Raw genomic sequence first — 123,617 nt, 5'->3', positions numbered from 1 at the left:
ATTCTACATGATGTTTTTGAAGTGTTTTGAGGTTGAATTAATTACCTATGTAGCAATTGTGGTGAATTTTCTCTAGGTCCGAATTTAACATTTAAGATAATTGTGAGTTATTAATCAAGAGATTGTACCTAAATTAATTTCTTTAATCTGCACTCATAAAATATCTTGATTAACGGCTGCTAGTCAAACACTCCAGCACTTTCTAAGCTTTTTAACCTGTCAGTATATTTGACCTACATCTTAATCAGGTGCTGGAAATTAGCCAGAAGTTTCACACATTAACCCGAGCAGGAGGTTAAGTCAATTAAAACATAATTGCTATCAACAACACATTACTAATCTACAAATCTAGCACGCTGAAGATTCAGAAAACTCTTGCAGAAGCTGGACAAAATCACAGTCAAAAGCCATTTACTGTTTAGGTTTATACTCTTTCTCTGAGGAAAGAAAAACTTCTAAGGATACAAACAAACTGTGACACCCAGAGCTGAGGTTTTATAACATTTACTATTACAACATAATCAGTGATGCGCCTAGCTAACAAACCTAGCTTTATCCACTCCGAGGACCAAGTTTTTAAAAAACAAAATAAACAAGGGACCAAAATGCCAGACTTGGTATCTCACACACCAGTTGGAGATGTCACGGTAGGTATGAGCTACTTTTTATATGATATATGAATGGACATTTTCTGTTTCTGTAGCTGCTGCTAACATGTTGGTTGCTTATACAAAAATAAATCTGATGTTGGTCACATTACTTAAAAGTTTATTGGAAATGGTTTGCACACAAACTTTCACTTTAGATCAACACATTAACATAAATTTTAGACTTCACCTGCACCACTTTACCCTCTAATGCAAATTTCAGTCAACCAGATAATTTATTTCAGTTGTGCAATTAACGTATAGTAGAAAGTAAATACTGCTTTTCCACTCATTTTCAGTCCAGTACTTGTACTTGATCGTTTTCAGATAAACGTTGTTGTTTGTTACAGCACTTAACATTGACCTACGAATGATTCAAGCATAAAAAAACGACCAAAGGATGAAAAAGTGTTGTTTCTACAAGTAACTGACAGCTTAAGAGAGAACCAATATTTAAGTTTTACTATGACGCTGTTGCAGAAAAACATTTGTTTCCATTTCCTTTGATGAATACATCAAAAATGTCAAAGATAATACAGTTTGACAGACATGAAATAACCTTGTTGTACCAACACACTGATTCCCAAAGAACTATTAGCCAAAACCTTGGCATATCCCAACATGATGTGCAGTGTGTCCTTTGAGGAAACTGGACAAGTGTAAGACAAAAGAGTAAGTGGAAAGCTTAAAACTGATCTTTGGCAGATAACCAGTGTCTGAAAGTCATGTCTTTGAGAAATGGGGGGAAACATCCAGCAAAGACCAGACACTGGACCTAAAAGACATCTGAAACTTTGATCCATCTACTCCTCACTGAAGCTTCATCAGAAATGCTCTCAGTGGAAGGGTGCATATCAAGAAGCAATTCTTCAGGGAAGGAAGTGAAGGGAAACGGCTGAGGTGTGCCAAATTACACAGGAACTGGACTGAAAATCAGTGACCTAAATTCATCTAAATTGAACATTTTAGCTCAATCTGTCATCAGTATGTATGGAGGAGGTCAGCAGAAAGGTACAACAGTGAGTATCTACAGCCATTTGTAAAACATGGCGGAGGCTCTGTCATGGTTTGGGGCTGTGTTTCAGCCAGTAGTGTTGGAGATCTTGTCGAAAAAAAAAAAAATCAGATTTTGATTCACCATGCAGTATGACCTGGAAAGCATGACTTAATTTTTTCGCATGATAATTATCCCAAACACACTGCTAATGCAGCAAAAGCGAAACATACTGTGGGACACGGGGAGTCATGGATTGGCTTCACCAGAGCCCAGACTCAGCAAGCAGTGTGGGGGGATCATTTTGACAGAGAGCAGAACAAAAGGCAGAAACATCCAAAAAAGAGCTTTCAATGTCCTTTAAGAAGCCTGGAGAACTATTCCTGAAGACCACTTAAAGAAACAAGACAAGAAAGCTTCCAGGCTGTCTTGAAGAATAAAGGTGGTCATACCAAATATTTACTTTCAAGCTCATTAAAATTATAAACCTTGTTTTGGCCTTATATGCTGTATTTCCATGTGTGCACATTTCAGTAAATCACTGCACTTATGTCAAATTTTCCTGTGAAAACATGAAGAAATCAGGGAGGACTCAAGACTTTTACACAGTGTTGTATATATAATAACAGAAAGCCACTCAAGTGGCTGAAGAAACCCAAGGAATCACCAATAACCAATAAAACTTTCTTCTCTACATGTGAACCAACTGATTAATATCCGGCCACACCATCTAATTGTTTCACAATGGGAATAAAATTAATTGGCAAAATCAATGCTAACAATATCTAACAAAATGTCATTAATTAAATATTAATACATATTGACAGAAAGTCGTGAGATTGACATGGCAGATGACTTAAGTGCTTTCTTGTATGAAAGCCAAAGGACATGGCGATCAGCAAAAAATAATAAAATCTAATTTGTTTTAAAGCTATTGTTCAATTTATCTGATTAGTATGTACCCTCATCCTGGACAGATGCTTTGTGACAGCAGCACCTGCTCTGCCAGACAGCCAAAGAAACAATTATTGATTTAATGCTGAATACACCATGAATAGCTTACTAAAAATGGAGACCCACAGCCAATATCCCAGTCCCTTGGCTCCTCACGTACACGTAAAGTAAATCACTAAGGACGCGGTCAACAGGAAGAACACTTTAAAACCTGAGCGCCGAGGTAATCAGTGTAAGAGTGAATAGTGGTGATTACAATGCTCACTGCAAACAAAAACAATTCGGGGAGGGGTGGGAACTATTTTACTTTCCTGTTGAACTCAGAATCAAATGAAAAAACAAAAACAAAAACATGCAAACATCTGCAACTACAGCTAAGACACCACTGAATATCAAATCAATCTCAAATTTAAAGCAAGGACAGAATAATTAGTGGAATTTACTTCACGTGCCATTTCTTAAATTTGTTACCTTTACATGTCACGAATTAAAATATATTCAATATTCATTATCTATCAATAAAATAAGTGTGTATGAAGGTTAATTCACACTGGAAGGCAATAACGTCATCATTGTACACAGTTTTATAACTGTGATCACAGATGATCACAGTCAAAATCTCAACGTATTCACGACTCCTGTACTTCAAACCATGCATTCAAATCTTGACCATTAACAAGAGCATCAAAGAAATATTTAAAACCCAATCAGATTAAGTGTTGTTTACGATGCAGATTAGTTAGAAAAGAGCCACTCTATGTCAGAAATAATGTTTAGGAGTTTAGCATTAACCACACGTAAAAGTTTAAGGAAAAATTAAATAGATGCAAGGATTTAACAGGAATACGATAATTCAGGTAAAAAGCCTGTTCTTGGTTTCACTTGCTTGTCTCAGCTGGGCTCTTCTGCTGAATCATCTCTAAATGTATTGATGCTATTAGAAGCACAAGAAAGCACATGATCAACATAACTGTAATTGCATAGATGGTATTTATAATTTATAGTATATTTGTACCATCACTGCAAACACTGAGCTCATAATAGCACATTTTCATTTTGCCAGTTTGTTAACCTTGTAAACCAGTGATGACAGCTTTGCTGCTTTCTTGCACGTTGAAAGTGAATGCTTAGACACAAGCATGGATACGTTACCTTTTCCAACTATATCTTTACAACCCTGGAAGCCTGAGCTGAACTGGCAACTTAAACATTGAATTCACTGGATATTCAATTCTTTCAATTATATCATAATTTGTCTGTTATTTATTATTGAGTATTTACTCTTAATTGCACAATCCAAGTCAAACACTTAGCAACAGCCAATTTAGTACGGCCTAGGTTCTTTTTATTCTTCTTATTTTATTTATTCTACGTGCTCCTGTGTAAAAGACTGCTGTCGAACAAAGATTCATGGAACAAAATGAGTATTTGTAATCTGATGCAATTGTGCAGAACACTGCTTGTTAAACACCACACGTGTTTCTTCCAACACGTTGGTGAAGAATGAAATCTCTTGCAATCATTGAGTTAACACTTCTCTCCAGTCTTTGCCAAACATACCTGGAAACACCCACACATGCTTGAAATCGGTTATACAACACGCAGTCTGAACCTTAGTAGCGCAACTCCTTTGTAAGAACTCTGCAAACTTTGAGATAAAGAGAGTGGGAGGAAGAGGAAGATAAGGGGAATAGGAGGGAGAAGATCAGAACCAAGAAAAAACCTTGGTCCGGTCCTCTTTTTCAAGCAATGAAAGGCATGCAAGTACATCAATGTGATTTCAGTCCACTCGACAGAAGAGCAAGGTGATATCTTCCCCGTTGCCAAGCCATAGATGGCACTGCTTGTGATGTGAACGATGTGATGTGTGGAGCATAACAAAGGACAGGATCAAACAGTACTTTTTTTGTTTACCTTACATTTTTCATTTTTCCGTATTTATTTTGTTTCAGTGAGTTGATATATATAACCCTATAAGAACAACCAATACAGCTGTTAAACTTTTCTGTTTCTGTGTTCACAAATGTGAGCAGCAGATACAGTTATTGCCCCTCTAAAGGTTTAATTGTTTGAAAAGCAATTGCTAGGTTAGACTGCAAAGTTTCATTTTGACATAGAAGTTTGGTGTTTGTCTTCAAGTCTTGTGTCTTATCAGTGTGTACATTTTTAACACAACAAGCCAAATTCCTTAAAAAAGTGTGGCAAGGACCACAAATAAAAAAAAAAAGTAAAATAAAAATAAATAAATGATTACAAACATCTGTTTTTTTTAAAATTGCTTATGATAAAATGCTTACTGTTTTAATTATTTATTCATATTGTGAGAAAATAATCTAATTAGCTAATTAATTAACTAAACATGTCAAGACTTTGCTACATTTTAGTAAAATGTGTCGATAAATACGCCATTAAAGTCTGTGCAGCCTGGCATCAGCGTGAGCAGGAAAATAAATGATTAGGATGAACAATCAGAAAAACATGAGATTATGAGAGTGGGGGAGGTTTTTTGGTTTTCAGCTTTTTTGTCACAATAATATATTGTTGTTTCATTCTAGTGTCGATGAAGCTTATTCTGATATTTGAGAAGATTTTGTGGTAACTTAAGGATGGGAGCCGAACCAAGGATTTGAAGAAAAAAATCAGAAAAGCTTAAAATCAATTCATGTTATGCAGATATTGTAAGAGCTGTACTGGTGGCGTTGCAGAACAGAAATCCAAATTGAGAAGAAGTTCATTATTGCAGCGGGTATTTGTCAGTTATTTTTCAGACTGCAAAAATGTAGATAACACCAGTATATTGCGGATGGCAGATTGGATCCTGCCGTATTTTAAATGATTAAGATTAAAGACGTATGCATGTATGTTACGAAGCCATGAGTACAGTTTCACAGGTGTGTTAATGATACCCCCCTTTGTTGCTCTATTTGATGTTAGAAGTTAGCTACTTTAAAGTTTAAGCCCTTTAAAACATTTAAAAAGTCATTTTAATCATCCATTATTATGTGTGGTCAAAATGCCCAAAATAAACATAAAATACACACTTCACATTTGAACAACTAATTATCAGTCCATTCCCTTAAATTGTGCAACTTTAGAGATTTGTTGATTTACAATCAGTACAAACCCCATCTTCGTCTTTCTGTGTCTCTCTGGCTTTGGAGCATCTTGCGGTCACGCTGGAAAGCGGGTAACACTTAAACACAGACATAAAAGCCATCCTGTAGTTGTTGTTCATCCAGCCGTACAGGATGGGGTTGACGAATGTTGAGCACATCGCTATGATATGGAACACAGTGAAAAGCAGCTTGAAGTCCTTCATGTACGGCACGCTGCTGTCGATGTCAACGGCCAACTGGAAGGCGTGGAAAGGCAACCAGCTGACGGCAAAGACCACCACCATGGTCAGGAGCATCTTGGTGGTCTTCTTCCTTCGCTGATTACGGTCATTTCGATCGTTTCGATGAGCCATGTGATTCTTCAGTTTATTCCAGATGCGAATGTAAGCGACAGAGTTGATTATTAAAGGCAAACAGTACTGAACCAGAAGCATCGATATACTGTAGATGGCTCCATTCATGCTGCTTCCCGGCCACTTCTCCGCACACACGTGAAGAGTATCGGTCGGTGGCAGATCAAGCATCTCGTACTCCCTGAAAATGGCAAGGGGACTAGCCAACAGGGCACTGACGGCCCACGTGATGACGATAACAACAGCACACATGTCTTTGGACATCTTAGTCTCCATGTGGTAGACAATGTTCCTGTGGCGGTCCAGAGCAATGATATTCAGAGTGATGGTGGACACGTGCACAGCCATGCCTTGAGCACAGGGTAGCATGAAGCACAACACCTGACCAAACATCCATTTGCCATAGAGGGTGTTGACAAGGGTGAAAGGTAAGCACAGCGTGTTTACGAGCAAGTCAGCAACAGCCAAGTTTACGATAAAGAAATTGGTCACGGTCCGCAGATTTTTGAACTTGTAGACGACATATATCACTAAGGAGTTCCCAGTGACTCCAAACAAGATGATTGTGCTGTAAGCAAGGATGAGGATAACTTGAACTGCAACCAGCCTTGTGCTGTCATCCTCCATGAGAAAGTTCTCATCATACACTGTGTACACGGTTGAGCAGCTGTTAGAAGGTTGAAGCTGATAATCTTCTACTTGAGTCATGTTTAATTGTTCTGCTGTGTTCATGACTAAAAGAACCAGAGTCAATCTGTGGAACAAAAAGTAAATATGGACATTAGTTGTGGCTCATGTAATAGTCTATTAACTATTAGCCAGTAGTTTATATTGCGTGCTCTATTAGTAGTATTAGTATTAAGTCTGCATTAGTCAAAATCACAAGTAAGCTCTGTAAAATGCAAATCTACACGTGAGAAGTCACTAAGGGACAGCCCTCCTTTTAATTAATTCATACATTGAAAGTTTTTTTTATGTGGTTTAACTTCGAAAAGTCCACCATTTGTGTTAAATATCAGCCAGTTACCAAAAACCTCACAGTTACACCGGAGTTTTGACAGAACACTTGTTGGTGGCACATAGGTTTGCTTTGGGTGATTGCAGATATTGGCTCTGAAGGCTTGGCTTCTATCCAAGAGCACAATGCGCTTCTGATGGGGTGGATTTACTTTTAAGAGGTCTTGGAATACAATGAACGCAGGAACCAGAGCCACATACTGTAACGAGCAATGCCGCAATTATCTTTTCAGTGCGACAAACACAAATCTGTCACTAGCTGAGAATACTAACCCCCTTCTCAGCTGCTGGATTGTGAAAATCTTAAATTAACATTTACATGCCCTATAGGAGTGCAGCCTTATTTCTTGGATGCACCGCGCTTTTGTGGGGGGCTTGTAAAAACTTGCAAATGTAGCAGTTATTAAGTCATGTGGCAATTTGTGATGGCTTTTATCAAGAAAAAACACCTGACAGTTTGAGTATAAATGAGACAGCTACTCTGATCAAGATCCACTCACCTCAATCTGCAGAGTGAGATTGTTAGATTCCGCTCATTGTTTGTGCCGCTAGTAAAGTTTTGGTGCTTTTCTTCTCGTTCCTGTCATGTCCAGATGAGCAAACCTATTTAAACACCAGCGGGGGGGGAAGAAAAAGTGTCCTTTTTCTGAAAGAAACAGCAGCAGCAAAGCGCGCAACAGTTTGCCAGTGCGCACTGCGGTCCGTTTGGCGTCGAGGGTTCATTAACTGCTCTGTGAGACTGAGAGATACAGAAAAACGAGGCGGGTTAAGTAACAGAGAAGAAACGAGAACGCGGTCTTTTGGGGGGTCTTCATCCTGTGAGAGTACAAAATGTAATAAATGTGCGCCAACAATAGGAAAACCTAAAAGTGCAGATGCGTAGCGTGCTTTATATGGAGCATTTGAGCAATAGAAAAGTGTAAAGACTGTGAGAAGATGAGACTATAAAGTCAATTATAAAAATGTTTTATGTAGAAAATAAAAAAAAATAAGCTTGGCGACAACGTGCTTGCAGCCTCTGCGTATTACAGGGAGTCCGCTGATGTCTGGGTGTGCCTGCGCAGACTGTTACGCAGCACCGGTAGCAGCTTTTTCTTTTATCTTTTGGGGGTTTTCATAATTAGTATTTGCAGTTTAATAACTGCGCCTAGAACATAAACACTATTTTTATGGTATTAAAAACTCTAAACAGATTCCTCCAAATGCGTCAAGGTGCAGCTAGGACGTGACTCCGACATATCCTCGAATTTTGCAACAACAAAATTTACCGTGACTTAAAATCAAGTCACAAGCTAGAGCATATTTAGCGTCTTCTCAACTTTGTAAGCAGTGAGTCAAGTGTGATATAAATTTACCACCCACGCGTTAATTATCTCTGAACACTTAGGAGCTGAGGGACACGAGGGCTGGAGCCAGCTATTCCAGTACAGTCTGTCAGTCAGGTTCAATCATACAGTACAAACAAGGCAAGCTTTCAAATCACCAGTCCACCTATAGTGTATGTAACTAAAGTTATATGTGATTGATGTTGTTTTCTTTTTGATTGTTTATTAGTATGTTTGCATTGTTAAATTACGCTGTTACATGAAACCATATCAGTTTCAGTTATATCAGCGTCCGTGAGTCTCTGCCGCTTTTTTTCACTGATGCCATCAATCAGCATCCTCTGAAACTTCTTTTTTCCCCCACAAACTCATCATTAGACCTCACTTTTTATATTCTGGTGAATAACAGCGCAGGTTCCAGCTTAAGGTCTAGTTCAGTGAAGCAGGTCCATTTCAAATTGTTAAGCCTGCGGCTTATAATTGCAATCATTTGATTACCGCTGTTATAAACCAAGACACCATGTGGTCATTGCAGATGACAAATGAAGAACACTGTGATTTAAGGCTTCAGCTCCTGGTCAAGGAAAAAAGAACATTTCTGCATTAGTAAGAGGTCCACATAGATTATGTGTGTGTGTATACACACACATGTCCCTGGAATAAGAATAAAATGTTTTTTCTATTATACAATTCTTAAATTGTATCTGTTTCACTAAATAGCTAGTGCAGGGATAAATATGTAAATGAATCAGAATTTATTTGCCTCTTATTTCATGTTTTATTCATCCTATTTAGCCTCTTACCCTCACAGGCTGCAGCCTCCTGTGACCCTGACTTGGAGAAGCGATTAATAGAATGGGTGCATGGATAACCTTTTTCTTTTTTTTTACAGTACAGTTTTGTTATTCATTGTCTCAGCTCACATCTTAGAAATTAGACTTATTTGATGCACTCAACAGGCAGCGAGCAGGTAATTGAACATGACAGCATTTACATAGACATCATTGAATTGTGCACTGGAGACATCAAAAACAACTGAAGCAAACCTAAATACCTGCAGAATTTTTGCTTGCCGTGTGTCTGTAGAGGAGGACACATATCATTCTGAACAACAAAGTGTTTGATATAAAATACACAGAGAAACGTCTCTGTTGCAAAGAAACCAAATGTTAACCAAATAAAGACAGTGATAAACCAAATGCTGCTTGGTCAGTGCTGCAGAACCTGATGCCATATTAAGATCCAAAGACCAGATGTCAGTTTGTACTTAAAGTGATTATGCAGGGGACTGTATGCCTTTTCCCCTGTGGAACATGGTCCTGCGCCCTGCTGGACCCTTCTGCCCCTCCTTCGGATGAGGTTGCTTGTTGCTTCTGGGGTGCATGGCTGGATGTTCTGGTGTGGACTTTGGCCCGCTCCCTTGGAGGCTGGGCGTGGCTTGGACCCCCTCTTTGTCAGCAGGCTCTGGCAGGTGCGGGATAGTTCTAGGCTGCCTGGGACCCTCAACTCTTCTCAGCTCGCACCAGGGTGGCCAGCCTCTGGCAGGGTTGACTGCCCATTGCCTCTGAGACTCTCACCCTTTGGTCGTGGGCACCCCATCTGAGACCTCAATCCTTCTCCTGCTGGGATGGGTGTGCGGTTGTAGCCGAGATGTGCGGCCACAGGTTTAAGGTACTCTTGGGGGCTGCAGATAGCGCAGTTGTCCATCTCTGGTTCCATCTCTGTCCCATATTTCCCCACCCTCCGCTTCCTATGAGTGCTAGGCGCTCATACTGTACCACATATAATGTAATAACTGAAATACTCAGAAATAGAAATAAATAAATCGACAGATAAAAGATTCACATGAACAAGAGGAGCCTATAGAGACTCTATATAGCTGTTCTTGGAAAAGCAAACTGAGTTTAGCACCACAGTGCATTCAGATCACAATTCTGACTGTTAAAGCTGACGGATAGAGCAACGTCTCTTTTTCAATGGAAGCTGACGTTAACCGATTAAAGACAGTGATAAACCAAATGTTGCTTGGTCAGTGCTGCAGAACCTGATATCATATTAAGATCCAAAGACCAGATGTCAGTTTGTAGTTAAAGTGATTATGCAGGGGACATTTTGCTGTATGCTGTTAAACGTGTTACCTTGAGTCAGTACTAATGGAGTTAAAACTGAAACATGTAGCCAAACCCACATCAGTTTTGTCTCACATGGTCAATTCTTTGTGGATGTCCAAATGACATGTAAACCTCTGACATGATTATTATTTGTACTTTAAATGTTATCTTTACTTTATTTTGAAGAGAGATGACACAAAAACAGGAAGAATGGCATGGAAAATGCTACACTTTTGTTATCGGTGAAACTGAGTTCTTACTTAAAGCCAGCTTGCTCTGTGTGTTTACGTCACCGTATCTCAAAAGGTGATCATGAGTCTCTTCACTCATGGCTGCTGCACATTTTCATTGTGCACAACAAGACACATGCAGGGCTTCCAGTGTAGTCAATTAAAATTAGCATTGCCACACTGCTCTCGCACAGCCAGGGCTAATAGCCGCGCTGCCTTCTGGTTGACTAATTTTCTGCCTCAGTATTTATCATAATTACTGCAGTTGCTGCTGTGTCATATTTACTCCTAGTAACTAATAAAGCTGTAGAAAACAACTCTTGGGCCTCTGTTCTGACCTTCAGATCAGACCAGTTCAGCATGTAACTATCATTAGTCAATCAAATAGAATATGCAAGCAACAAAAATAAACAAACAAATAAATAAATAAATAAGGGAGAACAGGAACAGGAAGATATTGTGGCCAACAATAATAAATTCATAGAACTCAATCAAAAGATAGCATTTATGGACAGTGTGTTCAAAACGCTTGTTGAACATGCTGAACAAATGGTGTTGTCTCTGCGGGATATGAGCTAAAAAGCTCAGTAAAAGCGATGAAATAGATCTGAAGAACATGCCATTCAGAGCAAATAACAGTGTTGTATACAGTGACACTATTTTCACATCATTGCAGGCTGATACAGTCGTTTTGGTAGTTTGGTTTACTTACAAAAGCTTCCAGATTTGACGTCGGAGTAGTTCTTGGACTTTATTTGCATGTAAACGTGGGCGTCATTTGCATATGTGAGTACGCACTGATATCCCCATGCTCATGTTGTTGTTCCTATATCATCATAATAAAGTTGGTCCAGGATCAACATTGCAGCTGACCAATGACATGTCTGACCATTTATTTACCATTACCACTTCCTTTTGGCTCTCGGAGGAGGCGGACGCACTTTTTCTCCTCTCCTCTCCCTTATCTTCCCTGCTTAGTTCTTATGTCCTTGACTAGTCTCGTGTTTTTTGTATTACTTTCCCTGGAACACTCTCTCACAGTCTGTTTCCAAAACCTAAAGAGAATTATGGATTTGATCAACTGGTCTCTGAATGCTATTGACACCCTTTTTTCAACGAGAAGCCTGGGCTCGGGAGAGCCCAAGTGCCCAGGAGGGACTTTCCCTGCCGGATACACGATGGATGGGTGGCAGACATGGAGGATCGTGTGCCTGGCGGGACTGTCGATCGAGGACGCTGAAGATATCTACCTATTACGAACCATGATAACAGGGTTCTTGCTGATCGGAGCTGGCTTGGCCCTGGCTTATCAAAGAATTAAGAAAGCGGAACAAATTAAAACGTACAGCGGAACAAGGTCTGTCATCTCGGTTGTGGGCAAAAGACCTGCAACTGACAAATAAAGGCTATCTCATCCCAAGAATTTGGCTATTGTTATTAAAAACTAATCGCTAGAAAAATATAAATTTGGCTAACAGCAAACCTACCTTCATAATATGTTTATTATATTGTATAAATTAACTTTAAAAAACACTTGAAAGATGAGATTTGTATATAAACAAAGACTCCCCCACCCCTTATTATGATGATGGCGTAACATCAAAAACACTTGATACATTAGCATTACCGTACAGTATGCCAGTAATTAAATAGTTGCTTTTGCTTGCTGTAAAGTTCTTTCTCTAGCCAACAGACTCATTAAGGTTCAGTTTATTTATAAGGTTCAGGCTCATTAACAGTAGCTGCGTTTGGTCTGTTTAAATCTGTAAGAAAGAGAGTTTAGGTAAACTCACTCAAGCATTTTGTGCAGCAAATGTTTTATAGCCTCACACTGGTGGAGTCACGATGTGCGTCACTGTAATTTCAAGCACGTCAGCGCATCAGGATGCACTGCTGTTCAATTCTGTCCTTCAGTGCACATCCGCTCTCCAGAAAGCATATTTCTTGCCACTTTCACCCCACTTATCACTTTATTGGCTACTGTATTTTGAAGCCTTTGAAGCCTTTTTCCAGTCTTATCAAACACCAGAAGCACTTTTGCACCACAAATCACTTTTACCATTTCACGCACATTTGTAAAGTGCTTTTATTCTACACATTTTTTATCTGTCCAAAAGCTCATTCCACACCCCAATAATACACTACGCGCACCACATGAGGCTTGAAAGAACCGCGGATCAAACCATAAACCCTCTGATAAATAGTAGTAACTTCCTATACCACAATTACAAATCTCTGTCACAGAAATTATGTTTATAGATTAGTTATTTTCCAAATCATGTTGTGGTGGTACAGTCAGTGTCCTGAAGAGAACCACGTTAAACTTTGGTGTCATTACAAAAGGATTTTGATAGAGTTTAAATACATTTATAAACACTGTTTGTAAAATTGCACCCATTCATCCTTTCTCTTCCGCTTATCCTTATCAGGTTTGCTGGAGTTATCATAGGTGAGAGGCAGGGTACACCCTGGACAGGTCACCAGTCTGATGCAGGACTAACACAGAGAGACAGACAACCAGTCACACTCACAACTCAGTTTAGAGTCACCAATTAACACAACGTCATTAACTGCATGTCTGTGGACTGTTGGAGGAAGCTGGAGTACCTGGAGAGAACCCATGCAAACTCCACACAGAAACAAGGTTGGAGTCAAACTCAGGACCTTCTCGCTGTGAGGGAACAGCACTGACCACCGCACCACCACGCATTTAATATCTTTAGATTTCTGATTTACATAATTTAAAATGTTCTCAGTAGGGATGGGTACCGGTATCCGGTGCCATGATGGCACCGGTTCTGACATAAACGGTAGTAACCAGACCGAAAAGCAGCGCACATTTCGGTGCTTTATTTCGGTGCTTTTTTTTTCCTGAGCTGTGATACACTTTAGATTCTAGCCAATCGTTTTACGTTTCCGAGGATAGTAGGCGGGTCCAGATACGTACGTTCTTTTAGAGCAGAGCTACAGATTAAAAATGCCCAAAGCGAAGCGGTCAAAAGTCTGGCTGTACTTCACAGCAAAAGATGCAAACTCAGCAGCCTGCAACAAGTGCTTTAAGCTGATACTGTGATGCTGTCAAAGGAGGTAACACCTCAAATCCGATGAAACACCTGGCAATGCATAGCGTTTTTTTTTTTTTAAAAAGCCGAGAAATGCGCCGTATTTGATAGCTTGCTGCAAGACCTCATACCGTGCACATCTACTGCGGGTGTGGTGCCTGTTATCGGACCCGGAGTTAGCAACATCCCCCAAAAACCCGAAGAGGAGAGTCCTGGCCCCTAGCCCTGCCAGTGTAGCAGAAATGATAACGGATGATGATGGCAGCAGCAGCCGTTCTTCTTTGCGTGAGTAGCTTAATGTTGTTCGTGTGTAATTTACGTTGAGTAGGCTAACCACGTTATTACATTAATGCAGGTAAGGTGAACTAGCAAACATAATCATAGCTACATGCGGCTGTCTTCTTGTTTGATGGCAGATACTCCCTTCACCTTGGCCAAAAAGGCTAAAATGACCAAAGAAAAAGTTGAAAACAGTTAAACATGAGAGGTTTTTGGACAAAGTTTGTGTTTTTTCCATTGTTTAAGCACTGCTTCCAGCCAAGAGTGATACCATATATGCCCCATAGCTGCAGAAAAGACTAACATTGTTATCTTTTTACAAAAAAACAGCTGAACATGAGAAGTTTTTGGACCAATTTTGTGTTCTCCATTCTTTAAGCACCGGTTTGAGCACCGTTTAAGCACCGGCACCGTTTCAAAAGTACCGGTTTGGCACCGGTATCAGATAAAACTTAAACAATACCCATCCCTAGTTCTCAGTTCTTAAGAAGAAAGCGAAATTCACTTTTTACCCCTCAGTTGCAAAAGGCTGATGGGTTATTGTCATCACCCCGCCAGGCGGGCAGGTGGACAAGATTGTGAATGAATAACTGGAGAAGGAGGTGATGCGGGGTTTTGAAATTGATACCATATGTGCATCTACTGAAAACCTTGGACAAATTCAAATATCAGTGAACCTTGATCCTGAGGTTGAAGTCAAAGGTCACATTTTCTGAATATCTTGAGAATGCAATAACTGAACATGGAAGTCACGAATGATAAAATTTATACCACGTGTGCATCCACTAAGAGGCTGAGGCGTGGCACTGGCAGCTACCACTATTTTTATTTTTATTTATATAGCATCAGTTCACAACAACTGTTGCCTCGTGGCACTTTGTATTGTAACGGATGTGAACAATCCCCAATCAGCAACATTCAGCCACAGTGGCAGCAATGAACTCCCCTTTAACAGGAAGAGACCTCCAGTGGAAGCAGACTCTGATTTTTATGGGGAAAAAGTTGTCCAGAGCATACATAAAAATACAACTAGGAAATGTTTGAGTGCCCTGGAAATAGTTTAAAAGGACAATTCCAGACATTTAGTTGAGTAACTATAGCCACTAATGTTAATGTTTGGACCACGTTTGACAGTTAGGGTTGGGAAAACTGGTGATAGCAATAATAAAGCTCAAGGCACCTACAGCTCAATGTCTCAACTGTAAAAAAGTAATTCAAAGATTATAAGTTTGTGTATATTATAAATATTAAAAAATTATTATAATGAAAGCCTTTGATTATATAAGAGTGTTTACACACAGTGTACTCCTGCTTTAGCTTTTGGGCTCTTAAAATAGATTCAGCCCACTTTCTTCTCATAGACACAGACCTTTTCTTTTCTTAAAGCTGCCATGTGAAATATGTCTCAAGGTATTTAATAGAAGCCGAATAAGGGAGACATCTGACACCGTGTGAGATTATAGAAATGAAAATTAGATTTCTCTTAGTGAATCCAACTTAGCCCTGGAAATTGTCAATTTTAGAGGCGACAAAACCCAGTTACACTTCCATCTCAGCAGGGTCTGTGCACCTGCACTCCTTTTATTAGAACCTGTGGGGTTCAGCCCATTACATCAACCTATCTTAAATCAATATGTAGTGCTTCTCTGCGGGATTAGTGCTTAAGTGTAATGGTAAGGCAATTATCCTTCTTTAACTCTGGTCTTGGTCTGCCTGTGTTACTCAGACAAAAGACAGACATACACTTGCACCTATAGAATGACTCCTATAAACTCATTTAATGACTCGTTAAATGTTCACATTGTGGATGTCCAGATGGAAACATCAAGAGTTGGATCTTGGACTTAGTTTGACTTAAGCGAGAAGACTTTTTATGTGGTTGTGCAGTTTTTTTCATGCCCCACATACATTTTTATGTCATTTTAAGTGTTAGTGTGCTTGTATTGCTTTTCTCTGCTCCACTATTGTTGTTGAATGTGTTTGTATGTTGAAAAATATGAATAAAGTTCACTTGACTTCACATATCAGTGTTTTTATCATTTATTCTTATTTTTAACAATAAAAAAACAGCGACCACAATGAATTTTAATTTGATAAAGGGAGGAGAGACGTACCCATTCATGCTCACATGTGTTGGTTCCTCACCCCACCGGTGGGGACTGCCCACGATCTTAATCTTAATTCATGATCTACTTAATCCGGTCGTTAAGTGATGACGTGACGAATACTTCCGGGCCTAAAGTATAGTCTGCGTTTAATATGGCTTTTGTTTTGTTAACATGTTTAATGTTTTGTATTCTCTTCTATTTAACCTCAAAAACCTCCTAAAACAGTCAGTGATCACTGTTGACCTCCCTCGGCTTTTATTACCGCTAATCATTTATTTAAGCTTAGGATCTAACTACAGCCCAGTCCATGCAGCAGTATATGAATGACTAACCTCGTATTGTGGATGGATTATCTCAGTTGTTCTCCTGGCTGAAGTTTGGTCCTTTTACAACATCCTGCCATGCAATTACATTTGTTCCTGACCACCGAGAACACTCATGTTAACTTTTATCGAGTGGAAAAAAAGTTAGCTTGTTTATATTATGCTGACATAGCTGTGTTGCTAGCGGTCACGTAGCACATCATTATATACCAGCTAGCCAAACTTCAGTAACCCTATAAACGTCACTGCTGTTTAGTTTTCTGTCTTCATTTATGTTGGGAGTGATAACAGAGCTGTACGTTTTAATTTGTTTCCAAAACCCTGCAGTCAGGACATGCTATATTGTATTTAGATAGAAGCTAGCGAGCTAACTTCCTGCTAACTTCTAACTCCGTTAAATGTCATAAATTCCATTTTTATGGATGCCTGGATGTTAAACTCAATTGTTACACCTGGTAGAGCAGAACGCTGATCATTTTTATTAAAGATGAAAGACTTTAGACAGTTTTTCAACTCTCAGTAATGCCATTGTGATCGTTTGATATATGGACCTGCAGCGGAGTTTAGGTCCAGACACGGCTAGTGACGTCAGACTTAACGACTGGATAGGTTGTCACAGAGGCGGGCTCAGTTATAGTTATTAGAGTGCTCTGGCCAGGCTGAACATTTAGAGTCTTTGCATCTGATGCTGTGAAATTCTGATAAGTGTCTCATCTTGTGTTTACGTCATGACAAATATAAATTTATATTTTATATTTTTCCCCTCATAAGCGCTACATTACACATATATACCTGCTCAGTGTTTCACATTTCCTATTGTTCTTTCTAGCATCTGTTTTCCTGGATTTGTTCTGACTGCTTTCATCTCACTAGTTCTGTCTATAAATCCTGGAATTAAACGCCCTCTTCTCTGAGTCAATCAGATAATATTCTCCTCTAAAAAAAAAAGGATGTTTCTCTTTACTTCTTTTTGCAAAACTTTTTTCTCAGTTTTGTTACTTCTGCAAAGGAACCCCTGAATGTATTAGTCATTTTAGGTCAGTTTGAAATCTGTTATTTCTGTTTCAAAGACCTGCACACATCTAAAAGCTTTGCAGGCAAAGACAGATGTGTCAAAAAAAAAAATCACAATAAAGATTTGTGGGTACTGAGGGGTTTTTTTTTTTATCATTACTGTTGTTGAACCGCTATGTGTCTGTGTGCTCACTTGTCCAGAAGAGTTATTCATTTACAACTGTGGTTCTTGAAATAATCCTTATGGATCACCAGTGAATATCCCCAGTATGTGTTTGCATAGCCATATACTGAATATTTGCAGAGAATTTATTAAGATGATTTCAGAACAGCAGCACGGTGGCACGGTGGTTAGCACTGTTGCCGCACAGCAAGAAGGTCCTGAGTTCAATTCCACCATCAGGCCGGGGTCTTTCTGTGTGGAGTTTGCATGTTCTCCCCGTGTTTGCGTGGGTTCCCTCCGGGTACTCCGGCTTCCTCCCACCGTCCAAAGACATGCAGCTTGTGGGGATAGGTTAATTGGATAATCCAAATTGTCACTAGGTGTGAATGTGCGAATGAATGTGAGTGTGAATGGTTGTCTGTCCCTGTGTGTTGGCCCTGCGACAGACTGGCGACCGGTCCAGGGTGTACCCCGCCTCTCGCCCTATGACAGCTGGGATAGGCTCCAGCGCCCCCCGCGACCCTGAAAAGGATAAGCGGAAGCGAATGGATGGATGGATGGATTTCAGAACATTGTACTGCATATATCACTTCCCTTGTTACTGTTGAAATGGGAGAAGATTAACAACAGTCTCTGCAGTATGCAGCAAAAACATTTAATTCTGAGCATTGTTGTCTCCGCCTATTTTTCCCAGACAAGGCGTTGTCAAAACCGATTGAAATAGCAGCAGATAATAATGTAATGATATGACCTATGAGCCATAAAAGTAATGCAACATGAAGGGAAATTCAAATTGTTTAACAGAATGACAAAAACTAATTACAATAGAAGGAACTTATTGCACTTTTGTCCACAAACACAAACAGTAATTTATTCTACAAGATACAAAAGTAACAAGTTGTGTAATTTCTGTGAGTCTTATCACAATACAATTTGCATACACCATCACACTGACATATATTGTATTCGTCTTCTTCTTCATCATCTTTCTCCCTTTAGGCGTCACCACAGTAAATCACCCGCCTCCATCTCACCCGATCCTTAGCGCCCTTTTCTGTCACACCAACCCGCTGCGTGTCCTGCTTCAATACATGCACAAACCTCCTCTTTTTTCTTTCTCTTTTCCTGCTGCTTCGGGGAGAATGTCCATCATAATCACATGTCCAAACCATCTCAACTTTTCCTCTCTCACTGTGAAACCTGAGCTGTCCCTCTGATATATAATCTTCACTCCCAATTAAGATCTCAACATCTTGAACTTTGCCACCTCCTCAGCTTCCTGTCTTCTTGTCAGTGCCACCGTCTCCAAATTATACATCACAGCACGTCTCACAACCATCTTATAAACCATCTCTTTCCCTCTTGCTGCTGTCCTTCGGTCATATATCACCCCTGAGACTCAGCTCCACCCACTCCACCTTGCCTGCACTCTCGTCTTCACTTCTCCTGTGCACTGTCCGTCCCTTTTAATGGTTGACCCCAGGTATTTAAACTCGTCTACCTTCAACGTCTCTACTCATTACACCTTCAGTTATCCACCTGTCTCTCTCTCATTAGGATACATGTATTCTGTCTTCTACTGAATTTCATTCCTCTTCAGAGCACAACTCCATCCTTTCAGGCACTCCCTCACTGAAGATCACAATGTCATCTGAAGACATCCCTGACCTCATCTGTTAACCTGTCCATCACCACTGCAACCAAGAACGGGCTCAGAGCTGATCCCTGATGTAATTCCACCCCCACTTTGAACCCATCTATCACACTTACTGCACAGCTCATCCCTGTACTCTGTCATATATCTCGGTCATTATTTAATTTAAATGTCTTTGAGCTTTATTCAAAGTCTTTAAAGTTTTGCACCTGAGTCATAATACATTTGTGCTAAATAAACCTGCTAAACTACAGTAATATCACAGCTTACTTAACAGTTCAGAAAACTACAAGAAAAAAGAAAACAATTAAAACAGCCGTATATAAGAAGTTGAAACAACAACCTAGAAACATTGTTTCCCAGTGTTTTCAGTAACACAGCAAAAACTGGGCCAGAGTCCTTTCTCTCAGCTCGGTCTCTCCAGAGGTCATTAGGCTGCCATCCAGATCGTGAACGAGACGAGCAGGACGAGTACAAACGTCAGCGGCGTCACGCAGCCTACATATAGCACAGTGCACACGCCACACAGTGCAGTCAAAAGGGCGCTCAGTCTGCTGAACACGATCTTCCGTATTGTAGTGCAGAACTGGGGGGGAAAATGTCAACATTAGGCTGTGATAAATGACAAAGTGTGTGAGATAAATTAGCAGATGTTTGTTCTGAAAAGGAAAAGTCTTGATGACAACAATGTGGACACAAAGTAGCGCTAGGTGGAGCTGCTCGCCTTAGGATATAGTTACGTTCAAAATAACAAATGCAGGAAAACTTACCCCCCCCCCCCAAAAAAAATAAATAAATAAATAAACATAACCTTTAAAAAGCAAGCCTTTGTTTCAATATAAATCCCTAAAAAGTAATAATAAACCAATTTTACACACTGTTTAGTGAGGTAATTATTATTAATTAAGTTTAGACAGCGTGTAAAATCCACCCTATTTGAGGAAAAGTCTAAATTAATGTTTTTCCTTTCTAAAATAACACCTATGTAAAAAATGTATATATAAAATGTCTGGTACTATATATATGGTCCTGGCTGCATTAATTACATTTCCCGTCTGCAATAGATACCAGGAGATTTCTTTCTAATATGGTTTTCAAAATAAAGTGAATAGCAAAATCTACTGTCTTCTATAGGTTTTTTATTAAAAAAATACTTTGCAAAATTCAAATATTTTGTAGCAGTCTAACTTCCTTAAATGCATTTCTTCTGTTTGTGGCAAGGTATTCAAAAATTATGTTTCTACAACCAGAATGGACACGAGGTTTAAACACAGTGACAAACAACCTATTTAGTCTTGTTTTAAGTTAGACTTGGAAAAAAGTGAACTTCATCCTTTAGTCTTGCTGCTGGGAGGCCTTTCTGTGTGGAGTTTACCTGGTATGTCTGGTAGCTGATGGCCATTCCATATCTGCAGTACATGACGTAGTGTTCACAGTTGTACCACAGCAGGCTGTAGGTGACTGAGCCCAGGAGTTTCTCTGCCCTCCGAGCCACCTCGTCTCCATCTAAGGGAGGCTGTGCGCACACTTTATCCACATGGTTGATCAGGATCTCGGAGCCATAAGCAAAATCTGCCACAGAGTCCACTCTGACGCTTGCTTCTTTGGTGATGGCCCCCAGGATGAGGCGGTTATTTGTTACCATCTTTGCAATCGCAGATTTGTTTTTGGTGATCGCAGGCAGGATGTCCGGAATGAGATGAGCCACACGATCGTCCCCCAGGTAAATCCCGAAATGTGTGAATAATGTCCTGGGTACCTCAAGCAAGTCGCCGCGCTTGTACAGAGATAAATCATATTTGGGCTTCTCTTCCTTTTTAGAAACTACAAAGAAAAAGCTGAGCAGTTGGTAGAGAAACATGATGGCAGTGTGCTGCACACAGGCTGACACCTGACCGTCTTATTTATAACAGAAATGGGAGGGCCGAGTCTTCCGAGGAGGATTAAATGTTGCTCAATGTTTTAGTGTGAATTTCACAGGAAAACAAAGGAGCTTTCTTTAATCCCTTTTCTGTGTGGTTGGATTTTGAAATTCAGGCCTATTTGTGGGGTATTAAGGTCAAGCGTCCCCACCAGGAAGGCTAATTGGGCAACAAGTTCAATTCCAATTTAAAGGTCACAGTTATTGAGCCATTACACCCAAAGAAGCACCTTTTGTTAGTTTCTTTGTTGCAGACTAGATCGGCCTCCAAGTGTTCAAACCAGTCTCATTATTATTCAGTGATTTGTTGAATATTAAGAGAAATATATTAGATAGATATCTGTGATCTGTATTTATCGTAGGTCTGGGTGTGAGTGGTTGCTGGTTGTCCAGCAGCAGATTGGCAGCCTGTGTAGGATGTACCCTGACTCTCAGCTGAGATAGGTTCTTATAATTTCATGTCAAATACCCTTGAAGCCAAATGTAGTCCTGTGATGGGTTTGACTCTTTCTTGATATAAAAGTATAAAGGTTTGTGATAATCCATCACTTGCTCTCTATCTGTTTGTCAACTATTGTTTTGGAGGCTTTCTCACGCAGCCTGTTCCACAGCTGACCCTTTGACCAGTTATCTGCCCCTTTGACCAGTTATCTGCCATTAGCATGGATGATGCAGGCCTCTTCTTCCACTTTCATTCATGTGGCGATGTAAGAAGAGTCAGATTCACACGAAACACGAAAAACAAACACGTAAAAATGCATTGTTTATTAAACAACTGTCATATTCATAACCTTTATTTACATACATCAACATTATTATTGATTTAGTCCACTCTATTCTCACTTTTGTGGTGACTCAATGTTAGCAGAAATAACTCACTGTATTCTTCTAATAAATATATCAGTTTAGTCCCCACATTTTTTGAGAGTAAAATAAGAAACTAATGATGCAGTAACAACATAATACATCAAACACTGTTGGCCAGTAAAATCAAAGAACTGTGACAAAGCATGAAGCTGGAGTTCAGTGTTCAGGGAGGTTTTGCCAAGTAAAAGTTCATCTTCTTTATTGGTTTCTTGCCTTGAGCTCTTTTAACCAGCCATCCAGAGAGTGAAGGGAATCAGAATTGTGGGTAATGTAGTTAAAGGTGCCATACCAAAGTAAACAACAGAGATAATTCCAAGCAGCCCGGAAACGATAACAGTGCGCTGGTCCCTGATGATTGATTTTAGGACCTCACAGAACTGCAGAGGGAAGAAAACAGAAAATAAGTTATTTATCATTGTAACATTTCTTAAAAGTCTCGGCATACTTTAGACATGGCCCCAGGCAATTTGGGATGTTTACCTGCTCTGTTTGCAGGCTCCTTGCTGCTCCGTACCTGCAGTACGTCACGAAGTGTTCACAGTTACTCCACAGTAAACTGTACGGAAAGGCTCCTATGAGTTTTTCAGCTCTCTTGGCGACGGTGGCGTCGGGCAGAGGTGGCGTCTTCATCATCTTATCAGCATGGTTCACGAGGATGCTGGCGCCATACGCGAAGTCCTCCAGCGTGTCTACGCGCACCGTGGCACACCTGTATATGCAGCCGAGGATGAGCCTTTCGTTTGTGATGACAGAGCTGATGAGCTTGTCGTTGCTCGTGAGCACGGGGAGGATGTCTGGAATCAGGTGGGCTACTTTGTTGTCGCCTAAATAGATGCCGAAGTGAGTGAAGAGGGATCTGGGAACCTCTAGCACGTCTCCCCTGCGGAGGGGTGGCGATGGAGTGCGTCGCTCAGCGCACTCCGGCTGCTGGCTTTCTAACCAGCTGGACTCAAAGAGTTTGAACTTGAAAAGAAGGGAGACCTTCTCCACCAAGAATGTCAGCAGCTGCAGCATCGTGAACATATGCGGAGGAAGTACACCAGAGTGCGTGTGTGAAATGGCCTTTTTATCCTTCCTCGCACGAGGAGGAGAAAGACCGTCCAGAAAATCCCAAGGGCACGATTGGCCAGGAGTAACTTTGCGCACGTGCGCATTCCTCGTAGTTCGTCTCTTTAGCGTCTCGCCTTTAGTTGTTTTCTGCGGTGCACACATGCGCAATTGTTTTCCGCTAAACCGCTTTAATCTGTCTCACTGAGCGCAAAAAGAACTCGTGTGAAATATTAGTTCAACGAGGAACGGCAGAGTACGTCTGCGTTCAGACTGCAGATTTGAAATGTTAAACATCTGAAGATGAACTCATCATAATATGCATCAAAAGTTTTTGAATACACTGTAAGTTAAGGGAAGTCCGCTTTCACAGAGGCTGTATAAACTCTATTCACTGCTCTGATAGCCACTTGTGCTCCAGCCTTTATTATGTTTAAAAGTGGAGGAGACAAACAAAAGCAAAGTTATAACTACAAAGGAAAATCTCTTTTTTAAGTTATGTTTTTCTATATTTTGCATCATGTCAGCAAAGCCTTATTTTATTTATTTACTTAGCAAGTGACAGATTTCTGGATATTCAGTATCAATACGTTTTTAAAAGCACAAGCTTAAGAAAAAGAACATTTGCATGAACAAAATCATTCAGTCACATAAATGTGGCCAATTTAAAATCTAAAAACCTAATATCCATGTATTTGAACTGTGGAAGGAAGCTGTATTACGTGGAAAGAACCCATGCAGATGTGGGGTCAACCAGCCGGTGTTTCAAAGCCAGGGGCGTCTTGCTGTCAGGAGATGGTTCTAACCATCTCACCACTTTGCTCCAACCGAGTTCGATGGTGTTAGATACCTGTACATAAAACAACTAGAATAATATAAAAGAGTATTTAAAAAAAATAAAGTTAAATAAAAACTTTGTTGTCATTGGAGCTTTTTTCTGTCAAGCTAATTATTGTCATGCGAACTGTTTTTTTATTTGTGATTTCAAATTGGACAATTAAGCTGATTATCACCCAAACAGTCATTTCTGGGCCATGGATTTTGTTAACTCACAATCCGTCCTTTTCCATCATCAATCCAGGATCAGTCTACCAAAATAAGTTGGATTGCCTACACTTTCCCAGAGGAACCATATGATGAGATTACCTTAATCCTTCAGGCTTAATTTACACGCTCATCTTTAACCCAGAAAATACTTTGAGAAACACAACAGCTTGTTTCGTTTTGTGCTTGTCTTTGGATCATTTGTTGCACATTCGTCTGCTGACCTCGATTCTGCAAAATCCTTTCAGAAAAGGATAAAACGTTGCTGGTATTTGACTGTGTCTGTGAGAAAGCCGGTTTAATGAGGTGTGTGTTTGATTAATGACCATAAAAAGCAATAAGCTATACAGCTCACTATAAAACTTCAGTTACACTCATAAATTATAAGCAAAGATGAGGATCAAAGTCTCATATCAATGTTTGTGCTGGAGGTGTCCTAATTAAAGCTATGATTATGATTAATTAAGATTATTCACTTTAATTTCAGCTTAACCTAAACAAACATTAGGAAGACCTAAGCAGTATTAGTAAGACATGTTTGTCTTTTATTATTAGTATTATTGGATGGATGAAGTCTAAAAATGCCAATATCTGCTTATGGGAAAACCTACAATGTGTAGGTATTGCATCTAGACCTAAAGGTAAAGTGATTCTCTGATTTATAATTCAGTGTCTAAAACAATATTTACAATGAGAGTTCATTAAAAACTCTAATTGTGATGAATGAAGGACCCAAGTAAAAAGCAATGGGTTGCAATCAGTTGAAAAACTGATATCAGTCTCTCACGGCAGCAGTGGTTGTTAGCAGTAGCAAACAACGAGATATTTGGCTCTTAGCTGGGGGTTATTTCTCTGTGTAGCTGACATCTAATGTCGAAAAAACATCAACGGGCAACACGTAGCACGCACAACTGTGAATTCACCTGTGGATGATAATGAAGAAGAAGCCACTTTCAGCTGCTCCCCACAGTGGGTAACTCCAAATTTTTTGATTTTGTAGAGATTTGCACCAGAGGCTGTTTCTGACACAATCCCAAAAGGGATTTGTGTCTCCAGCTGGAACCAGCGACCTTTTGCTTGCCAAGTAAATGCGTAAACCACAACAATACTCTAGATGAAGTAATGTTTCATAAAAACTGCTTCCTGGTCCAGTTTTAAGGAAATCATGAGTAATGTTAGGCTATTCAGGACTTTGTGTCTGATGAGTGCGAGGGCCACAAACTGTGCACAGAAGATTGTTATTGTTATGCATTCCACAAAGGTTCGATCTGATGTATTTCTCATTAACACATGAATGTGCATATACGGCAGACAAACACAGGTAGTTGCATTATTAACATAAAAAGTTTATTTCCACAAAAACACGCCAGCAGAACCAAATAAAGTCTGTGGGATTTACGCTGACTACAAATCTGCTACATTTCCTGATATTAGAAAAATTGCTGATGATGATAATGTACTTTTTACTCATTAGTTTGTGATATGTGGACAACAAAGTGTCAATGTCCCCGCATGTGTTACTGCAGATCACACCACCTTCAGCTGAGGCGACTTAACGTGGCCGCAGGTTGAACCCGAATGTGGCCGAACCGCAAACCTTTGCCCTCCATCCTGGGGAGATTTACGCCACAGTCAAACAGCTCCAGAATTATAGTTGTGAGGCTCTTTAAATTTAATTCCTGGTCAGACGACCTGTGAACTATGCTGACTTTGTTTTTCAGCTTTGGTGCTTAAGTTGATTACTGACATAAGGACGTATTTTCCTAAGATGTGGAATGTGGATGTTTTCATTTTAAAGAAAACCGCATTTATTCTGCATAATATTCTTGTGACCTATTTCGAGAATATGCACAGTCTTTATAAAGAAAACTAAAAACATGCTTTTTTGGTTGCTTTGCATCCTGATAACGCGCGAACAGTGTAAGAATGTCAGTCGGGCATGAGCATGTGAACACATCAACAATGCCCCAAAACACATCTAAACATCCTGAACCCGGTGTTTAGAGAGCCCGTGTCTTCATGGCACTTAGAGAAAGAAAGAGGCACTTTCCATCTGGTGTCTCTAGAAAGTTCAGCAAAAGTTCAACACTGTTTAGGTTCATGGGCCTGGCAGTTCATTCTCAGGTCAGCGAGGCTTTATATCCATCCTGGGCCTGTTTTTTTTTCCACATAATAAAACCTGGTCACACAAAGGTAGTCAAGGTTTATCATTTAATGTCAACATGGGGCCCACAGATCAACCATTATTAAGCTATATTAAGTCACATGTATCTTTAGTGTTTGTTCTGTTGTAATAACAAGAGGTGTGTTTTCTCACAGCACCGAAGAGATGGCCACAGAAAAAACTATTTTCAGCAGCTACACCTTTTTAAAACTACACAACATCTTTGGAAGGATCTGTTTACTTAGTTGTGCCGGTTTATTTGATTTTTCCACCATACTGTAAAATTATAGCAGTGAAGTCTGCAAACAATTTGCAGTAGAATTAAAGGTCAATTCTTTCATAAAAAGACAGCAGAGGTACTTTCAAACTCATCTGCCTCACGAGAGCATGTTTCCTGTAACTGTGACTCAAACAAGCAGAGCAGCATGAAGCTGGAGCCTTGTGATGAGCTGAACTGGTGCTTTTACTGGGCTACACACCCAAAATTGCATTAGTGCCTGCATTTTACCTGTAGTTTAGTTTAATGCTAACTGTATTGTCTCGCAGTCTGTTGGTGGGGGTTAGCTTAATCCTCCACGGCATGATTCATGATCCATCCAACTGATCCTTAAAATTAAATTTAAAAAAAAAAAAATTTAATGGCACAGACAGTAAAATGAGGCACAGAAGAGAGTTTGAACTTTGACCCGGGGATGAAGCAATCCTTCAAGGAGCCAAATCCGGATTGGACGTAATGTCAGCTGCTTTTAAGACTAGTGTCTCCTTTATCTCTTTAAATTGAAAAAATATATTAAAATATATTATATTAAAAATATGAATGTACAGAAATAATTTTTAAAAAATAATAAAGTATTTAAAGAAGTAAGACACACTTTGATTTAATTTATTTACCAAAACAGCATTGTTGTCACGGTCTGGCAGGCAGACCGTGGGGATATGGGGAATGAGGACCCAAAACGCAGACTCTGCGATGCAAACAGTGCTCTTTATTTACAGTGAGAAGCTGTAAACACAATAACTCCCCGTTGTTCCCTTGATCCCCGTGCTCGTGCTCCCCGCTGTTGTGTTTCCGCACACCCCGTGCGTGCTGCCTTTCTGGACCACTCTTCCTCCTGCAGAAAAACCATGGAAGCGGCCGTCAACACTAACTCTGGCGGGCATACACGAACAGCACTGACATATGCTGACACACACTAACTTGGTAGGATACTCAATGAACCCGCGCCGGTGGGAGCTCCAACACTCTCCTAAGTAGCTCCCCCGACGAGCCCTGATCACCAACAGGTGTGTGGCCGGAACTTCAGGTGTGGCCAGTCCTTCTGCCGGGCCACACCCATTAGGCCCGCATGTGGATGTTCTCCATCCTCCAGCCACACATGTACACACCCACACCCTGCCTCTACATATAATGAGTGGAACACAGAACACAGCACAGTGCAGAAAGACACACATCCCTAAATAACAACAACGACAATACTAATAATACCAATAATACTAATAATACTAATAATGGTCCATCCTGCTCACGGACCCCCGAGTCCACCAGAGCCGGGTCCGTGACAATTGTTGTAGGTCATTTCCTACAACATTATGCAGTTGCATTACAATAATGTTTGGTTTCTAAACTCTGGTCCTTGAAACTGCTTGTTTTAGGTTTTTAGGTGCTTCTCTGCCCCCACAGCACTTGATGTAAGTGATTTAATACCCACCTGATCATTTGACGTGTATGAGCAGGGATTACAGTCACATTCCCAGAGCATTGTGTGATGGCATATATTAGCTGATTTGTTGACTGATTTGTCAACAGGGAACCCCAAGGGTGAAATTCATGTGATAGAGTAGTATAAAGGCTAGTATAAAATTCCTCATGATGTATGCATGTATCAGTATGTGTATTTTTATGTAGCAAGAAGGCTCGGGGCTCAAATGCACTGGGTTCATTAACTCAGCTAGCTGTTATTTCCCAACACCATAATAAAGGTCTGGGTCTGCGGACACTGTGGAGTAAATCTGAATATGTGTTCATGTATTGTCTTATGGGTATTAAACAACTAAGCTCCCTCAGAAACACAGTATTGTCTAAAAAATGTAATCTGCTAACACTCACCCTGCATGCAGATTAAATGTGCATTGGTGATGAAATTACTTCAGATGGACTGAATGGGACTATATGTCCCTCTAAAATAAAGCAACTTTATAAAATGTTTTAAAATGGATTCATCCACAACAAAGCTGTTGTTAGTTACACTGATGTGTCCATGAAATTGAAATTAGCCACTGACAAAGAGTGCTTCAGTTACTCATTAATCATATCTGAGCTTTCTTTGACCACACGCCACAGTTTGGGGTTTTTCTTTGCTCTTTCACGTTGGTCTGTATTTGCTTCAGTTTGGCTCCAGCTCAGTCAACAATAATGCAGCAGCACATGTGCTCCTTATAAATTAAGCCTGTAACTTAGCTGCTTTGTTTTTCTAGAAAAGTAGATTTTTCCTGCAGAATTAAGGAAGAGGATCATTAGTGTTCCCCTGCATACATACAGACTGCAAAGTCCACAGGGATTATTCCACTATGATTATTTCCAATAGCATTTTGTTCACACTTTGCAACAGAAACTTGTTTTCATGAAACTTCAGTAAGGCAAAGCTTACTTTGGTGCACTTCAATGCTGTCAAATATAGCATATTTTCAAAGATTTAGATAGTTCTGAAAATGGTGTTAGAGTTGTCTGTTCTCGCTCAACAACAACCAAAAAATAACCGTTTAAAAGTCAGTTCACTGCATCAGTTTGGTGTCCTGTGTATACAGTATGTGTCTTGTGGGGTCTACTGCGATTCCACAGCCACTAGTGGTTGGTTTTACATGCCCGTGCAGTCAACTTTCAAAATAAAAGTTTCAAAGTATCACAGCCTGCCCTGTTATTGTAAAACAGTAACTAGTAAACATATTTTAGCGACATTATAAGGCTTGGTGGATTCACTACAGAAAGGTTTTAAAGGCTTTACAATAGGCTGCCCGTTGTAGTTATGATGAAGGCCTTTCCTGATTTATACCATGACCATATCATCACATGTCAGAAACCACAGATAACTACTTTGCTAGGGTTGGGGGACCCTTGTTAGGATAGTAAAGAATAGTAATAATTTAACCGGCTGACTGAGAATCAAAGTGATCATTAAATAAAATTACTGTTGTAGGGAGAAAAGTCTCATTCATGCAAGTGTAAATTAAGCAAGCCAGAATAATTTATTAATGTGTAATTTTGGTTATTGTCAGTATGGAGACTTAACACAATCTTTTGTGTTGTTAATAATTGTAATTGTTAATCAGTCTAAAATATAAATCCAGTTTTTGTTCACAGGAACATATTATGGCATTTTTACAAGGAATGCTTGTTGTTTGTTTTATCAAGCAAAGATTAAGAAAGGTAAATAAACTGTGTTACAATCTGAACTCTTGGCTAGAGCGAGCTCAATTACGCTGGTTTCCAAATTCAATATAACTGTCAGGTCTTAAAGTGCAAAATGAGTCACGATTTCTTCAAACTTGCTGACAGCCTTACCAACACCAGAGTTTACAAAGACGTTCAGTACATGGCGATCTCATACAAGTGTCCTTTACCACAGCTATGAGTTTCAGACCGCGTCAGCTCCTGGCAATGATGTCTGTTGGACATTTCACAACAAAGTGAGCGGGATTGTTTACCTATGAACCCCTTATCAAAGTCTGGACTGAGGACCTTGTTCAGATAAATAACCAACAGAGTCGAGCTGCTCTTCATTCTCCAACGAGACGAAACAACAACTGGCGGCCAAAGAAACATGGCTCCATCACTTCTTACAACAGCAGGGGGACTTTTATTACTTTTCTCTTTCTCGTCAGCAGTAAGTCACTGAGCACTGTTGCTGATGTAGTTTTATTGAGTATAAAAATTGTATTGATTGTTCCTTTTTTGTGCAGCAAGTCCGAGGAGACAACATACAAGAATGCAGGGTCAATGATGGCTTTGTAAGTGCGCAGCTTTAAGTCAAAGCTTTAAATGTTCTTTCAGGATGTATTATATTTCTATAAAAGCACACTATCATAAAGAGCTTTGTTTGTTTTGTTGACATGCTCCATCTGTGTTTAGGGAAAATACTGTCCAACCACATGTGGAGTTGCTGATTACATGCAAACATATACAGAAACGGCGGACCGGGATTTGGACAACTTGCTAAGGGAACTGGAAACAATTGCCAATTTGACTCGAGGGGCTGAAGAAACAATTACCTACATGAAAGATACAGCTGTGGCACATCAAAAGAGCTCTGACCCAGGTAACGCAGTTATTTTGTGACATTTAATCATCTTAACACTTACATTGATGCGATCAGGTTGAGCAGCATATTGATGCGAAATCGAGAATACGGTCAAACCGGCTCATTTTTTCCATTTCAGACGTGCATTTCAAAAAGTCAACAAGTATCCTGGATGATGTTGTTCGGTTTCAGAAGACCATAACTGCTCAAGAACGGCAAATATTGTAAGTTACCTTACTAAAAGTTCAATTTATACTCTTATAACAGTTAGTTACTCCACTGCATTTGGTTACAAGGCTCATTTGTTGATAGATTTTTTTAAATCAACAACATATAATTTTTTTTTTTTTATAAATATAATGTGTTGTTGCTGAATAAACACGAACTTCTGTCAGGTCCTCAATGTGCAAAACACAAAACTCTAAAGGAAGCTTAAAACTGAATCTCTATACATAGCAGCATCAGTGTCCACCTATTCCCACAGTTCAATGCACTCGGGAGACATTTGTTACCCACACTATGTCCCTAAAAATCTTTGATCTTATACGTTATATTAGATCTTTGTATAAGTTCGGGTTCATACTCAGGATTCATCTCAGCTTTTTATCTATGTATAAAACCAAGGTACATGTCATAGACTGTAATCTTCCCTTCCAGTGAACTTCAGAACGTAATCTCCTCCAATGACAGAAGAATGGCGGACTTGAAACAGCTCTCGATTCAGCTGCAGCAGAAATGCAATGAGCCCTGCAGAGACACAGTTGAGATCCAAACCACCACAGGAACAGGTAAAAAAAAGAAGAAGAAAAAGAAGAAACAGACCTCTAGGTCCGTTTCACAACAACTTTCTCAATCTTGTCTCATCCGAACAACATTTGTTCTCTTTCAGCGCTTAGTCACAGGCTAAATCAATATGCTGCTTCAGAGCAGAGCAAACATTTATCCTAGATGTAATGTCCTGTGACCTTTTCTAGTGGATGTGATTACATAATTATTTACCCAACTTAGAAAATATTCAGGTTTTTGTGTTTCATAATAGGCTGCTCATTTTTTAAAATGCGTTTTTCTAATCAGACTGCCAGGACGTTGCAAACAAGGGCGCCACCACCAGCGGTCTTTACTATGTGAAGCCAATAAAATCAACAGAGCAGTTCCTGGTCTATTGTGAGATTGACAGCTTTGGACGTGGCTTCACAGTAATTCAAAGGGTACGTATCATCTGAGGCCATAATTATCTTGATCTTACACTAAGTGATTCCTGTGTATTTATTTTGGGATGGAAATGAATAATAAGAGTCACGTACACGTGAAACCTAAGAGTAACCAAAAATCAAGGCTTTGGCTTTAAAAACAAGTCCTCTTCACTGTCATTAGCATTTCTTTGGACCGTCCCTATGACTTGAGAAATCACGACAGTGATTTAATAACAGAAATCATAAAATGAAAGGTAACATAACTGTGTATCTAAACATTTATGATCTATTTTAATTAATCTCTAAATTTATGTAAAATTAAATATTCACTACAATTTTCATTAAGCCATGAAGGCATTAAATCATTAATGTTTTGTTAACTAAGTGGAGAAACCACCCAATAAACTGATCACGCCTTCCTGCCTACAGAGACGTGATGGCAGTCTGGACTTCCACAAGAACTGGGTCCAGTACAAGGAGGGCTTCGGTTATCTCTCACCAGATGACACCACAGAGTTCTGGTTAGGTAACGAGAAGATTCACGCGCTCACTACCAGCACCAATTTCCCCACTGTGCTCAGGATAGAGCTTGTCGACTGGGACGGCAACAAAAGGTACACACACACGATAACAGATTATGTAAGAAAGGGACTTGTGGACAATGCAAACATGACCGCTCTAGTAGGGAGGTTAGCTTAGAAGAAGAAAAGAGATGATTCAACAATTGTTACCAAAAACTAACTTTAGATCCACGATTCTCTGTGGCCGTATTTCTCCAGGTATGCCGACTATAACATGTTCAGAGTGGGACCAGAGATCGACATGTACCGAATGACCTACGGTTTCTACTTTGGTGGAGATGCAGGAGATGCATTTGATGGTTTTGACTTTGGAGATGACCCCAGCGACAAGTTCTACACAGCACACAATGGCATGCAGTTCAGCACCTTTGACAAGGACAACGACAAGTACGACGGCAACTGTGCTCAGCAGGATGGCTCTGGCTGGTGGATGAACAGATGTCATGCTGCACATTTGAATGGAAAATACTACCAGGGTAAAACCCTCTTGGCTAAGAGCAGCCATAGTTAGTATAAACAGAGACAAATGTACTAATTAATGTGAGGTCTAAACTGTTTGCATTATCTTTTTGCAGGTGGCAGGTACACTGAAAAGGATGCTGGTGAATATGGCTTCGACAATGGCATCATTTGGGTCACATGGCACAACCGCTGGTACTCCCTGAAAGAGACCACCATGAAGCTCATTCCCCTCAGCCGCATCACAGCAGGAGGACAGCAGGCTGGAGTCAAACAGTTTGGTGGACTTGGAGATGGTTAAAAAAAAGGGACCAGGTTTTCGTTATGCTCTCACTAACAGCCCTGAAAACTCCTTAGATCAAATAAAATGCCTCCATGGAAACTTACTGACTTTTTGTTTTTCTGTAATGTCTCCAGAATATCTGAGTTCCTTTTTCCTCTTCACTGTTTTTCACATCTTTAAATAAAGCTCTTTGCTTCTCTAGAAATGGGTGGTCAGTATTTATATGGCTCAAGTTGTTGTCAGCTCAGATATACATTAATGTAAAGTCAGTTTGGCTAACTGCTGAATTATAAAACCAACAAAAAATATGTTTAAATGAAACAAAAATCTGTCTTAAAGTATAATGAACAGTCAGTTATATACACCTGTGTGTGAAGACATGCCCTGACACAAATGCCACCTTAAATACTTATGTTGTGTCCACTTTATTTGCCGTAATAAACCCAACAGACTGGTCAAACTGAATGCCACATCAAAGCCCTCTTACAGAACTTAATGCCAACTGAGTTTACTCTAAAAGCAACAAAACACGGAAACTAGGCCATGATTTTTTCTCTTTCATAAAATGAGAAGTTGTAAAATATCAGCATTGCCAGTGACCCTCAAAGCACAACACCAAAAAGCTGGAAACAGTTCAGTACGAGTACATAAAGGGTTCTTCAGAGAATATCTTCATTACAGTAATGAAATGTAAGTTAGGAGCTTAATAAGCATGTCCCTCATTCCTTCAACCTTTTTATTATCGAAGAATTCATTCAATTTGCTGTCAGCGTTAATCTCGTTAGAATAACATTAACGCCATAACCGCATTAACACGTCAAATCTCCATATTTGTCCAAGTTCAGTGTGCCAGATCAAATTTGTCTATTAGAAATAGAATTTAAAAAAATAGCAACATAATTTTTGTTATCATCATTAACAATATAATTTTGTTTTAAAACAATTTTTTGAGAGATTTACAAAGTATTTGTGTTTTCCTGTTTTTATGGCAGGTGGTCTAATGAATTTGTTACGTACTGTGCGATCTCAGCATGTTGCTAACTGAACAAACCATGTTGTGTGCTTGTCTGACCTAAAGCCATTTGTCGTATTGTTGCAGAGTTATTGGAAAATCACTGCCATGTTTCTTTTGAACCACACCAACACCATTTATTTATTTTGTATTGTACTGGTTGTACTTGTCCAGACGCATTATCAGACTCACATCAATATCTCATGGAGTTCAAATTCCACCAGATCCTTTGTACATAATTATGCCAAATGACGCATGAACTGCTATGAATACTGACCAAAGACAGTCGGTGATATTTTTGTTCTGTTTGGGTTTTTTTAATTGTTTTTATTAGTTTTTTTAAACTAATCTCACAATAATGTCAGTAAAATATTCATCTTAAACTGGATTGTTTGAATTTGCCATCCCACGGCACAGGCATCGCCCACACACAGCTAGGTTAAAGTTTAGACTGGATAACCTTTGATAGATGTTCTCTTCTGGGCAAACATAGTCAGGTACAAGAGGAGGGATAACCAAACTATGGCCCGTGACCCCACCAAATTGACAAATAACATTCTCATTTTATAAAAAAAAAAAAAAGAGTAAAATTCTGACATTTCTGTGATGAATACTGTGTAAAAGTATAAATCATTCAGTGTTTTCTGCAGTAAGAGAGTCAGACTTATAATAATATGTATTGATATTTTGTATTTTACTCCTCGATTGAAATTATGTTCCCATTTAATGATTTTTTTGGTTATGTTTACATCGTAGTCGGATGCTGTAGTTTGTAGTCAACTTTTACTTTTGTTTGAGTTATTTCGAACAATTATCGAGGTAAATAAAGAGACTCGGTTTGAGTTGCAATCCAAATCTAACAATTTCATCATCTCCTCAATGCAAAAAATGAGTAATTTTTATTGGGAACTTGCTTTGTTGTCATTAAGTGTTAGGGGCTGGGTCTGTGACCCAGCGTTTTGAGTTTATTTTGTATTTTTGTCTTTCTTCTGTTAAATTGCATCAATGTTAAGTTCTCATGTTATTTGGTTCGGGGTTCATTTGTGAGTTTCTTGCCCTCTTAATGGGGTTGGGACCATCAGTTATGTTGTGCAGAAGTCATGTTGGTACACAGCTGACAGCCCTATATGACAACTGTTAGACTTCCTATTATGACAAGAACCAATCAGCTAAGTAAAGAGAAATGACAGTCCATCATTACTTTAAGAACTGAAGGTCAGTCAGTCCAAAAAATTGCTAAAACTTTAAATGTGTCCTCAAGTGAAGTCGCAAAAACCATCAAGAACTACGACAAAACTGGCTCATATGAGGACCGCCCCACGAAAGGAAGACCAAGAGTCCCCTCTACTGCTGAGGATAACAGCACCTCAGATTAGAGCCCAGAAAAATGCCACAATTTATTTTAGTTCCAGTAGCAGACACATCTCTACATCAACTGTTCAGAGGACACTATGCGAATAAGGTCTTTATGGTCAAATAGGTGCTAAGAAACCACTACTAAGGAAAAGCAACAAACACAAGAGATTTGTTTGGGCCAAGAATAACAAGGACATTAGATGAGTGGAGATCTGCGCTTTGGTCTGATGAGTCCAAATCTGAGATCTTTGGTTCCACACGCTGTGTCTTTCCACGTCGCAGAAAATGTGAATAGATGGTCTCTACATGCATGGTTCACACTGTGAAGCATGGAGGAGGTGGTGTGATGGTGTAGGGGTGCTTTGCTGGTGACACTGTTGGGGATTTATTCAAAATTGAAGGCACACCGAACCAGCATGACTACCAAAGCATCCTGCAGCAACATGCCATCCGTTTTATGTTTAGTTGGACGTCCAGGCTGTGTAAGGGCTGTTTGACCAAGAAGGGGAACAATGTCCTGGCCTCCACAATCACCTGACCTAAGTCCCATCGAGATGGTTTGGGATGAGATGGAGGTGACGACCATTACCAAAAACTAACTTTAGATCCACAATTCTGTGACAGAGACAAAAGTACTAATTAATGTGAGGTCTAAACTGTTTGCATTATCTTTATGCAGGTGGCAGGTACACTGAAAAGGATGCTGGTGAATATGGCTTCGACAATGGCATCATTTGGGTCACATGGCACAACCGCTGGTACTCCCTGAAAGAGACCACCATGAAGCTCATTCCCCTCAGCCGCATCACAGCAGGCTGGAGTCAAACAGTTTGGTGCACTTGAGATGCTTAAAAGAGAGACAATTTTTTAATGCTCTCACTAACAGCTCTGAAAACTCCTTAGATCAAATAAAATGCCTCCATAGAAAAGTTATAACTTTCTTTTTTTTTTTGTAGTATTTTTCTGTTTGCAGAATACCTGAGTTCCTTTTTCCTCTTCAGTGGTTTTCAGATCTGAAAATAAACACTGTTCCTTGCTATATTCTCAATTCTAAAAAAAAAACAAAAAAAAAACAATAGTGTGTAAATTTCATAACCTATAAGATTTTCACAGCAGAACATAGAAAACATATCAAATCTTGAAACTGACACATTGTATATCTTCAATGAAACACTAGCTTATTGTGGTAGGGGGTTTGTGTATCCCCGGAATCCCAGGGGCTGTCAGGGCTCTGTGTGCGGGCAGGCGGAGGTGAGGATCCAAACGCAGGACTCGTGAAGCCAAGTTTCAACAGAAAATCACAGCTTTATTGCTGGCAACGAACAGAACAATGACCACTGAGAACCGGAAACACATAGGCAGACTCTGAGGGTGCGACACGACACTGAGCAAGGGCAAACCCAGGGCTAATATACACAAGGAAGTAATCAGGGAATGGAAAACAGGAGGGAGACACAGCTTGGAGAGATTGGGGCTAACGAGACAGGAGGAGCAAAGCTGGACACACTGACATAAGACACAATCCTTCAAAATAAAACAGGAAACAATACACACGAACCTAAGACACGGACTGGATAGAGAGAGACAGACTAGACGCTGAACTAAACCTGCAATAAACATGAGAACACAAAACCTAAGAACTAATCCCTAAATAAGAATAACTGAAACATAGATTAATAATAATCATCCTCGTCATCACCAACACAAGCACTACAAGAGAATAAGAAAACAATCCATAATGCAAAAACACACCAAAACATAACAACTCAAAATACTGGGTCAAACTGACCCAGAACCGTGACAGGGGCTATGTTATTGGTGGGCTTTTGCCCCCTGCTATGGTGTCCCATGTCAAAGCTGTCCTGGGTGAAGGACCTGACAAAAAGCTATTCAAAAACCCTTATGAAAAGATGATCCAGGGAGCAGTTCACCCTGCCTGATATAGAGTAACTTGGGCCCTGCCCTAAAGTCAGGCCCAGGGAGGGTGACCGAGGGCAAACACCTGGTGGCTTTAGTGCATGGGGCCTGGCCGAGCACAGCCCAAAAGAGGGACGTGGGCCCACCCTCCTGTAGGCCCACCACCCTCAGGATTTGCCGTTGGGGGTCAGGTGCACTGTGTGCTGGCTGCGCTCAGGGGCAGAGTCCCTGGCAGACCAATCCCCGACAACCAAGACTAGCAACAGGAACATGGAACATGACCTCTCTGGTGGGGAAGGAGCCTGAGCTAGTGCATAAGGTCGAGAGGTACTGGCTAGATATAATTGGGCTCACCTCAACGCACATCTTGGGCTCTAGAACTAGTTTCCTGGAGAGGGGGTGGTTTTCCAACATAGATGGCAGGATTTGTTCGGGTCAGGAAACAGGTCCTTACTGTCATCTGCGTCTTTGCGCCGAACGACAGTTCAGAGTACCAGGTTTCTTTGATTCCCTAGGTGGGGTGCTTGAGGGTGTTCCACTTAGGGACTCTGTCATCTTACTGGGAAACTGTAACGCTCATGTGGGCAATAACAGTGAGACCTGGAGGGGTATGATTGGGCCAGATCTGAACCCAAGTGGTTTTTTGTTACTGGACTTGTTACTGAAGCACACAGTTTGTCCACAACAAGCACCTGAGGGTGTCCATAACTGCATGTGGCAGGTCGATGATCAATTTTCTAATTTAGATCAATTAGATCTGTGGCCATATGTTCTGGGCACTCGGGTGAAGAGAGGTGCTGAACTGTCAACTGATGGAACTCGAACCGATGGAGAATCTGAATGAAGGCGCCCAGAGCTCTGAACAGAAAGGAGAATCTGACCGTTAGTTGAACCTGGACCAGACCTTTTTCCTCTCAATGATCAATCTCACTGTTCACAATGGAGCAGTTCGCAGTCACGTGTGAAGTGGCGGGAATAAGAATCAGAACCTCCAAGTCAGAGGCCATGATCCTTGACCAGAAAAGGATGGAGAGCTCACTACTGGTCCGGGACAAGTTTAAGTGGAGTAGTTTAAGTATCTTGGGGTCTTGTTTGCAAATGAGGAGAGAGGGGAGCGGGAGATCAACAGATGGATTTGTGCTGCAGCGATGCGGACACTGTACCAATCCATCATGGTGAGGAGAGAGCTGAGTGTAAAAGTGAAGCTCTTGATTTACCGGTTGAGCTACATGCCCACCCTCAGTTATGGTCACAAGCTTTGGGTAGTGACCGAAAGAATGAGATCTCGGATACAAGCGGCTGTGTACAAGGCATTTCAGGCATTTACCACTGAGAGGAGGCTCCAGGGCAGAACCAGGATATGCTGGAGGGATTATATCTTTCGGCTGGCCTGGGAATACCTTTGTGTTTCCCTGGACAAGCTGGAGGAGGTGGCCACGGAGGAGCTCTGGGTGCCTCTGCTTAAGCTGCTGCCCTTGCAACCCGGCTCCTCTTGAAAGATGTTAACTCTGTATGAATTTGAATTTAAACACTGGGACCAGGATAACAAAAGGTTGAACATAAGTGGTGCTGGTACTGAAGTAAGTGGTACTGACAAGAAACAACCGAAGGAGCATTTTCAACTAATTAGGTTAACTGACAGCAGGTCAGTATAAAAAATCAGCATCTCAGAGAGGCAGAGTTTTCAGAAGTAAAGATGGGCAGCGGTTCATCAATTTCAGAATAATGTTCCTCACTGTAAAATATGGAAGACTTGTAATATTTCATCATCATCTGCAGTGCACAGGGAATCTAGAGAAATCTCTGTTTGTAAGAGAAAAAGCTGAAAATCAGCATTGTATGCTGGTGACCTTCAGGCCCTCAGGTAGCACTGCATTAAAAACAGGCATGATTCAGCCATGGAATCACTGCATGGGCCCAGGAACATTTCCAGAAATCATTAAAACACTCTCTTTAGAGAGAGCAGTTGTCAACTGTCATGCCAACGTTCAGCATGCCTTCCTTAGAAACATACTTCATCAATACTTTCTTTTTCATAAAATTAATTGTAATTAATTAGCATTGCCAGTGACCCTCAAAGCACTGTGATATAAATGACACACTAGAAACAGTCCTATGTGGATACAAGAGATGTAACTAGATCACTCTCCAGTTACAGTAACTCAGCGTTGTTGTACCGGATTCTGAATGTAGCAGCTTAGTAAGGATATTCTCGATGCCATCCATGGCCCCTGACTTTGTTTTATTAAATGATTATAATAATTTGCTTTGGATAATCAGTCTTTTAATCATTTTATTACTTTTTACTTATATTACTTATGACTTTTAGATTTTAGTTTGCAGAAATTTTGACTTTTAATAAATATTATCTTCTTTTCCTGTGGTCGCCCAGATAAACTATCTTTAAAAAAAATGTCTAACTGAACAAACTGTGAAATTAAATCTTTGAGGACAGAAAACCATTTTGTCACATTGTTGCAGAGCTTTCAGAGCATCTCAGTTGAATTGTTTATTTTGAGCCACACTAACACAGTTTATTTACTTTGCATTTGAACTTGTAGTACTTGTCCCCGTGCATCACCAGACTCACATCGATAATCTCTGTCAGAGTCCAAATTCTGCCCAGCTATTGGTTTTGATTTTGCCGAACAATGTGTGGATTTCTAAAGCTTCTTAACAGGACAACATTATGTTAGTGCAGCCAGTGACTTTTTCAAAAGCCAGTTTGTTTGTTTTTTTATTAAATGGCCTCAGAAATTTTTTAGTTTAAATTTACTCTGCCAACACACACATACTGCACCATTTTGGTTCAAATTCGAAATGGATAACCATTAATAGATGTACTCTGCTGGGCAAACATGATCTGGCACAGAAGGAAGCAAAACCAAATTTGGCCCTGTCCTCCCACCAAATCTCAAGCACACCAAATCAGGAAATCAAGAAAATGATGAAGAAAAATGTCGTTGAAATATACATACAGCCCTGAACTCAGTAAGCTTTATGACTGTGTGGCATAGAAACAATCAATCAATCAATCAATCAAGGCTTTAACACTGTTAACACAACGCAGACATCACATGGGGATACATGTCGGAGATCGGTAGCGTTACAGAAAAAAAAACACTGAAATATACACTACAATGGGAAAGTACAAGAGGAATAAAAGAGACCTCTACTCATGCTGGGCTCCTGGGAGGACAGCATGAGAACAGGAAACAAAAAAACTCCTCTGCACAAAAAAGCACATAAATGTCCACAGCACAACATTATGGAGCACGTGACAAGCCACAGGGTCGGGTGGGGGGTGTGGAGTAATCCGAAGCAAACACAGCAGCCATCCTGCCCAGCGCTACCCTTCCAGCGTGGGCTCAGACCCGCCGTGTTCCCAGGAGGGAACAAGCATTGAAGGCGTTTGGAAAGGGAGGGGGGATGAGTGTGTGCATATCAGTGTATATGTATGTGTGTGCGTGTCCAGAGTTCAGCTGAGACAGTGTCCTTCGCCCTGCTAGGCTAAGTAAACAGTCATCCGGCCAACCCAGTGTTGCCAATGTGGATTTGTTCAGGCTCTTATATTGAGGATTTCATTAGGGACAGTGAAAACAGGTCCAGCTTACACATTCTGAGTGGAAGCTGAAGAAATGCCACTTTGACTCAGTTCACAGAAACAGTTCACTGCTAACTAGGCGAGGACTAGAGCAAATGAAAGTTTGTGTAATATGGCTATGTCCCAACAGTTCTTTGTTCATCTACTCAACATTAAACATGATAATAATTTGACTGTCGCCATCCATTAAAATAGGACCCTCTGGGAATCACCAAGACCTGGTATATTATGAGCTACTATTCATCAGTTAGAGGTTAGTCAGTCCAGAAATAAGCAGTCAAGGTGATCAGAAGTAAACAGACAGAACCATTTGTCCAGTTCAGAGTCACACAGGTAGCTATAGCCTGTGCTATGGGGCGAGAGGAACAGACAGACAATCATTCTCGCAATTTAGAAGCACTGATAAACCCATGCATTTTTTTTTTCTTTTGGACTTTGTCAGGAAATGGCTGGAAACCGCTAGATTTGATCCCTGGACCTTGTGGATGTAAAGAAACAATGCTAATCACACCACAGTGTTGTTCCAGAACAAGCAGCTATTAATGATAAACCTTTTATGTGCAAAAACAAAAAAATCGTGGCCACAGCAATGGAAATAGGGCATTATTTCTACAATTAGCAGGAGTGGTAAGAAAGAAAGGAGCAGTAGAGCACAGACTGAACTGGTTAAAGCAACTTGGAGAGCACAAATTATTATTATTATTATTATTATTATTATTATTATTATTATTATTATTATTATTATTAGTGTCAAGAAAAGAAGGACGTGCTGTGTTCTCGCTTCACGCAGGAAGTATAAGTAGAAGAGTAGAGGTTAAAGATTTGACTTTTTTCCATTTCAATTTACCTCCTGGCCTATAGGTGGCGCTAATAAACTGCTAGCTGTCCTTTTACCTCTTTACTTCCGGGGTATTCGGTCGTTGGAGCGTCGCGGTAGTCATGTTTTTGCGTTCGTGATACTTTTCGGGGAGCGTGCTTTGTTTACTGAAAAAAGGGATATTTTCCGCTTCTTTCTAATATTGCTTTATTTTTACCGCCACAATGACTGAGGTAAGAAGATATTTGAAGTCCGTTTTTTGTCTTTTTTGTGCTTCCGCCCGCCCGGCAGACACATAGCCCCGCTCGGCTAATAACTGCAACCACACGCTTATGGTTTTGTTTGCATTACACATAGTAAAAAGTAATTACTCCCAAAGTTTCCCGTGATTGCACTCGTTTAAAACACACGTTTTACTATTTATTATCATCTACAGGATGTTCAGAAGCACTCAGTCCACACTCTGGTCTTCAGATCTCTTAAAAGGACTCATGATATGTTTGTGTCTGATCACGCCAAGTCCATCTCGCTGGATGATGAAAGGTAAACGTCACAGTGTTACCTTCTAATGATTTGAAGTTGTGTTTGGGGGTAAATTAAATTCACATAGCAAGCTCTAATGTCATGTGAAATTGTTGTAGAGGTTTTATTGACCAATTTTGTACTAGCGCTTTGTATTGATATTGCTCGCTAGTCCAGATAAATGAGGAGGGTTGCCTCAGGAAGGGCATCTCATGTAAATAAAAAAAAATCTTTGCCAATAGTTAGACCTACTATCATTTATGGTTTGGAGAGATTGGCAATTACAAAAAACAGGAGCTGATGCTGGTGGTGGCAGAGCTGAAGAATCTTTTCATTGGGCGTGACTGGGGCGGATAAAAATGAGTATATTGCAGGGAGATCGCAGGTCAAGTACTTTGAAGACAGAGAGCTAGATGTAGAGAAATAAGGCGGAGATGTTTTGGACATGTGCAGAGGAGGGTTTGGACAAAGGGTGTTTAAGATTGACCTCCCAAGCAGGAGAGAAAGACGAAGGAGGACATGCAGAGTGTTTGACACAGGACGATGTTCAGGATAGGGTGAGAAGGAGGCATATGTTCTGCTGTTGTTAGGGAGCAGTCAAAAAATTTGTAGCTGCAACACTAAAGAGCATCAATTTGTCAGGAGATTATTTTCAGTTTACCAACAACTCTTTTGTCTGTAAATTTATACTGACATTATGGTAATAAGTAAGAAGTTAAAGCTCAATCAATTTCCTGCTCAAAGAAACAGAAATCTCTGCTGCTGAATCCCAGGACGTAAATTATATCTACTTTAATACGCCAGCAAAAACTTCAGGATATTTACTGTGTGTTGTTCATGTGTTTGAATATCATTATGCTAATTTAATTAAACATATTAGATGTTTTAAGGGGAAATGCATCATTATGTCATCTGCTTGCAGCCACAAGTTGAAGATGGGGGTTAAACTGAAAGCAGACTACGGTGCAGTGTTACACCTGCCCATCCTGAGGGAAGGGAAAGACAGAGACTCACACCTTTCGGGCAGCATGGAAGGCCACCAGAACTACACTCAGCCAGGTGAGGATGAAAGTGTCACTGCATGTCAGAGTCACTCTTAAGTGTGCCAACAATTTATTATTAACAAATATGTGGAAATGTAGATTTTTATTAGTTATGTTTTGTTGTCAAAAAGCTCAGTTTGTCTTTAAATTTAGCTTTTCTTTGTTATTCTGAAACCTTTTATTTCAAAACGACATGATTTAAAGACATTTTGGGAATATTATTTATGTTTTAGGTGAGGACCCAGAATACCTGATCACTGGGACACATGCCTACCCGTCTGGACCAGGTAAATACTCTCAATTTGTGACTTTTTAATTTAATTTCATCATCCCAATTGGAGGGTTTATAACCAGTATTTTTTATTCGCCAGGGGTGGCATTGACCGCTGACACAAAGATGCACAGGAATCCCAGTGACACTGGAGTACACTCCATGGCATTAGTGTTACCCCCATCGCAAGCTAGGTAAACTTTGGCCCTCACACACACAAACACAGTACAAAGAGAGTCAGTCACCAGCAGTAATTTAGCTTAAAAGCACTAATAACAAAATGATGCTTACTCACACATAAACCATCATTTACTCTGTGGGTCATTTGTAGGCAGGACGCGAGTCGCACAGCAGCCAGTATTGCTGACATCCACCGGCATGCAGGAGGAGCAGAGCGATCTCACCCTCCGTCATCTGCAGTGGTAGGTCACAGTTTATTCCTACTTTTACTCAGCCTAATTGGTTTGAAAGAAAGAAGTGCAAAACTGATCATCCGTGTGTTTTCAGTCGCTCCTGGAGGGAGGTGGGACCAGAAATTCTGCCCTCATGAGGAGAGCGCCCACAATGCCCAAACCTCAGTGGCATCCGCCATGGAAACTGTTTCGGGTAACTATAAATCATTTCAACATTTCTAAGTTTAAGCTTTACTCGACACGATACAGTGGGCAAGGTCTGGATTCTGTGTTTTGTTTAACTGTAGTTTGTTTTGTCTGGTAGGTCATCAGCGGCCACCTTGGCTGGGTGAGGTCCATCGCTGTAGAGCCTGGGAATCAGTGGTTTGTCACAGGCTCTGCTGATAGGACTATAAAGGTGAGTCAAGCAGGAAATAACAGTAAGCGACAAACTAAGAATGGCTCATCTGACATGGACTGACTAAATTAGCTCTCCTCCGAGTCGTCTCTCCTCGGGATCGTTACCTTTGTTTGTTTTATAGATTGTGTTTTCTGTAGACTCAAACATGCCACAGTGCCTGCTTGCAACTTTAATACTCTGCTCTTCACAGATGATTAAGTTATACTAAAATCCCAATTTTTACCTATTAAACTGACTATGTTTGTAAATTAATCTCAGATTATCTTAATTTGACTTGAAGTCTGCCTGTCTTGACAGATCTGGGAACTGGCCAGTGGAAAACTGAAACTCTCTCTGACTGGACACATCAGCACAGTGCGTGGGGTGGCGGTCAGCAGCCGCAGTCCTTACCTTTTCTCTTGCGGGGAGGACAAGCAGGTCAAATGTTGGGATCTGGAGTACAACAAGGTATACTTTCAAACAAGGGAGTTATTGGTTTGTGTCATTCAAAACAGTTTATTTAGCGGCTTTATGCTGTAATGATTTACATATTCACCTGTGAAAGTTCCTTTAGGAGGTGACACAAATGTTTTTGGGGGCTGCATCTGGCATAAAAGCTTTTCCCAATAAAACAGGCACAGCCCTGGTGAATAAAGATGCAACTGAAACTAGCTAACTAGCTTCTGTTGTGGCTCATTTTCTTCTTTTTCTCTCCTTGTAATGTTCTGGATGTTTCCTGACTATATTGGTTTATATTTTAGGTAATTAGGCACTATCACGGACACCTCAGCGCAGTGTATGATCTGGATCTGCATCCAACCATCGACGTGCTCGTGACGTGCAGCAGAGATGCCACAGCGAGGGTAAGCTCTTACTTTGTGTTGAATCAGCGAATGACATTGATGGAATGACTTAAATTGATCAGGTTTAAGCAGTACAGTGCAGAAAACTGTGTGACAAACAGCCACAGACTGAGCAGCAGGTATACCGTCATCTAAATGTTCTCCGTTGATGTGTCATCATGGGACTTTCAACTGCGTCGGTATAACGACCCCTCACATATTGAGGTGGTTGTTAATCATAATGGAAAATGACCGAAACAGAGTAGAGTCAAGGCACATAGGTACTAGTGAAAAGAAACTTACCAGTCATGGATCAGCCCCCTCCTGCGCTCAGACATCAACATTATTATAGCAGCGTGGGATCATCTTCACAGAGGAGAGAACCAAAGGCAGCCAACATCCAAAGAAGAGCTTTGATTGTCCACCACAAAGCCAAAGACTTAAAATTACAAGAAAGCTTGTCTCAAAGAGAGAAGAGAAAATATGAAGAAATGAGGGGTGGCTCAACCCTTTTGCACAGTACTATATTATAACAATAATTGATTGCATTTATATAGTGCTTTTCGAGACCCTCAAAGCTCTTTACAATTCCACTATTCACTCTCACATTCACACACTGGTGGAGGCAAGCTACAGTTGCAGCCACAGCTGCCCTGGGGCAGACTCTTCCACTAAAGGGCTGTGTTTAGATGTGATGTGGGTTATGAGATGAAACTAACTGCTTGTCCTCCCGGTCCATGCAGGTGTGGGACATCAGGACGAAGGCAAACGTGCACACACTGACCGGTCACACAAACACTGTGGCCACGGTGAGATGTCAAGCAGCAGAACCACAAATTATCACAGGTACAATTATGTTTTTTTCAAATCGCTTACAACAGCAGTATAAACCTCTCAGTAAGACAGGCTTTAAAGTGGTTTCTCTTCACTCTTGTCCCTAATGTGTGCAGGGAGCCACGATTCAACCATCAGGCTGTGGGACCTGATTGCTGGGAAAACCAGAGCAACTCTTACAAACCACAAGAAGTCTGTGCGAACTCTGGTCCTGCACCCCAGACAGTAAGTGGTGTTTTATAAGGTAGCGTTGGTTGGAGTGTGGGAAACGCAGCATGCAGACTCCTCAAACAATGCATGTTCAAAATTGGTTTGTAAAACTTTGCAGTTGTTATAAATATAATGTTTTTACAGAAGCCCCTTCGACATGAGGCAGGTAAATGCAGGTGTTACTAATTGCATCAGTTAGTTGTAAGCCTAATTAATGTGATTAGTAACACCGTTGTTTACCTGTTTCATGCCAAAGTGAATCCTGTAATTTAAAAGTTTTGTTTGATAATGAAGATAAATTAATACTCGAGTCATGATTTAGGATTACAGGAGCACATTTGTTCATAACTTTAATTACAAGAACTCATTAAGAGTTGTTGTTCTTCAGATATCGATGTCATATTTGTTGTTTTGCAGATATACTTTTGCCTCTGGATCTGCGGATAACATCAAGCAGTGGATGTTCCCAGATGGAAACTTCATCCAGAACCTGTCGGGCCACAACGCCATCATCAACACTCTGGCTGTTAACTCTGATGGCGTGTTGGTGTCTGGAGGTAATAAAGAGCTTTAACTGTCTGCCTTTTTTGTTTGCTTGTTTTAAATCATTTTATTGAGGCTAATGTTGACCTCATTACACACAGCCGACAATGGAACTATCCACATGTGGGACTGGAGGACCGGATACAATTTCCAGCGTATCCACGCAGCCGTGCAGCCCGGATCTCTGGACAGCGAGTCGGGAATCTTCGCTTGCGTGTTCGACCACTCTGAAAGCCGACTGATCACGGCAGAGGCTGACAAGACCATTAAAGTTTACAAGGAGGATGACACCGCTGTACGCTACACTGTTACACTCAACTTGTATTTTTGTGCCGATTCTTATGCAGCAGGAAATAAAATAAATAATAACCATGTTTTCTTTCCTGCAGACAGAAGAAAGCCACCCAGTCAACTGGAAACCAGAAATCCTCAAGAGAAAAAGATTCTAGAGATTTTTTTATTTGTTTTTCTTGCCACAGTAACAGCAGTGAATTTTATTTCCACCAACTTTTGTTTGCTCGTGCTTTTTCTGTCAGGCAAACTCTCAGCTTTCACAGAAGCATCCCTCTTTATTCTAAAAACCATTTGCAGTCCTCGTTGTATGATGTTAGTCCGATAAAGCAGCCGTTACGGACTGCCAGGAACCTCCCCGAGTGTTTGTTCTTGATGATAACGGCTCTCCGATAGCTCTGATCTGACTCGTCCACCAACAGAAGCCACTCTTCACCTTCAGAAGGACAGACTTCAGAGTGGACCTGCTCCCTGCTCAAGTCAAACCCTTCAAAGGAAATGTATTTGGAAGTTTTAACCAAGAAAGAAAAAACTTGTATTGTTTCAGCAGAATTGGTTTTGTACAGACATGGAAAGTTTATTATGCTCCATTTGAATAAAGACCACATTTTTCACATGGCTGCATTTGTTCAGTTGAGGTGGGTTTTGTGTACTCACCGAGGTATCCGTGGGTGAAGACGTTCCTGTAGTACTTACAGCCGTCACCCTTGATCTCCTCCCAGTAGCACTCATCTCCACAGCACTCGCTGAGCTCCACTGTGGTTCTGCTTTCAGCAGCTCTCCGCATTATCTGCTCGCCTGTGAGGTCAAGTTGGAACAGCAGAAATGTTAGATGAATCTAAAGTGGCTGCCACTTCGTAATTAAGTGGCTGACTATCAGTAGACTTGGGAAATGAAAGACCTAGTAATGCTTAATATGTATTCATGCTGTGTACAACAGGATTATTCTATGAATAATTTTCCATATTTTTCTCCCAGTTAATAGTAATTGAATTGCTTTCATTAAAGCGAGTTTTTACCAGACAACCTTTCTATTGAGGGGGATTTATTATTCCTGTTGTGTAATGATGTTCAACTAAGTTTTTTATGAAAATGGCTCAGCTACGAAACAGTCTGGCAAATTTCCTCTGACCTCTGAAAATATCTTCACTTAGAGAACGGCTGTGCATTGGTTATTTTCTCTTTTTGAGACCATCCTTTGTAAACTCCAGAGGTGGTTGTGTGGGGAAATCCCAGTAGACAAGCCTGTCTGACACTAGCAGACGTGCTACATTCAGAGTCTCTTAAATCACTTTTCTTCCTTATTTTGATGTTCGGTTTGAATTTCAGCAGGTTGATGAGTTGCTGGTTTTAATAAATCATTTAAAGATGTGTACCTAATAAAGTGGGTGTGAGTATATGTTCCAGGCATGATGAAGAAGAATTTGAAATAAGATTTTAGTTATCATCATCTATTAAAGGCAAAGTGGGAAAACTGGGAAGGATCCTCTGTCAAATTATCGATATTGCTCTAAGTCAGAGTAATTTGGTTGAATTGTCGGGCACATGGTGTTGTTTGTTAATGTTTCCATGGCTACCTGAGTCCTGCACATAGAGCTTGGAGAGAGAATGACAGAAGGCTCGGCCAGGTTTCTTCTTCAGATGGGCTTTTCTTGGCTCTGGCTGCTCCTCCGCCTCCTTCGGAGGTTCTTCAACCGTCAGTAGGTGGCCCGCATTATACATGATCTCTTCTAGAGACCTGAGACACATGTCAAAGTGCTCTTCATCCTCCTCTGCATTTCTGGGAGACGACAGCATTGATGGTTGAGAGTTCAGATGCTACAGTTGGGTGCACTTGTGACCTCTATGATCTCTAAAATATATTTTATTTAGCTAAGATATTTTTTCCAAGACAACATGAAATAGTGACATTGTTTCAGGAAATTCAAGGACACATGTGTAACTGAAGGACAACACTTTCTAACAAATGCAGTTTCCATCCTGTTAAAATTTCAGGTTTTAAAACATGTCCTCCTCACCTGAAATCCACCCACAGCAGGCTTGCAGTGATCAGTCCCAGCCACTCACTGGCCTCCCAGTTGTTTGTCAGCATCACCGGCACAATGATGACCTGCCGTTTTTCGGCATAGTTGAGTTCCTTCTTACAGCACTGTGATGCCTGGTAAGCCGGCGTCATAAACGGACAGATCACAGCAGCCTCTTCCACTCCTGCAGCCATGCTGAAAACGCACACAGATTTAATATGCACAACACAGCAGTGATGAAGCCCATCAGAGATTAGAACAGATGAAACACGTTATCCACGTCACTTTGCACTCATGCATCGTTGATGTTGCCCGTCACCCCTCCTTCAATGTCCATCCACACCGGGAGCCCGTCATCTTTCAGGTGATCGTATATCTTCTTGACAAGAGGCTGATCATCCCACTGGTAGGAGAGCATAATGTGAGACGGCATTTTTTGGTTTTTTAAATTTTACTTAGATTTATGAGAAAGGAAAAGTCCTGTGATGCTTTGGAGTGGGTGGTTTCTGAGTTGCTGAGCAAACTAACCCACACAATGAGACTCTGTAGCTATGCTGCTTGTTTGCTGTGGTCAGATTACACCTGTTGCGTGGTTGCAGCAGGCCATGATGGCAACTACAAGCTGCAGGACAAATGAGAGGTCAGCAATGACAATAAACTGTAAGCATTTTCCAGCCATTCCTACCATTTATTATTTATACTGAGCACAGTTTAGACTTACAACAGACAGACTGAAGTCTGTTATGAAGAAATAAGAAACGCCCTATTTGTGTTTATGATACCATTTGCTTTAGCGATGACGGATGTTATTGTAATGTTTTTCTGGTTTAAATAGAATTCATTTAGGTTTTTATGCAACAGTGTTTTTAAAGAAGCACAAACTGCACAAACAAATTTACATTTATTCAGAAATCCTTGTACATTAGTATCAGCTGCTAACTTCAGAGCTTAGATCAACAACAAACTGCAATCATGTCGTTATTATCAGGGTGGTTTCTTTCATCATGTGTTAGTTTTATGCTTTCGTTTCAAAGAGAAACTCATAAAAAAGTATCTTGTTTGTAAAGTTTTAAATATTTTATGCAGAAACATTGAAATATTCAGGAAAAATTAACTATCATTATTGGAAAACTGTAAAATTGTATATAAAATTGTTTTTTGTTTTTTTTCCCCCAGTGAAGGAAGCAGGCTCACATGCAATAATCATCTTTTATACATTTCAGAGCTCTTGCTTGCTTTATGCTCCTGAGAGCTGAGGAAAGAATCTTCCCATTGAACATGAGATATCAATGTAAAGCCCAGGATGTCCTCTATTTAGTACAGCGGGACTTATTGGGATAGCTAAAATAAGTCAAAAGATATAGACCAAGAATAAATGTCCATTACAGAGGACATGAATGAATAGGCTGGTTCTCAGCTATTCATGGACTTTGCAAATGCACAACCCCCACAAAGCCACTAGGGGGACCCCAAGCCGCAAGCTCAGCCTCATATATTTGGGAAAATATTTAAATGATCTATCTTCATTTGGAGCCAGCTGCTCTCTTCTGTGTGTTTACTGAAACACTTATGTGGTTAAAACTGAAATGTGGGATATTGCCAAAGCTAAGCTGCAACGACAGGGAAGCTGTGGCTGGTGTTTGTGAGGTGATCATTTAAAAAAAAAAAAATCACCATTAGGATATCTTGTTGTGAATGAAGTCTGCTGACAGGTATGATGAATGACTGACAGCCTCACATCTTCATGAGGAGAATAAGGGTGGCCCAGGCTGCAGTGAAACCTGGATTGCATCAAAATGTGTTTATTTTTCAAGCATAAAATTAAGAAAAGAAGAAGAAATCTACAGAAATATGCCCATGATAAAGGAAATATTTGCTTCTGTGGAGGAGGAGCCAGAATTTGAATAAAAAAATAAAAACAAAAACAGAAAGCTGAAGTCGAAGAGGATGTATTACTCTTCTTATTGTTGTTGGGCTTTTCTTATTTGAACTTTAAAATAGATGCTATAGTTTCTTTGTATTTTAATATGGTATTTCACTTTATTTTCACCTTATGGCGTAATTTTCACACCGGTGTGGATGCCAGTTAGGTTTTGATTTGAAATAGTGGTTTCATTAATTTTATGTTCATCTGGAAAATTTTGGAGAAAAATGGCGCGAAGAAGCTTCATTATTTACTTTTATGTAGATTTTAATTGCTTGCACCAATTTTTAGGTCTTTCATCTGAATTTGAGATATATAATTATCACCATGGATCATTGGATCATCTTAAAAAATTTTACCTCTCCACCCCTACCCGCACAGTTATAGTGTTATAAACTGCGATCCCCAAAGAGAATCTCGCATTGGGCCCTCAAAAAGCTAGAAACGGCCCTGATAAACTTCAGTATTTTGCTGAGAAGCTCGTGTGGATGTTACATTGAGAATCCTTAGACCTGAGGAGACATCGTCATCCCAACCACCCTAGGACTAAGTGACCGGATAGCCTTGATTTTTCCTTTCTTTGCCTTTTAAAGAGTGGTACAGTTTCTGCTTTTGACCAGCAGAGTGAGCCACCCTAACACTTATATGTTCCTCTGCTTAGACGGGAGCACTTCATTAAATCACTTCAAGCTCATACTAACCACATTACCACAAAGGGGCCTTTTAGGACACTGTTTTGGCTTAACTGGTGTGATATCCGTATTTATGCACTTTCCACCTGACTTCTTCCACAGGTCAGCTATACTAGGCCACGTGTCAGCAAGAGGCACGGAAGGTAATCTCTCAGCCTAATTAAATCTTAAGCAATCAGGGCCACAGATGGAGCCGACCAGCGTGGGACGCGCCGCCTGCCAGGAGGAGTGTTCACGGCCCACAGTTGGTGCCAGTCAGAGGTGTCGAGTTATGTGAAGGAGCCAAAGGGGGATTTGCACTGTGCCATGGCTGATTTTTTTTTTTGTATCCAGTATCACGCAACAAGCTACTGAAGTACGGTGAAGGAGAATGACCGCTCGCAGTCGCCCTGCGCGCAAAAACGCGTTCGTCCGTTTCGGTTCGGAAAAGTGCGCTCAAACGTTAGGACAAAACTGAGGACTTGGACTCGAGAATATGCTGCCCGGCATCGACCTCAACAAACCGAGAGCTCAAAGCCACGCGTAAAGGAGGAATGGGGTGCAAGGATGCCTCAGCTTCGCTCCTTCAGACGCTCGTCCTGTCCCTGCTGTGCGCACAGTCGCTGGGACAGGTCTTCAACCTCACGCTGTCTGTTAAAGAGGGTCTTCCGGCCAGAACTATCGTTGGAGATCTGGGAGCGGGACTAAGCCGGCCGAGCACTGGGTTTTTCATCTCAGAAAGCAGAGACTCGTATGTTTTCAGAGACTTGGAAATAGACGCGGACACGGGCATCATCTCCACAGCTGTAGTCCTGGACAGAGAGAGCAGGGATAAGTATGAATTTGTGGCAGCCACTCTCACAGGTGAGATGATAAAAGTGACAATAGAGGTGAAAGATGTGAACGACCATTCTCCCGTGTTCCCCTCCGAGCAGGTTGAGCTGGAAATATCAGAACTGAGCCCACCGGGGAGTCGGTTTCAGATTGAAGGTGCTAAAGACCAGGATGAGGGCGAGTTTGGTACTCAGGGATACAGGATCACAGAGAGTGAGATGAGTGACTTATTCCACCTGGATTATCGCAGTGGATCTGACAACCACCTCAGCCTGGATCTAGTTCTTAACAGTAAGCTAGACAGAGAAGCGCAGGACTTGTACACGCTGACAATCGAGGCCTTTGATGGGGGGATCCCAGCCAGGACCGGGACTCTTCAGGTGAACATCCACGTCCTGGATGAGAATGACAACCCGCCTGTGTTCAACCAGACTGAATATCACACCTCAGTGCGTGAGGATGCTCCAGTCATGTCTGCTGTGTGTCAGGTGCAGGCCACTGACTATGACCTGGGTGACAATGGCAGACTCACGTATGAGATCAACAGGAGGCAGAGCGACCCAAATGAGGTTTTCTCCATCAATGAAACCACCGGGGTGGTCTATCTCAACAAGCCGCTTGATTTTGAGACTCAGGCTTTTCATGAGTTGATCATCAGCGCGAGAGACAACGGGGTTCAGCCTGAGTACAGCAGCACTTTCGTGGGTGTCAGAGTGCTTAACATTAACGATAACAGCCCCACCATCAGTGTACTGTTTCTCAGTGACGCAGGAGATGCTGTGGTGTCTGAATCAGCAGCAGTCGGGGACTACGTAGCCCGGATTTCAGTGTCGGACCCCGACCTCGAGGGGGAGAGGATCACTGTCACACTCGAGGGAGGTGATGGGAAGTTCACCCTGAAGCAGACAGATGACTTTCTGTATGCACTGTGTGTTAACTCTGAGCTGGACAGGGAGGAGAAGGATTTGTATGAGCTGAAGGTGCAGGCATCAGATTTTGGCAACCCTCCCCTGAGCAGTGAGACGGTCTTCCTCCTGAAGGTGTCGGACATGAATGACTGTTACCCAGTCTTTGAGAAGGATGCGTATCTCATAAGTATTTCTGAAGATGCTCCTCAGGGGAGTTCCCTCATCCAGTTTCAGGCTCGAGACGCAGATGAGGGTGCAAACTCAGAGGTCCGATACTCCATTCTGAAGTCCAACCAGGACAGCCTGATCAACATTGACCCGGAGTCAGGCCTGGTCACCACAGCTGCAGCTCTGGACAGAGAGACGCAGGTGGAGATATGGTTCCTGGTGGTGGCAGTGGATGGAGGAGAAGCGGCTCTGTCATCCACAGCGACAGTCACGGTGCTCGTGGAAGACGTCAACGACAACGAGCCAGTGTTCGAGCAGCAGCTGTACAATGTGTCCATACTAGAGCAGAGTGATGTTGGAAGCTGCTTTTTACAAGTATGTTGGAGGATATTCAGCATCATTTTGGTGACTTATCTAAAAGAACAACACATTATTGTTTCTGAATGGTTCTAAATACATTTTCTATCCAAGGAGGATCCACAAGATAATACTAATGATAATAATAATTGGCACTGAATTAGAAAAGCTTATTAACAAGGCAACAAATATATATATATATATATATTTATAATTTGGGGAGCTGACACTCATACGAAATCACATGCATATTTATTTATTTTTTTACAAGAACACATCCACACACACACCAGGGGAGCGTTTCACTTGACTTGGCACTCATCTCAGTAAAATATCAGCTAACATGGATTCACAGAAACAAAAATAAAGATATCTTTGTAGTTCCTGAAAGATTCACAGTAAATATCCAGCATCTCGTGCTCTTTTGCTGTGTCTGTCTTACGTCTTATAAGACAAAAGTAGCCTTCAGTCTGTTTGCACAAAGCCGTCAGTGTTCCTCCTAAAGATGCTCAACATGCACCCTTTCCAGCTTAGCTCTGTGGCTTTAGTATGACAGATGTGCTGCCTGGTACCACACTCCAGCAGGCTGGCACAAAGTGCATCCCATCACAAAGGAACATTTGTTTAAGGGCACATTTTCTGCAAACACGAGATTCGATGAATATATAAGGACTGAAAATTTCGAAACATCTGGCTGACTTTTAGTTGCTTAGTTCCCGATTTGAACTTTAGGTACGACGCTTCAGAATACTGAAGATGTCATCCAAAATAAATGCGAGAACTAGCAGGAGCAGAAGTAACCAGAATATCTGGGAAGTTGTCTATAAGGACGACTTCCCAGATATTCTGTCGCATGATTTTGCAAACGCAGCACACATGCTTTATTCTAAGAAGCAAGCTTCAAAAAACTGACTGTGTTTGCGTGACTGTCCAGACCTTGACCCGTGTCTTTAAACTTCCTTTGATCAGAGTTCACAAACTGCGAGGTGATATCATCTTTATTACTGTAAAATGAGCGCTCTATCTGTGAAACAACGTCTGCAGTCACAGTCGCAGGCAGACATGAAAGGAGCTGCACAGGATATAAGGCGCGTTTTTACTATAATCTTTATACTGCAGGGATGGTCACCGCCCTTTGATTGTGGGGATTTTTTTATGCTTTTATTATGTTGACTCTCACTGTCAAAGGAAGACACGTATTATGATTCATAGTACAAAGATTAATCTAAAAGCTGGCAGTTACTGTAGTCTGGGAGTGCTGTTTTACAAGGAATATTTCTTCTAATATATAAACACTTAAACATACCAAAAACTGCTGATTTATACATAAAGTATTTGAGTAGGAGCACTTCATAATTTTATATATATATATATATATATATATATATATATATATATATATATATATATTATGCAGTTATGTGCACACAACCTTCATAAGATGAGGGACATGAATTGAAACACAAAGCATGGATGAATTCATGTCAAACTGCATGAACCACAAAGACTGTCTATTGTGTGCTTTGATTCAAGAACAATATATTCGTTAATGCAGTTATTAATTAATAATAATTAGTCAGTTATTAATCACGTCCATGTCATTTCATACTGAACTCTTTCGTTCTCAGATCACTTAAAAACTGGGCAGCGATGAACACAAATGTAATCATTCAATCATCACTAACTAAGGAGGTGTTCTTCCTCGCTTCATCATCATTATATAAGTTCAGTTATATTGTTGAGTTATTAATAAAGGCCTTGTTATTATTTTCATTTTCAACGAGCAGTTTCAGGTACAAAATCTAAGCTCACCTAAACCAAATAATCTACCTGTGGACATTTTCAAAAGTGTTTCTCTTAATTCTTTATATTTTTATTAAACATATTACATGTTTTACCTTTGTTTTATTTTTAGCATTACAGTGTAATTCTTTAGGGTTTCCCCTTTTAACATGTGCTTATTAAAATAAAGGATCAGGGCACCATTTTTACCAGAAAGGTAACAGTTACCTGTTAAAGTTGTGAAGAGAATCATCTTAGATGATCATAATTACACCATATGCAGCACATATAGCACATTATAGGCTGATGATAGGTTTTAAATTAATTATTTAATGTTTTTTTTCCCCACATATGACCTTAGATATGAATATATAAGTTTTACACTAAATTGTTCCCAGTTATTCTGCAGCACTGGTTTTAATTGAATTTTTCTTTTGTGTTAAAGAAATGATTTAAGATGTTTTCATTTCTGCACCTCCTGTTTTCATGCCTGCATTTGTCTTCTCTTTAGGTCGTCGCTACAGATGCAGACAGCCCTGAGTTTGGGACGCTGCTCTACTCTCTGTCTGACGGCTTCGACAAACAGGCCACACATCCGCTCTTCCAAATAAACCCCCACACCGGAGAGCTGTGCGTCTCCCAGGATGTTGATCGAGATACGGGACAGACGGTCCACGACATCCTGATCAAGGCTGAGGATCCAGTGAGTGACACGCAGATATATAACAGTGGATTTCAGTTAAAAAATGTGTCCCTAATTTCTGGGTCCTAATAAAATTCTCTCTCTCAGGGAGGCTTGAGTGCTCAAACCTATGTGCACATTGAGATCGAGGACTTGAACGACAACGCTCCAGTGTTCAGCCCTGAGGAGTACACCGTGAGCATCAGCAGCCACGCGCAGCCTGGCACAGAGATCGTCAGCGTTATTGCCACTGACAGAGATTCTGGCAGGTTTGGCCAGGTTACCTACGACCTCCTTCCTGGCGACATGTCCACTTTGTTTTCGCTGGATACACAAACAGGTAGGGCCGTAAAGATGCGAGAACACTTTCTGTTATAGTCTGAACATAAGTGTGTGGACACAATTTCCAGTGAACCAACTGTTGCTTTTCCAATATTGAAATAAATAAAGCTTTGTGTAGGTTTCAGTCTTGGTAAAGGATAGCATTTTGACTTCTTAAGCTTGGTTTGTCACATTGATCCAATCAGTAGTCTTTAAGTAAACTGTGTGACTGGCAGGCTCCATTATTCAGGGATAAACGACTGCTTACTTTGTGTAAGTCCCCATGAAATAATTGCCAATGTCACAGCTCAGCAGGGGTGGTGCAGAAAGCCCCAAAAGGCTTAGATCCCCAGGTGGCTAAGGGGTAAGATAAGATTCGTGCTCAGCCAAAATTTAACACCATGAAATGGATAAATTATAGGAAAAAAAAACTTTAATCTGACACTTTTCTGCCTGCATTTGTTATATAGACATATATTGATTCTCTTGCACTTATACGATGCATTTTGGTTACAAAAACAAGCCCTGTCCTTCCCACCTGTCAATATAATAAATGTGAAGTGTTGTGAATCTCATTTCACACATTTGAAAAGCAGAAAGGAACTGGGGAAATATAAAAACATTTTAAATTAATTTCTTTATGTCGTATTTTTCTTCTGTAGGAATGCTTCTCCTGACCTCCACTCTGACTCACCTGGGCACAGCTAATGTAAAGCTCTTGATAACAGCACAGGACGGAGGAGGCTCGATCTCAGCCAGACCTGCAGAGGTCACGATCAATGTTTTACGCAGTGCTCAGGCTCCAGCTGTGTTCCAGAGGTCACGTTATGCTTTCACAGTGCCTGAGGACGCACCACCGGGGACACCTGTGGGGACGGTGCAGGCCATCAACCCAACAGGTTAGACTATTATCTATTCCTTATTATCCAAACTGATGTTAGAGCAGCTGGGAGAGAGTCATCACAAGGTCCCAGACTCTACCTCTGCTGAACATCACTACGGCAACGGGAGAAGTTTAAGAACTAAGATTTTGTTGAGTTGCTGTAGAGGACACAACATACACCATATGGGGGGGGGGGGGGGGGGTGGGGAAGGACTGGGGTCACCTGTAACTTCACCTGCTCTGCCACTTCTTGGCTGTGAGGCTGAGGTTCTTAAATGCTCCCATTTCGCTGTAATCCCACTAATAGGTGATCAGGGAATCAGTTGGAGGGACGAAATTCCACAAACTTACTTGTTGCATTGTTGAAGTAACATTCTCAAATTCATTGAGCCATTTTAGCGCCATGGCTCCGTGCTTGATTTTATACTCCAATGGGACTGAAGCAGATGAGTTCAATAACAGAGAGGTGTGTCCCAATACTTTTGTTCATATAGTGTCATTTGTCAGTCCAATTATACTCTGAGAGCTTCACACTCTCAGTAAAGGATCTGAATCAGTCCCTCAAAATAAAACATCAGTTTTAAAACTGAAAAACATTTAGAACATTTTATAAGTTTCTCTCTTCTTTAGGCTTTTGTCACGAGTGCAAACAAAAGGAACAAAGCGTAAAAGTGTTCTTGCATAATAAAGCTATAGTAAAAGCTTCAAGCTAGTCCTGCTGTAATCACGTGCTGCTGAGAGTTACGTTTGTGTGAGCAGGACTCTGAAAATCACTGAGTTTCTTTTTGGCCTCCAGTTCAAAGAAATTCAGTTCGGATGGTTCGTAAACTGTATCAACTTTATGGTAAGATAAGCTAAACAAGCAAAGCTAACATTTGTATCTTGAATTATATATTTTTTAAACCTATACAGCTGTTTAATATGAGGTGGATTAGTGCCGGTACTGACATTATCGTGCTTCATAGGTCTCTTGAAACATAATAACTGGATTTAGACACATTCAGAATAGGTGGCTGTTACACAAAGGCATTAATATCCCAACAGATGATTGCGACAGAAACAGTTGAGCGATAAAAGTTGCTCAAATCTCCTTTCAGACATGAAGAAGCTAAAGTTTAATCTTTAATCCCTTTGAGTCTCACGAACACATGACAGATAATAAAGAGTAGCTGTGCAGTGTACTGCATCTACATCAGAAACAATCCTGTTACAGATCAACCTTTTTCTTCCTTGTTGTTCTAAACTTATTTATTGGGCGCTTTCTGTTAAATATAACAGCAGGTTGTGGTGGCAACAGTTTAAGTAATAGAAGAGTGGATGTCATTTATAATTTTATTCTCAGTATCTTAAAAAAAACCTTTGCGTAGATGGTTTTCAAAGAGTAAAGGGATTCATAATTATCTCCTCATAGTCTTGTTTTTTCACCGAATGCCTTCAACAGCTAAACGCCCCAACAACACTAGACAGTCATTCAAGGCTGTCTAATCACTTAAGAGATTAACACTTCGACTTAAAGCAGAAACAGCAGAATTGGGGTTGTTTGACAGGAGTCGAGCACCATTAAGCTCTCAGCTTGTTTCAGGAGTTTTTAGTTTACAGTCGAAGCACAACAAACACTTGCAGGGGATTAATGGGATCTTCTGGCCTGTGCTTTAATTACTTAAAGTGTATTAGCGTGTGTGTGTGTGTGTGTGTGTGTGTGTGCGTGCACATCTAGAAAGTCTTTAAATGTCTAATTCATGTAAGCCCTTTAAATTTTTATGACTATTTCAAAGGGAAAAAAGTTGTTTTTTTGTTTTTTCTACAGACTCCATGGAATCTGTATCTTATCGAATCTCTTCTGGAGACCCTCAGAGTTTGTTCTCCGTTCATCCAAAGTTGGGTCTGATCACTAACCTCAAGCCCCTGGATCACGAGTCTCAGCCGTACGCTCTTCTGGTTCTTCAGTCCTACACCGACGCCTCTCCCGTTTACAGCACCACCCAAGTCAACATCACTGTAGCTGACGTTAATGACAACGCCCCCATCTTCCCCAAACATAGTGACACCATCACGGTGTCACAAAACACTCGACCGGGAACCGTGTTGTTCATCGCTCACGCGCATGACTATGACAGCGGTGCCAACGGTCGGGTGCAGTATTACCTGAAAAGCAGGAAAAATGGCGTGTTTGTTATTGATCACAATCTCGGGACGGTTACGCTAAATGAGAGTTTAGAAATGGATCATCAGCAGGGATACAATCTGGAGATTGTGGCCAAAGATGAAGGAGAACCTTCCCTGAGCTCCACCCTGACCCTCTCAGTAAACGTAGACCAAACGACTGCCGAAGACAGCCTGGCATTTGAGACGTTGATCTATCACGTGGAGATTGGGGAGGGCTACAGGAAAGATGCTCGGGTCATCCAAGTGAGGGCTCACCGAACCCGGGGAGCCCACATTTCAAACTCCGGCATCATCTACTCTTTGGAAGGAGAACCTGGCTTCCCTCTGGTTCCGTTTCGGATTCACCCAAAGACGGGATGGTTGTATCTCTCAGCCAACCTGGACTATGAGACAGAGTCCAAGTATCATTTTCAAGTGTTGGCTACGGAGGCTTCACTGTCAAATACCACGGCTATGGCCACAGTGACGGTGCTGGTGCTGGATATCAATGACAACGCCCCGGTGTTCAGCAGGGACGTTTACTACTTCACTGTGTTGGAGGGGTCGTCGCCACAAGGTCTGGTGGGAACCGTCAAGGCCGTGGATAAGGATTCTGGGAAAAACGGCCAGTTGTCCTATCTCCTGCTCTCAGATGGGAAATTCTTCCGAATCAATGCTAAAACAGGTACAAACACCACCTTAAAGTTACCTTGTGCTCCGTGGTCACCTATGTGACATTAACCTTTCTCCATCTTCTGCCAGGTGAAATCATCAACTGGGTGGCACTGGACCGGGAACAGTACAGCCAGCACAGTCTGAAGGTGATGGTGACAGATCAGGGTCACCCTCGTCTCAATGCCACCGCCACCGTTCACATCCTGATCGCCGACATCAATGACAACGCGCCACAGTTCACTCACCTGCCAGCCAGTAAAGAGCTGAATGTGCAGGTAAGAACGATGCGTCTTCATCACAACGTGATGCAACTACTGATGCAATCAAAAGCAGTCTTGGTAAATTACAGTTGCATCTGCGCTCCAAACTGCACATGCTTCTCAATAACATTTAGCTGTTGTTGCCTTTTGATGCATCAGGAAATGCATTTGTCACTTTAGCGGTAAAACTCAGGAAGTTCCCATGTAGTCAAAAAACAAATTGTTAGTCTGTAAAGGTACTTTAATGTTGTTTTGATTAATACCTAACCAAAATGACAAGCACAACGGCGGGAAAAAGTCCTTTACACTAAGAAAAAACAGAAATAAGAAGAAGATACAGAAATAGTGAAGACAGACAAAGAGCAGCTCATGAAGCAGGCAGTTAAAGACATGGAAAAGAAAAACTAAGTGAAAACTAAGTACAGGTCGACGAGTTAATACAAAAAGACATGACAATATTCCCCATATACCAGCATTATTTAATATTATTAATTATTACACCGTCACAACATCCCCCACATGTATCAATTCATGCTACACAAATTGATATATTATAGATTTTGGTGTCATCATGTTGTCTCTCAAAGACCTAGTACCAGGCAAAAGTGGGATAATTTATCTAAGTAATACTGTAGCATGTGTATATTCTAATAAGGACCATCTATGATCATACACAACATATTATCAGCACACATTAAAAAGCAAGTATAAGGAGAGCAAATATCAAAATATCATAAATTACTTCAAGCGCTAATATACTGTGAACATTAACGTATATATGTGCCATGAATAAATGAACTTGAGATAAATATGACTTAGTGTCTAAGATTAGATACAGTTGTGCAAGTCTTACTTGTACTCTATATCTTTAGTGTATGTGTTGTTATGTTGTCATATGTAGTTATGCTGTCTACGTGTTCACTTCAGATATGGGCTGGTCTACAGTCAGGATCCTTGGTCACGAACATGTTTGCCAAAGACTTGGATGCAGGAGAGAATGGAACAGTTATTCATTCACTGGTCACAGGTGAGCTGTAAACGTGTGTCCTGACTGATTATACAGATTTGGTCTGAAAAAGATGTTTTTTTTAGCTGTGTGGGATGTTTTTGGTAAATTTATGTTTTTTAGGGTGCTGAATCTAAAAATGATCTCCATTTCCCTCCATCATGTACAGTTTTTTTGCAAAACATGATGAGTTCACATAAAAAAGCGTAACAGCGATGGAAAAAACAATAAATATTTTATTACAATTAGCTATGCATAGTGTTTCTGAGATTCCTTACCTTTCACTATGAACAAAATAAACCTGTTGGGACACGATCATCTGAGCTCCTCATGCCGCCAAGCCCATCATATCCCACCCCTCGCCCTCAATTCCTCACATTTTCTATTTATATTTCTCTTGAGTCTCACTCTTAGAAATATTAAATTAATGTAAGAAATTATTATTGGATATGGTTTCTTGACTCAAGTATAGGATACCGGACTTCAGTTTAAAAAGGGACATCGTACGCTTAATTAGACTAAAAACAAGAGTTGTGGAAGCAAACCTGACGAGGATGGAATTTAAAAAATATTTTTCATAGTTTCAGTGAGTAAAAATCTATAAGAAACAGTCAGAAAATCCTGTTTTTTTGTTGCAGACCTGTGTTATTAACAATTCGCTCTGTTCGCATCTCTTTTTGTCTGCTTTCAAAGATGATGATCTGGAGCACTTTGAGATTGACAGCAAAACTGGAGACATCACAACAACAGAGCTCTTCAACCAAGATGCAAAAGCGTACTACACTCTGAAAGTGACCGCCAGGGACAGCGGAGTCATCTCTCAGGAGGACACTGCAGTCATTCATGTACAGGTACGGGCTGTGCTCCAGTTAGGGCCACACCTTTAAAAACAGTGACATATTATTTAATTGCAGTACGAACGTTCAGCTTTAATTCAAGAGATTTTACAAAAATGCTGCATTAACTGTTTTGGAAGTTTACACTCATTTTTATACAGTGCAGTATTTTATTGCTTTATTGTTTGCATCTTTTCAAGAGTAAAGCTGGGTTTGGACATGTGCTTTCCTCCCATAATCCGAACGGAGGGAAAAAAGGTAATTATAGCAAACTAAAACTTTGTCCTTTTTTTGTGCTTTTCAGATTCATGGATTAGAAGATCCATACGGCCGCTCCGATCGCCAAATTGTGAGACGCTTTTTGGTGCGGGAGGACACGGAGCCTGCGACTGTTATTGGCTCTGCACGTGTTTCAGATAAAGGGAGATTTCACTATTCCATCACTGAGGGGGACGGGAGTGTTCACTTTGGGATCGACAGCTCCTTCGGTGACATATACATCAACCAGCCGCTGGATTACGAGGCTGCCATGCAGTACTTCCTCGTGGTTCGTGCTGAGGACGCCACCCTCATTCCCATCGTGAATGTGTCTGTTCTGATTTGTGTGATAGTGGAGGATGTGAACGACCACACGCCCTGGTTCCCTGATAAACTGGTGATGTTTGGTCTGAGGGAGGACGCTGCAGTCGGATCGCTGGCGTATGCTTTTCATGCCAGAGACGCTGACGGGACCTTTCCAAACAGTGCCCTCCGCTATGAGCTCGCCTTTGACGCTGAAGTCAGCGGGTCATCATCACCCTTCCCCTTTCGGATCGACCCTTACACGGGGAGCCTGACTGTAGCAGCACCTTTAGATCGCGAGAGCACCCCCAGCTTTGCATTCACTGTAACAGCCACAGATCAGGCGAAGGAGAAGAATGAGCGTAAACAGGCTTCGGTGACGGCTCAGCTCTTCCTGCTGGACGTGAACGATAACCGGCCGGTGTTCGTATCAGCAGACACAGCTCAGGCGATGGAGGACGCAGAGGTGGGGAGTCTGCTGCATCATTTTGTGGCAATAGATGGAGATCAAGGTGAAAATGGGATCGTTTCCTTCTCTATTATTTCTGGAAACAAGAAAGGCTTGTTCACACTGGAGGAGAAGACAGGTATTTGTGATTTTTGCACAGCGGAAAAATTTATTCTAAATAAAACTTTACCTAAAAAAACCTCATCAGACTCACCATATGAATATCAGACATATGAACGTCTGCTGATTCACAGTGAATTAAAACATTTCACTTTTAAATGTGAACATTAATTCTTCTTTTATTTCCTTCCTTCTTTTTCAGGCCTCTTGCTTCTCACTGCCCCGTTGGATTATGAGACAGAACGTTTCCACCGCCTGACCGTCCGTGCGCTGGACCAAGGCCTGCCCTCACTCTCCTCCACCCAGACTCTGACAGTGGAGGTCGGGGATGTGAATGACCAGGCGCCTGTGTTTAGGCAAACCATTTACACCGCCACTGTGGCAGAGAACAGAGACCCTGGAGAACCAGTGATCAGGGTCTCTGCCACTGATGAGGATTCAGGTAATAATTCATTTGACTGGCGAAAAGTCAGAGGTAATACCAACAAATAATGGCTGAAATGGGACATTTATACTGAGGTAGTGTACATTTAATTTTGAGCTCCAACTATTTAAAAATTCCTAATTTTTGTTTTCATTTCATTTAAAAGTTTTTATCTAATTTTCCAAATGAACACAGCATTTAACAGCATTTAAATTTAGTTTGAAATTGCCCTGATATTAAAGTGGAGACGGCAGTTTCCCTGTGAGCTACCTAGATGGCAGCACTAGCACATGTCCATGAAGCCTAAAACCATAAATCCGCTAACCATGAAAAGATGAAGGCAACAAAATAAAGTAGGAGCCAAATTGCAAAACTACAGCTTTTCCTGGCAAGACAAAGTACAACAGTCCATGTTTATTACTTTTTTTCTCATACCATGTGCCGTAATGCAGCTCAGCTTCCTTGTCGAACTTCAGCTCTGCTGTTTTTTCACTCCATTAACAGTTTAATTGAAACCACGCCCTGCTGTTTTCCTCATATGCTTTTCGGTTTGTCTGCTCTGCTCATTGCACATCCCACCGAATCTCATTCACCCGACTCTTTAATCATATTCCCGAATCTACACATCGGCACTGTTTATTTTAACACATCGCGCACGGGGCCTTCTACATCCCGTTTCGTCTCCTCGTTGTTGACAGTAGGATTCTTTTTAAATACTGGAGATGGAGGGCGTGCGGCAGGGGGACCTGTACAGGAGGGGTTTCAATGTGAACTAACATTCTTGGGGGTGAGAATTGTCCAAGAACAGCAAGCAGACAGCTCCTCTGGGAAATCTGAAAGGTCCTCTCTCATCATGATTTCCATAATCCAAGCCATCTGTGCCAATAGGCGCTGTGTGTTCTCATCCATCTCCTCAAATCGCCTCGTCTGGCAGGCCGGCCTGCTCTCCCACCAGTCTTATTTGATTATCATTTGTGCTGCTTTTTTCCCTGCAAACTCTCACCAGAGATGACCATTGTTTTGTGTCTCTGATGATCTATGTATGCAAGTTTCCATGTGCTGGAATCACAGAAGAGCTGCAATGTGAATGAGTGTGACAGCTAAACTTCTGAGCCTTCTGGATTTCACTTTGTTAAGCAAGAGTTGAGATTTTGGGAGGTTTTTTTTTTTTAAAGAGTAACTGTGCTGTCTTTGTGTTCAAAAGAAGAGTTTGATTATTGATGGTAAGATTTGGTCATTGTGCCAGGGTTGCACTTTGGCTGAAACTTAAATGTTTTGATGAAACACTTTTGTTTGTTAGTATCCGGAGTGGGAATTGGTTGTGGTTGTTTATGCACAAGAGACAAAAGTGACACGGTTTACACCAAAAGAGTTATGAAGAAGACATTGACAGAGTTTTGTAGTTTTGACACCTACCAAGCAAACCAAGTTAACAGCAATGTAAATTAAATCAGTGAACCAAACAAAGCTAAGCAGGAGAAGTCTTGTAATCGAGTTATGCTCTTATAAAACATCATAGAAGTGTGCGAATAGACCGTAATTTCAAAAACATGCAAATGTCCCGTGATTCAAATGTTTTACTGCTATCAGCATAAAAGATATCTTAGTAATCATAGCCTTAAATGCTATACGCATTGCTTGCCTTGTTCTATCTTCTGAAACTAACGTGATGTGAAACGTGCATCATTGTGATGGTCATCAAGACCACAGCTTGCACGTAAAGTTGAAGTGAACTCTGCGTTTGCTTCGTATCACAAGAACCATAGAAGCTGCGAGCAGCAGGCCTTCGCTGAGGTTTTAACTGCCTTGTGAAGTTCAGTGGTCACATTGTTCTCTTTTCCTTGAGATAAGCGCTGCCTGAAACAGAAGCAGCAATAAACATGAATGGACCTGAACTAAAGTTGAATGTGTGAGGTAGATAACGATTCAACGACTAGAGGTATCGGTTTTTCTGGAGATCGTGAGCATAAAAATGCACTGTGTTGTTTTTGACATCCATAATCTCATTAGAGAAGCCACATTTTTTGTCTCACCAGTGTTAAGGCCGTTTATATCTACTTGAAACTGGAAATGTTTTTTTCAATAGAGAAACTAGCGTGTATCGTTTGTCGGGGAGCATATCTGTAATGTTAATCACTGGATTTCTGTAATTATGCAGCATTATCTGATATATGATCAAGTTGATTTTTTTTTTTTTTTTTATTAACCTTGATTTTTTTTTTTTTTTTGCTTGACCATTTGTTTTGAGGTCTGTGACAGCATTTACATTCGCCTCCTGTGTTCATGTCCGCAGAGGAGAACGCTGTGGTGTGGTACAGTCTGCTGCCGGGTCCCGGCTATGAGCTCTTCAGCATCAACCCATACACCGGCCTGATTACCACCACCTCCTACCTGGACAGAGAGCAGCAGCAGCATTTTACTCTCAGAGGTAGGACACATAAGCAAACATCTGTTAGTCCTGAGCAATAACATTTTAAATAACAGTTTTCCACAATAAAAGCCAGAAGTAAAGCACGTATCTATTAACAAAAATTAGAAAGTTTAATTATAAGTTCAGGGTTAACAAACTCGAAGGAAAATCGGCAGTTGTGCAAAACAATGCAGTAAAAGTCACATGTTTAATGACTTCCAGAATGATAACACTGAAGACATCAGAATTATGCTCAGAAACTAAGTAACTCATCACCAAATTTATTTATTTTTTTTGTAATAAATCAGAGCAATCTAATACAACAACAGATGTAAAAGGAAATCTTGTGTTTGTCAAGTGTCAGTCGTACAGCATTGGGCAAAAGTCTTGGGAAATAGGTGGAGGGGTTTGTTGAAACGTGTAAACAAGACAAGTTTTCTTCAATTTCTTTAAGTAGTCTTCAGGAATAGTTCTCCAGGCTTGTTGAAGGACATTTAAAGCTCTTCCTTGGATGTTGGCTGACTTTTTTTCGGTTCTCTGTCAAGATGATACCACACTGCTTTAGTAATGTTGAGGTCCGGGCTCTGGGGAGGCCAATCCAAGACTGATGGTGTGTTTTTCTATGCAGGTATGCTTTTACTGCATTGGCAGTCTGTTTGGTATCATTGTCAAGCTGAAAACTGAAGCTGCTGCCAATCAGATACTTTTCAGATAATATTGCATAGTTGAGCAATACCTGACGGTACATTTCTACATCCATAACTGGTTGGAATGCAGCCGCAGACCATGACTGAGGCTCCACCGTGTTTTACAGATGGCATTAGACACTCACTGTTGGATCTCTGTTCTGACTTCTTCCCCACATATTAAGATGATTTGAACCAAAGATTTCAAATTCATTTTCATATCACTCCATAATACAGTGGGGCAAAAAAGTATTTAGTCAGCCACCGATTGTGCAAGTTCCCCCACTTAAAATGATGACAGAGGTCAGTAATTTGCACCAGAGGTACACTTCAACTGTGAGAGACAGAATGTGAAAAAAACAAAATCCATGAATTCACATGGTAGGATTTGTAAAGAATTTATTCATAAATCAGGGTGGAAAATAAGTATTTGGTCAATAACAAAAATACAACTCAATACTTTGTAACATAACCTTTGTTGGCAATAACAGAGGTCAAACGTTTACTATAGGTCTTTACCAGGTTTGCACACACAGTAGCTGGTATTTTGGCCCATTCCTCCATGCAGATCTTCTCAAGAGCAGTGATGTTTTGGGGCTGTCGCCGAGCAACACGGACTTTCAACTCCCGCCACAGATTTTCTATGAGGTTGAGGTCTGGAGACTGGCTAGGCCACTCCAGGACTTTCAAATGCTTCTTACGGAGCCACTCCTTTGTTGCCCGGGCGGTGTGTTTTGGATCATTGTCATGTTGGAAGACCCAGCCTCGTTTCATCTTCAAAGTTCTCACTGATGGAAGGAGGTTTTGGCTCAAAATCTCACGATACTTGGCCCCATTCATTCTGTCCTTAACACGGATCAGTCGTCCTGTCCCCTTGGCAGAAAAACAGCCCCATAGCATGATGTTTCCACCCCCATGCTTCACAGTAGGTATGGTGTTCTTGGGATGCAACTCAGTATTCTTCTTCCTCCAAACACGACGAGTTGAGTTTATACCAAAAAGTTCTACTTTGGTTTCATCTGACCACATGACATTCTCCCAATCCTCTGCTGTATCATCCATGTGCTCTCTGGCAAACTTCAGACGGGCCTGGACATGCACTGGCTTCAGCAGCGGAACACGTCTGGCACTGCGGGATTTGATTCCCTGCCGTTGTAGTGTGTTACTGATGGTGACCTTTGTTACTTTGGTCCCAGCTCCCTGCAGGTCATTCACCAGGTCCCCCCGTGTGGTTCTGGGATCTTTGCTCACCGTTCTCATGATCATTTTGACCATCTTCCATTTTCTGATGATTGCTCCCACAGTTGATTTTTTCACACCAAGCTGCTTGCCTATTGTAGATTCACTCTTCCCAGTCTGGTGCAGGTCTACAATTCTTTTCCTGGTGTCCTTCGAAAGCTCTTTGGTCTTGGCCATGGCGGAGTTTGGAGTCTGACTGGTTGAGGCTGTGGACAGGTGTCTTTTATACAGATGATGAGGTCAAACAGGTGCCATTCATACAGGTAACGAGTGGGGGACAGAAAAGCTTCTTACAGAAGAAGTTACAGGTCTGTGAGAGCCAGGGATTTTCCTTGTTTGAGGTGACCAAATACTTATTTTCCACCCTGATTTACGAATAAATTCTTTACAAATCCTACCATGTGAATTCATGGATTTTTTTTTCACATTCTGTCTCTCACAGTTGAAGTGTACCTCTGGTGCAAATTACTGACCTCTGTCATCATTTTAAGTGGGGGAACTTGCACAATCGGTGGCTGACTAAATACTTTTTTGCCCCACTGTACCTGTTGCTGATGATTTTCATTCTAGTTTTTGTGTAACATCAACCTTTTCTCCTGTTTCTATTCTTTAAGAATGGCTTCTTGAAAGCCAATAAGACCATTTCTGATGAAGCTTTAGTGAACAGCAGATGGATCAACTGAAGGGACAGATACATCTCTCAGGTGCTTTGTCAGGTCTTTGCTGGATTGTTTTCTGATTTGTTAAGGACATGACTTTTAGATTCTGTTCATCTCCTGCAGATAGTTTCTTACTCTTGCCATTTCTTCTTTTTTTCTCCAGTTTCCTCAGATTTTATAAGAACGTGGTGCACACTAAGTTTTTAGCCAATAGGTCTTTAAGAATCATCTTGTTGGTGCAAAAATACAATTACATATTAATATTAATATTCCTGTCAAATGTGTTATGTTTGGTATGTTTTGTGGATATAACCAACGATGAAATGTGTTTTTGTGGCAGGGCGCTAAAAACAAAGGGAAAATGAGAATGAGTGAAAAAGCAGCCAATGTTTAGCAAAAAGACTTTGAAAAACCTACAGGAAGACCTGGAGAACTGTTGCTCAAGACACAAAATATAAAGAAATAAGGGGTGGCTCAAGGCTTTTGCACAGTACTTAAAGCCAGTGCAAATTTCTGTAATTGTTCAATTACAGCCTGTCAGGCAGAAGATACAATCTGCTGATGAGGCAGTCTGTATGGAGGTGATGTTTGTGTTGAGCTGCCCTGTTATTGCATCACTAATGGCTATGATCAAGATGTCCTGAGGAAAACTGGTTTCAAAGACATCCCAGCTAATGTGACAGCAGCTGTGTAAACACAGGAATTTGATTCTTTTCATATCACGACCTTGCTTGCTTAGCCACACTCTCTTTTTTTTTTTTTTTTTTTTTTCTTTCTTTTTAACCTGTCCCGTTTGGCTCTTTTGCCATCAGAATTATTGTCTAAAGGCGAAGAAAGATGCCCAACGGATTTTCTTTCCCAAATTGACCATCCCAGCTTTGCCGTAATGGTCCATTTGATTCACCTTTTATTCTTTATTTTATTTTCACTTGCTGAATACGGGACAGACTTGACTGGGGGAAAGAAAAGGGAGAAAGAAAGAGGGAAAGAAAAACAGTTGAGAAGAGGGACGGGGGAGAAGGGCATAAAACAAAAACCAACAGAATAAGCAGAAAAAAAAAAAAAAAAAAAAAATACATATATCGATCACCTGGATCACCTGTTGAGAAAGAAAAAAGAAAACAAGCAGAAGAAAACGAGAGTAATAGAATAAACAACATCACAATGATATATGGGAATATGACAGTAAATACTAAATATTAAACATTATTGTGCAGCACGTAAGATCGACAGCACAGTGTGCTTTGAGGTAGGAGCCAAAAAGGGTGTAGTTTGTGTGTGTGATCACCCGTGTGTACACCTGTGAGCATGGACGCGCTTGTTTTCTTAAAAGGTTCCTTCATGTAATGATCTGCTAGAGGGTGTGGGGGGCCACTGCCCCGTCCTCCAGGGCATGAAGCAGGTATGGAGGAAATCAAAACACCAGACATCCAGAGGCCCCCAGAACACAAGAGACCAAGGAAGACCAACAGAGGGGCAGCCGTGCCACTGTCCCAGAAAGAGCTGAGGAGAGTCCCAGATGAGGGGTCACCCAGCAGCCACGGAGCAGAAGCCAGGGGGGGTTGCAGTGACGTGCCCGTGAGCCCCGCCAGCAGCCAGCTGTGCCTGAGTGACCGAGCCCCAGGCCGAGAGGCCGGGGGCACCCCACCTCCGAAGAGGCCCAAGCGAGCCCCAGGCTCCAGGCCCCGATAAGCAGCCGCCAAGGAGTGAGCCGGTGTGTACCCGGACGCCCACCCCCGGACACAAAGAACCACCAACGCACCGATGCCTGAGGGAGTCCGCCCCCGGCAGGGGAAGTGGTGGGGGGAGATAGGCCTCTAAACCCTGGAGGGCCTGAGATGTCCTCAGAGAGATGGCGTCTGATACCCAACCTGACATATATACACAGACATACAGGCACACACAGATACAAACATCCATTCCCACCCTCATGCTCTCATATGCACTTACTCCACACTCAACCAACGTGGAGACAGACATAAAGAGACGCTGTACACACAATCACACTCCCTAAGCGTACTCTACGAACCGGGTCTAGGTACCCTTGCAGTTCCCCCCTGGAGGGGGGAACTGCACCCAGACCCAGGTTGTGTTACCCTTTTTCCCTGCAGTTTAGCCACACTCTCACAACGATAATTGGGTGAGAGCCTGCATCTGAACGGTTATACAAATACTTTCATTCTGTACCTTCTCCTTTGTCACGCTTCACCGGCAAAGTCGTAAAGAATCTAAGGTCGACTTTCTCCATTAAAGCAACGTTATTCAGCAGATTGATTTATGTTAAGGAAACAGAAGACTTTTAAAGGGCTGAGCTACAGTATATCTAACCTCTTCTGACTGCACCGTTACACCCTTCTGTCTTTTCAAGAGTTTGCTTTCGCTCTCACGTGGGTGCGTGCAGTAATTACGTCCAACAGATTCATCAGCGTTTGGTGAAATGCTTTCACATGTTTTACTATAATATTTGTACAGTTGCCAGTATAATTAAAAATAAAGTCCCAGTAATTAAATATAATAACAGGAAGGCCTGAATATTTAGAAGCCACGCCAAAATCTCACAGGGCTTATTGGGAAACACTGAAATATATGTTTTCTCTGGCTGTAAATGAATTGGAAAGAAATAAAAAAAAAAAATTGTCAGCATGTGTTAAAAGCTGTGTCTCATTATTTTCCGTTGACTGATTTTGGAGTTTTTACTGCTATTAAACATCCAATCTGGCCACACAGTGTCCAGACACAGAGCCAATAATTGCCTCATTGCTGTGTTGTAAGAAAGAGTAAAATTGTTACATATAATGTAATAATATAATATAATATAATGTGTACAGTATGGCTTTTTAAAATTATACTCTAGTGTTGAATGAGTTATTAAAATAACAGCGTGTGGCATATCTGAGACATTCAGACATTAAGACATCAGGTTTACAATAGCTACACTTTGCTTTTGGTGCTATTTGGATGCTATTTAAAACATACCAAAGAAAAATAGAAAAAAGGATCTAAAGAACATGCTAATAGTATTAGGCACTTGTTGTTTAAAACATCAGTACTTATTATAAAGCCTGTGGGTGTCATGCATTTGAATATTTTAGTAAATAATTAAAAAAGAACTGGTGAGGAAGCCTCTGTGTCGTTTCCTTTCTGTTCCTATCTCCAGTCCAAGCTCGTGACAGCAGCGCTCGGCCACTTTCGAGCACGACGACGGTGATGTGCTCTGTGCTGGATGACAACGACAACCCCCCAGAGTTCATGCAGTCATCCTTCCGCATCAGCATCCCGGAAAACCTTCCTCCTGGGGTCATCCACACCGCCCAGGCCTCTGACCCAGATCACGGAGAAAATGGCACCATTCACTACTCCATAGTTGGTGAGAAGATCAGACCTTGTTTTGTATTTCAAGCAACTTGAAAGTTTTACCTGTACTTCATGCTGTCATTCAAGTTGTGCAGAATGGGTCATTCTAAAGAGCTCAGTGAATTCAAAGCTACTGCTGTAATGATGCCACCGTTGCAGGTTAGTTGAGTGCTGATGCAGTCTGAGCAGCTCTTGTAGGTGCGTAACTTGTGGGTAGTCCAGTATTTTAGAGCATATCATTTATTTAACAGTTAAAGACTTGCACAAACTGTCTGTAGTGAAGGGACAAGTACAGCTTATCTACTAACTTCTTTGTTCAATATTGAGCTGTGTGCATATAATGTTTCTGCTTGGAGAGACCATTAGCAGCATACATTTAGTCTGACCTTCAGATAAATGAAGCAAGCAAAATTCTAAGTGGATGAATGTCTGACTGCTTGCTTTCAAGACATCAAAAGTGCATTGTTGAGTTGAGTGGCCAAAGTTAAAGTGGAATTATCCTTTATTTCCTTTCCACTGATCTCTGATTGTCTGCAGGTGAGGACTACAGAGGTCGGTTCACCATCAACAGTCACACCGGAGCCATTAGCACCACACAGGTCCTTGACCGGGAGGAAATGCAGAATTACACACTCACCATCCAGGCCCGTGACTATGGCCCCACACCACTCAGCTCCTTCACCCAGCTCCATCTGGTGCTGCTGGACCAGAACGATAACATCCCTTCCTTTACCCGCAAGAGCTATCATGCCTCTATCAGCGAGGGCCTCTCCGCAGGAGCTGAAGTCCTGCGTGTAAGTGCGTCGGATCCTGACGAAGGGTCTAACGGGGAAGTGACCTACTCCCTGACAGATGATAACAGCCAAGGGGCCTTTTTAATCGACGCCTTCACGGGAGCGATCCGCACCACCAGGTCTCTGGACCGAGAGAGCAGAGCTCAGTACAGCCTCAGAGCTGTCGCTACCGATGGATGCACTCAGGGACCGCTGAGCTCTTTGGCGTCAGTCACCATACAGGTGGAGGACGTGAACGACAACATGCCGGTCTGTGAGCAGACTCCCTTCAACGCGTGGGTTTCCATGAGGACGCTGCCGAACCAGATAGTTACCACAGTGACAGCAGCAGATGGGGATCAGGGTGAGAATGGGACGATACATTATGCGTTATCAGACGAGGAGAATCTGTTTGACATCAACACAGAGACTGGAGAGATTTCGCTGAGAAGACGAGTGAGAGCGGGTTTCTCTGGGAGGAAGCTGCAAGTTGTCGTTTCAGACAGAGGACATCCTGCTCTGACCTCTACCTGCCTGGTTTTTATCCATCTGAAGGGGGAACACGAAGGACTGCAGTTCACAAGCAAAGTCTACAACGCCAGTGTCAAGGAGATCAGCAGAGCTGGTACGTTTTATCTGTTTGTCTTGTTTTCACTGATACCACTGAACATCTCAGTCATTGTTTTCGTCTTTTTCTTTCTAAAGGCACTTGGATTGCAAAGGTGGAGGCCAACGACCAAAGCAGCAGCAGACAAAGAATAACATACACCATATTTAGCGGCAACGAGAACCAGGTTTTCTCCATTAACCGTCACACTGGTAATTAAAATGTTCATTTCTAAATACAACTTATTAACCAATAAAACCGTCTAATCCCACAATTTAGATTTTCTGTTAGTTTTTTGTATTATTCCTAAATTACCCCTTTTCAAAAGAAAAAAATCAGCTTTTCTGGTTCTTCTGCATTTTTTAATACATAAGTATTTCAAAACCATGGATGATTTTATCATATTTTCCCCCAAATTCCTTTTTTTGACTCACGTCTACATAAAGTAACCGTGCAGACACACCAAGTCAAATACACAATCTCATACTGATGTTGGACTGAACGTTCACCACAAAAACTTGAACCTAAAAGTACTTCTGTCGACACCTTTGTTGTCAGATTGAAAGCTGTTTTTCTTTCCACTACTTTACCATGACTTTTCTATTATTTGGTGAAAAGAGGCCAAAGAGGAAAAGGCCCTGTTCACAGAAGGGCGTGAAGTAAAATGTCAATTAAGATTATGATTTCTATGATTTGTGTTTTTAAAAATAAACCTCAGTGGCTTGATATTAACTGAGCTGTACTTCCTTTTGAGTGCAGCTTTTACCTTCATGTTACCGTCTTATGTAGGTGAAATCCGAGTGCAGAAGGATAACTCTCTGGACTTTGAGGTGAACCCCCACATCCAGCTGGTGGTGCTGGCTGACAGTGGGCTGCAGACGGCTCACTGCAGGGTCTCCATCACTCTGGTGGACATCAATGACAACGCACCACAGTTTGAACACAGCAGCTACAGGACAGCTGTCTGGGAGGGCCAAGTGCACAATACCTACATTATGCAGGTAAACTTTCGGTATTAACGCCCTCATTGATGTGAGAGGCATGCAGTGATCCCTCTAATACTGACCGCTTCTCATATTTTGAACAGGTGTTTGCCTCCGATGCTGACAGCGGCATGAACGGCCAGATTGAATACTCCATTCTCTCTGGTAACCTTAATGGAGCTTTCATTTTGGACTCTGTACGAGGAATCCTTGCGACCAATGTTTTACTGGACCGCGAGATCACTCCATCATACAAGTATGCTCAAACTGCTCAATAAAAAATATTAAGTAAAACTTTATTGCACACATAAAATTGATTCTACTTCCAAAATGGAATCAGCTACAGTTGCATGTTTCTTCTACTTCACTTCTTCGTAAATGTTAAAGCATTTTAAGTGGCGTAGTACAACAATTATTTTGGTGGCATTTTACAATCCTCCTACAGTCCTGGTGAAAAGAAGATGCACCTTCTTTTACATATCAGGATATAATAAAAATGATCTGGTTCTTAGCAGGTCTTAAGCTCGGATAAATACAATATCAGATAAATCACAAAACAGGGCATATTACACCCACTCTGCCTCCTGAGCTTCTGGAACAATGTCTGCTGGACAGATAAGATTAAATGTCTTGTTAGGTGAAAACCACACACAGCATATTAGCACAAACAATAGTCAAGCACAGTGGTGGAGGTGTGATGATTTGGGACCTGGGCACCTCGCAGTCAGATATTTGTATACCAAGTCATCTAGACTCAAATATGAGGCCATGTGCCTGACAGGTGAAGTCTGAAATTGGGTCATGTAACAGGAAATAGATCCCAAGCACAGCAGCAAATCTACAAAACAAAAGGCAAAAGGGAAAAGAATGAAGGCGTTGCAATGACTCAGTGAAAGTCCAGACCTCGTACTGATAGAAATGCTGTGGCAGGACCTTAAGAGAGCTGTGCACAAACAAAGTACCTCAAACCTCAATAAGCTGAAAAAACATTGCAGAATGAGCCAAATTTCCTCAACTACCATATGGAAAAGATATATATAAATCTTATAAAGTTTGTATCTGTCTTGTATTAAACTTGTATGAAAAGCATACTAGAGCGAAAACACATATAAGATCCCTTGAAAAATTATATAATGAAACTTGTATGTTTTGGATACTTACTAAAAAAATATATGAAAGTAATGAGAAAGTGGCCACTTTCATGAGTAAATCATATATGTTTTTACTATTTCTTTTCCATAAAGGCTGATAAAGTCATACAAAAACGATTAGTTCAGGTTGTTGCTGCCAAAGGTGGTGCTACAAGCTACTGAATGATGGAGTGTGCTGAGGTTTTTCACACACTGTTTGGCTTAGTTTTGATAAATAACTAATGATATGGTGTAATGTGTTGTTGTTCATCTGAGGTTGTATTTATCTGATCTTAAGACCTGCTAAGGACCAGATTATTTTTATTTTATTTTTATTTGTAAAATTTCAGAACTGAAAGAGGGCGTACTTTTTTCTACCATGACTACAGGTGAAGATTTTCAGGATTCAAGGGAGCAGCAGGGTTTGTTTTTTGTTTGTTTTTTTTACAAAGTACTGATTTGTGTCTCTTACAAGAAGGGGCCAAGACATCTTAATTAATCTGAATTAAGCCACCCATGGAGCCTGTAGTTACAACTGACAGTAAGCCTAACCCTCTTCACCGCACTGGTCTTCCATTTCTTTGAAAGGCAGAAAGGAATAAGACTTGACTAACTTTTCCTCCTCCAGATTACAATAAAAAAGGATTATATCTTTGTGATTGTGGGTGTAACCAAGAAACTCTGTTTTACTCTGAGTCAACAGGCCTGCTCAGCTGAAAAATGGATTTGAGAATTTGACTAAAGCTCAGTTGTATTATTTGCTAATTTCCTACCTATCTACATTACAGGCTGGTTCTACAGGCAGCAGACAGGGGGAATCCTCCACTGAGCAGCACCGCCACCGTTAGGGTCCAGGTGGTAGATGTCAACGACAACAGCCCTGCCATTCCCCCCATGGAGCCTGTACTTATAACTGAGAGTAAGCCTAACTCCTGTCAATGCACTGCTCTTCCATTTCTTTGAATGGCAGAATCTCTTCAGTGCATCAACACTTACAGTTTTTGTAGGACAAGATTTAAATCCAAGTTCATTGTAGTTTAAACTACAATCTGCTATTCTCTGCCTAGATCTGCCAGCAGGATACATGGTGACCCAAGTGACTGCAAATGACGTTGACCTGAGCTCGACTATCACCTACAGCTTCTCAGACAACAGCAGCACCAATATTCCCTTTGCTATCGACCGGTATACTGGCGTCATTACCCTGACTCAAGCCCTGGACTATGAGGAGCAGACAGAGTACACTCTGACGGTCTGGGCATCTGACTCAATTCACCAGACCAATGGAGAGGTTAAAGTTCAAGTGCTCGATGTCAATGACAATGCTCCAGTGTTCACCCAGGACTCCTACCAGGTGCAGATACAAGTTTTTTCAGTCAGATGGTTGAAAGCATTCATAATCTTAATTATGTGGTACTCAAAATATTTCCCCATATATATATATATATATATATATATAGATATATAGATATATAGATATATAGATATATAGATATATAGATATAAGATAAGATAAGATAAGATAAAACTTTATTAATCCCTCGGGTGGGTTCCTCTGGGAAATTTGTTTTCCAAAAAGCACAGCACCGACAGAAGTTACAGAGTTAAGAATATTATATATATATATATATATACACACATATATAAATACAAAGACATATATAGATAAAATATACAAAGGGGATAAATAGAATAAATAGGAATAAAAATAAAAATAAAAATAAAAATACAAGTGAATTGCACATTTAAAGTATTGAGGTCTATTGCACCGCTGATTATTAACAAAAGTATTGCACAAAAGGTAATTGCACAGTGAAGAGAAGAGGCACTACAGCTTAGTTGTTCCCCCCTCCTTTGTCCTCCTGTTTCCCCTCCCTCTCCCCTCCAGAGAGGAGTTAAACAGTCTGATGGCGTGTGGGACAAAGGAGTTTTTAAGTCTGTTGGTTCTTGTCTTTGGGAGAAGCAACCTGTCACTGAACAGACTCTTCTGGTTGTTTATGGCCGTGTGCAGAGGATGCCCAGCATTGTCCATAATGTCCAGCAGTTTCTTTAGTGTCCTTTTCTCTGCCACTGACACCAGAGTGTCCAGCTTCATGCCGACCACAGAGCCAGCCTTCCTGATCAGTTTTTCCAGCCTGGATGAGTCCTTCTTTGCTGTGCTGCTCCCCCAGCACACCACAGCATAGAACAGTACTCCAGCAACCACCGACTGGTAAAACATCCTCAGGAGCTTCCTGCGGATGTTAAAAGACCTCAGCCTCCTGAGGAAGTACAGTCGGCTTTGGGCTTTTTTGTACAGGTGCTCTGTGTTGCATGACCAGTCCAGTTTATTGTCCACCCACAGCCCGAGGTACTTGTACTTGTTGACCACCTCCACCTCCTCCCCCTCTATCTGAACCGGCAGTGGACCTGCTCTGGACCTCCCAAAGTCCACAACCAGTTCCTTAGTCTTTGAGGTGTTGAGTTGCAGGTGGTTTGTGTGACTCCATGCGACAAAGTTCCTCACCAGACTTCTGTACTCCTCTTCCTGGTCATCCCAGATACACCCCATGATGGATATATAGATATATATATAGATATAGATATAGATATAGATATAGATATAGATATAGATATAGATATATATAGATATATATATAGATATAAAATAAATATTCCCCCCTCTATCAGAGGCCTGCGCTCTTCTGGACAGCACCTTATATACCATATACCAGCACCACATATATAATAACTCATCAAAGTTTGGATTGGATCATTTTCCTAAAAGCCCGTGGCCTAATTGAATGAAAGTTAGAAAAGGAGGTGGAATATGTAAAAACTTTCGGTAGATTCAGAAAACTTTCTGCAGATGTGATTTGCTCTTTGTTTTTCTCTTGGAGGTGGAGTTATCAGAGCTGGTCTCAGCAGACACGTTTGTCATGTCTGTGTCAGCTACCGACAGAGATTCTGAACTCAATGGCAAGATCAACTACAGACTGCTTTCATCTCCCCTGCAAGGCTTTTACATCCAGCCAGAGGATGGTAAGGAACGGTGCAACTCATGAAAAGGGAAAGTGCTCCCATACATGATGTATGAACACTGACAGCAAAAGATTACTCTATACTCTATGCGCACATGTATATGGCACATGCAAAATCTAAGTATACCAGAGTTACTATACTCTATACTCATACTCTACTGATATCAAACGTTATGACTGTCTGGTGGTATGATTTCTATATTCAGGGGTTGCTCTCTACATTGAAGGTATCTTTACTTGCACAGTTAAAGTCATGCATGCCTTAACCAACGGCACACAGAAAACCTGATTGGGAGCAGCTCAGGATACAGCAGGAAATGATACTTGGACTTTTTCTTCTGCCAGTAGCATTTTAGCAATGTGGAAATATATTTTTGAAGTCTTGTGCTAGTGAGGTTCTTGGACAAGAGCGAAAAAAAGCCAATTAGAAGTCAGCAAGATAGAGTGCTTTGGATGAGCCTGTGTTATTATCTCCCTTTTAAGAATCCCTAAACCCAAGAAAGAAGATAAATCCTACATAGCTGAAACCAAACCAGCTCCCCTCAGTTCTGGCCAGTTCTCTTTCACTTAAGAGTAATTTATGGGCTTTTACCAGGTTTGAACCCCAAATTTAATATCAGAGAAATGCATTTGCCCTGTTTTGTGGTGAGATGCACTAATGGAAATTTGCAGCAATGTTGCCGAGTATGGTGCTTTCTGTGGTACGGTGTGTCTCTGTTAGAGTAGAGCCTCAGAGTGAATGCAATCGTCCTGTAGAAAACCTTAAGTGGCACTGAAGTGGAATAATAAATTGGATGAACAGACACTTTGTTGCATTTCACCAAGAAAATTGCCTTTCCATTCAGCAAATGGAAATAATGTTGCAATGCTGTGTCTAATGACGGTAGTTTTGATTTAACCCTTAATAAATTGATAGATTGTTACAATACACTGATCTTAAGAGGAGCAAATCCTTCAGCTGTATATTTCTTAAACTGAAGGCCAGGTCTTTGAATTCCGTGAAGAATATTTTGGTCTAAATGACCATATAACCATGAATTTATTTGCATTTGGTGGACCCCCTTTAGCTTGTTGATATATTATTCCAACATGAACTGTTCAAAAAGAGCTTCTTTTCATATCAGGATTGTTCACCTTTCTTACTTCTTGAAATATCCAGTGTGCATTGGGATCATTATTCTGCTGCATTAAGTCTGTTAATCCATCTTCACAAAGAAAAATGAAGCATCTGGCGTTGTGCTGCTCCTCCTGGGTCAGATGAAGTCCATTCAGGGAAAGTGACCAACTCCAAAATAACCAAAAAAAACCCTTGAAAGTTCCCACCAGCATGTTGCACTGTGGATTTTTCTTCCATGGCAGAGTCATTATCTCTAGTCTTTGTTTTCTTGTATACACATTTCGGTTGCTACCATAAGCTGAGAGAAGAACAGTTTGTTTAGAAATCATTATGGGTGCTTTACAGATTTCACTTCCCTGCAGATTTGTAGTGTTGATTTAGTCATTTCTATATCTGTGATGAAGTTCTCCCTACTGAGAGGGAGGGGGGGGGGGGGGGGGGGTAGATACCAAAAACAGCTCCAACTCATGGTCACACTAAAGTCAGCAAAACTTTATTTTACCCACATTTCTTTTATAGATCGTCTTCAAATTCCACGACCTCATATTAGACCTCGGGTGACATGACTGCCTTAGTTGGCTAAACATTTGACCCTGACCTTTGTTGTTAGCGCCAAAGATCAAAGTTGACCTTGGAAAAATAATTTTAAGTAACCATTATGAGTAATATATCGCATGAAAGGGCATGGAGAGAGCTGTACAACTTACTTTTTAGGTATTCAATGTAACACCTTATGATGTTACAAAGACACCGTAACAGGCTGATGTCGTCATGTTGTAATGAAAGCAGGCTGACGTCAGCATGTTGTAATAAAAACATCTAAGTTTTAGTTTAGCCCCTGGCCTTCGGTGGAGTTGTGCTCTCAGTGCTCATGTTTCACTATGTTCTGTTTTAAGTGTTGTCAAAATATCTGATTATTAACAGATTTGGTGGTGATAAAAATTTACGTTTTTTTCATGTGGTTTCAGACATTCGGATCCACAACATTTTGAGTCATGTTACTGACTACCTGAAGTTTTATCTTTGTTCCCGTGCTTGCCAGTATATATATTAAAACTCGTTATTAGATGCAGCAATATATTTCTGTCATAGATGATCATAGCTGGGAAGACTGCAGGCCAAACCAAAACCAAAGCACTAAACTATGGGCTAAACTTCCAAAGAGTTGAAGAGTTTTGCAATATTTGGCATGTATTGTAAAAAAAAACAAGTTATATCCCCTAGTTGAAAAACAAAGATGTGAATAAAGCCTTTATATTAATTTAGGCTTTATATTAAGCCTATGATTATATGCTAATAGTCCTGTTTGTGACTGTTACTGCCTTTAGTAACAGTCATAAATAACTCCTTTTACTTACAATGTTAGAACCATTATCAATACAACAATATCAACTGGTCCTTTAAAGAAACTCATTAACTGATGGGAATATATTCTATTTTGCAGGGTCTATTTTTACTAACAAGCCCTTAAAGGCCATCACAAACAGCAACCTGATCCATCTTCTGGTTGAAGCAAGAGATGGAGGAGATCCTGTGCACTCCACCGTTACCTCCATAGACGTGCTGATTTTGGACACCAACGACCACGAACCTTCGTTTTACCAGGACATATACACACTCACCGTCCCGGAGGACACGCCTATAGACACTACCCTGCTGACTCTTTCTGCAGAGGACCAAGACTGGAGCCCTGAAAATACCTATTTGGACTATACCATCACCGGGGGAAATGAGGAGAAAAGATTCTGTCTGGAAGTAAAAATGGTTCAGATTGAGAATCAGATTAAAAATGTTGGAAAGCTTGTTCTTTGCAACGCTTTAGACCGTGAAACTACTGAGAGCTATGCATTAACAGTGAGCGTTTCTGATCGAGGAATGCCTCCACTGAACAGCTCTACCGTCGTCATGGTGACTGTAGCAGACTGCAATGACAATGTCCCTGTGTTTTCCAGCACAGAGTACCATGCACAAGTAAGTGAAAACAGCCAGTTAGGTACCAAACTGGTCCAGGTCAGTGCCCACGATCCCGACCTCGGAACCAATGGCCTGGTGCGGTATGATATAATTTCTGGGAACAGTAAAGGTCACCTTAAGCTTGATCCTCAGTCTGGCCTCTTAGTTGTCAACAACTCTCTCGACTATGAAAAAGACTCGAAATACATCCTCACCATCCGAGCATCGGATGGTGGCAAATCATCTGAAAACCATAAAGTGGCATTTACGGTTGTCTTCATCACGGTGTTGGATGAGAATGACAACACCCCATATTTCATGTTTCCTACAGTTAACTGTTCTGTGCTGGAGAACCTCCCTGCATTTACCCATGTATGTTCTGTTCACGCTGTTGACAATGACTTAGGCCCTTATGGGCAGCTCACCTACTCTGTTATGTCCTCCTGCTTCATGAACTATGGCAGCGGTAACCCAGAGAGGAAGGAGGCCTTTGCTATCGATCCCCTGACAGGCGACATTCACACCAGACAAACCTTTGACTACGAACGAGAAAGCGAGTACTGTTTTATAGTGGAAGCCAGAGATAAAGGTGACAAAGCTGCTACAGTGAGAGTCCAAGTAAATATCAAGGGAGTGGATGAATTTAGTCCGGTCTTTACCCAGAAGCAGTATCACTTTCTGTTGCCAGAAAACGTCAAGCCTGGTGATACAGTCGGTTACGTGATGGCAATGGACCATGATGGAGGTGTGGACGGGGTGGTGGAGTACTCACTTGTGAATTCATCACCTTTTTTCTCCATTAACAGAACAATTGGGGCTATCTTTGTCTCTGGTCCTGTGTATCATAGGGCAGGCAGCCAGGACATGGTAGAACTGGTTGTTTCTGCAGCTAGTCCCAGATTAGGCTCCAGGACTACAACCTGCCTGGTTTTTGTCAATATCTCTAGTTCAGCTGAAGCACTAACTGGAGTCCCCCTGGATACTCATATGCTCAGTTTGACTGTTTCATTAATCATGTTTCTCTTTCTGCTTATCCTTTTTGTGAGCTTGGTTCTCAGATGTAAGCTCAAAGATGCAGCCATCAGAAAGGCTGCTGCCATTGCTACGCACTTGAGCCATGGAACAAGCTCGCTCACGAGACATAATAACCAAACACAAAGTTCCATGTCTTTGCATGACATTACACGCCCAAGCATCATGGTGACTAAAATGGACATCTCAAACCCATATAATCCATCAGACTCGAGCGGGCGAGGTTCAGCGGAAGGCGAGACAGCTGAGGACCAGGAGATCAAGTGGATCAACGAATACCCCTGCCGTAAAAGAAACGAATCTGCCCAGAAGTCCACAGAGATCCCACACTCTGCCTTACTAGGAGATAATATCTCTTGCAGTTCTATCGATGTAGGACCAGAGCACATCTTATCAGTCAATAAATGTTTAGTCTCAGGGATAGCCAGCACAGAAAGTCTCCACCACTTCAAAGAGGAAGGAGGAGGCGAGGGACTACTTCCTGGAATACTCAGGATGAGAGATTTAAAGGAGAACATGGGGATAAAAGGGTTCGTCCCCCTTTCTGAAGCCCAGGCTTCTGCAGATTCTCTCTCCTCACTGGTGTTTCTAGACGAGGAGTTGCAAGGTAGCTACTGCTGGGACTACCTTTTGGACTGGGAACCCCGTTTCCAGACTTTAGCCTCCGTATTTACTGATATTGGGATGCTCCCTGATGAGGAACTTCAAGATGGCCGTGAGGACTTAGCAGCAGAATCGAGTTGTCTCATGTACCCACCACCTCTTATAACAGGGGTAGCACAGCCGGGCATAAGGACCGTTCCTCCACGAAAGCCGGGGCGTGTGCCAAGCATCGCCAGACGACCCTCTTACCGGAAATATGCTTATTCCCCCTTAGCCAGGAACACTGGACTTACCCCTTCAGCTATGACACCTAATTTCTCCCCATCACTGTCTTCGCTCACTATAAGGACCCCCAGTGCCTCACCAGTTGTCTCAGACACTGGAGTTGGGGGGATCAGACTTGAATCAGGACCCCTCACTGCTAGCCTTTTAGAGGCAGAAATACAGGTATAGCCAAAAATTTTAAGTGACATCACTTTCATTTACGATTCACCTTTTGAAGTTTTTTTAGGAGACACTGCTCAGTTTGGTTGTGATTTTGTTGATATTCAGATATATTCCTGGTATCATTTCCATAATAGCCTCATTGTCCACTTGTAGGGTTTTAAAGGGTGATACAGTAATACAACACAATAATATCCTATTGAAGTTATTGTAGTGGTTTGCATTCCGGGCGAAATCGTAACTCACTTCAGTAAAAATACTAAATTAATATCTGGAAAACTCGGACTGAAACCTGTCTTGCATTATATTCTTGTTATGTACATGTCTGAAAAAGAGCAGATGTTCCAGTCAGCAATTAATTACCGAATGTTTTATTGTAAACATGTATATGAGCAGAAAATGAAACACTTTGTTATTGCAGTTGGTTGCAGCTTCTAAATGGAAACTTTTTCATGGTTGATTTAACTTTAATAACCAAAGAAAGGCAATATTTTTCTGTGGTTAGCTATGTTAGCTGCTTCCTGGAATAATAAAAAATGGTATTTTGAATCCAGGCCTTTTTGCCTCCCCTTTTCATATAATCCCTCAATAAATCCCAGTGAGAAACAGAATACATTTTATTCCTTCAATTTAATACTTTAATACTTTTAAAGATAAAAGAAAGGCTGGGTTAGTGCAGCTATCTCTCAAAACCAAAATACAGTTCAGGAATTCCTCACTGGTACGAAGTTTGTACAGATTATACCGTTTCTGCTGTCTCTATTCATGAACCAGCTTCAGATTTTTGTCATTTTCTCATGATATATATTCATGATTGTGTCTGTGCGCTGTCTGTAAACTATGGCCACCCTGTTAATAAACAGCACTTCAGGTATAATTTTCAGAGAAATGTATAATCTAATCTAAAACATTTGTAAGTAAATAATTTGTAATAAAAAAGTTTCTCTTGGGTTTTTTTTTTTTTTTGTCATATTGTGCTTCCGAGTTTCTTTAGGGTAATTTGATTTGCATGTGTACGTATTTCCTCATTTCCAGTGATAAAAATGTTTTTTCGTCACTGTAACTGAGAATCAGTGACATGAACCACTAATAAAGACAGGATTCTTGTGGTGGGGCAATAATAAAACAGCTCTTTAAAGACATTTTTGCAACAAATACATTAAACTTTTATGATGTGTTTTCCCAGGATATTGCATTTTATGCTTCAGATGGTTTTCTTTTCATGAATCTGGTCTTTCACATGGTCAGCTTCAATATTTTGCATCTGAACAGCAACAAGAGGTTAAATTCTTTGATAATACTTTACATAAGAAAAATGGGATAAAGGTTTTCAAACTATGTGAACACTTGTGGTGGTGTGCAGCGCTATTACAGATTCTGTTCTTATTCTTCACTTTTAGGATGCTGATGTAAACATTTACATTCTGTATAGATGCTTTTTATAGACCAACACTATAATATGCGTACACTCTCTAACCACTTTGTTAGGTACACATGTTAAACTGTTTTTTACTGCAAATATGTGTCTATCAGCCAATCAAAGGGCAGCAAATCAGTCCATTTAGACACGTAGACATGGTCAAGATGACCTGCTAAAGTTCAAACTGAGCATCAGAATGATGATTGAAGTTACTTTGCCAGTCCTTTAGTATTTCAATTGTCCACACAACCATTTCCAGGGTTTACAAATATACAGCAACAGCAAATCTTTGCCTGGTAATTAAACCTCAAAACATCAGAGTCTGGCTCTTCTAATGTGAACATTAATTTAGGTTATGAAACAAATTGATTAAAATAGAGGAAAGCCAATATCATCACTAGTATATTTCAACCTAATACTTACTGATGGATTATAACCTTAATAATGAGTTATTGTTGTTATGTTTCCCCTTTTATTTCAAGTTTTAGAGACCTCACATCTCTCCTGTCTTGTTTAAATGATCTGAAAGTGGTTCAACATGGCTCCACGTGGTCTGCTGTTAATCCAAGTGTGCTGCCTTTGGGCAACATATGAGCCGAGGAAGCAGAAGAGCTAAAGTCTTTATCAGATAGTTTCACAGAAGATAATAAACAGTCGAGCCTTGAACTATACTGGCCAAGTGTGCCCTGCATGTAGCCACTGAGAGATGTATAAGTATTTATTGACTTAGCCAGCTTCTCTACTGCACATCGCAGGGCTTTGACAAGCTTTCCACTCTTCTGTATTTGTGATTTCAGTGGGTCTCTGGCCTCAGGACCACAGTGATGAAAGATATCTCTAACTATATCAGGTGATCTGGCAAAGCAAGCTTGTGTGTCTCAGCACATAGCTCAGCAGTCCCTGCACCAATGTTAAGAGTTATTCAGTGGATCTTTATAAAACGCGGCCCATCACTCAGGCAGTCAGGTATGAGTACGTTTACAAAGAAGGGTCAAGAAGTCTCAACCACACTAAGATGTTTCAGTACTTACACAAAAGAAAGAGAGATTTGTGAATAATGTTGAACACATGCCTGAGAAATTTTGACGTCACATTAGGCTGGCTTAAATCATCAGCATGACCAGATTGTTCAGATTGTTTTTCCACCGTGTGCTAAAATATTACATAAATGTTTATGTGGACACAGGGGGACCACATCCCAACAAAGTAAATGTGAGGCACATAGACTATGACTGTGTGTTACAATGTGGGGTGTCCTGCTGAAAAGGTGGTCTAAAAAATCAGAAATATCTCACAAACTGCAGGCTAGAAGTTTGTCGTCCAGCATGTGAAAGACAAATCTACTTGGTTTAACTCGCTCGCTAAAGCATTCCAATAAGCATACGCCAAAGTCTATTTTTATCATGTTATCTGCTATTATTGTTATCTAGCGTCTGTGCGGTCTGGTAACACTCTTTGAGTTTCAGCAGGCTTACGTCACTACGACTCTTTTTGAGCATCGCATTTTTTGTGATACTTGGCATGTAAAGGGTAAACTGGTCCTTATGCAGCACGTTTCTATTTTATCTGCGCACTTAAGGCACTTTACACAACTCGCCTCATTCACACATTCATACAAGCATTTTTTTTTCTATATAAGTGTTTTCTATCTAATGATGGATTTGTTAGAAGAGAGCAACTTGAGGTTAGTATCTTTCCCAAGGATTTTTGGCATGCCCTGCTCTATCCCCTGAGCTACAGCCACCCTGTGTCACTTCATGTTATATTTACCATAGTCATGGTGATGTTAAGCAGCAAAAGACAGTGATAAATAGTGCTGCTATCTTCACAGCCATTAGTTATGACAGCGAGAATTCAGAAAGTGTAGAAAACGGCATCGTCTTACTGAACTGAAGGCCTGAAAGTCAGATTCTGACGCAATGATAGTCTGATTCTGTTTAACTTCAAAGGCCAGACTGACTGTGCAATAACCTATTGTTTTATGTTTGAGAGGAGACTTTGTTATACCATAACCCATAGAAGCTGTAGTAGCAGTTTGTCAGGCAAGTAAGTCAGCTTTTGACATGTTAATTGAAGACTTGCTATAGATTTAAGAGCCATATGTTTTACAGCCATTAGATTCTTCTTGACTTCTTCCTGCTGTGCGTCATTAAGCGCAGTACTCGATCTATTTGAAAATTCCAAAGATTCGGCCATCGAGAGGTCTGGAAACGAAGGCAGTCTGTTTTAAACAAAGAGAAAGCCACAGCTGCCTCTAAAACCTCCTCCTCTCTCTACTCCACAACCACTTCAGACACTTCTCTTATGTACACATCTGAGCTCACTCCTTCGCAACAAACATTTAGCACATCTTGAAGTATAGTCACTGAGAGCAGCACTAAACAGTTTCGCCTTCAAAGAGCCGATCGTCTTGTCCCGTCACACCGTTTGACACGTTTTGAATGGTGGATGTTTGGGTCTTGGGATCCAGGAGCATTGCTCCCTGAACAACGGTGGTAATTCTGCAAACTTTACCTTCTTACAAGTCAGACGTATGCATTCAGCTCAATGAGCGACTCTTTAATTTTTACTGTAATGTGCAGATGGTTGAAGTGTAAATTAAAAGCCTATCGCCTCATGTAAAAACAACATATATATATATTGCCAACAGCTACAGAAACAGACATGTTTCCTGGTGTGCACAAAGAGAAAAGTCTGTTTATTGTGTATTTTGGGTGAGACTGAAGGCAAAGCACAGTACATTTTATTGCTCATTACAAGATGATTTAATGGTGGCATAAAATGTTCCTAATTCTGATGCGCTCCTCTGGATACGTGATTATAAGAAACTTGAGCTGTGTTTTGGGTAGGAAACTTTTTGTGCGGTTAATTTTATTTGAGCTCAGGACCTGAGACAAAGCTCTTTGTTTTTTATTATATGGAGGGGTTTTTTGTCGTTTATATATTTTGACAAATGCATCACCGCAACTACCAACGCAAGGCAACTTATATAAGACTATGAGCTTATACTGGATCCTCTATTGTCGGATCAGGTCGAGCTAATACTATTCCTCCTGAACCAGGTTTTCCTACCGAAAAGGAAGAAAAGAAGAAAAACGCTTGTTCGGCCTGATCAACTGGAAGAAGAGGCACTGACAAATAAAACCCAGCTGTGTTCTCCTCCTGGATTGGATTTCATATTTATCTCTATTTGCATTCTGTTGAGATATATGCTGGCCTCTAAACAAGTTTTGCATTGTGGTTTCTGGCTCATATCACAGGGGGCTTGAGGCCCGATGATGCACTGAAGGAGTTTAGGTTACTTCAACTTGGCTGAGAAACTGTTTCACGTAGAGGAGCAATCAGGAATACAGCTGAGGTTATAATTAAACTGTTTACATACTCATCATTAAAGGTGTTGATGACTGTTAGGGGTTTTTTCTCCTTTTGGCAAAACAATCACGATTTAATGGACAAGTATATAGGACACTATACAGGATGCTGCGAGGCATATTTGTGTGTTTTACCTCACACATATGTTTGTGTTTGTGTTTAGCTAATCAGGAAGTTTGAGCAAGGACCAGTTTAATGTAATCATAGGGTTCTGATACTTTATTTTTTTAGCCATACACATTGGATTTAAAGAGAAAAAAAATACAAAGTTTGTAATGCTAGTTCACCTGCTGATACTAGTACATATTGTGAAACAGTAATTTTATAATACACAAATATAGACTATATCCATTACTTGGACTTGGCACAAATGATCCCTAATACATGTGTTTACTACCGAGAGGCATCCGTAACATCATCCTGAGAGCATTAGCTCAAAATCGGAATAAAGAGAGTTAGCGCAATACATGGCATGATGATACAGTTTATCTAAACAAGGTTTGTTGTCTATCAGTGTTTTTTCCAGTACTTGCGACAGTCCCGTCCAATTTGTGCCTGTTTGCCACAGTCATATCATATTAAACAAAGAATTTGAATGAATAAATATTGTTGTTTTGGATATCCCCAAATCTCTTAATTTCCTCCTAATTTAAAGCTACTAACAAAGTTATTCGAGTATTTTCACAGACTAATCCAAAAAGTATCTACAATGCAGAAACGTCAATCTTTATAAAAGTAAGTTCACTCGTGGTGAACAGTGTGGGTTGGCATGGAGACCATGTGTGGCCAGCTCATTGGGAACGGCTAAGATGTTATTGATGCCCAGATTTCTTTGGTGGCAGCGTTTAGCATGCAAAACTTACCTTCATCTGAAAGCTTTGGACCCGCAACCACTAGTCCACTTTTATTCTCTTTAACCAAGCTAGGATGCTCCTGCTGTTGGAGTGGCTTTGCTGTGCTATTTGTGATGTGACAGTGTTACCCCCTTTTTCTGAAACTGCCTGCGTCTTAATGCACTGAGTGTGAAGCTTGTTACTGTTTTAATATGACTTACAGTACTCTCCAAACAGCCAGCCTTCTCAGCGATGACCTTCTATGGCCTCCTTGTGGAGGATGTCAGTGATGGTCATCTGTCCAGCTGTCAAGTCAGCAGTGTTCCCCACGACTGCAGTTGTGTACTGAACTAGATTGAGAGACACACAATATTTACACTGTTTAAATAATATTTAACTCAAACTGCTGTTTGTGATTTTCATAAGCTATTACAAGAATAAAGCCAAGGCTTTAAATATTTCACTAAACATTTATATAGAGGGTATGAAAGTTTACCTTTTCAGTTAAAAAATGAAAAATAAAAATGTTTTCATGATATTCTATTTTTTTTCTAGATGCACTAGTGCATAATAATCTTTGGGGAGGGACTGATTAAACTTTTTTTGCAGAATGGTTATAATTGTTGACCCTGCTGATTACTAGGAGCTTTAATAAGCTCAAAGCAGCAGAGAGGACGTGTTTCTGTCATAGATTTTGTTTGGACTTTATCAACATCGTGCCAAAGAAAATAGACATCGTCGTCCTCACTATCATCAATCATACTGGGACACTAAATTCAGACAATTAACATGTGTGCAGCATCTATCACATATATTTCTCCACAAATCTATAAGCTCATCCATGCTGTGCTGCTGAAAGATTACATAAACATTGTCACACTGAGTGCACGCTCTATGATTTATTTACAGGCTGGAAGTGATCCATTTTTGTCCCTCTTACTCTCTCTACCACCTTCAACGCATTTGATAGGTGCAAGAAAAGTTAATCATCGTGATTAATTATTAATGAGGGCCGTTTAGTATTTATTTATAATACAGAGATTTTACCACAGACATTTATAATCTTAACAAATGACAGCAATGCTATTTACATACAGGATTAATCACAGAACAAGTAAGCTGCACTGTGTACCCATATTTACCTCTGTTTTTATCGGAAACATGTGGAACATCCTTTCGATGCTTTTCAGATGTTTGACAAGTGTGCGGGACGATATACACCAGAGTGCCTTGCTGGGCCTGCTCCTGATGAAAATTCATACAGACATGATGTGGGATAGCTGAGCAGAGCCAGGAACAAGAGGTTGAAAATGGGGTTCATGCTGCAGAACTGCAGAAACAGACTAGAACTGTTCTGTACGTTCATGTTAAGAAGGGAGTTTTCACAGGACTGCATGGAGGATTGAGTAAACTTTCTTTAGAGAAAACATCCATATCTCTTAAATATACGAAATGGTTCCTTACAAACGGCAGCACTATGTTATTATTAAGAGGAAAATGTTGCACTTTGCATTGATTGTTATGAGGACTCCAATCACCTTCTCTAGTACAGTCTGTTTCCCGTTACAGCCTAAAATAGTATATATAGAAATGCCCATAAGGCATTTGGTAAAGAAATTTAGTTTACATTGATTCATAAAAGTCAAAAAGGTTCGATCATCTTCAAAACATCTTGAGCACCACAATGAGGCTGGTATTTTATAGCTTTGAGTAAAAGATATAGATGGATTGTTTTATGTTTTAAATTGATTTGTTTGGTTTTAGACTTACCCATAATCTTCAGTTATGCTTTTGTATTGGTTCACATATTTTTCAGTTCCATTATAAGGGTTTTAGGCAGCTGAAGATTTCGATTAGCTAAAACACTACATTATTGAGGTTTAGCAATCACGTGACATTAACTTGTCTGTTGTTTTGGATGTGACAATGACTTTGACAGTGTAGGAGCCAAGAAACCAGTTCATGCCCATCTTGCAACACCAGAAAAATGTGTATTTGCTGACCAGTTGACAAGTGGTTGATGACAGGCACTGGGAAAGTGACTGCTAAAGCCCCAGGCACAGTCCCCAGTCGGTGACTCTCTGGAAAGCAAAGGTTGCTAGGGGAAAATGTATATACCCTGTTTGATCGGATGGAAAAAATCTCATGGAGCATGCAGACTTGTTTCCCAACACTCACTAAATACTGCCTGAACAATATTAAAACTGTTAAAAAGTGATAACTAGAAACAGAGTCCATTTACCTTCAAAGTAAAAGCTGTGCCCTGGCAAACATGTTGGCTGTAGTACTGAGGCACAGCTTTTACTGTGAAGAATTTTCAACCTTTACGACCTCTAGTAGATAGCAAGTGTTTGCACAGAGTATTTTCCATGCAATCTAGAGGAAACTGCGACAATCTGCTAGCAACCAAAGCAACAATAAGGAGGGTTTTGGTGCAGCACTGTTTTTGCAATCAACTTCGCAATATTTCGACACAAAGCAAGTGCTTAGCTTATGAGGTATGACAAATCCGACCGTTATTGCTCTGCTAGTTGTGATCATTTGCAGCTTTTTGAAAATATCCCCACACAATAATTCTGTTAACAGTGAAAACCGTTTCATGCACGAAAACATCACTGCCTGAAAACAAAAGTTAGCTTGAAGCATATAGCTTCTTGTCAGTACAGATCAAAAAACTGTTTGGATTTCTGATTTTCTACTAACCACCTGTGTTTATTTCTCTTGTTTGTTGTAGCTTGATGAGTGTCTATAGAGTCTAAACATTAATGCACTCAAAATAGAGAGTGTAAGTATGGAGTTTTGCTATTTGGCTCCACTGCTAGTTTTGTTATTTCAGTGTAATGTGTATAAAATGTCTATATGTGAATCTACCTTAGACTAAGATTTTCAAAGCCAACTTTTCAGGAGTATTTGCAACTAGTACCAGAAGTTTTTGGATGACTTTTAACATTGCACAGGACCAAGAAGTTGTGTCTCTCTCTCTCTCTCACACACACACACACACACACACACACACACACACACACACACACACACACACACACACACACACACACACACACAAACACACACACACACACAGATTTAGGATTGGAGCCCCTTGAACAAGACCAGTGGGGAGAGGGAAAAGGAGCTTTGTTGGGAGGGTCAGACTTTGGATGTATGAAGGAGCCTCAAGCGTCACATTTGGGTCCAATCAAATCAGTGATGTTTTTTGGCTATGATATATAAAACAGATGGACAAAAAGTGGGAGTATGATTCTTTTGTTGCAAAAGCTGTTTGGAGTGAAAAAAAAATAGCATTCTTTTTCTTTCTAAAGAAAAATGACCTGCACTTTTCAGCTTTCCTTTATATTTAATTAAATGTTATCTGCTTTTCCATGTTTGTTTTTTTTATTTGTGTGTGTTTTTTGTCTCCTTGCATGCAGTCAGTTTGACTCCAGCAGTGATTATCTTTCAGGTTCTGTTTCTTCTGTAGCCTGTGTGGCCGTCTGTTAACATTAATAAAATCTCAGCTTCTAACGTGCCCGTAATATGAGCTGTAATAGATTCAGCCACAGACTTAAGTGTGAATGTCACATTAAAAGAGTGTCTCTGGACATGCAAAGTTGTCTCACACCCTCAAATGACCTCTAACCTCTCAGGAAAACAGTGGGGGAAGGGGGGCGCCTGGGACTGTTGGGGGTGGTTTTAGCCACAAGGTGAAAACCTAAGGGCAGGTGCTCCCTGGTGCGCCTCTGTTCCCAGTATAAGAGTCTGGTTGTCCAGTGATGGATGGATCTATCTGAGATGCCAGGACCCTATGGAGCAGAGTCCACAGCAGGGGAGGCACCATCTGGGAAAAGAATGTCAAGGTTGGCCCGAGGGTGGAGATTTATGTCCCAGCCTCAGGTTCAAATGGCAGTGTCTGACGGTGTGTAGATGAGGCGGCAATGACAGCTTTCCTTCCTTCTTGTCCAAAAAGAGTTGGTCCATTTTTGTCTTTGCAGACATCAAGAGGATGAACGGGATCAAACAATGTTAAAGGTCAAGTTTTTTCCAACTGGGCCATATTCTTTTTTCACTGGGTGTCCTTCACCCAGTGACATGAAGATAAACTTAAAAATAATACAGGTAGCAAATTACACAGGCACAAACATCAATCTCCTGTGGTGCCAGTTTTGTTTTCTTATGTCAGTAGAGCTCAAAAAAGGATAGCCGATGTGAGGGATTTTTGGTCTATATCCTTCCTCAAGCGCATTCATAAATTAAGGACAGGCCGACAGACTGGAACAAACACAGCCAAATATTTTTTTCTTACCCTGTGGTGGGCATTACCCAAGTTGTTTTCTGGGTCACTTTACCATCCTCCATACACACTCACACGCACAATCCAGCCACAACAAACATGTGAAATAAACACAGGTGGTAAGTACCATGAGTTCATTCTCTGACTACAGAACTACTCATTGGTTAGCTCAGGGTAACAGAATCAGAGACTCAGTTTTTGTTGTTGGGCTTATAAGTGTCTGTGCCGCATAGAGACGTTTGAATGGCAGAGGTATTAAATTAATAAAATCCAAAGACACAGATATGTGAGACAGAGGGAATTAATCAGTGTATGTGTGTGTGTGTGTGTGTGTGTGTGTGTGTAGTCCAGATAGGCCTTATTGTGGGGCACTGAATATGTTTACACAATCTATAATCCTTATGAGGACCAAACCATTTACATGTAAGGTAAAGATATGATTCATGGGTAGTTTAGCTGAGCAATAAGAAGAAGTGGAGAAGTGGTCATTAAGGTTAGAGAGTGTGTGTGTGTGTGTTATGTTTGTGTGTTTGTGGGAGTGGGTGTGTGTGAGGACCAGTTTGAGGTTTACGCCATCAAAGTGAGGACATTTTGGAAAATGACAAATTGTGGCTGGTCCTTACTTTTCCACACCTCCTCAAAGGGGTGAGGGTTTCGTTTTAGGGTCAAAATTAGGTGTATAAAATGTTAGGGTTAGACACTGTTTAGAGAAAGCCTCACAAATGTGTGTGTGTGTGTGGATGAGGTGGGGGAAGGGGTGGGGGAAGGGGTGGGAGTTTGGGGGTAGCCAGGGCTGTACAAGAGAAGGAACAATGTTCCATGTGGAGTTCATTTTATCCCTTTACTTTGCGGATAATACGGAGAGTGTAGAAGCATAATGCATCTGCGCAGTTAAACATGTTTAGTTGACTGGCATTTACAAGGAATGCGACTCTGTCTGTGTTTTTTTATTTTAGTATACAGCACACGAACAAAGACATACATACTGTGTGTGTGCAGCCTTTACATAGAAGGAAGATGTAGTACAAAAGTGCAAGAATAGGAACCAAACAAGATTAATACATCTCCTCCATAACAGGTCAGCCACTCTCAAGGAAACTTTGTGCGCACATTGCCTCACATATACATATATGTTTGTTTAAAAGGATTTTAAATTCCAGTTCTCTTGTTTTTAATGTATATTATATTTGTTTCTTCATCACAGTGTGATGTTACATTCGCTGTTTGAGTCTGTCTCACATGCTATGTGCAATGTACATTGCCTCTATATAACTTAACGGTCACTAAAATTTGTAACCACGATGGAATTTTGCTCAAGTCGCCTTTAAATAAAGAGCAAATAATTAACAGTAAAAGCTTTAAAAAAGCAATTAGCTTAAGGGCAGATAATTTAATGTAGTTAAGCTGAAGATATTTTTGATGAGCATTAGGACTGCGTAAAAGCTAGTACTGCTAAATTTTATGTAAAACTCTATTTTTTTTATTTTGAGTGTTTGTGAGTGTTGTTAATTATTCCAGTAGCCCGTCATATATATATTCTTTTAGGTGTTCATTAACAGCCGCATTTTTTTGTCTTTCTGTATACAGTGAAATAACGAAGATATTATCTGTTATTCCACTGTTTTAATGCAGGAGGGATGCAAGAAAGCAAAGCAGACCTGACAAAATCCAGCCATTGAGTGAGTTTTTGATAGTTAAATTGATAGTGGAATGAATTATTTCAAGCCAAAATTTTAAAATCTCAGTAAAAATGTGAATGTAGTTTCTCTTTGTTTCAAGCCATTATACTAGACTAATGCTGGCTGATAGATTCGACTGTGTGCAGTCCATAAAGATGGCGGTTTCCTAAATGCTGAAAGACTTGAACTTGTATGCAATTGTGCATATTTGGAGAGCCTAAGCCGCTGGATATCTTGTTTTCTGATTCCTGGATGAAGCAACAGAAAATAACATTTCTTTCCAGAAATGGGGCAATCAAAACACTACTATTATCTTGACGCTGAGCAAGTTTGTCACTTTTGGCTTGCAGTTTTAGCTGTAGACATTATGCATGGAATAGATTAGAATAAATGTTATTTTCAGTCTTGTATAGGCTGAATGTGTCATCTGATAGGGCATACGTAACTTCTGGCAGAATGAGGCAGAGCCAAGGAAATGTTTTGGCAGCAACGCTGGAAGCCATTGCCATAATTTAGCCAGGACTGTCAAGAAATTATGTGGATAGCATTTAAGTATAAATCACAGTGAAAAACAGGAATGACTATGGTTTCTCTCTGGTCACGTAGCATCTTTTGGTGCAGTGGTGATACTGCAGAAAACACAAAACAACCAGAATGTCAAACAATTGGAGCAGAACTTATGAGGAGGCTGTTTTACTGGATGTTTGAGGTTGGAAAAGCCCTCAGCCTTAAAGGGGTGCAATCATTTAGCAAATGTGAGGCCAGTCTTTAAATGTGTGCAGTGGTGTGTCTCCCCATTTTCGGCTAACTGGGGGTCTTTTCCTCCTCGTCTCAGCAGGGCTCTGCAGGTTTAATATGCACCGCCTCAGGCTTGTTCCATCTGCCTCCTTACACCATTAGTCTGAAACACACACACATACATGGACACAAGGTAGGGGTGCTACTCTAAGTCAGGGCTAACATGCTCTCTTCTGGGAGTGCACTGAGGAAAAATAAACAGCCTGGTGATTCTGTCTGGTGGGTCCGTTGAACTACTCAAGACTGGGACTTTTACAGGTTAAGGAGAAAACGTCTACTTTTGGAAAGGGTCTCCAAAATAAACTTGCAGCACTGTAAAATAAGAGCACTAGACTTTATTTGATAGAAAACCTTTAACACGAGCTATTAAATTATTAAATGCATAATGAAGTTCATCCAGTCTTTCTCTGGCTATGTGTCCTAGTGCAGTGGCCCCCAACCACGGACCAGTTTATGTCCAACAATATTTTCACGGACCGGCCTTTAAGGTGTCGCTGATAAATAGAACAAAATAAAACCAGTGCCGGTACCAAAACAAGAAGATTTACTCATAACACACAGGGAAAGACCCGGGGAAACAGAGTTAACGATAAAAACGATTTAAAAAAATAACAATAAAAAACCCAGAAAACCAAACATTTTACATCCATCTACACTTTAATAATTGCTTAGACATGTTTGTAAATTAGAAGACAGCATTATATGGATGTGATCACAAGTTTCAGCTGCTGTAGCTTGGTTAGCAGCTGATATAGTAGTGTAGCTGCTGTGTTGTGACCTTGTGAGTGTTCAGTGCACCTCCGTCAGACACATATGAGATATATTTAACTGTTTTATAAAGATATTCAATTTTCAAAAATGAACTATTTTTAGTAGATTATAGTTTTAATATTAAGATACTATCAAAACTCTACTGGAGTCATTTAGCGGTATCCCAACCCGGTACCACGGCAAAACATGTAATAGACCCCTGTCCACCGTGTCCATTTCATGATTTGTCTCTCCAAAACGAGAAATGGACATGGTCACTTTGAGGCTATAAACCATGAACAATTACCAGGAGATGGAAATATAAAACAGCTGACCTCTGAGGATAGGCTAACATTTTCAGTTTTTAAAAAAAGCCATTCTACATCTAAATTTATCTGGCAGAATAAACGACCAAGGGTCAGACTCAAAATATTAATGTCTGGAAAGGAAAAAGGGGGCCTCAAGTTGCCTAACTTCAGAATGTACTATTGGGCAGCTCAGTTAAAATCAATGGCTGCCTGGATTATTCGTGATTCAGAAATGCAGTGGGTATCTATGGAAGAGTATTCATTACTAGGTATCTCCCTTCGGAGTCTCCCATTTCTCAACCCACAATCACGGAAAAGGATTAAAATAACTAACCCATGGGTCAAGCACACCGTAAAGATTTGGAACCAAGTGTTAAAAATGTTAAAAGGGAATTTGACCATGTCTCGAGCGGTTCCCATAAATGGAAATGTTGAGTTCCTTCCATCGTTGTCAGATCGGAGTTTGTGAGGTGGGCGGGGAAAGGATTGATTACAGTCAATCAGCTGTTTGAAAAGAATACTCTTAAATATTTTGCCCAGCTAAGGGCTAAATATGCTTTATCCCCAGGGGACCACTATAGGTACTTACAGTTAAGGGACTACATTACAAAGCATAAAGACTGGGACAATATTAGAAGAGAACCAATTGGGTTGGAAAACCATTTTATAAAACTGCTTGAAAAGTCAGGTACATTGAAAAACCAAGTGTCTTTGATCTACCAGAAACTGCTGATTGACATGTCTGATAATACCTATCATATAAAACAACAATGGGAAATGAAACTCAATATAATGTTGGATGATGTCACATGGGAGAGTGTCTGTTGTGGCTGCCATAGAGGGGCGGGTAGTCAAATGTGGAAGGAATTTGACTACTAAATTAAGATTTTTTTGAACTCCACTGAAAACCTTTCTATCCAAAAGTAGTGTCAGTGATAAATGTTGGAGAGGGTGTGGGTTTGTGGGAGACCAGACGCGTATGTATGTGTTTACATACAACAGTACTGGATGGATGTCAAGAACATTATACAAAACATATTGTCAGTCAACCTCCCAATGGATCCTCTGATCTTTTTGTTGGATATCTTTCCTGATGGTTTCTCCTATGAGCAGCACTTTCTCCTGCATCTCCTCCTCATGACTGCAAGAAAAATGATAACAATTCACTGGCTCAAACCAGAAACACCCACAGTTGCCCAGTGGCTTCTGAAAACGAGACATGTCTATACAATGGAACGGATAACAGCTCAACTGCAACTAAAAGTGCCAACCTTTGAGAAAAAATGGAGACTAATTATAAAATATTTTGAAAGGACACTCAAGCCTTAACGTTGTTACATCTGTGCTTAGGTATTGGTATGTATGTATATGTATATATGTATATATGTTTTTTCTTTTAAATTAAGTTTTTGAATAACCCTCACCATTATATGCTGCAGATTTGGTCTCAGGTCATGTTGTTGATGTGAATTGCCTTTTTATTTTTGGCAATAAAAGTTTTAAAAAAAAATCCATTCAATGTAATTATTAAACTACACGCAGACACATAATTATTGAGCAGTTGATCAGTATTTCATACACAGTACATGTGCGCCACACTAATAAGTAGAGGTGGGAATCACCATACATCCCACGATACAATATTATCACAATACTTAACGCACGATACGATATTATTGCAATTTTATAAATATTTTGCGATATTCAGATTCTGTACATAAAGGTAAACTTTATCAATATTCATTTTATCTAATATCAAAGTCTCACACTCAGTCTTTCTCTCATTTCAGTCAGTTTTATTGTTGACAAACTGAACGGTTTATATTACAGTCTAGTCCAACTTACCATCTGGTACAATTATAGCTATTCTGAACTATGAAATTTGTGAAAACTATGCAGCCCATTTAGCAAGTGAAGAATTTGAAAGTAAATTAAAACAAAATATAATTTTACATTAAATAAAAAAGTTTTAAACTTAATTAAAATAAAACATGTCTTAAATTAAAATAAGTAAACTGTCATGTTTATTGCTGCCAAAAAAAAGTTAAACACATTTGGACAGTGAAGGAATGTCAGGATTCTAAAGGAGCTGATCAACATGCTCTTAAGTCAGAGCATGTTCCAGTCCACAAAAACTTTTTTTGTAACAAAATATCAATTTTTGCTGTCCCTGTATCGATACATTATTAGCAAACAAAATATCACGATACTACACAGTATCGATTTTTCCCCCACCCCTAGTAATAAGGTTAATTATCCTCTACTGGCCTTTTTATGTATATTAATTTTCTTTATTTTTTTATTTTAAGTGTATTTACTATTACATTTTTCAGTTGCTAAATTTATTATTACTTTTTTTTTTGTCTACTATTGGTGGAATTGAAGAAAACATGGTTAAAATTGAAATGAATTGTTAACATAAGATATTTAGGTTAAGTTCTGTTTGCATTCTTCATTCTCTATTTATTGGCTTTATGTTTACATTTTTTCTACCATCATTGAAACTGAGGGCTACAATGTATTATTTAAAAACCTGGATGCTAAAGGAGGGAAAAGCTCCTTATAAAAATCTTCATTTATTAAGAAAACAGCTGATGCTTGTGCCATAGCGTCACTGTTAAACCTGCCATTACTTTGTCACATTTTTCACTGATACTGATGTGTTGTGTAAAATGTCTTGCAGACCATTTCCCATTTATACAGCACTTACATATTCATAGAATAAAAGTGTTACAGGTGTTACCTTTATTTTCCAACGTACCTGAGTTACCGAGTCACCTTTCCATCACAATTCTAGTAACAGTTCGTTTGGATATTATGTCGATAATAAAACTGATTAAAAAAATCAACTAAACAAACCAATATCAGCCAAAGTGCTTCACGTGGTTTTGCTTTTAATTGTTATTCTACAGCACATTCATATGTATATCATTTGTTTATACTCCCTGTAGTTTTTGGCAGGGAAAAAAAGTTGGGCGGATGTTGGCACAATGTATGTTTTTCTAACACATCTTTATAATTTAATGGTTTTGTCCCTGTATTCAAACTGCAAGAGCAAATAGCAAGTCCAATCCTGTTTCATGGTTTTGAGCCACTTTTAGGCATTGAGGATCGCTGATACATAAGCGTAAGAATAGACATATTTAACATATTTAAACTTTTAGGCGTAATTTGTTTTAAAACTATTAAAATACAGTTACGTGAAAAAGAAAGTAAACCCTCTTTTTACTTGTAATGTTTTATGTATCAGGACAAAATAAAAAGGACATCTGGTCATTACCAAGTTTGAAAATTACTTAAATACTGAGATGAATAACAGCACATGTCATGTTCCACCGTATCACTATTCATTTAACAAAAATGAATCCAAACTGAGGAAGCGGTGTGTACACAGCGTAGCTCAGTAGCTTGTAGAACTACCTTTAGATGCAAGAACTTAAAGTAATCAATTTCTGTGTGACTTTATCAGTCTCTCACATCATTGTGGAAGACTTTTGGCCCACTCGTCTTTACAGCGTTGCTTCAGTTCATTGAGGTTTGCAGGCATTCATTAATGCACAGTTCTCTCGAGTTCCCACTACAGCATTTTAATCAGGTTGAGGTCTGGACTGGACCATTGCAAAAACCTTTTCAGCTATTCTGTTGTAGATTTGCTGATGTGCTCGGGATCATTATCCTGTTTCCACGTTTTAGCTTTCAGACAAATGGCCGTACATTTGACTCCAGAATACTTTGGTATACAGAACAGTTGATTCAGTGACACACCTCTACCACTGTGCTTGACTCTGTGCTTGCTGCTATGCTGTATTTGGTGCATTATGGCCAAACATCTCCGTTTTGTCTAAAAGACATTGTTCCAAAAGTCTTGTGGTTTGTTCAGATAAATCGTTGCAAATTTAAGCTCTGCTGCCATGTTCTTTTTAAAGACAAGAGGCTTTCTCCTGTCAACACTTCCAAACAAACCATACTTTTTTTTTTCGTACTGTCATGAATTTTAATGTTTATCAAGTTTAACATGTTGACTGAAGTTCTCCTGGGAAGACCATGGCAGCTGTCTTGTATGTTGTGAACAGTCTTTTTCATTCTAGGAGGGTTTGAATATTCGCTGAATACTTTTATAAAGGTGTTCACAGTCACTGATGATCAGCTAATCAAGAGTGTTTCATTAGCAGCCACTGCCTGCTTCTTACTTTCTCTAATCCTTAATCTAAGAAGGTGCTAATTTTAAGTCCTGCTGAGGCTCGTTCTGGGTAAAATCTCATTTTTCTCAGCTATGAAATGTGTCCTTGTTGTGGTGTCACAACTGTGAATGAATGCCATACCTTTATTTACACTTGAGCCCATGTCTGGTATTCCGGAGGTCAGTGTGGGTCAGCTGCTAACCTACTGCCACCATCAGTAAAATGTCTGTTTTCCGCCTCTCAAAGTCCTGTGATGAATGTATGTGAGGTTATATTTTACAACCCAAACGGTCAAATGGCAAATGATCAATGACTTGTACCAGCATACTAATTAGTTTGTGTACTGGAGAACTGTAGGAAGCAACTTAACATCCTATAATTATGTAATTTTATCAAAATATTGAAATCAATTAAACATATATGCATTAGGAAGCACTTTACATATTTAAAAAAGTGCTCACAATAAAAAGCTAAGGAACCAAAACGTTCTTCATTGAGATGTTTTTATCAAGCAACAGGCGGCTACAGGTCGGGGCACAGTACTGAAGAGCGAGCTAAATGTGCTAAGATTTTTAAAAAACACAGTCACAGGAAATTAAAATGAACTTCGTGAAGTGCAGAGAGAAAGTGCTGAAGATTTAAAACATCATTACATAAAAGATGCTGAACAAAGAAGGCTATCACTCATTTCTGCAACACTATGCCCTGTGGTCACCACTTGTTTGGAGGCGATTTCTTTCTACAATAGCACAAGAACAATTTAAAGGCCTCGATTTCAGAAAAAGCTGCAATACAGTATTATTGTTATGAAAGGTGCTTTAGGAAGCTAGACCCAAAAAAGTCAGCTGCTAATGTATTTCTTAATTGACTCAAACTGTGAAGGACAAAATAATAAGCATTATTATTTCCACTATTTAAAATTACCTCATTCCTTTCTTTTGTCATTGTAACCGATTTGACAAGTAAATGGTGGCTATTGATGAGATAAGATAAGAAAAAAATGATTTTGCACTCAAGTTTTGCGAGTAAAAAAGCGAAGTTTTGGAGGGGTTTTAACTTTTGTGGAATGAGTGATTTGGAGAGGGGCAGGACTTTATGATGCTTTCCACCATATGGATGGAAAATTCTATACATGTAATTTAGAAAGCACTTTAGTGACTGCAGTTCTGTCACCGCAAAGCTGCTTGCACTTTGGTCTAAGTTGTAAATATTCCATCAGAGCCCTTCACGGTGTGAGTCTTCCAGTTTCAGTATGAGTCAGCGGTCAAAGAGAGAGACCCTACAGATAGACCTGCTCTCCGTGCTGATCCAGAAATATATATTTTGTCTCCTTTTGGTTGTAAAAAATAAACATTTTGTTGTTATTTCTGTTATTATTTCTTACCCAGCATGTGAGTAGTACTAATTACATGACTGTATACTAGTCCTCAGTAGAGCAGTAGTTAAACATTTTGACATTTTACTCATTTGTGAGGTTGCGTCAGGAAGGCCATACATCTGGTATAAGAATCTGACAAATATAGCATGTGTTGCTACCTGCTGTGGTTGATCCCTTATGAATAAAGAAACAGCTGAAAGTAACTTTTTAAAATCTAGATTATTTAATCTGTAAAGGAAAAACAACGACTATGGTAGTAATTCCTTTTTTTTTTTTTTTTTTTGCTATTTCAAGGCACTGCTCCTAATCAACAGCTTCAACCTCAAGCTTTTAGACTCTGAACCTTTGAAAACATCTTATGGTTAGCTGAACTCAGCTAACACCTGTTGCTGGGTGATACTCTACAGACATAAGAGTAGGATACACATACACACTAATTTGACATTCTGATAAAAAAAGATGTATTTCCATAAATGGTGGAGTTATTGCTGCCTTTAATCACCCAACAACGACTGGTCAAATCACACAAATACAAATAAATATTCTTACCCTCCACGTATTTGCCCATTTCTTTGTGCAATGCATGCATCTGTAATATGGATATGGTTATGCCAAAGCCTGGTATTTGTGTCCCAGCTGCTGTACTGAAACCCCATACTGAGTCAATTAGACCTGTACAATAGGAACATCAATTACGCCAAGCAGGCACAATCTATATAACTCAAGGGGCTCTAACGAGATTAATTCCTCTTGGATGGGATGAATTCCTTCCCAAATGTTTGTGTAGAAAAAGAGTAATTCAAGTTGACACGCTCATTAGTGCATTTCAAGACAATGTTCAGAGCCGTACAGTTGATTCTCAGTTTGATGCCTCTGAATATAAGTAAAGGTTATCAGTCAAGGTAGTTTCACAGTTAACACAAAGTAAAACCATCTCGGTAAAAATTAGTAAAGAATTTTGACTCCAGCTTGCAAAATTATTCATTATCATTGTTATTAATAATAACTTTATTTGTATAGTACTTTTTAAATCCCGTGGTTACAAAGTGCATCACAAAAATAAAAAAAATAAAAGCCACACATTAAATACAGACACATGCAGTCCAGCATACACACCTTACACATTAGATACAGATTATGGTCAAAATTAACAGGAGAAAGATCAAAGAAACACTAAACTATAAAAATGAGTTTTCTGCAGTCATTAAATAAAAACACACAGATTGAGCTGATCTGATAGGCTGAGGTAGTTTGAAAGTTTAAGTGCTCCAACCTCAAAAGCGTTGTTGCCTTTGGTTTTAAAATAAGAGAGTGGAACATTTAGGAGCCCCTAATCAGAAGATCAGTGAGGCTGATTGCTGTTATAAGGTCACAGTAGCTCTGCTATAAAGGCAGGAGCGTGTGTGTGTGTGTGTGTGTGTGTGTGTGTGTGTGTGTGTGTGTGTGTGTGTGTGTGTGTGTGTGTGTGTGTGTGTGTGTGTGCGTGTATGACATGGACTACTTTTTTCCTCAACTCAACACACAGTTGGTGTATCAGTGAGCAGTGACTGTAGCTGGATATGTGGGGGAGACTTACACCATGGAGCCACTGTTCATTATAATGAAAAACATGTCACCTGGTGCGGCGCTGTGCCTCATTCATGTGTTTCCTGTTTCAGACAGACAGTAATGGATGTCAGTGACACAGTGAAGGAAACTTGATTTGCCTTTGGCCGCAAATTTCATTCTTGGATCAATTTGTTTTTGTTTATGGCTTTTTAATGAGATTTGTTGACAATCAAAAATATATAAATGATTAGCAGACCTGTCCTCTCATTTACTGAAAGCTAATGTATGAATCTGTATGAGCCTGTCTGCGTGGAAATGGTAAAACAAAACATACCAAATGAAAAACAGCAGGCCTGCGTTTGCATCATAGTTTGCTGATGCTCCTCACACTAAGACGAGTCTTATAAACAGTCAATAAATTGATGTCTCGAAACATTTGCCCCTAGGGTCCAACTTTGTTTTGAGCTTTGCCCCAGTCTGTGATCATATCTGTCAGTAGTTTGAGTCTTTATGAAAGAAAAAAATGAAAGAAATGAGAGGAGCATTGTTAAGTAAAAACAGTCAAAGCATGGGGGCGAGGTTACTGAGCTAAAGATGAGATGACGAGCTGCTTCTCGATTTTACACAGAGTTGTAATGAGAACCTGCTGGGGTAACGCTCAGCTCACGTCTCCGCTGAGCCCCCAAACTTAAATGTCTGTGAAAGTGCATTTGTAATAGAGGCTTTGTGTTCGGAGAGATAAACCCTTAAACACGGTTAGACTTGATCCAGGCCATCCCCCACCCTTTGGATCTGGTTAATCTTTGATTTAAGACTTTGGTTCTTGTAATTTCCAAAGCTGAGATGATGCCCTGACGATGCATTCCTCTGTCTGTTCGCCCACATATTTTACATATGCGATTCTGCAGCATATCTCCCTAACGGTTTGCATATGAGGCCCAAAAGTGCATCATGAGCCTGCTTAAATCTGATCTTGTTTAGTGGCCCTGGGGGTAGATTTAGTAATGCGTTGCGCCATCGCAAACTGCACTTTGGTGAAAAAAAAAGTACTGTCAATACTTACAAAGAGAGTGCAGTGACAAGAGTGTGTATAAGAGCTGGGAACTACAACTGACCCTGATGCATATGTGTTTCTGGGAGTTCCTTTCCCAAGGTGCAAAAAAAGGGAGGAGAAATTTTAAATCAAGTGCACAAACTGATTTACTAACGTCTGCCACTGAAATTTACTATCAGCACAGGGCAAACCCATACTTATCTCACTTGGGCTTTAAGTTACTGTGTTTCCGTAGGTCACTTCCTGTTAAAAGGGAGTTTTTCCTTTCCACTTGTGCAAAGTGCTTGCTAAAGGGGGTGTCTGTGCATGGCGGGGCTGTATTATTGCTGCATTATTGTAGTCTTTACCTTACAATATAAAGCGCCTTGAGGTGACTCTTGTTGCGATTTGATATATACATAAACTTGAATTGAATTTGCTGGTGATAAGAGAAAATTAAAAGGAGAAGAATCTGAAACAGGTTACGAAACAAGTCTCTGGTATTTATGCTAATAATCGTGTTAAATTTCAAAGCCAAAAGTCTCCCTGCTTTGTTAGTTCAACCAAATTTAAAAAAATTACATAGCATTTAGGTCACTTACTCTAAGTGGGATATTGTCTATGAAGAATAGGTGAATTGCATGAGAACAAACAGGCACTGGATGAATGTTAAATGTATCCATCATAGTGCTATTAAACGTCTATTATTAAAAGTCTAATCCTCAACCCCCACAGCATTGCGCAGCTGCAGCTGTCATTGGGCCACGGAGGCAATGTGTAACATGTGCCACTGCAAAGGTTTTGTTTCATTGTTTTAAAAAAGAGTGTTGAAATTGCAGAAATTGTTTGACTTACTTTTAAGCAAAAGCATAAATCAAGATGTAAAAAAAGAAATTAACCAGCATAGTGAAACAGCTGTTTCCTAAGAAGCAAATGACATGATGCTGAAAATTCAAATGGATAATGAGAAGTTCATCACCCCAGAGGAACTATCATGCTGATGCTTCTCTCCACTTTTGAATGAATGCTTCAGTTATCTGCTGGACTACAGACCCGCTCCGCATCGCAATGTTTGTTCTTAGTTCTGGACAACAGTGGACGTCTATGGCACTTTGTGACATAAGCTACTAGTGGAGGAATTTCAGTGTGGCTTGGGAGGAGATTTATTCCAAATTAAGAAAAACATAAATCCTTAGATGTCACCTTTAATTTTGAGGGCATGCAACATTGCAATCCTGTTCTATTTTTTTCTACAATTATTATAAAGAAAATTATTTTATTTCAAATACAGGAAATACACCATTGGGACATGAACTCGCTAACACTGCTGCTGTCCTCTAACAATTCTTGGAAATAACTGCGGCTGTATGTGCAGGAGGTAAACGGTTTAACACTTCATGTAAGTGTGCAAAACTGTTCTTAAGATACTCTTTAGATGTGCCAGGTTCACCAAATCATTTATATATTCTGTCTTGTTTTCTTATGGAAAGAAAAACAGCAAAGCGAGCCCTTTCAAAACTGGCACACGTGGACTCATAAACTTTAATGACATGTTTGATTCAGAGCAAATAAACTACAACTGTGTTTTCAGTTCAAATACCTTTTTGACTAACACTTAGAACAAGTGACTCATAACCTTTCGGAATGATCGATGGAACAGAAAGGAGCACCGACAATACAGGAATCAGTGTGTGGCACTTAATGCTCCTCAGGTCTTCGCCACTGGAAACAAAAGCCACGTTGCTGCAGGGCTCTCAGGCAGCAGGCATCTCACAACAGATATCAGGATCTGGGTAAGTAAAAGCCAAAAGCATGTGCATATCTCCACGGGGGAGTAGCCTAAGGAGGAAAATATGTTTCTGTGATTTTGCTGAACAGATCCAAAGGCCAAAGTCCTAATTCATTTCAGCTCCATTCAAGTGAATGTGAAGAGGAAGTTCAAGCCTGAGAATAACCACGCTGCTGTCTGCAGACGTGACTGTAGCTCATGGGGGTCTGCGAGTGGACATGAGCCAGAGCTGCAGTGCCGGAGGAGGCAGATTTGGTTTCACCCCTGGGTGTGCTTTGTGCAGGTCTGCTTCTCACACCAGGGCAAACAATATTTCACCATGTGGTATGGAACCTGCAGACCTGCCCGAAGGATTTCACCACTCCTAATGATGGAAAATTAACGCTCCAGTGAACTGAGCTAAATGCCCCTACTGACATTTCTAAACTATTTGCAAAAAAAAAGAAAAAGAAAAGAAAACGGGGGATCACTCAGGATGAATGTCTGTTGATTTGGGCGTAATGAGGGGAACCTGTCAGACGCATTTGTTTTAATTTCCATGGAGAGCCAGAGATTAACTCGGGGGAGGGAAGCTGTCAAGAAAGCGACTGGTGATAAAATACTACGAGCCATAATTAGAAATCAAAAATGCCTCTACGCCCCAAAGGAGTAAGAATTTCGCGGGGAGGGGGGGGGTCTTTGACCGAGAAGACAAATTTGTCCACATGGTTCACCTGATAGGAGGAAAACCAAATGTGCTGAATGAAGAACAGGTCTTTGCGCATATTATACAGACTCCTCCCAGACATGCCGGGAAGAAAACCTCCTGTCACAGTAGAAACCTGCCACTGTCAGAAGCTCCGTCCAAAGCCTGAAACTTTCACATACACCAGACAGCATGAGAGCTTTGACTCCGACCGTGGCGGTGCTGTGGGTGATAACAATGCCCTGCCTGCAAGCAATCCACGGACTGTATAACTTCGGCCAGCATGAACTATTCTACAAGAAGAACAACTGCAAGGCAATCCCTGCAAATCTCCTGCTTTGCCACGATATAGAGTACACGGAGATGCGCCTCCCGAACCTGCTCGGACACGAAACCATGAACGAAGTACTGCAGCAAGCGTCGTCTTGGATCCCGCTGGTCCAGAAACAGTGTCACCCGGACACGAGAAAGTTCCTCTGCTCTCTTTTCGCTCCGGTCTGTCTGGACGATTTGGACGAGCCCATACAGCCGTGCCGGTCTCTCTGTGAAAACGTCAAGCGCGGCTGCGCGCCCGTGATGTCCGCCTTTGGCTTTCCGTGGCCAAAGATGCTGGACTGCGAGCGCTTCCCACTCGACAATGACCTGTGCATACCGCCTGCAAGCATCGACAGCTTTGCGCCAGCCACCAAAGAGGGTAACCAGGCGCAAACATTCTGCATGAATCCCAAATTCACTTTGAGGCACACTGGCTCAAAATTCACAAATATTTGCAGCTTTATAAAAAAAACGTAAAAAATAAATAAATAAATAAAAATTAAATTAATTAAAAATTAAAATCGACGCATGTGTTCGAGTCACGTATATTTAGTAAATGCACAAATCATTTTGTAATATTTGCCTCATTTGATTCCCGTTTCAGCGCCCAGGGTGTGCGATGCTTGCAAGGAAACTGATGAAAATGACAACGAAATTGTTGAGAACCTCTGCAAAAATGACTTTGGTAAGTCTCCCCAACCCTTGCATCAGAGCATTAAGGTCAGCATAGCTTAGGGGCCCCTGAGAGCTCGCCGAGTTGTCTCAGGGCAGCATGAAGAGGAGAATCAGTTAGGCCTCCACCCCTGCATGGATTTCCCACGTCTTTCATAAATGAGCATTTCCTTCACCTCTCGCTCTCTTTCTTCGTTCTGCATGCACTAAAGCTCTGAAAATCAAAGTGAAGGAGATCGCCTACATCAACGGCGACACCAAAATAGTGCCCGACACGAAGAGCAAGGCAATCTACATGGTGAACGGCGTGACGGAGCGAGACCTCAGGAAGACGGCGCTGTGGCTGAAGGACGGGCTGCAGTGTATCTGCGAGGAGATGGACGACATCAACGCCGCATACCTGGTCATGGGCCAGAAGATGGATGGCCATCTGGTCATCACCTCGCTGAAGCGCTGGCAGAAGGGACAGCGCGAGTTTAAAAGGATTTCACGCAGCGTCCGCAAGTTACAGTGCTAGGGAAGAGAGGGAGGAAGAGGTGGGGTGGGTACCTGCATGTTAAGGTTGAAGGTCAAGTTTTGTTGAGGGAGTCCTTCTTTTGTGGTCGCAGTTCTGGTTTTTCTGCTCTAGAGCGCAGCAAAGACGTTTGCCTGGCCCCAGAGGACGCACAACTTACTGTTTCTCTCATTGGTTTATCATTGAATACAGATAATGTTTAAAAAGAAGAAGAAGAAGTTGAAATGGAGTATAAAGTATAGATAAACACGCTTGAATAAACCAAAAATCTTTTATTTGACTCTAAAACTATAACTGGGATTTTTATTGTGAAAATCAGACTTCCAGACAGACTTCACTTCAGTTTGTACGCACCGGTAACATTGGTGCCCCCTAGCGGCCAATTTCAAACTGTGCGTCCTTCCCCAGCGAACGGTCTTTGCTGCGGCCCCATCAGTTACAGTTAATTGCACTCAGCTGCTGTCCAAGGTCCAGAGGAATCACAGATTACACGGAGAGAGTGAAAACTAGCAAAGCTTTGAGTCCAGGATTTAAACATGACTGACTCTACTAATCACTGGCAGATGTGGCATCCTGGTAAAGCTTTTAGGACGTTTTTCTCATCTTTTCCAGGAGGTCAAATCAGGTGTTAAATCTTTTAACATTATTGTTTTTTTAGCCGTCATTTCTATAAAAGCCCATTTAAAATCAACAACAACACGCAGACCTGGACAGCTTTAAGATCAGCAGTAACAGATCTGGTGATGTACTGCTTGGATTAAGTTAACGAAGTATTCTCATCTTATAGAAAGTCACTTCTGCCTCAGACGCTAACGCGGATTCATATACACAGTGCCCAGCGATTAAAGCTGTGATCCAGGGGTGCTTAGCGCGACATTCAAATATTTGTGGTTTTGTATTCCTACCATTTCCTCAAATGAGAGATAGCTGGCTATATTCTCTTCCCGTTCAGTATTTTAATAATTCTTGGTAAACGTTTTGTACTTGAGCAACTGCATAATTTTCTACCACCATATGATAAAAAATATTTTTTTACTCCTAAACATTCATGTGTCATGTAAACGTTCAACTTTGCATCTTCATTCTGAGTGACGCAAACTGCTTCTTGGTATTGATGATTGGACGGTTTTGTTGAGCAGGTAGTTTGGTAAATGCAAGTAACTGTGTGTTTGTGTGTGTGCTTGAAACATAAGTCATTTTGGATGTATTACAGTGTAAATATCAAATACTGTCATTTATTCTTGTGTAAAGTTTGCAGCAATTAAAAGATACAAAGTTAATATTTGAAATGAACCGGTCCATTGCTGTGCACGGGAGAGAGGTCGTTTTCCTACTTTAAAATCATGTTGATCCCACAGCTATAGGATAGAGAAACAGACTGATTTAACACTGCCATCTAGCGGAATTCACTGTTAAAAATCTGATCATAGATCACTGGATATGCACTCACCGGCCACTTTGTTAGGTACACCTGTTCAAATTCTCCTCTATGCAAACATCTCATCAGCCAATCACGTGGCAGCACGTTAGCGCATTTAGGCACGTAGGCATGGTCAAGATGACCTGGTGAAGTTCAAACCGTGCATCAGAATGAGGAAGAAAGGTAAGTTAAGCGTGTTTGAACATGGCATTTGTGAATATTTCAGAAGCTGCTGATCTGCTGGGGTTTTCCAAAACAGCCATCACTGGGGTTTACAGAGATGGTCCAAAAAAGAGAAAATATCCAGCGAGGGGCAGCAAAAATAATAGCAACTTGTTCGAACCAAAGTACACAGAAGAACATCTCTGAATGCACAACATATCAAATGTACACCTGTGGTGGGCTGCATCAACAGAAGTGGGAACCACTGCTGTCAACTGAAAACAGGAAACTGAGACTACAATTTGACCAGGCTCACCAAAACTGGCAACAGAAGACTGGAAAAACGTCGCCTGGTATGACGAGTTTTAATATCCTTTGCCACATTCGGCTGATAGGATCCAGATTTAGCATAAACATAATGAAAGCATGAAAACAATGGTTGAGGCTGCTGCTTGTGTAGTGGTGGTGGGGGTGTGCATTTTCTTGGCACACTTTGGGCCACATCCTACTTAAGTATCTTTTGATGGCTGCTCCCAGCAGAATAACTATGCCATATACCATGTCATGTTCTCACACTGTACACTGTACTCAAATGGTCTCCAGGGTCACCAGATCATAGTCTCAGTGTGCAGCCGACAAATCTGCAGCAATGCTATCACGTCAATATGGACTGATATCTCTAAGGAATGTTTCCAGCACCTTGTTGAAGAATTAAAGCATTTCGAACCAGGTACTAGCAAGCTGTGCCTAATACAGTGACCAGCAAGAAAATGAGACCAGTTTGTATTTCAACATTTAAATAATAAAAAAGTTAACAATTACAGGATAAATAAAATTAATTGTCTTATTGTAAGATTTGCTTCTGAACACATCAAGATTTATTCAACACCTTTAGTAGTTTTTTTTAAATCACTTGAAGCTCCAATCAATCGGTGTTTAAAAGGCAGAAAAAGAACAACTGACACTAGTAAATGTTCATTATTTTTGATTTTCTCTTTCATCTTTGATTGGTCACTCAATCTAAAGGCTTCTTACATTCATGATGAAAAGATTAATATTTTCACTTGAGGAGCTATTTTCTCTTATGTCCCGACTCATAAATTAAAGAAAGAGAAAGGACAAACACCCTCTAGATCAGGGGTGGGCAGTTCATCTAATATTGAGCAGAACTAAGTTCACCTTATCGTCCCCAGTTCTCATGTGGCCACTTGGGAAACCTAATTCCCCACTCCTGACCAGCAGTGTGGTCTAGCCCTTGATCTCAGAGATCTAAAAGAGAAAAAGGGAAGAGGAAACTGGAAAATAAGTGTTCTTTCCAAATTTTTCCAATCACCAAATGAAGCAATAGGTGACCAAATCAATTCCTGAGCCGACACAGGAAAAGCCCCAGCACATGATACCTCACCAAAAGTCTATACTGAACACAGAAAATAATAACCCAAGACCCATGAAAAGGTCAACAAAAAAGCCACAAACCAAGTTACTACCACACATCAAACAAACATAGCAACATGTAACAGAAGGCAATAGGAATCTGTTGCCACCACAACGCAAACAGTCACATAAAGCGTGGTCCTAAACCACAAAAGGGTTCTCAAAGTAAAGTAAACACACAAATGTCCAAGTACAAATGGAGACCCACACCCACACACATGATCACAAATAGCGTGGTCGATACCACAGAAAGTTATTTCATTCGCCTAGTGAGCAGCAGCCACAAGTGACCTACCAAAAGTGGGCCAACGCTAAATGTCACAACAGAAAAAGACTCACTTCATCTTTAAATAGCAACCGATAAATGTTAAAGCACACTCTTGGAAGTTCATCGAATGCTGTAACAAAAATAAAATATACTATATATTTTTATTATGATGGTGGATTATGGTAGTCCACCGCAAATACACAGCTTTCCTGCACTGAGCAGAAGACCATCAGTGGTCATATAAGACCAACAAAACCTGAAGACCTCTGTTTTAGGTTATCCGGCAACAGCCAACCATATATTCAATGACAAAAACCGACTTTTTAATGATTTCGTTGAACCTTTCTTTTTTCAAGATGGAAGGATTGTACAGCATGCCTCTTTAATGGTTTTTAAAAAACAAGAACTGGGTGCACAAGTTTGAATTGATTTTGATTTTCTTTAATCCACAGGCAAAATATTATACGTGGACTCACTTAAATCTTTTAATAACTGGTGCTGACGATTCCACAGTGTTTTTACCTTGACTAGGCCAAGGCCTATTAACTTCTCATTAGTGATCATACATGATTAATAACCGCTGACAGTTTCTTTTTACCAGCATACAGCATAGAAAGGATTTATTTGTTGCCACTAATTGGATTGACCAATACTCAGAACAATGGGGAAGTCCAAGAAACTCAATGAAGATCTAAGAAGTGAGAAAACAAGTTTGGAAGGTCTCTTGGAGCCATTTCTACCCAACTGCAAATTCCAAGAGCACCAGTTCAAACAGTTGTACACAAGTACAAATTATTTTTATGTGTCACCACTTTGCCCAGGTCTGGAAGAAGAGTATGACTCTTAGATGAAAGGAAATTGGTTGGGATATTCAAGAACAACCCAGGAACCACCAAACCTGCCATGAACTGGAAACACCAGTTGGAATACCAGCATTTACAGAGTTTTACATCATCGTGGACTGAGAGGGTGCCAACCAAGGAAAGAAGCCCCTGCTCCAAAATCAGAACCTTCAAGCTCAAGTGCAATTTGCAGCTGCCCACTTGGACGAGCCAAATACTTTGTGGAGAAAGGTTTTATGGCCAGATGAGACAAAGATTGAGCTATTTGGGCACACTGATAAGAGGAGGTTTGGAGGAGTAAAGGTGAGGCTTTCAAATCTAAGAATACTGTATCAACTGTCAAGTATTGTGGGGTAGCATCATGCTCTGTGGCTGTTTTGCTGCCAGTGGTACTGGGACATTGCACAAAGTGGATGGAATAATGAAAGAGGAGGAATATCTCCAAATTTACATCTTTCCCTCAAATCAAGAGCTAGATGGTTGAAACTTAGACGCAATTGGATCCAAGTTTGGGACTACGGTCCCAAACACACATCAAAAATGGATTTTGAATGGATAAAGCAGGTTAACATTAAGATTCTGGAATGGTCTTGACAAAGCCCCGACTTCAACTCTATGAAAATTTGTGGACTTTGCTTAAAAAAAGACAGGTTTGTGCTGGGAAAACAACCAATTTAGATAAACTCTGGCAACTCTTGGCAATTCTGCCAAGAAGAGCAGTCAAATATACAGCCAGAATTATGCCAGAAAGTTGTTGATGGCTGCCCAAAGCACCGAGGTGTAACTTACTAAGGGACATTTAAGTTGGCGTATATGCGTGTATTTGAGCTTATATGTCTAATTGTTAACCTGTGTGGATTACAGAAAATCCTAAATAAATTCAAACGTATACTTTCAATTTGTGTTTTTTGCGTCATTGAAATGTATGCTGTACAATCATTCCACCCTGGAAAAGAAAAGTTGAGAGAAATTGCCACGATATTCATGCCGACAATGAATCTTTGTCAGTGCTGCACCCGGCTTGAGGAAGCTTTAAGCACTAACCTTGGAAAGAGGCACCAGACCACAGATATATTTAACTACTGAACTTTAAAGTGTTATCGTGTAAGTGTTATGGGGGCATAACGCTTACATGATTATTATAACTGTTGGTGCTTCATTTTCCATGGACTTACTGTTTCAGCATTGCAAGAAGTACTTAACAAGGCCTCTTTTCATAGCGGAAACTCTGAAGTTTATATATTTCCATTCTACAAGTTACTGTACTACTTAACATGAATGGTGTTTAAGGTGTTTTGCCACCTGTTCACAAGGTGTCAACCGATGACTCTTTCAGGAAGTCCCAGACATTTTACTGTCACATGAGTTCTGAGACCTGCCAATCACATGAATGAAGGTGTGAATCATCAATAAGAAGGGGTGGTGTTGCTAGGGTGAGACTGTAAAAGAAGGCCATAGAGAACTGAAATGATTCAGGTCAGCATTAGGTTTTTTTATAGACAGAATCTTTTGTGGAAGTTAGTTTCCACCCTGACACTTCTTCCCACCTTCCTACAATTTTTTACACGCTTTACACCTCAATTCTTGCTATTGTAACAAGTGTCACATGACTGCCATGTGACATTAAAAGGCATTAAGCTTCACACCTCTCATGTCTCTTGGTGTGATTGACCCAGAAATACCTGGGACTCCCCACTGGCCAATACAACTGATGAACACTCTTGGTCTTTAACTCGGTACTCCTACTGTCTAGACAGTAGTTTCATTTTGACCCAATAATGCTTAGTACACTCTTCTTGTAGTCCAGCGATGAACCTAAATGGAGCACATGTAGTAAGTGTGACCTATATATGCTAGTTACTGTGCATTTTCTTTAAAGTGTCTGAGAAAAAGGTTACACACGTAAACTTGGAACAGTTTCAGCTAAACGATTACACACACTGTACTCTATTGGGTGTATTTATTTATTTATTTATTACCTCCACATAAATATCTAGGTTCTTGGGACCCGTATTAAGACTATACATCCAAAGCACACATTAATTGCTAAAAGCACATCAGTCCATGATTCAACAGTATGTGTTACATCTGTATTTTATACAAAATTGCATAAAAATAAAGCCAGCTACAAACTGCAACAACAAGTATAATGAATTAATTTGTAATAATTTTGGAATCAGTGGTGTAATTAATGTGTAATTACGTTTTTGTAGTGAACCCTTTTTTATGTAGCACTTAAAAAAGAGAAAATGCATAAGAAAAGTAAAGATCATGATCCGTTTATTCATGAGTATTCCCATTTTGCAGTACCAAGAGGTCAACATGAACTGGAGCTGCTTCCAGTACAGCTTGGGTAAATTCTTGATTTGCTACCGTAAGAGACATTGTGTCACTTCCCAAAATTTCAGAACAAAAACCAAACAAACACACACAAAAACGGGATGACAATGTTCAGTCATAAACCGCTGCATCCTAAAATCAGCCATTAATACGGCACTGGTGTGGTCCTTAATGCGTAATTCTTTGAATGACAATGCATTGCGGTGCATTTAAAGCTGTGGGAAAAATTAAAGCCTGACAAAAATGAGTGGCGCGCATGGGGAATTTGTTATGACACTACGAGTAAATGCCCTAATGTGACTTTTAGGGGACTGAATGTGTAAAAACCCGGTAAACTACCGCTGGGAAATTAGCGTTTTTCATTTAGTATTATCTGATATTCCTTTCAATATTATAGTTTATACTTTCTGTAGAAACCTACAGCAAGCAGCATTTGGGTTGTATAAAATAAAGTTGACTAAAGCGCAAGCCATTCCCTTTTCTCCCTTTTAAACCAAAGCTATGCATCCTTATAATAATGGTGGCACTAATAAAACACCGGTAAACACTTTTTTTTAAAACATAACTTAATTTTTGTTCGCTCTAACTAGGAGTAGTAGATCTTCCGACGTAAATGAAAGCAGCAATCGTCTCTCTTTTTTTTCAGCCTTTAAGAGACCTAGCTTAAACTTTTAGCTACATTTAAAATATGTGTTTCTTTGTTTACCAAGTTGTGCCAAGACGCTATAAAATGTTTTTTTTCTACCTGTGGATATCTACACTGAACCTTTTTGAACACAAGCATGGCTCCTTTTTGACGAAGCTCAAAAAACTCCGCGGGGAAGTTCCCTAGGAAATCCCCGAAGACGGTTCGGGGGATATTATTCTCTGATGAGCCAAATTTGAGACAATTGACGACGTTGGTCTTTTTCTAAAGACACGGGGCTCGAGGCAGAGGCGTCAAATGCTGGATTTTTAAGAGACTGGTGCGTCTGTCAAAGTCTACAAAACCCGCAATGGATAACGTCAGTATAAACAACACGGATAACGACATGCTCAGAGACAAAATGCGGAGTTACAGCGTGCTTAATACTCTGTATCATGAGACGCGGCAGGAAATAGACCTTCTGAACAGACAGATCTCTGTAAAGGACGGTGTTATTGCAGATTTAAAAGCCAGGCTGGGGAGACACGAGAGGCTCTACATGACGGTGGGAGATAAGGAGTCTGTGCTCATCAGTCCGTCCAACTCTTTGGTGGAGAGTTTACTCAATGAAATATGCAAACTAAAACAGAAGAAGAACGAAGGGGACTTGAAGGCAGCCCGACAAGCTGAGGTAAAAACATGCTGAAGATTGTACACAGTCGATGTTTCTCCCTACAGCTCTAATCAGTGATTTATAACCATATATAGATTTTTTTATATATCAGTTTGTTACCCTGAACTGTAAGCTGCTGTCTACTGTGACGCGTTCATTTTACAGCCTCTACTGGAGAAGTGTTCAGGGAACAAAACATAGAGCATATCTGACATATCAGTTGCAAGCTGTTGTTGCCATGCCATGAATCTGTCATCATTGTTCCTCAGGAGATCCAGAGGCTGAACACTCAGCTCAGGGAGAAAGAGCTGGAGCTGGAGACCATCAGATGTCAGCCGGACCACGAGAAGGACCGGGAGATCCAAAGGCTACGGGTAGCCTTGCAGGAGAGGGAGCAGGCCGAGGCCACCAGAAGTGTCCTCTGTACCTCCCTGGCCGAGGAGGCCGACCAGCTACGCAGGCAGCTCGGTGCAACTGTTAAGGTGTGCCAGGAGCTGATGGCGAGACTGGAGAAAGACAAAAGGGGAGGAGGAGAAGTGGAAGATGTGGCCCTTACGCAAAAGAATGCAGAGGTGCTTTTGTTGCTTTTGTAATTTCTTTTTTAAATAGCTTTATAATACAGCTATTTGTTTTCAACTTTTCAGGGTCTTGTTGTAACCTCTGTTTTCTAATCTTTTACAGGTGCCAGAGTCCTCTGAGATGGGTAGTGTTAATGCCCAAATCCGTCAGCTTCAGGAGGAGAATCAACAGCTAAAGCAGCGTGTGGCATACGTGAGTCTCATTAGTGTTATCTGAAATCAGTCAGGAAAAAAAATTGACATGTGATCTAATTATGTCCTTAAAGAAACACATTTCAATTACTTTTGCGCACAATATTAACACTCCAGTGGTGGAATATAAAACATGGTGCATGATGGAAGGTGTGACGTTTTGTTTTTTTAATTTCCTTTTAGGTACAAAGCCTGAATACTCAGTGGCAGAAGTATGACTCCAGCAGGGAGGACTATATAAGAGGTTTATGTCAGAGGCTGAAGGACAGCACCGGGCAGGGCTTGATGCCTGCGATGGGCTCCACCAACACTGGATTGCTTCATCAGGAGATTTCCAGGCTCAACGGCTTACTGGAGGAGAAAATGAGGGAGTGTGCACGGCTTGCTAGAGAAATGGATGACATCAGAAGACAAGACAAGGAGCAAATTCAGACACTTGAGCAACAGGTTGGTGCGATTTCATGCCTGGTGATTGGCTGAGTTCTGCTAAGCGTGGTTATAGTGTCAAATAACTAAATATGAAACTAAATGTGAAAGATAATTTTTTTTTTTACTTTTTTTTTGCTTCCTAAGGTTCTTATCTACACCGATGACTTTAAGTCAGAGCGTGCGGACAGGGAGCGAGCGCAGGGCCAGATTGATGCCCTGAAGGAGCAGGTTTCTCAGCTAAAACAGCAGCTGCACAAACAGGTGAGACAACAGCCCTGCACTTAGGTGCATGAGTGCCTCGACAGAAGCACGGACTTCCTTTTACTTGTTACCACCGTCCAGTACGTGTAGCTTGTGCTGACAGTGTACGTGCCTCCCTGTCTTCAGCAGGGAGCTAGCAGAGAGAGCAGAGACGTGGTTCCCTTGTGTCACGTGCACATAGGACACAGGATCTCCTCAAAGCGAAGTAAGGACACGTCAGAGCCTCTGTTGAGGACCACTGCTGAGAGGCGGCAGCAGCACCAGCAGCACCAGCAACCTGCAGCTGCGGCGGCAACCCCAAACTCTGCCTGGAACGAACACCCAGGCATGTCAGAGTTGCAGTGCCCGCAGTGCCTCGCCACGTTCAGCGACACAAAAGCTGCAGAGTACCTGAACCACTGCTTAGAGTGTGCCCGAGTGTAAATGGAAGAACACTGATTTGGAAATAACAGTCATTTCTTACTGACAGTAACTGAACACTGAAGACCAGCACTACACTGCAGAAAATACCCCGAGTGGAGATTCCAATTCTGAGAAGCTTGACTACAAATCAAACAACTGACTTACCTTTTTTTCTTTTTTTTGTACATAGAGAAACAAATCTGTACAATTGGCATATATATATATATATATATATTATATAGTTGTTGGTTTTTTTTTTTTTAGTTTTTATCCAATGTCAGGTTCTAAGAGTACTCCTGTGGCATTGCGGGAGATTATTGTAGTGGGGAAGAGGATTACTGATGCAATATACATGGAATATAATATACCTCAGTGTCAAATTACAAACCTGTTGCACTTTTTTGACATTTAGTTTAAAACTTAATCGTGGAGTCGTACGATGAAAGAGATTCACGATGCATAAGCTTCTTATTTTGCATCTAGATGATAATGTGGTGCTATTGAACTTGACATGTTTCTATTTTGTAAAGTATATATTCTTAATAACAGATTTACAACTATGTAACTATTCATATTTATTCTTATTGTTTAAATGGCAAATCATTTTATTGCAATATTTGGTTGCCTTCCCCCACCCCACCAAAGCCATTAAATATATATATTTTTGGTAAAAGTTTGGGATACAAAAACAGCAACAAAAAAACGTGGTTGAACCAGAAACAGATGTTGGAGATCAAATTTTGATCGACTTGTGTAAAGATTGCATCTCAACTGGCAGTATGCTTATTTGTGGAGATGTGTTGTTTCTGTGGCGGCAGTACCTTATTTTTGTAATAAAAGACAGTTTACCCACACACGTTATCTTATGGTGATTTATAGATGGGGTGGTATTTTTAATTCTCGAGATAGACAGCACCCAAGATCCTAGCCGCTTAACCACGAAAATTCTGGCACTTCTTAATCTGTGTGCATGTCTTTTTAGCATGTCACGTGTGTTTTTTATGTGTGTGTGTGTGCCTGGTGGAAAACCCCTTCCCAGTGTTGCCTGAATGGGCACGCTGTACTGTGACAGCCAGATTCCCAGCTGTTATGTAGCTGAAGCAAACACTACAGGGGTACTGAGAGCAGCGAGCAGATACAAGGGCTCAAGTTACATGCAAACCCTCAGCAAATGCCTGCATATCAGTCAGTGTCTGAAAGATCGTGCATTCAGTCACGGTGAAGTATCAGTTTGACACACACGGACCAACTGTGCTGTTTGGTGAATCACTTGTCATGGGTTTGGTGAAGTAAGTGCAGGAAGCTGGACATCCCCTGTTTTTAAAAAGGAAGTGAACAGACGCAGTCAAACAGCTGCGGTACTTTTGTGTGAACGAAAACGTACCTACCTTTGCTGCAGTGTGGTTTTTTTTGTTCAGGCCATGGGCACATTTTAGGACTGGATTAGAGCCTTTGAAAGAAAACATGTTTTTCTAAGGTCTTTTAACGTAAACTTTCAACAACGAAGCAACTTCTTTCTCAATTCGGTACTCTCAGGCAGGGTTTGCCCCTTTTTTTAGCTTCTTTAGCAAGCTAGTTTTGTGCAACTTTCAACTACTGTTTCTCACTCGCAACAACTGGACATTTTTAGGATAGTAAAAGACCCATAGTCTTACCTCAGACATTTGTCAGTGAGTTTTCTAACACCATAACTTATTTACTCATTTATGTTGTGCTTTTCATCCACTGTTAACTGGTTTTATCTTTATTACTTTTACTACTATTACTCCCTTTAAGCTAATCTCCTTCTAATTGGCTGTCCCTGACAAACGAAAAGGTCAACTAAATCTGTGTCCACTTGGGATGATCATATTAAGACATTAGGATGTCATATTGCCAGCCAAGAGTAGAAGAAACCGTAGCAAATTGAGAATTTAGAGCAGTCTAAAGCCTGAGCTTTTAGCTCATTGGAATTACTTTGAAACTCTGGCCACATTTAACCCGCTGGGGTGTACATCATCATTGGTCATAACCTTAATTCTCTCCTAACCTTAGATTGTCGAGGAGGCAAAAAAAGTCTGTCAGTTAGGATGATTATTTTCTCTGCTACACGATGGCCAAGGCTCTGGGAAACAGGTTAATAAAAGCAAAAAGTTGATATTTTGATTTCCTAATGCTAGAGTTGCCTCATCCATCGAGTGGACAGTTGACAGAAGAGGAGGCTAAGGGTTAGAGTCAGGGTCAGGGTTGGGGTAGTCATTGATCACTTGGACTTAAGAGGGTTAGTATGACCACTTGACCTTTCCTTGTCCACAACTGTAACAAAGACAGAGGAAAAGCACAATATTTCCTGTATACCAATAAAATTACAATCAATTCATTTGAACTTTTTTTATATATATATCAATACATTTTTGCTTCTGTTTTTTTTTTTTTAATTCTTGCATGTCAAGAGATATTGATATGCTCATATTCACTGTCAGTACAGTGAATATGACACAAACACAAACGTATGTATGACCTAATAATCCAAGACTTAATTTGTAGGGAGTTTATGGGTCATTTGTGATCATTAGACAGAACCAGGCTAGGCTTGGTTTCAGTCTTCGCGTTGAAGTTTGTGGCAGACATTCTAGCAACAGTAGAAATAAGGTTATTGTGGTTACGGAAAACGCTTTAAGTAAAAAGCAGTGAAACTGACTACTACTGTAAACAAATTAACGCTTCAAAGCGGGTACAGCACCCAAGTCCCCAAGGTTTTGAAAAGCTACCAGACGGCATCACATGTTTCCTTACTCATCAGCTAACTGGGGGAGATACTGGTGACTGTATCAGTTTCCAACACATTTACACACATTTTCATTTACATAACACACTACCTTGACTCCAGTTTAGAAGCCCACGGAATAACTGGTTCCAATTTTGGCTTTGAAGGGTAACTTTAGCATCTCGCCTATAAGGCAACCACAGGAACACTGGTAGAAATACACACAGGACAAAAAAAGACCACGAGCTGCCATCTGGGGATTCTCCCCCGCCACCAAACACCTACACATTTTCAACAGGGTCTATAAGTGACTGAATTGTCACACACGCCGAGGCTCTACACACCAATCTGAGAGTGGAAAAAAATAAGTCACACGTCCCCACCTGAATGTCTGGGAACTTTTTCTAAGAAATAAAGAATAAAAAAGAAAGGTTACAGTGGTAGACCAGTTCCTGTTGGAAACAGGTTTCAAAGCATCAGGATGTAATGACTGACGTAGCTTTCACAGCTACTTGAACAGAGAGGGAGAACTTCAACCTGACTTTAGTCTGACACTTATCCAAGCAAATACAGAATAGATGTTTACAACCTTTAATCGTCTGTGTATCCTAAAAGAATGGGAATTTCCCGCCATCGCGAGGGAATTCCCGAAAAGCACATACGTTTAGTTGAAATGGAACACAGTAGACTTGGGAAAATCATTTTATTTTAACATTTATAGGCTTAGATCACTGGTATTAGTGCCTACTTCTTCTTCTTTTTTAGGATCCCTGGTGAGGAAGTCCAAGGTTTCAGCCATCAAAAGCGACACTGTGGCAGACTGTGAAGCCAGTAAGGAAGAGGGGATTCCCTCCTTAGAAATGTATGTGATCCCGAAGTGCTCCAGGCACTTAACAATGAAAAGCCCAGCTTTCTGATTACAAGCTTTGAGGCGGATCTGATGTCTTTAATAACCCGCTGACGCTCACCCCTGTCATTGTCAGACTGATCTGCGTACACAGTTTTGTTTACCTTTATTCATCAAGTCAGCTTCAACAAAAAAGTCTATTTTTTTTGTAAGAGACATCATAAAGCAAGTAAGTAATTTTTACCTGCATGTGGGATTTTTTTTTATTTTTCTATTAATTGCATAAACATGTTGACGAAAGCGGCCTTTATCTCTGCATTTATCAAAACACACACTGCACCATTTTCTCATAATATTTAGATCACGGCCTACATTTGCACCTCGTATTTTTCTAGGTGTTTTTGCCCTCTGTACATTTGCGTACTTTTGCGCAGCATTTACATAATGTGGTAGATCCGATCTTACATCACCGGTGACTGAGAGCAAGGCCACGCTATAAACAGCCAGACAGTCATTCATAACTGAAATATTTTTGAGT

The 123,617-nt window shown here is 40.6% G+C and overlaps 8 protein-coding genes across 9 annotated transcripts; 5 read left to right on the top strand and 3 right to left on the bottom strand.

Annotated features, from left to right (window-relative positions):
* Nucleotides 1–5,686: 5,686 nt before the first annotated feature.
* On the bottom strand, nt 5,687–7,615 carry npy2r (neuropeptide Y receptor Y2). Its single transcript, XM_006796190.3, has 2 exons — nt 7,582–7,615; nt 5,687–6,818 (listed from the first exon to the last, which is right to left on the bottom strand). The coding sequence occupies exon 2, from the start codon at nt 6,794–6,796 to the stop codon at nt 5,687–5,689; it is 1,110 nt and encodes a 369-aa protein (XP_006796253.3). The 5' UTR covers nt 6,797–6,818; nt 7,582–7,615.
* Nucleotides 7,616–18,647: 11,032 nt separating this feature from the next.
* On the bottom strand, nt 18,648–21,213 carry LOC102784649 (lecithin retinol acyltransferase-like). Its single transcript, XM_006796126.2, has 2 exons — nt 20,726–21,213; nt 18,648–19,936 (listed from the first exon to the last, which is right to left on the bottom strand). Exons 1-2 carry the CDS (start codon nt 21,209–21,211, stop codon nt 19,781–19,783), a joined length of 642 nt encoding a protein of 213 aa, XP_006796189.2. The 5' UTR covers nt 21,212–21,213; the 3' UTR covers nt 18,648–19,780.
* A 976-nt stretch (nt 21,214–22,189) lies between these two features.
* Nucleotides 22,190–23,350, bottom strand: lrata (lecithin retinol acyltransferase a). Its single transcript, XM_006796127.3, has 2 exons — nt 22,619–23,350; nt 22,190–22,515 (listed from the first exon to the last, which is right to left on the bottom strand). The coding sequence occupies exons 1-2, from the start codon at nt 23,348–23,350 to the stop codon at nt 22,363–22,365; spliced, it is 885 nt and encodes a 294-aa protein (XP_006796190.2). The 3' UTR covers nt 22,190–22,362.
* Nucleotides 23,351–30,115: 6,765 nt separating this feature from the next.
* On the top strand, nt 30,116–33,409 carry fgg (fibrinogen gamma chain). Its single transcript, XM_006796128.3, has 9 exons — nt 30,116–30,274; nt 30,351–30,398; nt 30,520–30,706; nt 30,828–30,912; nt 31,346–31,476; nt 31,763–31,896; nt 32,311–32,495; nt 32,661–32,938; nt 33,038–33,409. Exons 1-9 carry the CDS (start codon nt 30,212–30,214, stop codon nt 33,220–33,222), a joined length of 1,296 nt encoding a protein of 431 aa, XP_006796191.1. The 5' UTR covers nt 30,116–30,211; the 3' UTR covers nt 33,223–33,409.
* Nucleotides 33,410–42,009: 8,600 nt separating this feature from the next.
* plrg1 (pleiotropic regulator 1) lies at nt 42,010–47,874 on the top strand. The gene is made up of 15 exons (XM_087841663.1): nt 42,010–42,143; nt 42,347–42,453; nt 43,355–43,491; nt 43,709–43,762; nt 43,847–43,940; nt 44,078–44,168; nt 44,254–44,352; nt 44,464–44,556; nt 44,857–45,006; nt 45,300–45,401; nt 46,124–46,226; nt 46,331–46,439; nt 46,842–46,981; nt 47,069–47,262; nt 47,357–47,874. The coding sequence occupies exons 1-15, from the start codon at nt 42,135–42,137 to the stop codon at nt 47,414–47,416; spliced, it is 1,542 nt and encodes a 513-aa protein (XP_087697789.1). The 5' UTR covers nt 42,010–42,134; the 3' UTR covers nt 47,417–47,874.
* Nucleotides 47,875–52,170: 4,296 nt separating this feature from the next.
* On the top strand, nt 52,171–85,176 carry dchs2 (dachsous cadherin-related 2). The gene is made up of 20 exons (XM_087842407.1): nt 52,171–54,162; nt 56,438–56,629; nt 56,717–56,948; nt 57,592–57,828; nt 59,620–60,642; nt 60,720–60,907; nt 61,820–61,919; nt 62,592–62,749; nt 63,039–63,882; nt 64,066–64,305; nt 66,581–66,715; nt 72,439–72,648; nt 73,173–74,033; nt 74,114–74,227; nt 74,805–75,016; nt 75,103–75,254; nt 76,917–77,047; nt 77,196–77,482; nt 79,008–79,149; nt 81,710–85,176. The coding sequence occupies exons 1-20, from the start codon at nt 52,432–52,434 to the stop codon at nt 84,304–84,306; spliced, it is 9,786 nt and encodes a 3,261-aa protein (XP_087698533.1). The 5' UTR covers nt 52,171–52,431; the 3' UTR covers nt 84,307–85,176.
* A 23,291-nt stretch (nt 85,177–108,467) lies between these two features.
* sfrp2 (secreted frizzled-related protein 2) lies at nt 108,468–111,124 on the top strand. Its single transcript, XM_006796129.3, has 3 exons — nt 108,468–109,053; nt 109,279–109,359; nt 109,559–111,124. Exons 1-3 carry the CDS (start codon nt 108,552–108,554, stop codon nt 109,861–109,863), a joined length of 888 nt encoding a protein of 295 aa, XP_006796192.1. The 5' UTR covers nt 108,468–108,551; the 3' UTR covers nt 109,864–111,124.
* Nucleotides 111,125–116,989: 5,865 nt separating this feature from the next.
* tnip2 (TNFAIP3 interacting protein 2) lies at nt 116,990–120,379 on the top strand. 2 transcript variants are annotated; one of them, XM_035910084.2, is made up of 6 exons: nt 116,990–117,642; nt 117,894–118,196; nt 118,306–118,395; nt 118,578–118,841; nt 118,968–119,084; nt 119,214–120,379. In XM_035910084.2, the coding sequence occupies exons 1-6, from the start codon at nt 117,322–117,324 to the stop codon at nt 119,505–119,507; spliced, it is 1,389 nt and encodes a 462-aa protein (XP_035765977.1). In that variant the 5' UTR covers nt 116,990–117,321; the 3' UTR covers nt 119,508–120,379. The 2 variants fall into 2 exon arrangements, with proteins under 2 accessions (XP_035765977.1, XP_006796193.1); XM_006796130.3 differs by having other exon boundaries at nt 119,211–120,379.
* Nucleotides 120,380–123,617: the final 3,238 nt, after the last annotated feature.

Source organism: Neolamprologus brichardi, chromosome 6 (assembly GCF_056152115.1).
Source record: "Neolamprologus brichardi isolate AB-2024 chromosome 6, ASM5615211v1, whole genome shotgun sequence".
Lineage (NCBI taxonomy): Eukaryota > Metazoa > Chordata > Actinopteri > Cichliformes > Cichlidae > Neolamprologus > Neolamprologus brichardi.
This window is presented reverse-complemented; position numbering and strand designations above follow the sequence as displayed.

Bases quoted from the DNA above. Each gene is read 5' to 3' on its own strand.
- fgg (XM_006796128.3), top strand. From the start codon at position 30,212: ATGGCTCCATCACTTCTTACAACAGCAGGGGGACTTTTATTACTTTTC. The intron at 31,477-31,762 runs GTAAAAAAAAGA...TTTTCTAATCAG, and splicing joins CCAAACCACCACAGGAACAG to ACTGCCAGGACGTTGCAAAC. The intron at 32,939-33,037 runs GTAAAACCCTCT...ATCTTTTTGCAG, and splicing joins GAATGGAAAATACTACCAGG to GTGGCAGGTACACTGAAAAG.
- npy2r (XM_006796190.3), bottom strand. From the start codon at position 6,796: ATGAACACAGCAGAACAATTAAACATGACTCAAGTAGAAGATTATCAG.
- lrata (XM_006796127.3), bottom strand. From the start codon at position 23,350: ATGTGTGCACCGCAGAAAACAACTAAAGGCGAGACGCTAAAGAGACGA. The intron at 22,516-22,618 runs GTAAACATCCCA...TTCCCTCTGCAG, and splicing joins GGAGCCTGCAAACAGAGCAG to TTCTGTGAGGTCCTAAAATC.
- tnip2 (XM_006796130.3), top strand. From the start codon at position 117,322: ATGGATAACGTCAGTATAAACAACACGGATAACGACATGCTCAGAGAC. The intron at 118,396-118,577 runs GTGAGTCTCATT...ATTTCCTTTTAG, and splicing joins TAAAGCAGCGTGTGGCATAC to GTACAAAGCCTGAATACTCA. The intron at 119,085-119,210 runs GTGAGACAACAG...CCCTGTCTTCAG, and splicing joins AACAGCAGCTGCACAAACAG to CAGGGAGCTAGCAGAGAGAG.
- sfrp2 (XM_006796129.3), top strand. From the start codon at position 108,552: ATGAGAGCTTTGACTCCGACCGTGGCGGTGCTGTGGGTGATAACAATG. The intron at 109,054-109,278 runs GTAACCAGGCGC...TTCCCGTTTCAG, and splicing joins TGCGCCAGCCACCAAAGAGG to CGCCCAGGGTGTGCGATGCT. The intron at 109,360-109,558 runs GTAAGTCTCCCC...CATGCACTAAAG, and splicing joins CCTCTGCAAAAATGACTTTG to CTCTGAAAATCAAAGTGAAG.
- plrg1 (XM_087841663.1), top strand. The intron at 43,492-43,708 runs GTGAGGATGAAA...TTTATGTTTTAG, and splicing joins CCAGAACTACACTCAGCCAG to GTGAGGACCCAGAATACCTG. The intron at 45,007-45,299 runs GTATACTTTCAA...TTTATATTTTAG, and splicing joins GGGATCTGGAGTACAACAAG to GTAATTAGGCACTATCACGG.
- dchs2 (XM_087842407.1), top strand. From the start codon at position 52,432: ATGGGGTGCAAGGATGCCTCAGCTTCGCTCCTTCAGACGCTCGTCCTG. The intron at 61,920-62,591 runs GTGAGCTGTAAA...CTGCTTTCAAAG, and splicing joins TATTCATTCACTGGTCACAG to ATGATGATCTGGAGCACTTT. The intron at 77,048-77,195 runs GTAAGCCTAACT...TTCTCTGCCTAG, and splicing joins GCCTGTACTTATAACTGAGA to ATCTGCCAGCAGGATACATG.
- LOC102784649 (XM_006796126.2), bottom strand. From the start codon at position 21,211: ATGTTTCTCTACCAACTGCTCAGCTTTTTCTTTGTAGTTTCTAAAAAG. The intron at 19,937-20,725 runs GTAAACTCCACA...TTTCCCCCCCAG, and splicing joins TCAGCTACCAGACATACCAG to TTCTGCACTACAATACGGAA.